At 37.7% G+C, this 139863-nt stretch overlaps 16 protein-coding genes and 2 long non-coding RNA genes across 26 annotated transcripts; 11 read left to right on the forward strand and 7 right to left on the reverse strand.

Annotated features, from left to right (window-relative positions):
• The first annotated feature begins 2974 nt into the window (after window positions 1-2974).
• LOC103447301 (uncharacterized) lies at window positions 2975-6265 on the forward strand. The gene is made up of 7 exons (XM_008386499.4): window positions 2975-3392; window positions 3497-3663; window positions 4069-4280; window positions 4577-4834; window positions 4940-5026; window positions 5307-5479; window positions 5806-6265. Exons 1-7 carry the CDS (start codon window positions 3052-3054, stop codon window positions 5924-5926), a joined length of 1359 nt encoding a protein of 452 aa, XP_008384721.2. The 5' UTR covers window positions 2975-3051; the 3' UTR covers window positions 5927-6265.
• Window positions 6266-6356: 91 nt separating this feature from the next.
• LOC103447302 (protein LURP-one-related 7) lies at window positions 6357-8900 on the reverse strand. Of its 2 annotated transcripts, XR_011573078.1 has the most exons (4): window positions 8471-8900; window positions 8149-8361; window positions 6762-7097; window positions 6357-6573 (listed from the first exon to the last, which is right to left on the reverse strand). XR_011573078.1 is itself a non-coding variant. In XM_008386500.4 (3 exons), the coding sequence occupies exons 1-3, from the start codon at window positions 8702-8704 to the stop codon at window positions 6975-6977; spliced, it is 570 nt and encodes a 189-aa protein (XP_008384722.2). In that variant the 5' UTR covers window positions 8705-8900; the 3' UTR covers window positions 6514-6974. The 2 variants fall into 2 exon arrangements, 1 of the variants encoding a protein (XP_008384722.2); XM_008386500.4 differs by having other exon boundaries at window positions 6514-7097.
• Window positions 8901-9618: 718 nt separating this feature from the next.
• Window positions 9619-21907, reverse strand: LOC103447303 (RNA-directed DNA methylation 4). 4 transcript variants are annotated; one of them, XM_070808084.1, is made up of 10 exons: window positions 21687-21907; window positions 21455-21535; window positions 20911-20996; window positions 20556-20630; window positions 20400-20441; window positions 10937-11073; window positions 10727-10845; window positions 10399-10486; window positions 10250-10320; window positions 9619-10170 (listed from the first exon to the last, which is right to left on the reverse strand). In XM_070808084.1, the coding sequence occupies exons 1-10, from the start codon at window positions 21793-21795 to the stop codon at window positions 9920-9922; spliced, it is 1059 nt and encodes a 352-aa protein (XP_070664185.1). In that variant the 5' UTR covers window positions 21796-21907; the 3' UTR covers window positions 9619-9919. The 4 variants fall into 4 exon arrangements, with proteins under 4 accessions (XP_070664185.1, XP_028943991.1, XP_028943992.1 ...); XM_029088158.2 differs by having other exon boundaries at window positions 20400-20444; window positions 21687-21904; XM_029088159.2 differs by having other exon boundaries at window positions 20911-20999; window positions 21687-21904.
• Window positions 21908-32899: 10992 nt separating this feature from the next.
• On the forward strand, window positions 32900-36067 carry LOC103447304 (protein NUCLEAR FUSION DEFECTIVE 4). The gene is made up of 2 exons (XM_008386502.4): window positions 32900-34310; window positions 35467-36067. Exons 1-2 carry the CDS (start codon window positions 33151-33153, stop codon window positions 35900-35902), a joined length of 1596 nt encoding a protein of 531 aa, XP_008384724.3. The 5' UTR covers window positions 32900-33150; the 3' UTR covers window positions 35903-36067.
• A 15032-nt stretch (window positions 36068-51099) lies between these two features.
• On the reverse strand, window positions 51100-53719 carry LOC139189708 (uncharacterized). The gene is made up of 2 exons (XR_011573560.1): window positions 52294-53719; window positions 51100-51752 (listed from the first exon to the last, which is right to left on the reverse strand). It is a non-coding gene; the product is annotated as an uncharacterized lncRNA (long non-coding RNA).
• Window positions 53720-61496: 7777 nt separating this feature from the next.
• On the forward strand, window positions 61497-63210 carry LOC103429869 (transcription factor SCREAM2-like). 2 transcript variants are annotated; one of them, XM_008367996.4, is made up of 4 exons: window positions 61497-61776; window positions 62089-62217; window positions 62343-62519; window positions 62829-63210. In XM_008367996.4, the coding sequence occupies exons 1-4, from the start codon at window positions 61696-61698 to the stop codon at window positions 62937-62939; spliced, it is 498 nt and encodes a 165-aa protein (XP_008366218.2). In that variant the 5' UTR covers window positions 61497-61695; the 3' UTR covers window positions 62940-63210. The 2 variants fall into 2 exon arrangements, with proteins under 2 accessions (XP_008366218.2, XP_070664409.1); XM_070808308.1 differs by having other exon boundaries at window positions 61618-61776; window positions 62089-62220.
• Window positions 63211-65939: 2729 nt separating this feature from the next.
• LOC103422773 (putative tRNA pseudouridine synthase) lies at window positions 65940-69338 on the reverse strand. Of its 4 annotated transcripts, none has more exons than XM_070808172.1 (8): window positions 69007-69337; window positions 68881-68916; window positions 68341-68453; window positions 68080-68228; window positions 67742-67886; window positions 67153-67620; window positions 66442-66978; window positions 65940-66230 (listed from the first exon to the last, which is right to left on the reverse strand). In XM_070808172.1, exons 1-7 carry the CDS (start codon window positions 69278-69280, stop codon window positions 66532-66534), a joined length of 1632 nt encoding a protein of 543 aa, XP_070664273.1. In that variant the 5' UTR covers window positions 69281-69337; the 3' UTR covers window positions 65940-66230; window positions 66442-66531. The 4 variants fall into 4 exon arrangements, with proteins under 4 accessions (XP_070664273.1, XP_028943993.1, XP_070664274.1 ...); XM_029088160.2 differs by having other exon boundaries at window positions 69046-69336; XM_070808173.1 differs by lacking the exon at window positions 67742-67886 and having other exon boundaries at window positions 67153-67576; window positions 69007-69338.
• Window positions 69339-70816: 1478 nt separating this feature from the next.
• LOC103429870 (protein TIC110, chloroplastic-like) lies at window positions 70817-75979 on the forward strand. The gene is made up of 14 exons (XM_008367997.4): window positions 70817-71556; window positions 71637-71820; window positions 71911-71976; window positions 72074-72172; window positions 72340-72406; window positions 72518-72582; window positions 72667-72761; window positions 72970-73097; window positions 73186-73286; window positions 73400-73616; window positions 73821-73975; window positions 74243-74368; window positions 74472-75443; window positions 75576-75979. Exons 1-14 carry the CDS (start codon window positions 71057-71059, stop codon window positions 75816-75818), a joined length of 3018 nt encoding a protein of 1005 aa, XP_008366219.2. The 5' UTR covers window positions 70817-71056; the 3' UTR covers window positions 75819-75979.
• Window positions 75980-77920: 1941 nt separating this feature from the next.
• LOC103447600 (cationic peroxidase 1-like) lies at window positions 77921-79541 on the forward strand. The gene is made up of 4 exons (XM_008386795.4): window positions 77921-78186; window positions 78406-78597; window positions 78671-78836; window positions 78960-79541. Exons 1-4 carry the CDS (start codon window positions 77974-77976, stop codon window positions 79346-79348), a joined length of 960 nt encoding a protein of 319 aa, XP_008385017.2. The 5' UTR covers window positions 77921-77973; the 3' UTR covers window positions 79349-79541.
• Window positions 79542-81134: 1593 nt separating this feature from the next.
• Window positions 81135-82771, forward strand: LOC103422656 (peroxidase RIP1-like). The gene is made up of 3 exons (XM_008360717.4): window positions 81135-81462; window positions 81791-81985; window positions 82174-82771. Exons 1-3 carry the CDS (start codon window positions 81250-81252, stop codon window positions 82726-82728), a joined length of 963 nt encoding a protein of 320 aa, XP_008358939.2. The 5' UTR covers window positions 81135-81249; the 3' UTR covers window positions 82729-82771.
• Window positions 82772-83530: 759 nt separating this feature from the next.
• LOC139189361 (uncharacterized) lies at window positions 83531-85402 on the forward strand. The gene is made up of 3 exons (XR_011573236.1): window positions 83531-83795; window positions 84473-84555; window positions 85215-85402. It is a non-coding gene; the product is annotated as an uncharacterized lncRNA (long non-coding RNA).
• Window positions 85403-88986: 3584 nt separating this feature from the next.
• Window positions 88987-90491, forward strand: LOC103447307 (peroxidase RIP1-like). Its single transcript, XM_070808085.1, has 3 exons — window positions 88987-89257; window positions 89383-89577; window positions 89793-90491. The coding sequence occupies exons 1-3, from the start codon at window positions 89045-89047 to the stop codon at window positions 90345-90347; spliced, it is 963 nt and encodes a 320-aa protein (XP_070664186.1). The 5' UTR covers window positions 88987-89044; the 3' UTR covers window positions 90348-90491.
• Window positions 90492-94620: 4129 nt separating this feature from the next.
• LOC103447311 (peroxidase RIP1-like) lies at window positions 94621-96449 on the forward strand. Its single transcript, XM_008386510.4, has 3 exons — window positions 94621-95102; window positions 95244-95438; window positions 95687-96449. The coding sequence occupies exons 1-3, from the start codon at window positions 94884-94886 to the stop codon at window positions 96239-96241; spliced, it is 969 nt and encodes a 322-aa protein (XP_008384732.2). The 5' UTR covers window positions 94621-94883; the 3' UTR covers window positions 96242-96449.
• Window positions 96450-99569: 3120 nt separating this feature from the next.
• On the reverse strand, window positions 99570-100509 carry LOC103447310 (biogenesis of lysosome-related organelles complex 1 subunit 1). The gene is made up of 3 exons (XM_008386509.4): window positions 100320-100509; window positions 99986-100191; window positions 99570-99875 (listed from the first exon to the last, which is right to left on the reverse strand). Exons 1-3 carry the CDS (start codon window positions 100477-100479, stop codon window positions 99786-99788), a joined length of 456 nt encoding a protein of 151 aa, XP_008384731.1. The 5' UTR covers window positions 100480-100509; the 3' UTR covers window positions 99570-99785.
• A 1144-nt stretch (window positions 100510-101653) lies between these two features.
• Window positions 101654-103017, reverse strand: LOC139189389 (uncharacterized). Its single transcript, XM_070808335.1, has 2 exons — window positions 102279-103017; window positions 101654-101688 (listed from the first exon to the last, which is right to left on the reverse strand). The coding sequence occupies exons 1-2, from the start codon at window positions 103015-103017 to the stop codon at window positions 101654-101656; spliced, it is 774 nt and encodes a 257-aa protein (XP_070664436.1).
• A 6275-nt stretch (window positions 103018-109292) lies between these two features.
• Window positions 109293-112108, forward strand: LOC103447309 (peroxidase 4-like). Its single transcript, XM_008386507.4, has 4 exons — window positions 109293-109641; window positions 110406-110597; window positions 110706-110874; window positions 111434-112108. Exons 1-4 carry the CDS (start codon window positions 109411-109413, stop codon window positions 111823-111825), a joined length of 984 nt encoding a protein of 327 aa, XP_008384729.1. The 5' UTR covers window positions 109293-109410; the 3' UTR covers window positions 111826-112108.
• Window positions 112109-113732: 1624 nt separating this feature from the next.
• On the forward strand, window positions 113733-114095 carry LOC139189390 (uncharacterized). The gene has a single exon (XM_070808336.1). The coding sequence runs from the start codon at window positions 113733-113735 to the stop codon at window positions 114093-114095; it is 363 nt and encodes a 120-aa protein (XP_070664437.1).
• An 8464-nt stretch (window positions 114096-122559) lies between these two features.
• LOC103429937 (LOB domain-containing protein 15-like) lies at window positions 122560-123681 on the reverse strand. The gene is made up of 3 exons (XM_029088163.2): window positions 123531-123681; window positions 123117-123435; window positions 122560-123031 (listed from the first exon to the last, which is right to left on the reverse strand). Exons 1-3 carry the CDS (start codon window positions 123542-123544, stop codon window positions 122588-122590), a joined length of 777 nt encoding a protein of 258 aa, XP_028943996.1. The 5' UTR covers window positions 123545-123681; the 3' UTR covers window positions 122560-122587.
• Window positions 123682-139863: the final 16182 nt, after the last annotated feature.

Below are 139863 nucleotides of genomic sequence, written 5' to 3' on the forward strand. Positions count from 1 at the left end.
ACAAATGTAGTTTTTCTAGCATTACCCTTTACAAAGACAAACTAGAACAATAATTGTTGGGTTTTTAGTCAAAATAGTTGGTTTGACAAAAATACTTTTAAGTTCGCCACGCGGTCGTTCACATAATAATTTAATGAGGATATTGATAGATTTTTACGTAATGACCAAAATGATTTACGGTGAACAAATGGACCAGCTCTAGCGATTTTCATTTTCAAGAACCAAAGTGAAGAATTATGCTAATCTCAAAAATCATTTTAGCTAAAAAGCCTTAATCGCTTCAATCCGTTTCCTTGAAGTGCAAAATGAGATACTGGAGTATCAATAACAATTCTTTTAGTTTAAATAATAAAATTCCCTTAATTCAAATAATAAAATTTCTAAGGTAAACACTAGATTACTCAACTTTTTGATATTATCAATAATTAGTTATCAACATTAAGTAATAATTTAATCATGAACAACTACATTATATGATTTACAAAATATAATTTAAATAGATGATCTCTCTTGTAGTACCTATAAAATAATAAAAAGTTGATTTAGTGGATTTACCTAATTAAGCCTGTGGTCATTAGTGGTTTATATACGTGATCAACTAAATATTAATTCGATCGCATGCAATCGAGAAGTGGTTTATATACGTGATCAACTAAATATTAATTCGATCGCATGCAATCGAATACCTCACTGAATCGCTGTCATTTTGTGCGATACCAAATTAAAGCGCCAAATCTAGCGGAGATTTATCAGTGATGGGAATACGGAATAGTACATAACGTGTCACTATATAAATTATGGAATATGTGTGTTAAAACGTTAATAACTTAAAAAAATGAAATTTTCCACCACTTATATAAAAACACTTAGTGTATCACCCATATTCGGATCATTTTCAGCCACCTGGCATTCCGTTTTTGAATCTCATTACACACTGGAAAACCACGTGTCTGAACTCATGGTCTTAGGGTACATATACAATATTGAAAATCTGTTGGCGAATTTAGAGTTTATAGTTTTCGATGAAATGAAACAAACACACAGAAAAATTTCTCTAACAAATGGATTGCATGCTTTGTTCTCTTGTTAGAATAGTTATTTATTCTGAAGAAAAAAAAATTTGAGGTTTCACCATAAAATCAATTGGCAATATGGGAGTAGTCCAATTATTTATAAGCACATAAAATGTTAATCATTTTCCTAACGTGAGATTGACGCTCTCAACATATATATTCTCCATTTTATATTTTTTTTGCTTGTTTTAGTTGTAATTATATGCATTAGAGAAATTGGAGTATGGGCCCTTCAACTTTAGTTGAGTTGGAGCTTTATTTTTTGAACTAAAAATTCGTGAATATTGATCTCTAAAAGTGTCACAATGTGAAACAATGGCTCTTTGGGAAACTCCATTAGAACATCCAAACTTTCTTTTCCCCATTAAACCTTTTAGTTTAGATGGAAGTTCTAACGGTATTACTCAGAGGGACCATTTATCCACACTATAACAAATTGAGGGACCAATTAAGCAAAAATTCAAAGACTATTTTCTTTTTTTTTTTTTTGCTTTTTTTTTGTGATTACAAATTCAAATATTATTATCCATGAATGCTAAAGAGGGCATGTTATGAATCCAAATTATGTTTTAGTTCACAAACCATTTGATTTAAAATATAAAATAATAGGAAACTTGGTTTAGAAAAAAAATATATATATATTTGATCATAGGTCAATAGTCACTTTATTCTCAAGAATAGGCCAGTAAAATATTTCTCTTCAATTAAGATAAAAGAATTACTTATCAAAATTTAACTCTTCATTTATCTATCCCTAAACTGAAAAAAGTCAATTAACTTAATTCTATAATCAAAAATAATTTTTACCTGAAATGTACCCCTATAAATAATTAGGATTAAAGATAATAAAAAACAATTGAGCACAAAATATTTTTTTATTAGGATTACAGTGATCAACTAGTACTACCATCTTGTGGTATTCTTCTTGTGAGATGTCTCATATTCAACTCACATAAATGTCGATAACGTAACATATTTGCATTGAGTTTGATACCTAAAGTAACTAACCTAAATATGTAATCTAGCCAAATCCTTCATTCCCTTATAGTAGGGTTACCCAGAATGTAACTTATCAAAGACTCAAAGTTATACGCATGTAGGGTGACCCAAAATGTGAACGATCGTATACGTGTTCCACAAATCTCCTTTTTTACACTATGAACCAAGATTAAAATATATTTAGCATTACCCTTATACTTCAATTATTTTTAACACTGATCATCTTGATTTCTGAGTTGGATTGCACAATCTCTAACTCTGATCCCATTAACTCTATTATTGTCCATACCACAAACACCACTATTATCATTAATCTTACTATACCTAATTATCAATCACTCGAAATCTCTTTACTTTTTTTATTGTCTATTTTCATCGTGCATGGAAATAATGCTATTGAAAAATGAAAAACTGGCGTACTTGTTGACACATTCTCTTACACATATTGAACACCATACAATAACAAAGTTATCTCTGTTAAAGGAGAAATTCTCGCTTGTCACCAATTCACTACGTAACAAGTGTTTGTTGAACCATTAGTTCACTTTTTGAACATGCGGGACGCGTTATTGTACAAGTGATGTCGTCAGGACTGTGCATTGTGTGCAAGAAAGTTTCTCCCGTACTAAAGTGTTAGCAATGGTGGATTGTCTTGTTAATTAGAGCCTTTCACTTCTATCCACTGCATTTGGTGTTCAAGATTATCTTTCACCACCATGGCTTAGGCATTTTACTTCTGCTTTGGTGGGTTTATACTCCCAAACCCACAGATTCGGGACAAATGAAACCCAGCAGAACCAAAACAATTGGGCCCAAAATCCGACGATCAGGCCCATTTTTGAAACCAAACAGATTTAGGCCCAATTATCAATAAAATTACAATTTTACCCACCACCTGGTTGAGCCAATTTCTCAGTATCTGCAAAGTTCCGCCGTCTCCTCCTCCCATAAACCTCGCAAAACCTTTGAGAACAGCGAAATGTTTCGGACCATTCTCCGACGGGCAGCCGGGTCGGGCGGCCCAAGACCCGACCCTTGGAGGCTGACGGCGACAATGAGCTACTCGACGTCCAAGGATACCATAGCCAAGAAGGCGAAGAAGACGGGCAAATCCAAAAACGACCCCTCAGCTACCGCCGGCGACGACGTATCGGAGACCGACGCGGCTCTCTCCGGTCGAAATTCCCGCGCACGCCAGCTCCAAGCGGACGAGAGGGACCCGTCGCTTGATGTGGGACCCAACGGCCGTCCTCTATTCACTTCCACTCCGACACTCTCTCAGCTCAGCCGCAAGGACACCTGCTCCTACTTCAAGCTCAAGTAAAACCCTAAACCCTGATCGAAATCCGTAACGAAATCGATGTAGCTCTGTATCTGTGTTTGTATGTATTTGTTGGGATGTGATTGTTTTCTTTGATTTGAAGGATGGAGGAATTGAACAATGTTTTGCCCGAGGGGTTGCCATTGGGGATGGTGAAGGAGTTCGAGGATGCAATGCAGAGCGCGGTGCTCGTCCGCCAGAGCTTTCTCGATCTTCGTGACAATTTTCGAAGGATTGTGGACCCGCCATTGGACTCGGCTAGCAGCAAAGGTGTGTGCTTTGTGTTCCATTGGTTTTCATTTGATTGATCCTTTGCTTGTTTAGAGCTGGTAAAGTTTGGGACGAATGTTGTCATTCGGCACAGTTGAAAATGATCATCGTTGGTTGTAGCACAGTATGATCTAACTCGACTTTAAAGTTCCGGTTTCGATAACCATAGATTTCCGAGGGGTCATTATGCTAGAAAATTGTTAATCAATGGAGTTGAAGACTAGGAAGCTAAAAAATTGTATAAATTCTTTTGATTTCTTAATCTGATGAGGCCTCGTTATGCTTTTTATAGATTCTTATATATCCCTTTGTAGATAATCGATGCTGTAATGCATGTTTAGTTTCGTGTACATGTCAAACGATGGGTCACATGTAAGATGGCCTTATCCATGTGTGCCTTTTCAGGTACAAAAGCTCAAAAGCAGATTGTCTTGGACGGTCCCGTAAGCTGTGGAAAGAGTATTACTCTTGCAATGTTAGTTCAATGGGCTCGTGAGGAAGGCTGGTTGGTTTTATACGTCCCGAGAGGCAGGGAATGGACTCATGGAGGCTTTTTCTATAAAAACCCACAAACAGGTCTTTGGGACACACCTGTTCAGGCTGAAAATATTCTGAGGGTAAGATTGTGGAGCTTTTTATTTTCTTTATTATAATATGCTATTAACTTAAACAGGATCAGTAATCTATGTAGGTTTACCTATGAAGGGATTAATCTTTGACAATTGAAAATAGTGCATAAACCTTATCTGTCTCAGTGATCATTCCTAAAAGAAATGATTATCATGGTTTATGTTTGAAATTTTGAATTAATGTGACGTAAATGATGGTTCTCTGTTCATTATGCAGTTCTTGAATTTCAGCTTTTGATCATCTCCATGGCTTTATGTTCATCTAATGTGTCATTTTATTCCAGGATTTCCTGAAGTTTAACGAATCCCATTTAAAACAATTGTCGTGCCAAATACTCGATCCTATTCCTTTGGGAGAGGGTGCTGGTGTTGGATGGATGAGAGATGGAACTGATTCCATGGCAATGCCCGAAGGTTCAACTCTATATGACCTAGTTAATTCAGGAATCAGGCACACTCATGCAGCTGTTGGAGTAGTGGTTCGTTTGAGGAAGGAATTATCTGTTGTGAAAAATATCCCCGTGCTTATTGCAATTGATCAGGTGCGACCAATCACTAGATAATTGATAATTTAATTTATTGGATGAATTTTGTTTCCGGAGCTGTGTTGTAAACTTTTGCTATATTTTTGTGCTCATTGTCTGCAGTATAATAACTGGTTTACGTTCAGTGAGTATGAAGAGCCAGTAACTGTTCGTTCTACTCGACCAATACATGCTAAAGAACTCGCTACGGTAGGTCCCCTATGTTTGGTTGAAATAATAATGTGCTGGTGTGTACTTGTAAATTGTAATCTTAATCTGTATGGACCATCAGAATATCCTTTCATCTATTTGTTTCTAGGTTTTGTATTACCGCTTCAAATAATCTTGTTGTCCTTCAGTGTGGTTCTTATTTGATTATTTCACTTATGCAATCAAGTTTGGGTGTACAAGGTGGTAGTAAGTTGTGGTTTGTCTGCAATATGTTGTATATCGGAAACTGATGTGCACATACGTGGTAAAATTCTTCCAGGTGAAGGCTTTTAGATCTATGCGAAATGATGACATGATGGTTGGCGCGTTTTCACATTCAACGGCAGTAGGAAAGCTTCGTCAAGACTTGCCAGATGTACCCGTAGATGCTCGTGTCAACCTATCCCGCTACACTTTAGATGAAGCAGCCGCTGTTTGCCATTACTACCTTAGGTATGCTAGTTAATGCTTGCCATGCGATACTCTTGCTGATCGCATATCTATTGCATGATTGTATGTTAGACTGCTTATATACTCCGGTTTAATTTGTTTTACCTCGGGTCATGCAAATGTCGGTCGAAATTAGTGAAATACAAATTTTTTTAATGGTGTAAGACACGGTTTGGTGCCCCATAATGGTAATGCATTAGAGTCTTTGGGTCAGTGTTTTTTAGATGCTTAAACTCGTCAGGGGCATCCTTCATGTCTAAAGCTTTTGTGATGTCTTTGGCCTGCAAACTTTTCACATTCTCAGCCTTCCCTGCTGTTTTCTATGGCAGACAGCGGCTTATTCGCCGTGAAGCATTCACAGAGGAAAACTGGAAGAAAGTATACTACTTGTCGAACGGAAATGGAGCAGAAATGAGATGGCTACTTCCTTTGATGCGGGCAGATAGTTAGTTCCTTTGAAGCAGGGAAATGGTTGTTCCTTTCGGAAAGGTGACAAGCGAATATGATTTTTGTATCACAGTAGTAACAGAAGACACAAACTGGCAGAGCTGCTTTTTTCGCCTCACGGCCCCTTTGACTTTGATCTTATTCAATCATAATGTGTTTTCGATCGAGGTTTGCACTCGTGATCATTGAACTTCTCGCGCGACCGGAGAAGTGTCTGAAGACGTTGTATCATATGTAGATCAGTTCACAATTTCATATGTATTTGAGAAACTAGTAACGTTTCTCGGTGTGTAGACATAAGACATTCCTACTCGTCTTAATAAATTGATCGGTTCACAATCAGAGGACGAGTGTGTTTGCTCCCACTGGACATAAAAGTACCTCTTTTGAGCAATATTGGCAATTTCAACTGGGAAAATTGCGAGTTTGGAAATAGTTAGGGCCAGCATCCAAAGTAACTCATTAATTACTTTGAACATACCAACCTTTAAACACTGCTCTTACATCTTAGGTGAAGCAAGATTCGGGTCACAATTCGTAATTTTATCTTTCTTTGAACAAACGATATTATCTACACTAACAAAGAGGAGTTGGGTTTAGCCTCACAATAGACTAGCAATAATGTGGTTCAAATTCGCTTGTGGTTGTAGCTGCTACGCTGCTCAACTTGAAACATGTAAGTTCATAACCCAGACAAGTAACTGGAAAATCCGAGCCAGTTTCAACCCTTCGCAAACGAAGACCACAATTTCTTTGAATGAAAAGCGAAAACCTAAACTACTTACTTGATCATTGATCTTTACCAAGTGATGCTGAAGTACACCATATTGCGCCTAACAGCTGACAAAGAAATATAATCCAACTCGTGAATGGGAAAAATGGTTGCAGAGCTCATAACCTACCGACCAACCAGTCTGTTTATAAGTATCGGGGGCTTTAACTACTTCATGTCTTCGCATCTCGTTGGTTCTGCCCCTGATAGGTTGTGTTGTAGCACTCTTGCGTTGATAATTTTGAAAATGTTAGATGCCAGTTCTTCTATAATCTGTGATCAATCGAGAAATATTACAATCAAGGCCGCTATCAAAGCATGATCCACGGGTCCAGGAAATATAGTTAGTCGAAATTTTCCTCTCTTTGGCATAAGCTGGTGCAATTTGTACATAAGACTCGTCTGCAACAAGACAGCGCGAAAGAATTCAGACTATATCTCATAACCAAGAAACAGCACCTTAAACAAACTTCTAAGATTCAATTATTGCACTACTAGGTCGCAAAATTGCAAAGTTCAAAAACGATAAAATCGTTGTAAATGCTATTTGCGAATCAGATAATTACACACGACCTTTATGAACAACTTACAACAACGCTCTTGTATGATGGTCAAGTAACAAAAGACGTTGCTAAAATCTTCATACACAGAACCACACATTTGTTGCTGAGATCTCAGAACTTGTTCATATAACCATGCTATGCAAAAGGATTTAAATTCAAAAGAAAGATGCAGATCCGAGGATAGACTGCATTGATAAATCAACTTCCCAAGTACTAAACCGTAGCAATGATCCCATTACTCAACTTCCCCATTTCTATATGACAACACTACCACACCGATATATAGACAACAACACTCTTTCTATACAGCCAATAGCTGTGCTACTAAAATTTAGAAACATACAAATGGAACCGGTTACAAATTCCAATAACACGCAGATAGAACTGGAGGTAAAGTACATGTGAAAGGCTTGTATATAACCATCCTGAGATTGAAATTTCATTCCACAATAAGCCAATAAACTGTATATAACCGCAGTTGAGTGCCCCCTCCAGGGTTCCATTTTCGCTTAAAAGTTTGTAACTAGTTCCATTTGTGTATATTTCTCAATAAACTTTAAGGCAACAGTCTTCAAAAACCTATTTTTGGTTAGGACTTAGAATCACAGAAGTAGAAGGTTTACCAAGTTTTGCAATCAAATTCCCTCCACCCAATAATCATATGCAAGCAACTCATACAACTGCTTAACTAAACTGAACTTTGTCAAATAAAACAATCCCTGGTTTGCTATGGCCCTTTTGAAAATGCTTCACAGGAAACCATTTCGCTCGAAAGCGCTTTTACAGGAAGCAATTTTGGTTACCCATAAGCACTTTTGGCCATTCTAAACACACAAATTTCAACACTAGCAATGAATTCAAAATCCACACAACATAAAAGCAAATCATACCTGAGCAACTATCTCATTGCCTCTGTAGATGGTGCAAGATTTCTGGAAAGGAAAGCCCTTCACTTTGAAATCACAGGCTGAATCTGCTGAGTTCTCACCAACAAGAAACACTTCCAACTCAGTTCTGGTAAGCTTATTTTTCGTTCTCTTCACTCTAAATTTCAAGTCTTTCTCCTCACTATCTCCCCCTTTGTATCCTTCCCAGCTTCCATGCTACAAATCCCAGAAAACGAATCAGAACCCAAAAGAAAAAATCAAAAAGAAGTTTTTCCAGAAAAATTATTTTCTAGGGAAACAAACAGGGGCCAGAGAGGTGACATACATCTTTACGGCGCAAAGAAAACAGAGGATTTCCTGCGGCGTCAAGCAGCACGCGCTTGTGAGAAGAAGTCTTGGGAGATTGATGGGTAACTTTGTAAACGGTGTCGCCGGAGGAATCGAGGAAACCCAATTCGCCACGTGGAAGGCCGGGATGTTTCTTGGAGACAAAGAGATCGACCGGGATTTGTGAGCTCGTGGGATGAACAGGGGCTGAAGCTGGAACGATGTCAGCCATTTTACAGAAGCAAGGGATTCATTTGAATTCAATTGAGTTTTGGGAATTCTGGAAACTGGGTTGGGTTGATTTATTTGGTGTGAAGAGAAACTGGTTCTTCAGCCGGCTTTTTCAACTTTTTTAAAGACCAAAAGCAGAAAGCTGGTGATGAACAGGATTTAGGAACGACTTCCGAAACGGAAAAATTCTTGAGTACGGCCCCTCGCGTAAGTATCCGTTGAAGATAAAGACTTTTCTGTTTGTTTTTTAATCCGGATTCTCGATTTCGAGGATCCGTCAATCATGTAATCGTATATCGTGCGGTTATAAATTATTTTAAATATTTTTATTTAATATTAAAAATAATCAGTACTTGACAAAAACTGATCACACGATATACAATGAACAAACACGATTCATAAATCCCCATGATCCTCGCCAAAGATCCGAAGACAACCCTGTTGGTTTGTTTTATGGGTGGATGAGTGACGGGTGCAATAGTTGTACTTGAGAATTTCTCCACGTAACAGGACTCCACTCTTATCACCCTAACATCCCGTGCTAGATAGTTTTTCTAGGAGGGTGGTTAGGTTTTTTTCACATCCCGTCGTAGGTAAGTTTCAATTAATCAAATGATATTTACAATGGTGGACTTGATGCATGTAAAAAATATACAACAACCAAGCCTCAAGTCATCATGTGTCAACAGCTGATAAATCCTAAAACGTCATAGTGTTAGATTTTGTCCTAAATATTCCGTTAGTTCTAAGTACTTCATATTCTTTCTTATAGTCGCTTTCAAAGTCTACCTGAGTCTTCCTCTACTTCTTTTGCCAAGAGCTTCCGTTTTGTAGTCGCATCTTACCCGATTCCTTCATTTTATCTTCAATCGCGACTAAGTAATCATGCAAATTTCTTGATAAAATTAAACTTCATTTCATCTTAACCAAAGCATTTTTAGATTTTCAACCCACGTGTTCACAGATGCATAACTCGAGTACATAGTAACACTGTAAAATCTCTCGTCCATAATTTGGTCCATAAATCTCACTTCCACTCACTGGACAAAACAATGAAACGATGGACTTGCAATAGCATAACAGAAGAAAGATTTCAATGGCCATACTAATAGATCCATCGCTACAAGGCTGTACAAAAAGGGCTTCATATTCACACATCTAACCACTAATCCATCATTAACTTCCGACATTGGTTTACTTGTCCAGGAGAAATTACCTATAAGACCGTATTCCGGTCTTCACCTTCATCACTTGGATCAACATGGTAATCAGAGTCATGGCCGTCGTTGTTTTCATCGTATATATAATCTTCAAAAAAGTCATTTTCATCTAAATCCTCAGGTTCTGATGATTTGTCGCTGGAACTTTCATTTTCTTCTGATTCATCATCGGAGTTTTCCTTCGCTGATTCCTCTTCTTCCTCTTCAGATATCTCATCCGGATAATCATTTAGCGGGTTGTTTTCAGCTGAAAATCACCAATCAGTTAGAGCAAGAATAAGGAGAACTTCTAGAAAATGGATAAATGAAAGATTGTTTAAGATTACCATTTGAATCATCAGATTCATATTCAGATTCATCAGGCCCATCATAGAAATCCTCGTCATCAACTTGGACCCTGTACCGAAGTTATTATGATCAGTTTAGCAAGAGATTAAGGCGGAAGCTTAACAAGTATGGTACACATGATACTTACAAGGGGAATGGGTTTGAAGTTTCTTCAATAGCCATATCACTTTCCTCCTTCACAGCATACAAGTCATACACATACTCATCTTCCGAATCTACAAACACATAAAAGAAATCATCAAACCGTAACAAGAAAATAATGAGTATTAATATGAAGGCCGAAATCAATATTCAACTCTACAAGAAGCAATTACAAGTGCAGACTGCGGACAGTGGACCAAGGACAAAATGCTATGAAGTATCCGATTCTCCTACCTTGGGTCCAATTAATGTCACTATTAAATGGGTGGCAGCACCTACTGACACGATGCAATCCATTTAAATGTAAAACCAACCTTGTTTGGAACTGTTAGCGTATAAATCTGATTCGATCTCAGAAGCAGCAATTGGGATGAACTCTCTCAGCAGAGGCAAGTAACTGTTCAAAAGCTTCTGGTCCTCCAAAGATATCTCACTGTATTACAAATTTACAATCATAGGGGGTGTCATTTTCAACTAGACTAAAGTACAAGGGCAAGAGAATTCCATGACTAAAGATAACTTACTCCTTAGGTTTTTCTGCAACATCAACACGTATAATATCATAGAAATGACACATTTCATGTAAATTCTCATGTGATGTTTCTTTGTTTCCTCTTCTGCTCCTCCATATTTGTTCAAAACGTGCATTTTTTGCTACAACCTATTAGAAAGGACTCAAAATGAGATAGTGGCCAGGAAAATATTGCAGAACAAATTTCCAAGTACACAACTTTTCATAAAAAAAACACCAGATTTATTAATGAAACACACAAAGAATACAAGAAGCATGGACAGACAAGTAGTTCATAAAACACCTAAAATATAGAAACACAAAAACTCAATGAATAAACCCAAACCAACAGACAGAACAGCATCCTAGAAAGCCGTCACCAATCAAGTAAAAACACACTAAAGGAATGTTCTTGAAATATTTTGACAGCGAAGTCTGGAGAGAAGCAAGAATCTGACTCTATCCCAGATTCCACCCACTTCCCCCTCCTTATTAGAATACTCAGTTTGATCATTTTTATATCATCATCATCAAGCATATAGCTACTTTAAACAACAAAAAACCCAAACAAAAAGAAATACAACAACAACAACAACAAAGCCTTTTCCCACTAAGTGGGGTCGGCTATATGAATCCTAGAACGCCATTGCGCTCGGTTTTGTGTCATGTCCTCCGTTAGATCCAAGTACTCTAAGTCTTTTCTTAGAGTCTCTTCCAAAGTTGTCATAGGTCTTCCTCTACCCCTTCGGCCCTGAACCTCTGTCCCGTAGTCACATCTTCGAACCGGAGCGTCAGTCGGCCTTCTTTGCACATGTTCAAAATCACCGGAGCCGATTTTCTCTCATCTTTCCTACAATTTCGGCTACTCCTACTTTACCTCGGATATCCTCATTCCCAATCTTATCCTTTCTCGTGTGCCCACACATCCCACGAAGCATCCTCATCTCCGCTACACCCATTTTGTGTACGTGTTGATGCTTCACCACCCAACATTCTGTGCCATACAACATCGCTAGCCTTATTGCCGTCCTATAAAATTTTCCCTTGAGCTTCAGTGGCCTACGACGGTCACACAACACGCCGGATGCACTCTTTCCATCCAGCTCGTATTCTATGGTTGAGATCTCCATCTAATTCTCCGTTCTCTTGCAAGATAGATCCTAGGTAGCGAAAACGATCGCTTTTTGTGATCTTCGCTAGATTGCTCCGGTCATTAGTGTGGATAAGTATATAAATGGATAGAGATAGGAAAGCAAACACAAGATGTACGTGGTTCACCCAGATTGGCTACGTCCACGGAATAGAAGAGTTCTCATTAATTGTGAAGGGTTTACACAAGTACATAGGTTCAAGCTCTCATTTAGTGAGTACAAGTGAATGATTTAGTACAAATGACATTAGGAAATATTGTGGGAGAATGATCTCGTAATCACGAAACTTCTAAGTATCGGAGTGTGGTGTCGTCTTGACTTGCCTTATCTGTCTCATAGGTAGATGTGGCATCTTCTCTGGAAGTACTCTTCCTCCATCCAGGGGTGGTATCTTTAACTGGTGGAGATGCACAAGGTAATGTATCAATTTCACTTGAAGCTTACTTGTAGTTTCAGGCTTGGTCAAGCGCGATACAAACCATGTAGTAGGAGTCCCCCAAGTCGCCGAGCTAGGGGGTCTGCTGAAAGAGGTGACAGACAAGGTAAGCAATCAGAGCTCCGACTGATTGTTCACCTTCTCCCCATCTTGCAGCAGCATGAAGGATAAAGAGAAGAAAAATGAGAAGAGATGATATGAGATACTTTTGCTTTTGAAGAAGTAACTTTCCACAGGCTTATTCTTGAACTGAGCTGGAGGGTTTTCTGGTTTCCTCCAGAGTATAAGGCCGACTGAAGAATTTGAGGGTCAAAACAAGTCCATCAAATCTAGAGTACGTTCCACCCTGCTGATATGGGATACTTTTGCTTTTGACAGAGTAATGAATGTATCGGCACGTGTGCTGTTACGCTTGTCTCCACATGCTTCCTTGTATCCTTCGCACTTGCCCTATCTGTTCCTCAAGCAGATGCGGAATCTTCCCTGGAAACATAAGATGTTGAAGATGAGTACTCGAGAGCAATGCCAGGTAAGTAATCAGGTAAGGGGTTCCAGGCAGTCAGTTCCTGGCTGGAAGCTTGATTCCAAGTGCTGACTGATTGCTCTCTTTCTCCTTGTCTTGCAGGTAAAAACAAGGCCAAAAGAAAAGACAGGAAAAAAGCATGATATGGGATACTCTTGCTTTTAACCCTGATGATATGAGATATTCTTGCTCTAGTATAGCTTGTTTGCAGAGGTATTATCGGGGGGAAAGAAAGCTGAATATTTCGAAAGGCTTCGTTGGGAGTGCCCTCTCAGATATGATGAAGGGTTGAGCATTTTTGCAGGTCTGCCTGTCCGTTGGGGATGGAGGTCGACATATATAGGAGTCTCCCTAACAACAAGTAGTAATGCTATTCCTTTACCCTGCTTGGTCATAGCACGGTAGTGGGAGCTGCCAGTTTCACATGTTTTAACTCTGTCAGAGCACTTTGAAAAAGTGGTCTGTGGTATCTGGCTCTCGAGATTCGGAGAACGATGCCTCTTCGATTTTTGAGAAAGCAATCATGCTGGGGGTATGACTCTCGAGATTCGGAGAGCAGTGTCTCTTCGATTTTTGAGGAAGTAATCATGTTGGGAGTCTGGCTCTCGAGATTCGGAGGGTGGTGCCTCTTCGATTTTGGAGCAAGCAATCTTGTTGGGAGTGTTGTCTCGAATGTGAGTAAAGGTTGGGCATGTTTGCTAGTCTACCTTGCCACGAAGCACAAAGGTTGACACACAGGGACTTTCCAATTATCCAGCAATGGTACTGTTCCTTTACCCTCTCTTCGATTTTGAGAAAGTAGTCATGTTGGGAGTCTGGCTCTCGAGATTCGGAGGACGGTGCCTCTTCGATTTTGGAGCAAGCAATCTTATTGGGAGTGTTTTCTCGAATGTGAGTAAAGGTTGGGCATGTTTGCTAGTCTACCTTGCCACGAAGCACAGAGGTTGACACACAGGGACTTTCCAATTATCCAGCAGTGGTACTGTTCCTTTACAGTTGTGGGTAATAATATGGTAGCTAGACCTTCAAAATTTATGTGTCTAAACTTTTGTTAGTGCTGTTTCTTTGCTATTCTTTTACCTTTCTTGGTCAGAGCGATGTAGTGGGAGCTGCAAGCTTCACGTGCTCAACTTTGGCAGAGAACTTTGGCAAAGTTATTTGTGGTACCCATGAGCTATTGTTGCGTGTGGGAAGTGGGTGATTGAACAGTAAGATTCATGTGCTTTCTACTTCACCAGAAGTCTTCGACAGAATGCCCATAATTTCTGCAAAGCTGAGTGTGCGTGTGACAGGTGTTGACAAGGCTAGAAAAGTAGGGCCTCTTCGATTTCTGAGATCGGCCCTCGTGGTCTCTGAGCAGCCCAGCTTTTGAGAAAGCGAGCGCCTCTTCGATTGATTCGGAGAACGATGCCTCATCGATTTTTGAGAAAGCAATCATGCTGGGGGTCTGGCTCTCGAGATTCGGAGAGCAGTGTCTCTTCGATTTTTGAGAAAGTAATCATGTTAGGAGTCTGGCTCTCGAGATTCGGAGGGCGGTGCCTCTTCGATTTTGGAGCAAGCAATCTTGTTGGGAGTGTTTTCTCGAATGTGAGTAAAGGTTGGGCATGTTTGCTAGTCTACCTTGCCACGAAGCACAGAGGTTGACACACAGGAACTTTCCAATTATCCAGCAATGGTACTGTTCCTTTACCCTCTCTTCGATTTTTAAGAAAGTAGTCATGTTGGGAGTCTGGCTCTCGAGATTCGGAGGACGGTGCCTCTTCGATTTTGGAGCAAGCAATCTTATTGGGAGTGTTTTCTCGAATGTGAGTAAAGGTTGGGCATGTTTGCTAGTCTACCTTGCCACGAAGCACAGAGGTTGACACACAGGGACTTTCCAATTATCCAGCAGTGGTACTGTTCCTTTACCCTTGTGGGTAATAATATGGTAGCTAGACCTTCAAAATTTATGGGTCTAAACTTTGTTAGTGCTGTTTCTTTGCTATTCTTTTACCCTTCTTGGTCAGAGCGATGTAGTGGGAGCTGCAAGCTTCACGTGCTCAACTTTGGCAGAGAACTTTGGCAAAGTTATCTGTGGTACCCATGAGCTATTGTTGCGTGTGGGAAGTGGGTGATTGAACAGTAAGATTCATGTGTTTTCTACTTCCCCAGAAGTCTTTGACAGAATGCCCATAATTTCCGCAAAACTGAGTGTGCGTGTGACAGGTGCTGACAAGGCTGGAAAAGGCTGGAAAAGTAGGTGCCTCTTCGATTTCTGATATCGGCCCTCGTGGTCTCTGGGGAGCCCAGCTTTTGAGAAAGCGAGCGCCTCTTCGATTTTTGAGATCGGCCTTCGTGGTCTTTGAGCAGCCCAACTTTTGAGAAAGCAAACGCCTCTTCGATTTCTGAGATCAACCCTCGTGATCTCTAAGCAGCCCAGCTTTTGAGAAAGCAAACGCCTCTTCGATTTCTGAGCAGGCGCCTCTTCGATTTCTGAAGCTTCGTCGAGTGCAGATTTTTATAGGGGCTGGCATTAAGTTCCAAAGCACACTTGAATCTCCACCAGTAGAAGCTTCATTCTTGCACTTCTAAGATCTTGATTTGTCCAACCTCTTCTCTCTTCAACACCTTTGAAAATGTCTGGCCCCTCCGACCGTCGTTTTGACTTGAACCTTGTTGAAGAGGCAGCCCCGCCTTCTCCAGACAACATATGGCGCCCATCCTTCGTCTCCCCTACTGGTCCTCTTACCGTTGGGGATTCCGTGATGAAGAATGATATGACCGCTGCGGTGGTGGCCAGGAACCTTCTCACTCCCAAAGATAACAGACTACTTTCCAAACGGTCTGATGAGTTAGCTGTTAAGGATTCGCTGGCTCTCAGTGTTCAGTGTGCAGGTTCTGTGTCTAATATGGCCCAACGCCTATTTGCTCGAACCCGCCAAGTTGAATCATTGGCGGCTGAAGTGATGAGTCTCAAACAGGAGATTAGAGGGCTCAAGCATGAGAATAAACAGTTGCACCGGCTCGCACATGACTATGCTACAAACATGAAGAGGAAGCTTGACCAGATGAAGGAAACTGATGGTCAGGTTTTACTTGATCATCAGAGATTTGTGGGTTTGTTCCAAAGGCATTTATTGCCTTCGTCTTCTGGGGCTGTACCGCGTAATGAAGCTCCAAATGATCAACCTCTGATGCCTCCTCCTTCTAGGGTTCTGTCCAGTACTGAGGCTCCAAATGATCCCCCTCCGATGCCTTCTCTTTCTGGGGCTCTACCGACTGCTGAGACTTCTCCTAAGCAACCTTTGTGAAGGCTCCCTCTTGTGTGCTTATTTTGACTCATGTATATGTACATATTTGTAGCTTATCGGGGATATCAATAAATAAGCTTTCCTTCATTTCAACGTATTGTGTTAAATACACCAAAGCCTTCTTCGCTAAGTTCTTTGAATTTTCTTTTGTTAAAGCTTGTATGTTGAAGGTTTCTGAGTGGAGCATGTAGGTTGGGGTAGTGTTCTCTTAATTTCCCGAATGAGGAAAACTTCTCGGTTGGAGACTTGGAAAATCCAAGTCACTGAGTGGGATCGGCTATATGAATCTTAGAACGCCATTGTGCTCGATCCTGTGTCATGTCCTTCGTTAGATCCAAGTACTCTAAGTCTTTTCTTAGAGTCTCTTCCAAAGTTTTCCTAGGTCTTCCTCTACCCCTTCGGCCCTGCACCTCTGTCCCATAGTCGCATCTTCTAATCGGAACGTCAGTAGGCCTTCTTTGCACATGTCCAAACCACCGTAACCGATTTTCTCTCATCTTTCCTTCAATTTCGGCTACTCCTACTTTACCCCGGATATCCTCATTCCTAATCTTTTCCTTTCTCGTGTGCCCACACATCCAACGAAGCATCCTCATCTCCGCTACACCCATTTTGTGTACGTGTTGATGTTTCACCGCCCAACATTCTGTGCCATACAGCATCGCCGGCCTTATTGCCGTCCTATAAAATTTTCCCTTGAGCTTCAGTGGCATACGGCGGTCACACAACACGCCGGATGCACTCTTCCACTTCATCCATCCAGCTTGTATTCTATGGTTGAGATCTCCATCTAATTCTCCGTTCTTTTGCAAGATAGATCCTAGGTAACGAAAACGGTCGCTCTTTGGTATTTCTTGATCTCCGATCCTCACCCCTAACTCGTTTTGGCCTCCATTTGCACTGAACTTGCACTCCATATATTCTGTCTTTGATCGGCTTAGGCGAAGACCTTTAGATTCCAACACTTCTCTCCAAAGGTTAAGCTTTGCATTTACCCCTTCCTGAGTTTCATCTATCAACACTATATCGTCTGCGAAAAGCATACACCAAGGAATATCATCTTGAATATGTCGTGTTAACTCATCCATTACCAACGCAAAAAGGTAAGGACTTAAGGATGAGCCTTGATGTAATCCTACAGTTATGGGAAAGCTTTCGGTTTGTCCTTCATGAGTTCTTACGGCAGTCTTTGCTCCTTCATACATATCCTTTATAGCTTGGATATATGCTACTCGTACTCCTTTCTTCTCTAAAATCCTCCAAAGAATGTCTCTTGGGACCCTATCATACGCTTTTTCCAAATCTATAAAGACCATGTGTAAATCCTTTTTCCCATCTCTATATCTTTCCATCAATCTTCGTAAGAGATAGATTGCCTCCATGGTTGAGCGCCCTGGCATGAACCCGAATTGGTTGTCCGAAACCCGTGTCTCTTGCCTTAATCTATGCTCAATGACTCTCTCCCAGAGCTTCATTGTATGACTCATTAGCTTAATACCCCTATAGTTCATGCAATTTTGTACGTCGCCCTTATTCTTGTAGATAGGCACCAAAGTGCTCATTCGCCACTCATTTGGCATCTTCTTCGTTTTCAAAATCCTATTGAAAAGGTCAGTGAGCCATGTTATACCTGTCTCTCCCAAAAGTTTCCACACTTCGATTGGTATATCGTCTGGGCCTATTGCTTTTTTATGCTTCATCTTCTTCAAAGCTACAACCACTTCTTCCTTCCGGATTCGACGATAAAAAGAGTAGTTTCTACACTCTTCTGAGTTACTCAACTCCCCTAAAGAAGCACTCATTTCATGTCCTTCATTGAAAAGATTATGAAAATAACCTCTCCATCTGTCTTTAACCGCGTTCTCTGTAGCAAGAACCTTTCCATCCTCATCCTTGATGCACCTCACTTGGTTTAGGTCCCTTGTCTTCTTTTCCCTTGCTCTAGATAGTTTATAGATATCCAACTCTCCTTCTTTGGTATCTAGTCGTTTATACATATCGTCGTAAGCCGCTAACTTAGCTTCTCTGACAGCTTTCTTCGCCTCTTGCTTCGCTTTTCTATACCTTTCACCATTTTCATCAGTCCTCTCCTTGTATAAGGCTTTACAACATTCCTTCTTAGCCTTCACCTTTGTTTGTACCTCCTCATTCCACCACCAAGATTCCTTTTGGTGTGGGGCAAAGCCCTTGGACTCTCCTAATACCTCTTTTGCTACTTTTCGGATACAACTAGCCATGGAATCCCACATTTGGCTAGCTTCCCCCTCTCTATCCCACACACATTGGGTGATTACCTTCTCTTTGAAAATGGCTTGTTTTTCTTCTTTTAGATTCCACCATCTAGTCCTTGGGCACTTCCAAGTCTTGTTCTTTTGTCTTACTCTTTTGATATGTACATCCATCACCAACAAGCGATGTTGATTAGCCACGCTCTCTCCTGGTATAACTTTGCAATCCTTACAAGTTATACGATCCCCTTTCCTCATTAGAAGAAAATCTATTTGTGTTTTTGACGACCCACTCTTGTAGGTGATCACATGTTCTTCTCTCTTCTTAAAGAAGGTGTTGGCTAAGAAGAGATCATATGCCATTGCAAAATCCAAGATAGCTTCCCCATCCTCGTTTCTCTCCCCAAAACCATGGCCACCATGAAAACCTCCATAGTTGCCTGTCTCCCTGCCCACGTGTCCATTTAAATCTCCTCCTATAAATAACTTCTCCGTCTGAGCAATTCCTTGCACCAAGTCTCCAAGATCTTCCCAAAATTTCTCCTTCGAACTCGTATCCAACCCTACTTGAGGTGCGTACGCACTAATCACATTGATAAGTTCTTGTCCTATTACAATCTTGATTGCCATGATTCTATCTCCTACCCTCTTGACATCTACAACATCTTGTACCAAGGTCTTGTCCACGATGATGCCAACACCGTTTCTCGTTCTATTTGTGCCCGAATACCAAAGTTTAAACCCTGAGTTTTCTAGATCCTTTGCCTTACTACCAACCCACTTAGTTTCTTGTAGGCACATAATATTTATCCTTCTCCTCACCATAACTTCCACTACTTCCATAGATTTTCCCGTTAAGGTTCCTATATTCCACGTTCCTAAACGCATTTTGCTCTCTTGAACTCTACCCTTCTGTCCTAGCTTCTTCACCCTCCCCCGTCTAATAGGATCAAAGTACTTCTTTTGTGTGTCCCGGGTAAAGTTGATAGGAGCATATGCTCCCAAACAACTTTGAGTGGAGTCGTTCGAAAAGAAGTTTCTATGGCCCCCTTGCTCATTTAACACTGCATCCGGGTGCCGATGGAGATACAGCGACCCTTGCTCACTTATCACTGTGCTCAGGCCACACAGCGCGCCACTTACGGGTGACGCCCTAGCTTTAGCGCGATTTTGTTCTGGATTCATTTTCATAAGGATTCGACGTGATCATGGAGTGCCGGCTGTCGACTACCTGACGCCCTCCCCCTCCTCCTTTATCCGGGCTTGGGACCGGCCATGTAAGACATAGGCGGAGTTCCAAACAAAAAGAAATGAAGGAAAAAATTTGTCCACTCTGAAAAACTTATTTTGGGATTACATGTGTACCAATCTGGTATAACGTGATTATCTATTAATTAAAACTTGGACCAAAATAAAATGGCATCAATAAGCCATATGTGGTTATTAGTTCTTATTTTCAATCTATCATAAATAATCTTTCACAAACACAATTTTTAATCTAAAAAAAAATAAAAAATCCAAGATTGTGGCCTATACAAATGATAAAAAATTTCACAGAAACTAGCAAAGTTTAAAGTTGCATGATCCTAATTTGAAGCACATTAGAACTCATTGTCTTACAATGGTTATTATCACAAGATAAAGATTGAAATGAGAACAATGGACAATAAACAAAACAAAAAAGTATGAATGGGGCAACTGAATAAATAAGCTCATTGTATGAAAATTTAGTGCGTCGTTATCTCTCTAAGACATGAAAGAACAAATCATATTAATGGAAGCACAAGGGATAACAAATCCTGTACTTGATGGACTAACAATACAATTAACTTATACTATATCACGTACCTCCTTCCTCTGTCTGGCTTTAGACAAAATCAGATCTTGTTTCTGCTATTACAATGGGAATGAAAGAATAAGTTCAAGTAACCTTAGGGACAGTACATTAGAAAGTAAAAATGTAATAAAGTGCGTAAGACCAAGAGGAGGAGACAGATAGCTTACATTCTCCTTTCTCAAAGCGTATTTACGTTCTCCAATCTTTGTTTTACGATCACGCATGTCACCAGTATTAGGGTCCTAAAAGAAACAGTGAGACATTTTCACCAACCTCTTAGTAGTAGATGACATGGGAATCACACACAGAATCTTGCAATGGGAATAATGAACTTGCTGAGTGAGATAGAGAGAGAAAGGAGATTGTGGAGAGGACGGGGGACAGGGGAAGGGGTGGAGGGGTCACAAAGCCTTAAAACAATAAGCTGAGCTACATGGCATTCCTGAACACATGCTTATGTAAATAGTTTACAAAACAAGAATAGTTATTGAACAAAATTAAGAGATGCGCAGCCCTGCTCACCAGAAATGATTTCACAACATCAACACTGGTGTCAAAGCTGCTTACTGTCTCTACATGCTGTACCAAAACCTTCTTGGTTTTCAGTTCTGCTGCATTAAAAATATAAGAAATTAGCACCACGTTTTGTAAGAGTTTTAAAAATTTCCATCTTCTAATGAAATCTGCAAAATCACAAAACCCTATTCTAATTCAACAGAGACAACCAAAAACTGAAAGAAAAAAAACGTAACCTTGTCAATTGCTAATCAACGGAACAATAAAAAATAAAAACTTTGATCATATTCAGCATACTCAGTAACTTTTTAATCAATAACTCCATTAACAACATATCCAACAACTCATAAAGGAATTTCTTTGTTGGGTATAACGAAAATCGCAACTATTTAGTATACAATTTTTTAACAAAACGATTACATCAAAGTGAACAAAAACAGTTGGATAACTTTGTGTTAGTCCAAATATTAGTAATTTCAGTAATTACAGTTCACACACGCGCACATATATAAAACAACAATGCTTGACAAATACGAGCACCATTCGTTACCCTTTCCAGCTGAATCCAACATCGAAAGCTTCTCAAAATCCACCAACGGACGCTTCACCGGCCTCTCATTGATTTCCAGCCCTACATTGCACAATGTTCCGAAATTCGTCACAAATTCCAATTTTTTCACAGTTTGCAAGTTCAAGCAAGTTTATTTTCCACTTTCCTACAGTTTCCCGGCAACCAAACAAGATAAAAAGAGAAAAATGGATACAAACTAAGCGACACTCACAGAAAGCGTCGAGTGAGGACTGCAATGCCTTGCGTTTAACCCTAACGATCACCGGCTTGTCTTCCGGCGGGTTAGGCGAAGCCGAAGAGCTCTCGGCGACCACCGCCATCTGGAGCGGCGATTAGAATTAGGGTTTCGGCGGGAGTTGGAGATGACGGAGTAGAGGGACGAGGCGCGTACTGGGAATTTTGTACAAGCTTTTGTATTGCGGGCATTTCTGCAATTAAGAATTTGGAAACGAAGGAAACGGTCGGGTCGGATCTTAAATGAGTCGGGTTGTTGTGTGCGTAGGCCTGGTAACAAGTTGGGCCGGACTAGTTCAAGTTTCTTTAGATTTTTTTTGGAGGAATTTCTCTAAAAAAACTTTTGATTACCATAGAGAAGACTAGCAAGAATATGGTGCACAATTATCAATTTATTTATTTATTACTAAATTATTTTCGTCCATAAAATTCGAACTCAAAACTTGGTTGAGAAAATGAGATTGTTTTTTTGTTTTTAATTCAATTGTTAGCCACATTTATCAAGTTAATAATTGGACTCTAGAAATACAAGATTTAAACGATGTGTATTTTTTTTTCTTTGGCTAAATAGCCAAAATGGTATTTGAGATTTGCATAACTCATCACTTTAGTCCCTAACATTTCAAATCGATAAAAGTGGTCCTTGAGATTATCCACTATCCATCATTTTGATCATTCCGTTAAAAACTCTGTTAAGTGTCCCGGAGCTCTTGGTCGAAACTTTGGGCAATTTTTCAAAGCTTCGTAACTTAATCGTTTCTTAACTAAATTTGACCCACAATATATCAAAATGAAGATAGGAAAGTGTAGAATAATATTATACCTATTTGGAAGCCCAATGGCTGCCGGAGATGGCCGGAAAATAGCCTCAAAGTTGACTGGTCCGAGGGAAAACTGAAAAACTCGCCGGAAATTGAGTAAACTTTAAACGTTCATAACTTCTTCAATACTCAACGAAATCAAGTGATTCAAAAACAAAAATCATAGTTCTTGACAAGATTAAGTGAATGGTTCTTTTTAGACGGCTAAATCACCGTGGTTGGGCCGAAAAACGGCTCGAAAGTGGCTAACTTGAGACCAAGACAACCGCTTTTGAGCCGTTTTCAGCTAAACCACGTCGATTTAGCCATCTAAAAAGGTACCATTCTTTTTTTCTCGTCGAGAAGTATGATTTTCGTTTTTGAATCACTTGATTTCGTTGAATATTAAAGAAGTTATGAACGTTTAAAGTTTATCCAGTTTTCGACGAGTTTTCCAGTTTTCCTTCGGACCAGTCAACTTTGAGACTATTTTTCGGCTATCTCTGGCACCCATTGGGCTTCCAAATAGGTATAATGTTAGTCTACATTTTCCTATCTTCATTTTGATATATTATGGGTCGAATTTGGTTAAGAAACAATTGAGTTACGAAGCTTTGAAAATTATCCAAACTTCCAGCCAAGAGCTTCGGGACACTTAACGGAGTTTTTAACAGAATGACCAAAATGATGGATGATGGACAATCTAAGGGACCACTTTTATCGATTTGAAATGTTAAGGACCAAAGTGATGAGTTATGCAAATCTTATGGACCATTTTGGCTATTCAGCCTTTTTCTTTTGCATAGAGTTCTATCAAAATAAAAGCTAATTCAATATAGTGGAGTAGGTCCCGGAGGCTACCAAGTCTTTGAATAGAGAACAAGAGAATTCCCATTACCACTAGCAGGCCAGCTGGCCCGTGAGCACAGTGGGAACGGGCTTTTTCAAGGAAATAAGATAACAGATCATCTGCTTTTTACGATTCCAATTCAAAGTTGGTAAGCTGCTATCAAACTGGATTCTCATCTGCTTTAAGGATCGTGGAAACTTCTCTTTCCCAAATCCCAATCCAAAAGCAGCTTTTAAGTTGTTGCCTTATTTCCACTGGCTTGAGATTCACAAATCAATGAAAAGAAAAAACTAGTTTTACGAGGAAATAGAATGAGACGAGAATCTCTAAAATCTTTAGAATATATTAAAAAAATAAAATATATTATTATAATAACTTGTCGTACTATCAGCCATAAAATTATATACTCTCTAATTTTCAACATGCTAGAGTAAGAAATATGTTAATTTCAACTACGTCAAAACACTTGAATACATTTTTTTTTTTACTTTTAACATCATAAAAATGTACCATAAAAGAAAAATCCTCAGGTAAAATCACCCTTCCATTTGATTATTGATAATTTTAAATTCCTTAAATTTAGGTTCTTCAAGTAGCACACTTGTTGTACTACATCATGCATTACTGAATCTACCACATCTCAATCTTTCAAGAAAATCATAAATACATAACTAGCATTTGGTACCATCCTGGCTGGTCCTTCTTAAGATACACACTATACCTATGTTTGGACCTTCAATCCATGCCATATACTATGGGGCACATCTGCTAAGAATTTTTGGGAAATAATTGCATGCTTTGTAAAAAAACAAAAGCTACAAGATCATAAATTATAGGCAAAGAAAAATGGGAGCAGATATGTGACGCCACCTTTTTTACACAATTTTTTACACATGATTTTGTAGCGCGTACTTGGTAATGTATTCAACTATCCGAACTATCTATCTTTTAAGTCTTCCATCAAAGATCATATCTACCAAAAATCACCTAATACATTCATTTGTAGTGAAGAAAATGGACGAATATGGTTCTATAAAGAAACTATAAACTCTTAATCCAATGATCATATGGTTTTAGATTTGGGTGATTTTTTATAGACATGATCTTTGAGAAAGACCTAAAAGATAGACAATCCCAATTGTTGAAATACATTTATGAAATGAGTCCGATAAAAACGTGTAAATTGTGCAAAAAAAGTTGTGCCACGAATTTGCTCCAAAAAAATAATACAGTCAACTTTAATTAATATATGTAGTCCCATATCTGCAATGCAGCCTATGTGGTTGCCCAATGGGCCAATCTTAAATGGACCTTCAAATTTCAAGAAACTAGAACTTCAATATATATTGTTGTTAAATTGTTCTTTATTTTCCTAGAAAATATACTAGAGAAACCATATTATTGTATGTTTACAACACCTCTAATAACAATTTTTGGTCTAGACTGAGGCCAAGGCTAAGAAGAATCAATATAGTCAACTCCTGTTTCATTAAACAAGTGTCATTAAACAAGTATCTCGTATATAAACAGATATCGTTAAATAAGAGCATCATATGCGTCTCACATATAAACATGTATCACTTAACAAGTCTTTTATGTATAAACAAATGTCTCACATGTAAGTTAAGTTAATGTCCCACTCGAGGCAAAGTTGATTTCGTCCAACTTAGGATACATTGATCCTTGCTCTCTTTTTTGTTTTTTGTTTTTTTGTTTTTTGTTTTTTTGTTTTTTTGTTTTTCTAGAAGTCATCCTAGATAGGGAGTGCTATAGCATTCTTGTTGGGATTGTTGAGAGCCTCAAATTCCTTGTTTTAGAGGTCCATCGATGGATGAGACCTGGGGATCGTTTTCAGGAGACTTTGTTCTGGTGGTTAAGATGCATGTTGTTGCTTTCAAATCCTCTCAGAAACGTTTCAACAAGTCCACCATGCATACAGGTTGAATTTTCAGAATATCTTCAAACCAAAAGGGCTTTCTCTTTCCAATTAGAATTTAAAACGTAAATAAATAAAATACCAAATTATATATTTTTTTTGTATGGATTTAAAGGAGTGTATATTTGATTAATGTGTACCAAATCGATCTAGTCTACATAATTAAACGATAAGGATTATTTTATAAGCAACATTCTACTCTAAATTAATTACATAGATTGTGGAGAGAATCGGGTGAGAGAGGGACGGATTTTCAAACTTGGTGGTCCTTCAGCTTCTTCTTGTACATAAATCATGGTCTGCAAACTAGTAGGAAATTTAACCTCTGTCAATTAGTGGTCCTTGAGCTTAGTGTACCTTTTGGCTATCAAACCGGATTCTCATATGCTTTAAGGATCGTGGAAACTTCTCTTTTCCAAATCCCAATCCAAAGCAGCTTTTTAAGTTGTTGCCTTATTTCCATTGACTTGAGATTCACAAATCAATGAAAAGAAAAGAAAAACTAGTTTTATAAGGAAATAGAATGAGACGATAATCTCTAAAATCTTAAGAATATATTAGAAAATAAAATATATTATTATAATAACTTGTCTTACTACCAGTCATAAAATTATATACTCTCTAAATTTCAACATGCTAGAGTAAGAAATATCCTCAGGTAATATCACCTTTCCATTTTATTATTGATAATTTTAAATTCCTTAAATCTAAGTTCTTCAAGTAGCACACTTGTTGTACTACATCATGCATTACTGAATCTACCACATCTCAATCTTTCAAGAAAATCATAAATACATAACTAGCATTTGGTACCATCCTGGCTGGTCGTCCTTCTTAAGATGCACACTACTACCTATGTTTGGACCTTCAATCTTTGCCATATAATATGGAGCACATCTGCTAAGAATTTTTGGGAAATAATTGCGTGCTTTGTAGAAAACAAAAGCTACAAGATCATAAATTATAGGCAAAGAAAAATGGGAGCAGATCTATGAAGCCACCTTTTTTACACAATTTTTTACACACGTTTTTGTAGCGCGTACTTGGTAATGTATTCAACTATCCGAACTATCTATCTTTTAAGTCTTCCATCAAAGATCATGTCTACCAAAAATCACCTAAATCTAAAACTATTAAGACATTCATTTGTAGTGAAGAAAATGGACGAAACAGTTCTATAAAGAAACTATAAACTCTTAATCCAATAGTCATATGGCTTTAGATTTGGGTGATTTTTTATAAACATGATCTTTGAGGAAGATCTAAAAGATAAAAAATCCCGATTGTTGAAATACATTACGGAGTAAGTCTGATAAAAACGTGTAAATTATGTAAAAAAAAGTGGTGCCACGAATTCGTTCGAAAAAAAATAATACAGTCAACTTTAATTAATATATGTAGTCCCATATCTGCAATGCAGCCTATGTTGTTGCCCAATGGGCCAATGTTAAATGGACCTTCAAATTTCAAGGGACTAGAACTTCAATATATATTGTTGTTAAATTGTTCTTTATTTTCCTAGAAAATATACTACCATATTATTGTATGTTTACAACATCTCTAATAACAATTTTTGGTCTGGACTGAGGCCAAGGCTAAGGAGAATCAATATAGTCAACTCCTGTTTCATTAAACAAGTGTCATTAAACATGTATCTCGTATATAAACAGATGTCGTTAAACAAGAACATCACATGCGTCTCATATATAAACATGTATCATTTAACAAGTGTTTTATGTATAAACAAATGTCTCACATGTAAGTTAAAGTTAATGTCCCACTCGAGGCGAAGTTGATTTCGTCCAACTTAGGATACATTGATCCTTGCTCTCTTTTTTGTTTTTAGGTTTTTTGTTTTTCTATAAGTCCTCCTAGATAGGGATTACCATAGCATTCTTGTTGGCACTGTTGAGAGCCTCAAATTCCTTGTTTTAAAGGTCCATCGATGGATGGGACATGGGGATCGTTTTCAGGAGACTCTGTTGTGGTGGTTAAGATGCATGTTGTTGCTTTCAAATCTTCTCTGAAACGTTTCAACAAGTCCACCATGCAAACAGGTTGAATTTTCAGAATTTCTTCAAACCAAAAGGGCTTTCTCTTCCCTATTAGACTTTAAAACGTAAATAAATAAAATACCAAATTATATATTTTTTTGTATGGATTTAAAGGAGTGTATATTTGATTAATGTGTACGAAATCGATCTAGTCTACATAATTAAACGATAAGGATTATTTTATAAGCAACATTCTACTCTAAATTAATTACATAGATTGTGGAGAGAATCGGGTGAGAAAGGGACGGATTTTTGAACTTGGTGGTCCTTCAGCTTCTTCTTCTACATAAATCATGGTCTACAAACGACTAGGAAATTTAACCTCTGTCAATTAGTGGTCCTTGAGCTTAGTGTACCTCTTGGCTATCCCATATTGGTGAGGAAAAGAAGAAAGAAAGAGTTTAAATATGCTTATTCCACTCTAACTAACACCGATGCTTTTTATGATAAAAATCGCACATTTGACAGATTGGGCATGTGATAATTACCAAATTGAGGATATTATCGGTATTATTAGATGGGACCCTTGATCTATCGACCTAAAAATTTCAAGAATACTTATGTTTGTAAGTTATAGCTTGACTGAGGTGGCTAGTCTTATATTAATGAATATGTTAATATGTATAACTTTTATGAACTGCAGTGATCGATGGATTGATCACTAACTAGAAGTAGTTGGGCAGTGGAACTACCACTATGGCCAAGATGTAAATGAGGTCCAACCTCCTACACCTAAATAATAAGGAAAAATCAAAGCACTTAATGAGCATGCAGAATGTTCTTATATGTACACGGTAAAACTTCAACTCTAGGCCGAACTCGTCTCATTTCTCTTATATAAAATGATAGGCCATACACGAATTTACACAAGTCTATAATATACTAATTTCACGCAATGTCAGAAACTTGACATTAGAATAGAAAAAATAGTTGGTGTTTAGTATTATTGTTTTCTATAGTAAGAGGCAAATGTACATTGGAACTACTGTAGTTCCAGGACGGTTTGGGAAATATATATGTGAAGATTTTCTGAAAACCCTTTGAATGTCTGGTACAAACCTTTTGTGCTTATCAACTGTTTGATCTAAGCATATCTCGATTGGTTTTGTCGACGACACTCGACAAATTATCTTGATATCATTTATCAGATTGCTTTAACATTATGTCGTATATGTTGATATGTGTGCAACATGGTTTGGCTAACGATAATAAGCCTACTAAGTGTTCGACGAAATAACTCTGTAAATAAAATATTTTATTTTTTGCACGCTTCGTGCTCTAATTTTATCTAAAAATTAAACTTTTAACCCTAGAACTCGCAAAGTTCGTGACTTGAATTCACCACTGTCTATAATATCCACGAGAAAGATTATTTATGTATTACCAAGATTATTTATGTATTACCAATTTATACACAATCAAGCGTTTAAAATTAGTGATATGATAGATTATGTGGTATCCACAGACATTAGTAAAGTCAAAATAATCAAGTTTTTTTTGGGGCATGTGGGGCTTCGTGATGATTGTGGTTTCCCGTGTTGATGTTCTTTTTCCTTTGCGGCAAGTTTGGTTTAGTGAAAGAGAGTTTGATTTATTAGCCAAGTTAATCATGATCATTTGTTTATCCTAATTGAGAAAACCCAATCAGGTCAATTGAAGAGGGACACCGACTTTTACTGGGTTCGGCTTAATGTCAATTTTTATGGCATTGCGTGTGGGCCTAATCAATTAAGCACCAGCATTACATGGTAGTGGCAGAGTCCCTAATCTCAAGCTTAACTATTAGTTTGGGAATTAAAGTTTTGCTTGAATTCGTCCAATATATGCAAAAAGCAAAAGAATACAGAGAAATTATTACTGTTCTTCTTAGGTGGTTATCATGATTGTACTAAAATTAAGCCACCCGTGTTATGTTAGAAATTATACATAACTGGTGCATGTTTCTCAACAACTGTTAATATTAGTGAGAAACACTTCAAGAATCAAATTATAAATTAAAACGAACTGGCCCTCACATATAAACTGTGAATGTCGAGGGGAGTAAAATTGTGTTCATTGGTATTTTTCTTCAAAATCGTGCTTTAAATGTTTCTGACTGTGAAATGTGAGTTTATTTGTGAAAAGCCGTAGACATTAACTAAAACAATGTATTTTACTACCAAGGTGTACTAGCCATAAGGTAGGCTGTCACGTCCCAAAGAAAGAGTTAATTTTGAGCACAATGTCTTGGCAGCCAGGGAAGTATAGCCATGTCAGTATCAAAAGACAACTAGCAAGGAGGTCCAAAGGTAATTACTTAGGGGAAGGTAATTTTGACTAATTAGCGTCCACTTAATCAAACCCTTAATGTGAGGAAAAACTTCTTAACACATGATTGGATAATTTTCAGAAACATGACATATATGACAACCCTCACTCAAAAATTTTAATTTTTGATTAATTTGTCTATCAAGACTATTACTTCCAAGTCACAAACTCTACAAATGGATTACTTAAAAAGATTTCTAACTAAAGGGGTCAGGCTGTTTTAAGGGAAGAGATCTCTGTTAATTTTTTTTATATTTTTAAATAGGAATTAGTTGTGAGACTCATTTCACATCGATCTTCAACAATTCGAACCGTTTTATTTTGTAAGTCTCGATTTATAGATCATTCTTACAAAAAATCGATTTAATTTGAAATTATTTGTCTATTTATTTATTACAATGAAATTTTAATGTTTCTTAGAACATATTGTTCGTCAATTTCTTTTTACTCAATTAAATGTCTCAAATAGTTTTGATTTGATTAATATTTTGTTATGATGATCTACAAGGTGCAACTTAAAAAAAAAAAATTTAAGTTCAATGTGGTGTGGGCTCATAACTAATCCCATTTAAAAAAAAAATGAAAATCCCTTCCATTATAACGCTTGTCTAAAAGGTCTGTAAATATATATAGCCGTCACTACATGCCATTCTTTTTACCATGTTCACATTCTCCTCCTATTCTACATACGGTAAATTAACTAGATTATGACATACACATGGGCAATTCCCATTCTTTAGATATATAAGGAATCTTTGAGCCAACTGGTCTACATGCTCTCATGGATGATGTCACACGATTAAATTTGTGACACACATTAACATGGGGCTTTCCCTATCTCTTGTCCTTAAGAAGATGCATGGCCCCTTGTCTTTTCATGGTAAGAGAGCACAAAATCTAGGATATAGAATTTGATGGCATGGTCATAATCCTACCATCTTGCCTATATCACATAATGTGTTTGTAGTTGCACCCACCAACTTGCACACGGCTCATTCCAAAGCTATACTGTACGAGATTTTTTTTTGGGTGAGATCGTGACGCAGCTATGTGTTGTAGTTATCTTCTCAAGGTTTTAACCCTACATACTTTTGTTATAATTGAAGATTCTATACATGTGATTGTATAACAATCTTACTAAAAAATCTTTAATAAACACCGTCTTAAAATATTAACAGCACTAGTGTTGGCATAAGTCAACAATTTATATTTAAAGTATAATTGTAACTTTTGTATTGTAGAGATTTCCTTCTTGATTAATCATACAATTACCTCATGAGGAGTTAGCCTCACCTACAAATGATATAAATACTACGATTGCTTTAGCTTGACTCACTTCAGCATAGCATATTTCTATGGGGCCTTACAAAAAAAGAATTAGGGATTCCATGTACGTAGACAATTCTACTGGTATATATCAAGCCTCATGGAGAGAATAATACACAACAATTCAAATCGTAAAATTCTCCTACTATTTTGTTTCCACAGTTCTATCTACTAGTTCAACTTCAACGGATTAACCAATTACAAAACTCTCTCTATATATATGCATCATGATTGGTGCTTTGACCTCGAGAGCGAGTCGCTTGCTCAAAATGAAGGTGTGCAAAGATGACTTTTGTCAACCGACAGAGTAATTGGATTATCATGTGCTTTGTTAGGACTTCTTTGTCCACTTAGCCTACTAGCAGCGTTTATTAAATTAATCTTTTGCACATTTTCTTCTATAAATGAAGCTTATGTTTGACAAAAAAATAAAATCTTCTTTATACTAATATCACGAGCTCTTTTACATCTAATTGCCTAATTATTAACACCATAATTCCTTGTTTATCTGTTTCTAGCTATCACACTCAAATAAAAACCATTGATTGTGTGAATGTGGTGGTCATTAGAGAACCACATTGCATAAGCACAACCACTATATACCTAGCTACTCTGCTCTGCATGAAGAAAACTTGAAAAGCAAATCAACCTCTGATTGTTTTTCTCTTTCCCTTTTCGTCGGTTGCAAATAGTCAAAATAAATGTGACTTTTACAAGTGATAGAAAAGAGCCATCAATCCAATATACTAGTCACTTTAACTAACTATTTTAACATTAATTTGAAAGAAAAAAAAGCCCTTTTCCAAATAAGGACGATTCTAAAGTCTATACCGAAATTCAGTTAAGGTGAGAGAATCAATCAATTATACCCCATTATAAAAGGTTATTTAGCTAATGTTCATGGCATGTTTACTTGCATAGTATGAATGCTATAAAGAATGAGAATATGAAGAATTAAGGATAAAAAATTGGTTAATGGGATAAACATGCCCCCCTCCCTCCTCCATATTCTTATTTAATTATTTTTATGAAGTTTGCCCTCAGTTTTGTTTGAAAGAAAGTTACCCTTTATTCTTGTTTATTTTTATGAAGTTATAGGGCCATATGGTTTTTAACCAAAATTATACCTTTTTAAATCAACGATGGCAGAGGACTCTAATTTAGAGCCTCATTTAACATTGAGAAGAAGCATTAGTTAAAGTATAAGATGACGAGATTAAGGACACTTTCGGCTTGGAAATGGTGCAGTCAGGTTAGGGATAACCTGGATGTTATAGCTTCAAAATACACTTTCGGCTTGGAAATAGTGCACTCAGGTTAGGGATAACCTGGATTTTATAGCCTTCATTTTGAAGCTTTGTTTGGATAAGAAGAAATGAGAAAGTCAAGGTCACATGATTGGGAGGAAAACTTACTTCATGATTAATACAAAATTTAGTTAAAGGGAGATATTAGAGGAACCAAATTTTGTAATTAAATGATATGGTTGTTGATGATTGGATTATTACTCAAATGTTGATTAATGTTCTTATTTCCTATTAGTGACACATTATTTGGTTTGCAAATTTGGTTTAAAATTTTGGTCTTCCTATTATTAACATTAGATAAAAAGTTAGAGAGAGGGGGAAACAAGCGTGTAGAAGTCTCTTATCCCTCTCTCCGTTCTTTTGTATTTTCTGTTTCTACATGACTTTGAATGAAAATAATTGGGAAAAGACTAGACCAAGAAGAGAGGAAAGATATATTTATAAAGTAAATACAAAACCTACCATTTTTTTTTCATTTTAGTTTTTCCATTTACTAATGGGTTGATGAAATAATGAAAAATAAAATAAAATAAACGTTCAATTTCCTTTCCTAACAAAAACAAATTTTAGAAGAAACCCTATATAAATGGTTACACACTCCTCCCTATCCCCAGTTATCTGTCAATTTTGTAACTCAGAAAACGAATGGACATATAAACTCCTATGGTCCTCCTCAATCTGCCAGCATTTGGCTGTTGCTTACCCTCTTTTCACACTACACCCCTCTCCTCCTCCTACCTCCTCTCCAAAGCCTAACATATAGGTACACCACGCTTTATAAATCAATATTCTGCACCTGTAAATCACCAGTAAACAGTAACAGAAATCCTAATTGCATCAAAACCCACCTCATATTTCGTCATGTCGTCTTCTTCTTCTTCTTCTTCTTCTTCTCTCCAATGGCTAAGCCTTGTGGGAATCATATGGCTCCAGTCCATCAATGGAACCAACAGCAACTTCCCAGCTTACTCCTCCCAGCTCAAAAACGTCCTCTCCATGACCCAACTACAGCTCAATAACCTCGCCTTCGCCTCAGATGCCGGAAAACTTCTCGGATGGTTTTCCGGCATTGCTGCCATCCACTTACCCCTCTGGATAGTCCTCATGATCGGTTCGTTTCTGGGGTTAATCGGGTATGGCGTCCAGTTCCTCTTCATCACAAACCTAATCCCATCACCATCCTATTGGCAGATTTTCTTGTTAACTGTTATGGCTGGGAATAGCATTTGCTGGATCAACACTGTGTGCTATGTAGTCAGCATTAGAAACTTCCCATGTCATCAACAAATTGCCGTGGGGATAACAACAAGTTACCAAGGATTGAGCGCCAAGATTTATACAGATATTGTTGGCGCTGCATTTTCATCTTCGCCTCACAGAAGAGCCAAGGCCTACTTACTTCTCAACTCTCTCTTGCCACTTGTTGTGTGTGTTATCGTCGCGCCATTGGTTAGAGACATTGATCTGATGGGAAGGCAAAGTAACATGGAAGCCGGGTTTGTTTTTATGTTCGTCATAACAATTGCTACAGGAATCTACGCGGTGATTAGCAGTTTAGGGTCGCTTTCTAGCGGGTTATCTCCTTTGCATAATGTAATAGGAACCGGATTGTTCCTATTAGTCCCATTAGTAATCCCGCTTGTGGATAAAATGAGAGAAGTATTTTCAAAAAAATGGAACATAAACAGAGAGAGAAGAGTGTATAATTTTACCATAGAGGAGAAGAACAACGAAACGGGGAGCTTAGAGAATGTGGGAGAAGAATTAGATGCTAGACAAGTTCTTGAAGTTGGTGTTAGGGAGGAGATTGGAGTGAAGTTGATGGTGACAAGGATTGATTTTTGGTTATATTTCTTTGTGTATTTGTTCGGTGCAACACTTGGGTTGGTGTTCTTGAACAACTTGGGACAGATTTCAGAGTCCCGGGGCTCGTCCAGAACTTCTTCATTGGTCTCTTTATCCTCTTCATTTGGGTTTTTTGGCCGTCTCATGCCTTCTCTTTTGGACTATTTCTTCTCAAGGTATTCCCTCCCTCTCTCATTTATTTTTACTTTAATAATTTTAATATTGTTTTTTTTAATTTATTTATCAAATGATAGAATTGTTAGATGCTAGATTAGAGAGCGGATGAGATTCGATGACACGACGTTGTGTAAGGGCAACACTCCTTATGTGGTAGAGGGTCATTTGCATAATTTCAATATTTGTTGAAGGACATCAATTATGCTCTATATATTAAGATCATCTCTAACCTTTGGAGATAAAGCTTAAAAATCTAAGCCAAAAATTTTTAAGCCATAACCCAGAAACTGTTTTTCTTCTCCAACCCTTATGGCTTAAAATTTTAGCCTGAAATTATTAAATAATGATTTTAGCCTAACGTTTTTTTTTTTGTAACTTTTTTTTAAAATAAAATTTATGTAGATTATCCTAATTTATTTTATGAACATTTTAATCTAAAAATATTTAAATTCTGATAAGTAATTAAAAATCATACAATTACGTATAGTTATACAACTTTAAGTTAAATTTGATTTAAATTATTTTAGACGTTACATTTAATTTTGGACTGTCAAATTTTTTTTTTACCATTAGATTTGATCTCATTTGATCATAGCCGTTAGAGTATAAGTAAAAAAACAGAAAAAAAAATGTTTGAAATATGACAGTTTGGTGGGTTCATAATAATTTAAATCAAACTTAAATTCTATGAGGAATCTAGCCCAAAGATATATTTTCACCTGAACTTATTTTAGCCCAATGGTTGGAGGTGGTGTGGGGGGAGGGTTTAAAGCTTATATTTTAAGCTTGATCTCATGGGTTGGAGATAGTCCAAATGTAATTCTTGTTCACTTGTTCATAACTCACATATTTGATATGTTATATTGTCCCACGTAACAGTGATTGAGATTCAGACTGTGTGACAAGCGAATAATTTGATAAATTGAAAAGACATTTGATATATGTGGATGATGTGTTTTTTTTATAAAGAAAACTAATAAAAAAAACTTGAAAATTTTAAGTTTTAACGATAAGGATAAAATAAAGGGTAAAGTGAATAGTACTAGCCACTAAGATTGACTTTTTTAGTATAAAAATGTAGTTTTTTGTTAAAATAAACAGTATCGGGAATTTTTCGTTAAAATTCCTATTTTTTTTATCCTTCCATTTTTGCAGGAGTAAGTATATGATTTCAAGGCCAGCATTAGTAGTTGCATTAATGGCACCAATAGCAGGAGCCTTCTTCTTGCTTCTCAACCCAGCCAACCTCTCACTTTTCATCAGCACAGCAATTATAGGAGTCTGTACTGGAGCTATTACTTCAATCGCAGTGTCCATAACCACAGAGCTGTTTGGGACCAAGAGTTTCTCAGTGAACCACAATGTGGTGGTGGCCAACATATCAATCGGGTCTTTTGTGTTTGGATACTTGTCTGCTGTTCTTTACCACAAAGAAGGAAATCATGATGGTGACGGGAAGTGCATGGGAATGGCTTGCTACAGAAGCACTTTTATTATATGGGGCTGCCTTTGTTTTCTGGGAACTGGCGTAGCTTTAATGCTCTATGCACGAACACGAAAGTTCTACTCCCAAAGATCATTAAATATGTGACTTTTAGGGTTTTAATGCTTTAGCATTTTCTTTTTCTTAAGAAAACTTATAGGTAAAAAGAAAAGAAAAGAAAAGTACAGATACTAATACAGTGCAGAAACTGGTTAGATGTTGATCTAACTTTGTAAGCTGTAGATTAATGACAAACCAGTATTGTTACACAAATATTATTATATTCTGCTTATATTTTGACAAGTATATATTTTTGTTGATGAACTCCTAAGAGTACTGCATGTACTTAAAGAATTCATACTGCATAGCAAAAAATAATTGACGATAGTTGTTGAAAATACGAATATCATTGTGGAAAAAGAAATTTAACTTTCGGTTTCTCTAACAGTTGAAATGATTTTGAACTTCTCATTCTTTTATTCTCAATTAATTTCATGATATCAATTAATTTTTATTCTCAATTAATTTCATGATATCAATTAATTTTACGATGGATACTCGTATTTTAATACATAATAGTTAGGTAAACAAAAAATTCCCTTATCTAGTTATTATGGTTTTGCAGCATTATTGGAATAATTTGCACGATTGCAGTTGTAAAATCGTGCACGGCATTAACTTCACCTTTGACCCTAACAATGTCATGATTAAAAGGCCCCATATCTGCTATCTCGAAGATTGGAGAAATTTTTATTTTTATTGTGTTTGGAACACGAGTGATTTATCACATGTTTATATAAATGGTGAAAAGTTTTATTTTTAAGTTGTTAATTTTTAATATAAGTATCTGTTGACCCTAGAAATTACAAAGCCTACGTGGCGCGCAGGCCGAGTATATTCTAAGCTAACTACGTCCTTCGGTGATTGCGGGGCGTGCCAACTCGTCGGCCGAGGCTCGGCCGAGGAGTAAATTTGATGATGCTGCGTTGGGTCGCGCTACTGACTTCTGCGTCTTGCGATTGCGGCCGAGAAAGGAACACGCCTCGGCCTCTTGGGTTCTCGAGCCTGAAGACAAGGTTGCTATTTCTTACAAAGTTCACGAACCGAATTCGGCTTGCAATGTGCCGAATGTAATAACTGTGACACCTCACCTCGCCGAGAAGGCTAATGAGATGACCTCGACCAACAAGGATTCGAAAACCCTTCTCGACCGAGACTTGGATAGGTAATCGACCGTTCTCGCCGCAGTGCTGTTGATGCCAACGGAAGATACTGCGAGACCGACCGACTCTACGGTGACAGAGCTATCTATGCCGACTTAAGATATCACCGGTTGCTTCCACAGTGCTGTTGATGCCAACGGAAGATGTGTCAGCGAAAAAGGAAAAGAAAAAGATCTCAAGTTGTGAGAGTTTGCGCAGGGCAATTTTGTGTTGATTTGCAGGGGGCTTTTTCTGATGCACAGCGTCCCCTATTTATAGTACTGAACTTTGAGTCCGAGTTTAAATCCTACTCGGACTAGGTTTCCCTCTCCGGATCATCTCGACCAGTCCTACATCTACTAGGACTATGAACCTAGCCCTTAGCTAAGCTGGATTAGTTTCCTGGATATCCGATCCCGTCGAGACTCCCCATTGCACTAGGATTCGTCCTAACCGCCCTAGGTTTGGACTCCCACGGGTTGACCGATCCATGGTCCTTTTGCCGCCCGGCCTCCTGGGCCGAGAGTGATCCTACCCTCGGCCCAAACTATTATTTTGGGCCCAAACATTGCCCCCTCGCTTCTGAGGTCCTCGGCCTGAAACCTTAGGCCGAGTTTCGGCCTTGAAGAAGCGAATCTACCACTCAGGATCCTAATACCCGAGTTCCAAGGCGCATTTATTGAGCACGATCGCACGATCTTGATCCTGCTAACCCACTCGCCACGTGGCGTCCTCTAACATGGCCAATCCCCCATAATGACGTCTAAGGCGTGCGGCAGCCTGAACCGTCTTGCCATCATGACCACTATCTCAATCCGCGAGCCACTACCTCAGTCCGTGAGCCCATTTGTCATCGTGTGGGCGTCAAACCGTCTTTCGTCATTAATTTCGCCGTCACACGCAATCATGCGCCCCCAAAACCCTAAAACCTTCGGTCTTTTCAACCGCATTTCCCAAATGTTCATCATGATCAACAATTCCTTCGGTCGATTTTGCCCTTTGTTTTGAATTTCGAACGATTGCTCTTCCCCCCATAACTCTATAAATACCGAAATTCCCTCATTTGTACTTTTACGCTCTCAAACTTCCTGAAATCCTCTGCCATCGATTTCTAGTGCATTTCTCCTATTCCAAGTCTTCGTCTTTAAATCCCCAACACAGACAACCCTTTTACTCCGTGCCTCTTTCTCACAATGGCGTCCTTCATCTCCAAGTTTTCCAGGGAATGTGACCAACACCAGAAGATTGTTGATCGGAGCTCGATCAAGACCATCCGGTTTGAAAACGACATGAGCACCCAGTACCAAATCCTGGGTCCTCTCTTCAAGGCTACAATACCGCCGACTATCATCGGCCTTCTACAGGAGCACTGCCTAACACCCTTGCTTCAAGGGTTTGAATGGTCGCGATGGGATGCGGCTAAACCCCAGGGCTCCTGGCCCTCGACGACCACATCCTGGGCAGCCTGGGTCGTTCGAATGGAACGACTCTTCGGCAAGCAATGGAAGGCCCTTGGCATCTACGAAGTCATCCTCCTTTCGTATATGGAAATCGTCCCCGACAAGGAGCTTCTCCAAGCCGCTCTGTGCTTCTGGTGCTCGGCCACCAACACGATGGTCATTCCTCTGGGTCCCATTGGTCCCACCGTCCTGGATATCACTGCCATTCTGGGGACTTCGGCGACCGGGATCCCTGTCGACGCGACCCTCTCTGGGCATCCGTCGAATATCGACCTGAAAACGCTCTTCGACCGTCGGGCCTTCGAGACCTTGAACCGTGACGGTCATATCCTGTCGAAGGAAGATATTCAGAAGCTCCACAAGAACTTCTGCAATTACAACACCCTCTATCTTCACTTCGCCGGCCGAGGAGAAGAAGACCTACGAGAGGGAGAGCATGAAGCCTTCCTCTTCTACTGGTACAACAAATACGTTTGTTGTACCAAGTCAAACAAGTGTTTGGTCGAGAACATGCCGGTAGCCGAAGCCCTGGCTAGTGGTCACGTCTTGGCACTGAGTTCCAATATTCTCACCCAACTTTTCCGATGCCTTGCCGAGGCGACCCTCCACAAGGTCGACCCACACCAGAATGGTCCTCTCTGGGTCTTCCAACTCTGGTTGCAGGTATACTTCGCCTCCCTTCGGCCGGCCATAGCTGAATTCTCACCAACATAGGCGCTTGGACCTCAACTGGCCTCTCGACCGACACCTCCCCATCAAGCCGAAGAGGTATTTCGGTACATCTTCGCTCTCGACGACTTCTCCAACGACGAGTTCCTAATATGTCGTCGTCGAGACTATCCTTCCTCCATCAGGATGCCTACCTCCCCATGGAGCGCGGAGGAGGACGCTGATCTTCGTCAGACCTGGGGGTCGTTTGTGCTTGCTCGCGACCTCCCTCTCGGCTGTGATGGGAAACAGTCAGGTTGGGAAGTATATCATCCGAACTTCCTTGCCCGACAGCTCGGCTACCTTCAGGGCTGCCCTATCCCCCTTCTCTCATCCCGAACGGTCCTAAGCCGTGGACGCGAACCTCGTTCCTCTGAGAAGGAGTGTAGAACCGCCGTGAGGGAATTCCAAGAGCACTGCAAAAAAGTCCGGCTTCGACCAGCCACCCCAGAAACTCATTGCACCGACACCTTCGGTGAGTGGTGGGAAAATTACACCTAAGAGTTCTTTAGTGCGCCGGTCGAAGATGTGGTGAGCAGACTCTTCGGCGACCGACCCAAGAAGGCCTCGGCCCCTCATACTCAAGGTACCTGTTCCATTTTCCTCATTTCCATCAACCTTGCATATTGATTTGCCTTACTGAATTGTCTTTATCTTTTTAGGTAGTCGGCCTTTGAGAAAGACGGAGGTAGTTGCCGCTGCTACGGCCGGGAAAAAATCGGCCGTGGCCCAAAAGGACAAACCCGCTGGTAGGGCCGTGCTGATCAAACGACCTCGCCAAGAAGCCGGGCCGGCTATCGAGCCTTCCCCGCCTGCCAAGCGGGTCAAACAACTGGCGAAGAAAGGTGCACGGGAGATCCACGTTATCTCCAGCCACACGACGACTCCCAGTGCTTCCCCTTCTCCCGCCGCTGGCCATTCTGGGGTCGAGAAACAGCCGGCTTCGGCCGTAGAGACGGCCCCAGCGCGGCCTGCCTCTGTGGCCGGCGAATCAGTTGTACCTCCCTCTGTCGAGAAGGCACCTGTCTCACAACAGGCGGTTCCTTCGACCGAGGGAACCTCTCCCAAGAATCCAAAGCCCTCGATCTTCGTGTTGGAAGAGAGTGAGGGGAGCGACGAGGTCCCGCTGGCGCGTCGTCCTCATACTCGTCGAATACCTCTTCCAGTATCCGAGATGGCGGTTCAAACCGGCCCCTCCCCAGCTAATCGTGGCAAGCGCACGGTCGAGGAACCGACCCCGGTGGCCGAACCTCTCGTTCCTTCTCAGGAGTTGTGCACCGGAGGCGATTTGAGCCCGGTATCTCCCGGCCTAGCTTGCCCCCCAGGAGTTGTGCACCAGAGGCGATTTGAGCCAACTCGTCTGCGTCGGTATTATGAACCCGAGAAACATGCTCGAATGTAATACCGTCAAAGGACTCGGCCAAATAGCTGGCGACCATGTGGTAAGGCGCCAGAGTACAACTCATGCAGCAAAAAGACCCATTAATTTGGTTAATCACTAGTTCAGAATCCCCGAGGACGAGGACACGAGTGGCATGTAGGTCAAGAAGGAGGCCAAGACCAATGACAAGAGCCTCGTATTCGGCCTGATTATTGGTGCAGTCGAAATCCAATTTGAGCGAAAAATACCAACGATCGTTGTGAGGAGATTGAATGACGATGCCTGCGCCTGCCGAGGACGAAGTACTGGAACCATCGAAATACATCGTCCAATAGTTGTCGCGGGTCACTACCATGCCGATTTCGACGTCAGCACTCCCAAAACCGTAAGGCGAAGGGTGCTGGGCAAGGAAATCGGCCAACGCCTGTCCCTTCACAGCTTTTTGCGGCACGTATTGCAAACTGAACTCGGACAACGCCATCGTCCATTTCCCAATTCGGCCCTTCACAATTGGCCGGGTAAGCATGTACCGAATAACGTCGGTCTGGGCAATGACTTGGGTGACCGACGGGAGCATGTAATGCCGAAGCTTGGATGCAGCGAAGAACACGGCGAGACAGAGCTTCTCAACGGCGGAATAATTGATCTCCGGATGACTCAGATTACGGCTGAGGTAGAAGATAGCCTGTTCCCGTCCGGCATCGTTGTCTTGCGCGAGGAGGCAACCGATGGACTCCTCGGCCGCCGAAATGTATAGCTTGAGAGGCTTACCGCGCTGAGGAGGGACCAGGACAGGTGGATTTGTGAAAGAAACCTTGATCTGTGTAAACGCCGCCTGATGCTCCTTATTCCACACGAACTTATCTGAGTCCTTGAGTTTCAAAAGTGTGGAAAACGCTTTCATCTTACCTGCCGAATTAGCAATAAATCGGCGTAAAAATTTGATCTGGCCGAGTAAGGATTGTAATTGTTTCTTCGTTGTTGGGGGTGGAGCAGTGATGATGGCGCGAGCCTTATTCTCATCGACTTTAATCCCACGATGATGTACGAGAAAACCAAGAAAATTCCCGGCCGATACACCGAAGGCACACTTGGCAGGATTCATCTTGAGGTTGTGCTGACGCATGCGGAGGAAAGCCTGTCGGAGATCGTCCAGATGTGTCTGTCGGCGTTTAGATTTGACGACAACATCATCGATATAAACTTCGACGATGGTGCCAATTAAATCATGGAAGATGGTGTTCATCGCCCGTTGGTACGTGGCGCCGGCATTCTTGAGGCCGAATGGCATGACAACCCATTCGTAAGTGCCGAGTGCCCCCGGGCAACGGAAAGCAGTTTTGTGCACATCGGCTTCGGCAATAAATATTTGGTTGTACCCGGCATGTCCATCCATAAAGGATAAGATCGCATGATTCGCCGCGGCATCGATTAACAGGTCTGAGATCGGCATGGGATACTCGTCTTTGGGCGTTGCCAGATTCAGATTTCGAAAATCGGTGCAGATGCGCAGTGCACCACTTTTCTTTAATACAGGAACAATATTCGCCAACCATTCGACATATCGAGCTGTCCGAATGAACCCGGCTTTCAAAAGCCGAACTAGTTCGTCCTTGACACTGAGTTGTAATTCGGTCGAGAATCGACGAGGTGGCTGACGGAAAGGCTTGAATCCTGGCTTAATACGTAATTCATGCTCGACTAAAGCACGATCTAAGCCGGGCATTTCATGATAACTCCAAGCAAAACAATCTTTGAATTCCGTAAGCAAGGCCCGCAACTCGTCCTTCATTTGTTGAGGAAGTAACGCACTAATAAACAAAAGCCGTGGGTCATCGGCCGTCCCAACATTAATCTCTTCCAAAGGGTCCTTAACAAGGGGCCGATGATCTTCGAGTTCGGCCGGGGCGGCTCGAATTTTATCAAAGGATAATGCAGGCCCATTATCTCACTCAGCAAGGAACTCGACAAGGTCGACGCCTGAATTTGGTTGTTTAGATATCGTATACCAATGGGCCAGCAGTCGTTCCATAGTAGATGAAACAGCGGCCCTGCGTGCTTCCCGATCGGTGTCAAACATCAGTTTCGGGGAGAAAGTTAGCTAATCCGAGTCTCGCCGAATCCTGCTGGACAGTCTCGGCGCCAACCTCGATAGCTTTCTAAACGGAAATCCGAGTCTGCCGTCCCTCTTCATTGAAGCCTTGCAACGTAATATAGCCGACGTGATCGTCATAATACCGTGCTTGAATCATGTTGGCTTCGAAGGGCTGGCTATCGGCCGGATGAACAGTGACCGATTTGCCGTCCCAAAAGACAAGCACTTGGTACAATGAGGAAGGAATACAACTGGTTTGATGAATCCAATCTCGGCCGAGCAGTGCATTATACTCGGTTTTGGAATCAACCACGAAAAATGCGGTCATATGGGTGCGACCGGTAATATTCACAGTTAACGGAATCACACATTTGGTGTGGGACTTGTCGCCGACAAAACTACTCATTGTGATCCCTGACGGAATAAGCTCGTCATTTGAACGGCGTAAAGCCTTCATGATGTTCAGGGGCATGATATTGACAGTAGCTCCACAATTGACAAAAATTTTAGAAACCGGATATCCCTCGATGTGTGCCGTTACATACAATGGCTTTAAATGGTGAAGCTTGGCCGATGATAAACGAGGGAACAATTCGGCCAAAGCAGCCTTTAGACTATCATCTTTTGTTGTTGGCTCGCCTTCAGCAATTGATACGAAATCAACATGGCCGGGTTCCTCAGCAACCACATCTCCATCGAGGAAATTTGGTTGGGCCGTGCTTGATTGAAAATCGGCAGGTAACACATGGACCATACTGATTTCCATATTATCCAGGACTGACGGGCCCAACTGGTCAAGACCTTCCTCGTTCGGTTGGTCAGCGACTACGGACTCAGTTATCGTCAGAGTCGGACAACGAGATTCATCCGTCCCTTCTTCAATAATGTCACTCGGCGGAGCCGCTTCGGCCACTTGTTGGTTCTGCGTGACCGCCTCAGGTAGGGTCGAGATTGACAATGAACTTAGGGTCAAAACCTGAACCTGCTCCTGGTAGTGTAGCCGAGCATCCCTAGTGTCAAGATAAGCATCCAGACGGGCAATACGTGCGATTTCATCGGTCGTAAGGCCGAAAAGAGAAACCGCCGAAAATACTTCAAAGTGATACCGTAAATACTGAAGGTCCTCCAACGAGAAAGGAAGGTCAGCGACATCGATATCGGTATACGGGTCGACTTCAAATCCAAAAACACGAGCTTCTCGTATGTGCTGAAACCTTGCTTTCAATCCTGGATCTGAGGTCTTCTGGATAATCCGCTCAGCATCCGGACAAGTCAGGATCAGATCAATGGTGTCCTGACACGCCTTCGGCAAACCATATAGATCGTTGGTCGAATGTTTCTTATGAAATTCTTGCATATACTCCAAAGACTCCCCAAGGAACGGGGGATGCAAATTCCGTCGAATTTTGACCAAAGGCTCTTGTATAACTAGCGGGGATAATTTGCTTTCGGCCTCTTGCCTGAAATGTTCAAAACGTGCCTTCATTTCCCCTGGTCGAATGAGAAGTTTGATCCGTTTATCAGCTTCTTCAAACATGGTCTCGACGTCTTGATCGACCAGCCGTTTCCCCTGAGCCAACTCTGTCATAATTGCTGGAGGTGGTCGCTCCTCATCAGTGGCAACGGTATCCTTCGGCCGCCACTTAGGGGCCGAAGTTTCTTGGGCTGCTTGTCGGCGAGCCATGCAATCTATCCGTTGATGCCGGCGTTTCTGAGATTTGGACAACGCGGTGTAGACACCCTTTGAAGAATGATATGTATACCAACGTTGATCTCTAGGCTCGGGAGGCTTAAAGGTCTTTTGACTCCGTGATGATCCTGAACTGCTAGAATTACGCTTATAGTAATCATCGTCATAAAACGAAGCATCAAAATCGAGGCGCCGCCTGACCGGGGGTGTCTCTTCCATCCGTACTTTAGGACCAAGCCTCTCAAAAACCCCGTGATGGTGGCCTTCACTGGCTACCTTTTGCCGAGTTGCGGCCACAGGCTCCGAAGAAGGCTTCTCCTCTGGTTCACTGTCGACCTTCGCTCTACATTTCCTGCACAAAACCGCCGTCCCACTATCTTCATCGGCGCTATAATCCATCATAGGTTTGACAATAGCGGGCCCCGTTAAAGCCGTAGGTGGTTTATTTGAACGAAAATCGGCCATGAACCATGGCCGAGAATTCTGATTCTGCGGGCGTTGCGTGGTAACAACCTCGGCCTTTCCTTTCCCTTTGTCCTTCGGTAGGTACGCATCGACCATATTTACTGTTGCCGTGGGGAACGGATCAGTATCCACACTCATCTTCTTTTCGGGGAATTTCAGTTTGCCATTATCAATCCAGTTTTGAACGTTGTCGCGAAATACGACACAATTGTTTGTCGTATGTTTGCTTGAATTGTGGTATTTGCAATACACCTTTCCTTTAAGCTCTGCGGCCTTAGGAATGTTGTGACCAGGCCGAAGCTTGATGATTCTTACGGATAACAGTTGGTCGAAGATTGCGTCAGCCTTGGTAATATCAAAAGTGTAGACCTTTGATGGTTTCAACGCTCCTTCAGCGGCCGAGCGACTTTTGACTTCTCTAGAATCAACCTGAGTTAATGCCTTGCAAACGTATGGCTTATCTATCACTATCTCGGCCGCATCCACACTAACGCATTCATCCTCGGTTGACGCATAGCTGACAGTAGGATTTTTGTACAACGTCCCCCGAGATGGCGTTTTCGAAACCTTCTCCTCACGGAGCAAGTAGTCGTACTGTTCAACATGCTGGGCTAATTCATACATGTCCCGAAAGTTTGCCCCCAGGAATTTCTTTTTGTATTCGACGTCGAGGCCGTTCAAAGCAAGCCTGACAAATTCAACTTCGGGTAAGGGCACTCGGCACCAATTCCGGGCCGATTTGAACCTAGTGAGATAGTCCATTGGTGATTCATCAGATGCCTGAGCCATCCTTGCTAATGAAGAAACTGACATCTCCATCCCTGGTCGATAAAACTGCTCATGGAATTTCTCGACCAACTCTTCCCAGTTCTGGACGGAATTAGGGGGTAGATTAATGTACCAAGCAAATGCCGAGCCGGTCAATGAGAAGTTGAATAGCCGTAACTTATGAAAGTCGCTATTGACATCTCCGCATTGCGCGGTGAAACGAGCCACGTGCTCCAACGAAGATAAAGACGATTCACCGGTAAAAAGACTAAAATCTGGGATCTTGAAACCCTTCGGGTACCCAAATGATTCCACGTAAGCTGGGTACGGATGAATAAACTTAGGAAACTTCAGCCCTTTCTTCATGGCCGAGTCAATCATCCGCTGAACTTCGGTCATATCAACAGGTGTTGCTTCGACCCTCTGGTCGGTCCCGTCTGACCTACTATTCGACCCTCCTCATTTCTCCAAGTTAATTGGTTTGAGCGGGGCAGGAATAGGCTCGGCCGGTACAATCGGTACCGGGTTGTTTCCTGGTAAACAAGGTTGGCGAAGATCGAAAGGCCTGCTGCCACCAACTTGACTAACCAGCATTTCGAGCAGCTTGGTTTGTCGATAATTGGCACTGAGTATCGCGTCATGCAGCTTGTCAATGCCTCGACTGAACGTCTGCTCGACTGACCGAGACTGCTCGTCCAGTCGCTTTCGGAGAAACGACCTCGTTGGTGGGTCTGATCCTTCACCACCATCCTCGTCACACTCCTCTATTATCCCTTCATTGAGAACGCATGTGTTTCTGTTAGGGATCTCTAAACCACGGAGTTGACCGCCGAGATTAACTTCTCTCTCTCGGTGAGTCGCGCTCGTGGACTCAGGTGTACCAACGCTAAGGGGATTCTGCGCCTGTGGCACACTCTGTCCTATGCTCTGACTCGGTAAATCGGCTGTCGACTTTCCCATAGCTGTTTTCTTTTTTACCGATCGTGTTTCAATTGGCATGAACTTCGTAGTTTAGCACTGGGTCCCACCGGGCGTGCCAAAATGTTGACCCTAGAAATTACAAAGCCTACGTGGCGTGCAGGCCGAGTATATTCTAAGCTAACTACGTCCTTCGGTGATTGCGGGGCGTGCCAACTCGTCGGCCGAGGCTCGGCCGAGGAGTAAATTTGATGATGCTGCGTTGGGTCGCGCTACTGACTTCTGCGTCTTGCGATTGCGGCCGAGAAAGGAACACGCCTCGGCCTCTTGGGTTTTCGATCCTGAAGACAAGGCTGCTATTTCTTACAAAGTTCACGAACCGAATTCGGCTTTCAATGTGCCGAATGTAATAACTGTGACACCTCACCTCGCCGAGAAGGCTAATGAGATGACCTCGACCAACAAGGATTCGAAAACCCTTCTCGACCGAGACTTGGATAGGTAATCGACCGTTCTCGCCGCAGTGCTGTTGATGCCAACGGAAGATACTGCGAGACCGACCGACTTTACGGTGACAGAGCTATCTATGCCGACTTAAGATATCACCGGTTGCTTCCACAGTGCTGTTGATGCCAACGGAAGATGTGTCAGCGAAAAAGGAAAAGCAAAAGATCTCAAGTTGTGAGAGTTTGCGCAGGGCAATTTTGTGTTGATTTGCAGGGGGCTTTTTCTGATGCACAGCGTCCCCTATTTATAGTACTGAACTTTGAGTCCGAGTTTAAATCCTACTCGGACTAGGTTTCCCTCTCCAGATCATCTCGACCAGTCCTACATCTACTAGGACTATGAACCTAGCCCTTAGCTAAGCTGGATTAGTTTCCTGGATATCCGATCCCGTCGAGACTCCCCATTGCACTAGGATTCGTCCTAACCGCCCTAGGTTTGGACTCCCACGGGTTGACCGATCCATGGTCCTTTTGCCGCCCGGCCTCCTGGGCCGAGAGTGATCCTACCCTCGGCCCAAACTATTATTTTGGGCCCAAACAGTATCTCACCATTGATGTAGTGTATTGTCTTACTCCATATTCTGAATACACTGAAAAATCTCTTTCAAAATTGTGCCTTCTTTATGTTTTCATTCCAATTTTTGTCACGTGTTCCTCAATTTAACTCCTTATTTAACCTTTTTAAAGGTTTTATAAATAAAATAAAAATAAAAACTACAAATTAAAGAAAACAAGCATCAAACAGCCTCCAAACTCCGAATTTTTTTTCCTTATGACCGGAATACGAAAGGTAAACCACGTATTTTTATTTAAATAGTGGAAAATTCTATTTTTTAAGTTATTAACTTTTTAACACAAATATCTCACCATTTGTATAATAACACGTAGTGTACCATCTTATATTCCAGTCACACCGGAAAATATCTCCCAAACTCCAACGTCAAACTATGCTGACAACCACCCACCCAACCGCACCATCTCGTCGGTGACGCTGCCCTTATGGCCGAAAAATCCATCTTACTTGTCTCTCTATTTCTCTCGTCGTCCTTTCTCCCTCTTCGTCTCTCTTTGAACACGCAAAATAGATTGTGATCGAACCAGCCTGTCATAGAATAAAGATTTTCTGTGAATTTTGGAATTTAGAGATGACGAAGAGATCTGATCGATAGAATCGAGATACGAATTGACGTGAAGAAACAATCGAACATCCAAGAGACAGATGCGGCTTTGCCGGCGATGGAAAAATAGAGAAAGAAGAAAAAAAATTTTACTGTTGGTGATGAAGGGAGTTGCAGCCGACATAGACGGTTGGGGTGAGTGGTTGTCGTAGCTGGTTTGGGGATTCAAACGACAAGACAATAGGGTTATGGACGTTGCCTACTATAAATATTAGATGACAAAGAACAAAAGGTGGAAAGAATTACCACAAAAAAAAAGAGTGAAATTTAAGAAAGAGAGACTTTAGATGCGGTCCCTAATTATAAATATTATTTGACTAAAACCTTGTTGATTTTCAATTTTTGATAAAAGTTTCTGAAATTAATGTGATAATTTATTTCTATATATGCTACTATTTTTTTAAATTAAAATTTGAAATTTATAGTTGTTTATATTAATGAGATTTTAAATAAAAAGTCATAATTTGGGGGATTTAAAAATATTAAAATATAAATATACTATTGTGTGTGTGTGTATAAAAACATGGGTACATTCTTCAAAATCACAACAAAAAAAAATATTAAGCTTAATAACATTAGTAAATTTCTTCAATTAAACTTGACATGGATACATTCTCAAATCAAAGAAAAAAGAATGTACCCATATAAGTTTAAAAATGGATTAGAAAAAAAATTGAATAGATTATAAAAAAAAAAAGGTATATTTTACATATAACAAATTGGTATATTTAAGAATGAGTACATTTTAAGATTAAAAATTTGAAAAAATTACATGAATGGGTGAATATAATTAGCATGGGTACATTTAGAAAAATAAAAAATGGGTACAAATAAAAAAAAATGGGTACAAATACAAATAAAACTTTAAAAAATATGGGCACAAAAAGAAATTAATGTGTACAAATTAAAACTGAAAAGAAAATTGGTACAAATTAAAAAAGGGTTGCAAATTAAAAAAGTGTACAAACTAAAATATATATATATATATATATATATATGATAAAAAATTTAGCCATAAATATAAATATACTATTTGTAATATTTTTTACACTAAATGAATATATTTAGAAATAAAAAATATTTATTATTGAAATAATTAATGATGTTATTAATACTCAAGGACCTTGATTAAAAATTGAAAATGAATAAGGTTTTAATCAATGGAGTAGCAAAACGAGGAATGTGAACCTAATTTCTCCTTTAAGAAAATACCACAAATATTGCATGTACACGATACATGCTTCAAGACTCAGAAAGAGAGATGCATGCGCGGACATACTTTTTTCCTTCTCTTTTGTATTCCGTGCGCGTTAAGACAGTAGTCAAAACGTAACAGAGAATAGAGCATTTGGTCTCTTGGCTCTTGAGTACTATCCGATAACAATTTACATGACACAAATTTGTGTTAATGAATTAAGGATAGAACACTACTTGGCTGTTGCAAATTTAGCAGCAATATTCATGCTTCTACCCAACCACATAGATGGACATGTGTGCAATTTGTGTTGACAATTTCAATTATTTAGACATATGTTCATTTGTAGTTAAGTAGAAACATGTGATGCTGATGAATTTGCAGCAACCAAGTACTGTACTTAAGGATATGTAGACCAAAAATTTGATCTTTTAACATGGGACGCTAGTCTGGTGCGATCGCTATGGTATGAATTAATACATGCATGAGAGGATCCAACAATTTCTGTACAATGGTCTAACGATATTGTTGCTTATATATTGACTACATCATCAGTCGGTAATTTCTTGTTTCCATGAATTTTTGAGGTTCGCAATTTCCCAACACCTTCCATTTTCTTACTCTCTTGTGGCTGATGCTTACGTTCGGCTGACCTAATGATAACGCCATCTGGCCTACAGTAATATCTCTGTCATTTTCAGACAATGTTGACGGCTCTCCTGAAAGTCTTACACAGACACGAGGAGCAACAAACGGCCAAGGTGTCTGTAGACAACCTAACTTAATTGTACTTCTATCCACACTAATACACTGCGTTTACACTTCACAGTGGCAACATGAGCTTACCTGAATCCGTTCCGTTGAAACAAAACATGTAAGGTAGAAATGAAACAATACATTGCAAGTCATATGTTTGAACTCACCCTTATTAGAGAGTGTCTAAACAACATCATTCAGATATTGAGAGTGTGTCAGCTTTCATATTTTTCATCGTCTTGGCTCTCCAAAAATTAAGTATAGGGTTCTTTTTCGTTAACTACAAAAAGAAATGACAAAATACATCGATCGTCGAATGTCAAAACCAAGTCAAAGTGACACTCTAAAAGCTTTTTTATTGTTAGCGGTATAAATAGTTGACTAAGATTCTCTTTATTGTTAGCGGTATAAATTGTTGACTAAGATTGCAAATAATAGATAGCTAGATTATAATTGCTGGATTAAAGAGTTAGATCCACACTACCCAAAAAACCTTAGATGGAGGATTTTGGGAGAAGGATTGAATTGAAAAAGGACAAAAAATAAGTGACGAAGAACTCAAATCCAAGAGGAAGACCTAGTCACCACAAAGAGGACTATTATTCACCACAATAAATTTTTAAAAAATGACAATGAGCGTTGTGGGGTGAAGAGGAGGGGAGGGGAGAAAGCATAAGTGCTACTCCTTCCTCCTTCCCTTACGATGACGTTTTCTTTAGATTTTCACAACATATGGTTCAAAATTAAATTAAAATGTAAGCACTACAATTGCTCTTTGGTTAACATATGGTTTTTCATTAGTTGTTGTCTCAACTGCATATAGCTATATAATAAAACGACACGCGGAATGTAAGTAGACGATCCGAATTACTCTAATTAAAGCATGTATTAAGCTTATGAGTTTTTCCCTCACTTTTATGGAAACTATCTCAAAGATATACAAATAGTAAGGTATGGTGCACCATCAATCAACGTCCCAAATATAACTACTATCAACTTCCTCTTGTATATTGTAGTGAGACTTTTCTCTATGAATTTTATTACAATCACCGGTCCTTATAACTGTGAGGTGACAGAAAGTTCATAAAGAGTTTCACTTTTGAGATAATCCTCTTAGAATTTCTCCAATCTAAAAAGGAAAATGATACAACCACTCGATGCCATCTTCCATCCAAATTTAAAGGTTCAACAATCTATAATCCTGATTTCTTTGAGTATTGTAATTTCATACCGCTTGTTTCTTCTCCAAAGGAACATTAACAAATTATGTCGAGCTATGAGATACTCTCTCTGTCTCTCAGATAGTAAACAACGAATAATGGACTCAAAATATTCTAGCTCAAGAGGCTAAAATGTTTTCATCAAGAAAGAGGCCGGGATCTCGTTTGGCAACGAATGAACTCAAATTCTTATTGCAAAGTGTCTATCTTTGTGCCGAAGGATTGTCGGCGTTGATTGCTCAGTATGAAAGCCAAGGTACCATCAAGGGCGTCAAAATCTGTGCTGCGGCTCCATCGGTAAACCATTTACTCTTTGCCGAGATAGTCTTCTATTGTGCCGTGCTATTGAGACAGAGTGCTACCATGTCATGAAAATTCTCGAGTTGTATGAGAATGCATCAGGGCAAAAGATCAATCTGGAGAAAAGCGAAATTTGCTTTAACAAAAAATGTCAAAAGACAAGTGCATACAAAACTTGCTACCATGACTGGGGTCAAGCGGGTGAAAAGCCATGAAAAATATTTAGGAATGCCAACACTAATTGGAAGAAACAAAAGCTAATGTTTTGGGTATTTGAAGGACCGACTATGGAAAAGACTACAAGGTTGGAAAGAAAAATTACTAACTGCAGCAGGAAAAGAGATATTGGCAAGACGATGGCCTAGGCAGTCCCAAACTATACAATGAGCCGTTTCCTTCTCCCTAAGCTTTTTTGTGAAGATTTAAATAGAATGATAGCGTCCTTTTGGTGGAATAGAGATGAAGGGGAAAGGAAAATGCATTGGTGCTCGTGGGAGAAATTGTGCATACCAAAGGCGGAACGAGGTTGGGTTTCGAAATCTATATGCATTCAATATTGGAATGCTAGCAAAGCAAGGGTGGAGATTGATTTGTGCTCGTTGGTTGCAACAATACTAAAGGCGAAATACTTCCCAAATGAGCAGTTTTTGGAAGCACCTTTGCATCCTAGCTCTTCGTATTGCTGGAAGAGTAAATGTGCCACAAGAAATGTACTTAAAATGGGATCACGTTGGCGGTGGGAGGTGGCACCACCATCCGTATTTAGGATGACCCTTGGGTGCCACTTCCTTTTTCATTTCGACCCTTCTCTCCCAAGCCACCAGGATGTACGTTGAGAATCGTAAACGAACTTATCAACCCCATTACACATCGTTGGAAGATTGATTTGCTACCATCTCCGTTTTCGAAGGAAGAGGAAACCTCAATTCGTTCCATCCCATTAAGTATCCGCTCTCCACTGGACAAATTAACGTGGCATTACGAGAAAAAATGGGAGGTTCACAATGCGCAGCGCATACCACCTTGGTCGGAAATGGTTACAACCATCTAACCATGGGGCCTCTTCATCAACACAGCAAATTGCAAACAAGCTATGGTCCAGGTTGTGGAATGCAAAGTCCCACCAAAGGTGAAGGTGTGTTTATGGAGGGTTACCAATGATTTCATACATGCCCGAGCACTTTTGGCAAAGCGACATATAACTACGGACTTGGCTTGTGTCTCTATGCAACACTCATGGAGATACCACCATCCACCTTATGAAGGAATGCCCCTTTGCAAAGTGTGCCTGGCTGGCTTCAATTCTTGGACCATTATTGAGGAATGTACACCACCAAAACTTTCTGTCATGGATAGATGATGTGGCAAGTTTAGTTTCAAAGAAAAATTTTGAGCTTTTCCTTATGATTTGCTGGTCGTTATGGGGCGCAAGAAATGGCAAGCTATGGAATGACAGGACGGATCCTCCTGATGTTTGTGTCAATCGGGCTACAATGTGGTGGTATGAGTTCGCTCGAATCTCAGTGCCAGGTCACGGTACTCGGGTACAAATTCTCTCCAAGTGGGAGGCTCCACCATCGAGGCGCCTCAAAATGAACATTGATGGGGCCTGGAACGGCGAACAAAATGTGGCCAGGTTTGGTGCCATTGTTCGTGATGAAACTGGTAATTTTGTGTCGGCAAAATGTGGCAGGGAAAAGGATGTTTTCTCTCCTCTCCAAGCAGAAGCAATGACCTTAAGGGCGGGTTTGTCTTGGGCAGTTGACATGGGTTTTCAATATATTTATTTCAAAAGCGATTCACTTCAAATTGTGGAGGCGTCGTGTGATTTCTCTCTAAATTTGTCATTCATTGGGCAAATTGTAGAAGATATCAATTGGGCAAATTGTAGAAGATATCAAGGTGCTCTTCCGTTCGATCACTGAAGGTAAAATTACCCACACTCATCGCCAAGAAAACTCGGTTGCTCACCACCTTGCATGTGTTGGTCTCTTGATGCAACAAGATTGTATATGGGATGTTACTCCCCCAAGTATTGTCACTGACTTACTTGTGGAGGATAATGTAATGCCATAATTGGCTTTGGATGTAACTCTTGTACCGCACCTCTTTTGCAGTAAATGAATCTACTACCGTATCTTTTCAAAAAAATAAAATGATGAGTATGCCGGGAACATGGTCTGATACATCAAGTGTCGTAATACAAGTGGTTGGATACATGAAAAATAAAATTTTCAACCACTTATGTTATGCCACTTTAGATACTAGGTTGTGTTCCGACACACAAACAAAATATCCCGTCTATGACTCTCATGGCTACAAATTAATTTGGTCAGGAGAAATTAGTCCAACATATTAAACTACCAATTTGTTTGCATAAATCAAACTACCAATTCGATGTCATAAAAATTATGATATCAATTTATCACTTATATTTTGACACGTGAATTAGTAATGTCATTGAACTCATTGTGTTAACATCCCATAAGAGTTGTAATTAATCACCATGCCAAATCTTTGTACTTGAGAGAATTTTTTTTTAATTTTCTGTTGTTCTGTGTGCTTGTGTAGCTCTGTTAAATCAAAGTTTAATAACGATCATATTAAAAATTTCCAATTAATGAAAATTGTTACTCTAAGATGTATACAGTATTTTTCCTATCAATAGTTACATATCTTTGCAAGTATGCTGCCAAACAAATTATTTGTCTTTGGTGTTTATTTTATGCCTAGGAATTAATCCTTTGGACGACTAAAAGATTTGTCTATGTGGCATGTTCCTTTAAACTTTATGTTTGTTGTCATTGATAATATAATTTGCATGTGAGTGTACTTCCTCTCTGTCAATGTATATAATCGACAAACGTGTACAGGACATGCTTACAAATCCCATATCTATTATTAGCCAAAAATATCACCTGCAAGTCTTGCATGTAAAAGTGAGAACGAAATTAAATAATGGCCAACTAGCTATAATAACATATTTTGACATTTAATTGTAGAAATGATCAGTCGTTATTTTATATGTTATTGTTGTGTTGCCATTAGTTATATCATTGTTGTACCGTCAATATATATAAATAATCAAAATGTTTTCATTACTGAAAATTGATCATTTTTGCATACCAAATGTCAAAATATGTTTATTGTAGCTAATTCCTGAAAAAATGATCATTATCGCAAATCAAATGTCAAAATATATTTATTGTAGCTAATTCTTCTAAAATAATTTATTAAAAAAAAATATTTAGTGGTAAGATTTGCAACTTGCAAGTGCGTTTTCGAGATATATGAAAGTATTAAGGGTGAAAATGTAATACAGTTAGTAATATAGTTAGGTAGTTAGTATTTGGTTAAAGTAGTTAGGATTTCTATATAAACAGTATGTGTAATCTTCATTTGAGTTAGTTAATACAAATCCTATTTCTCTCTCTAAACTCTCTCTCTCAAACTCTCTGTATTGATCTTTCTTTTCTTCATCTTTCTTCTTGATTTTCTTTCAATTCCCAAATATTACAATGTAGTTAACATGGTATCAGAGCCACCAGGCTCACGCCATGGATTCTGGTGGTTTCACTTTCCATTATTTTACATTTGGTTCTAGCTTAGTTTCTATCCAAATTTTCATTAGATGTTAGGAATTACGATAAGTTTCTGGGTGCTTCCACGATCGTTCTTTTACTTCTGGGTTGATGTGTTTCTGGGTTGATTTCTTTTCGATCAAATTCATGAGTCTATTCCCGATCGAAAGCGAGAGATCGAAAGTTGGAGAAAATTTCAAAGCAAAATGGCGGCAGAGCAAATGCAGAGAGTCCCATCTCCACCGCCGCAATCGATTGAGTTGCCGAAGAAGAACAGAATTCAGGTCTCCAACAACAAGAAACCGCTCTTCTTCTACGTTAATTTTGCTAAGAGGTACATAAAGCAGTACAAGGAGACTTAGTATTCTGGGTCCGATTGCGGAGGTTTCTTTGATATCTTGATCATGGCTGTTGGGCAACTCTTGGCGTTTTCACTACTTGCCTGGAAATGGTTGTTGTTTGTTTAAGATTGCAAATCTTGGGAGCTCTTCAGGTTATGATTATGTGCACTCCAACTGTTTGAAGGAATGGGTCAGTAAATTCTTTGATCTCTACTCTGTTCTCTGGTATGGAAGAAAGATCAGACATGGGTGCAGTCCAGGTGTTTGTTGAAATGCCCAACTCAAACGTTTCATGTGAAGTCTTTGTGGTAGTCTTAGCTGAACTTCTGTGGGATCAATTGAAAACCAAAAGGGCTCATTCTAGAAGCTCGTCAAAAGTGCAACAACCATTTAGTTCTTGGTTCATGGATGATCTTCTTGCATTTTTTTATGGATCAGAAGATACGACAAATGAATGTATAGTATGTGTTGTCATTTACAACATTGATGGACCTGGACTAAGGGAATCAGAAACCTAACAGTGTCTTGCATGAGTTGTTTCTTGTTCTCATATTTGCATTTTGGCCTCTATATGACAGCATGTTTAGTGCACTGTGAAGTGGGCTGTCCTCCGAATGTGAGCTCATACAACACCATGTTTAGTGCACTGTGGAACTGTGGAGACAGAGTTTGGGCTTTGCAAATGGTATCAGAAATGTTAAGCAAAGGAATAGATCCCGATGGATTACTTACAATTCGTTTATATCGTGGTTGTGCAGTATATTTTCTTATCTCAGCCTATAATTTCAGAGTCTAACCAACTCAGTTGTTAGCATGAATCTACAGTAAGTCCGGTTATACGATGAAGGAAGTTGTGAACGGTCAATCCCACGAAGGGTAATTCCGTGATGTGAATAGGTAAATCCCACGAAAGGTAGAAGAAGTTGTTAACGGTAAATCCCACAAAGGGTAATTCCGTGATGTGAGTAGGTAAATCCCACGAAGGGTAATCCTACATAGATGTTGATTTTCAATTGTGAAGGCCGATGCCATTGTTCAAAGAAGTTTTTTGGTAAAATCCACAAAGGGCGATCTCGTGGTGCTATAGTTAAGGCCGATGCCACACTATAGTTTGTTAATTTTCTGTTTTTTGTAAATATTAAAGGCCGAAGCCAAGTTGAATGAGATTGTTGACGGTGAATCCCACGAAGGGTAATCCCGTAAGAAATTGTTATAACCGGCATGAGGGTGTGCTACGACTCCTTTATAGAAGGTTGTTCTTTGTGAAGATACTGTTAGAGGCAGGGGAAGGATGTCATGTTTTCAGTCTACTGGTTGGAGTCAGAAGCTGGAAATAGCAAGATGAACAACTTCATTATTACACACTACTCCAAACTGCAAGTGACAGATTAATGGAAAATTATTTGCCCAGATCAAGTTGAATGAGTTGAAATTGGACACGGGTTGATAACATTTGAAGCAGAGAAGATACTCATTTTTGCCATTTTACACACCCATGATGGAACAGTTGTTTTCTTGTTCTTTTTACAAGAAGAAGTTGATGATGTCTGATTAAAGTACTTTGCAAATTGCTTTCAGCTTTTGGAAGATTGGTGCACCCAAATCTGGGGAATTGGGTTACTCTTACTTAGCGCCATTGATCGGTCTGCTCCAATCTCAAACTGAGTTTCCCTAGTTGAGATTAAGGGGGAGTATTAAGGGTGAAAATGTAATACAGTTAGTAATATAGTTAGGTAGTTAGTATTTGGTTAAAGTAGTTAGGATTTCTATATAAACAGTATGTGTAATCTTCATTTGAGTTAGTTAATACAAATCCTATTTCTCTCTCTAAACTCTCTCTCTCAAACTCTCTGTATTGATCTTTCTTTTCTTCATCTTTCTTCTTGATTTTCTTTCAATTCCCAAATATTACAATGTAGTTAACAGAAAGAATATAATTGAGAACGTACCTTGATATCTGAAGAGCAACTTGTCCAAATTATACGTACCAAATGGAATATCATAAACTATATTATATTGATGACACGAGAAGGATAGAATATTTGGAACTGAAATTCCACACTGTATATGCTAGCTACACACAATTAATCAAATTCCAGAACTAAATATCAAAACGCCCGCAGCCTAATAAACAACTTGATATGGCCTTATTTTTGTCTTATGCTTGACATATAGGAGACATGTACAGCTCATCAGGAGTGCATGCAACTGCACTGGAGACTGGCCTCGTATATTATATGGTATAGTTATATACCACTATATTGTGGTGTATTGCTAATAATACAATGTCATATGAACAAAATAAATATTGGTACTGGATCCTATAGTTGTCATGTACTTGGCATAGAAGTTCTTCTTCCATGTCACTTGGTATATGCATAAAATCATTTGAAGAGTTCTATACCCACATGGACATATATATGATCTGAAATAAAAATTTCTGAGAGTGAAATATTTGGTGCTTGGAATGCACAAGGAAATTACTACGTGCCAGTGCCCCTGTATAAGAATATTGTATATGTTACAAAACAAATTAATGGAGACACATGCACCATATGGTAACACTATTAATGAAACTTATATCTGCTTCTGAGGCAATATTAATAGGATAATACTTGCATTCCCATGTGAGAATGTAAGTGAATTAAATGAGAATAATAGTTTTAGGCACAATGTTTGGTTGTAATGATTAAGTTGGGACACTGATACAGAGATTGACGGTTGATAGAAGCCCAGTTTACGAGAGATTGTTCAGTGTGTAGGAAATACGGTCCGGTACAACAAGTGTTATAATACAAATGGTTAGATACTTGAAAAAAAAAATCTCCTATCATTTATATTATAACACTTAGGGGTGGTTTGGGAGTGAGGTGCTTAAAAAAAAAGCACCCATGAAAAAAAGTTGTGAGGATTTTAGGTGTTTGGTAAACTGAAAAAAAAGGCTTATTTTGGAAGCTGCTGTGAGAATAAGCTGAAATCAAAGGAAAAAGCTGAAGCTGCTATTTGCAACTTTGGAAAACTGGTTTTTTTTCAAAGCACACAGAGCTACAGTGCTCCTTTAATGAAAATACCCACTATCAGACTGCTTTTTTTTCCAAAAGCACTTTTACAAAAAAGTTTACCAAACACTCTGCTGATTCATTTCACAGCCGCTTATTCTCACAACAGTTTTTTTTCAAAGCACAGCAATACCAAATCAGCCCTTAGTGTACCGGGAGTATTCCTGGCACACTGAAAAATTTCTTCCTATTTACATATATGAACGATGAAAAGCACTGAAATAAAAGCAGTACGTTAAGGACGCATTCAAAAAGGACAAGAGGAAGGGGCAACTGTGGATGGGGTATATAATGTTTGGTTGTAATAATTAAGTTGGGAAACTCATGTGAACAGATGGTTGACTGCTTATGTATGCTGAATGCAGACAACCTTTCGGAGCAAGTAGCACTCCAACTAACACATGAGCTACCCACTAAATTCCCTGCAGGCTAACCAGAACCACCAGAGGGAAGAATAAAAGAGTGAGTTTGCTCACGTTTAAGTAAAATATTGTATGTATACTGTATTTCAAATAATAATAGCTAGTTGGTAATTTACATCAGATTTGGTCGCAACATTTGAGCTCGTGTTGTATGCATTATATGCATGCATGGGTGCTGCTTAAGAATTCCATCGCAGTTAGGGTAACGATGAAGACCAAGAAACCAAGAATACATAACATTAACCAAATAATACTATAAGAAGGCCACATCACTAAAAGACTACCTGCATCGTGCCAAATCTTATTTCTTGGCACTCCAAAGAAAGCTTCACGTACAGAGATGTATTTATAAAAATCCAGTCTTCAATTAACAGGAGAGCAATCTTAAACCCTAAAAACAAACATGAATTTTTATAAAAAATTCTAGAGAAATTAAAGAAATTGAAGGTGCCGAAAACAGGAGGAGAAACAATAAAAAGGCTACATAAAATACGACACACTTGGAAAAGGGTTTGCTGTTTGGTATGATAGGCATGCATTGCAATCAAATGGCGATTTTAAAAGGAATCAAATAAAGAAACAAATGCCAAATAGAGTTGTGCAGTTGTGGGGGGAGAGAGAGAGAGTATATATAACTGTATAATCCCTTCCCGTGAGGAAGGTTTGGAGGCATTCAGAACACAAAAACTGAACATGGTTTGACGCTTCCTTTGCAAGTTTCGATGGTGTCCCAATCACGAGTAGATTCTTTCTTCTCACGTTAACCCCACCCACCATCACCCGATATATAACAAGATAAATGGGATTAGTACACCATCACGTAACTTTTAGTATAAATAAAATAAGAGGGAATTGTTATTGGCATTTCAAAAATCTCATTCTACACTCCAAACTTTCTATATTTGAAAAGAAAAATACACTCGTGAGGAGTGTATAATGAGATTTTTGGAATTTCAATAATAGTTCCCAAATAAGAAAATATAGACAAAAATTTACACATATTTTTATTTTATTAACATAAAATGTCACATTAACAGTATATTCGTACTATATGAATCCTTTTTTCCACCACCCTCGCTTGCTGATTGAGTCACGACTAGACAGTACTGTTATCCCATGCAAAATGTCTGCTTCATAAATTCCATAAATTATTTTCCAAAATGTCCCCACGCCCTCCATTCCCAGCTGGCTTCTCAATGCTTCTCTATAATTATTATTTCTCATTCCACGCAACCACATTTCAAGTTTTCCACATCCATGATGTTTATGTGCGAATGAAAGAAAAATATGCTGGAGTCTATACATCTTTATATAAATCTTAATATATATTAGTTACATTATTACTACGTAAAGGGAATGAGATTGTTATTCAGGTTACCATGCGGTGAAATGTTCTCCAACATAAGTGTTTGATCCAATTTACTATTTATAAGAATCGAATCTAAGATTTTTCGCTTACAAGTAAGAAAGAATATCACTATATCGTGATATTTGTAACATTTGTAATGTGAACACTTCAATAATGAAACAATATAAAAATTCCCAGTTCAAAACGTAAAGACAATACACATTGACAAAAATTCATTTCTATCCGATTGGCAGGTTTGATTATTTAAGATATAAAATCAGTGGCAGAGTTAGGATTTTCAAATAATGGGGTTGTTGATACACAAAACCGGAAAGGTCTTGGAACATTTCGACAAAAAAAAAATTCAATGAACCATTTATGCCAACAGTTGTCAAAAGCTTACACCAACTACGTCGACAACTACTATGATCTTTAGAGACTAGTCGAGGGCAATTGTAGGAAACCGTCGAGCAAAGTTGAAGACTATTAAGGATTGTCAACTGAAGCATTTCATCAAGTACTTGATTCACACAATAGATAGAGCATAGCACAAAAATAGAGAGAAAAGGAAGAGAGATGATAAAAGAAAACAAAATTAGGAGGCGGAGGAAGTTATGATTTTGTTTGCTATAATTATTTATAAGGGTCAAATACAAATACACAGCCAAATATACATGGGGATTTTAAAGCTGTAGGAGTCATGGGCAACCAATGATCCCATATTTGCTCCGCTATTGTATAGAATGGTCATACAAAACTTTTGATTTTAGGTTTGAAGAATCAAATTATGTGGCCCAAAATGTGCTTATGTCCTAACATCTAAGCGATAAACTAATTCAATACTAGAAACTAAACTGTAAGTGATGATTCCATACTTAAAACAATAAATCATGTCAATATATGAGATCAAATTAAAGACACTTTAATTATAAGTGAGGTTTTCACAATGAATCACGCCTTTAAGAGAATTTGAAATAGTCATCATAAACTCCTTCAATATTATCTTTTCACTAATGAGAAGCGCAATAGGTCTTTTTTTTTTAAATGCCAACAACATCCTAAGATTATATATGATGTTGGAGCAATTACATAATACATCTTTCTCACATGTTCAACAATTAAATATTATGAAGATTTTATTTTATTTAGTAAAAGTGAGTTGAGGTTGATAGTAATAATCACTAGTTACTTCTTCTCTCTTTTTTCCCCCCACAACTTATACTTTATAAGTACATATATATTCATCAGCAAGAAGAGAGAGAGAGAGAGCGAGAGAGAGCGAGAGAGAGAGAGAGAGAGAGAGAGGCCATGATCTCCAAGGTGCAGATGAAGAGAGCGCCAGTATCCAAGAAACTGCTAACCCTTCGCTCCATCTCTAAGTCCCATGCGGTACTACTCATGTGTATTCATATATATACGTATGTATGTATGTATATATTCATTTAATTTCTCTACTTATATAATACCCGATTGACTTATCATCATAATGATCTTCTTCGTTTTTCTTGAAACCAAGAATCCCGAGCTTTTCTCTGATTTCAAACTAAGGCTAATTGAAAATTTCTACAATTCATTTCTCTTTTAAATTCTAATCTTAATACTTACAGCACACATACACAGATATGTATACACACACACATATATGTATATACAGTACTCACGATTCATGACTATCCATGTGTTTTGTGTGTATGTGAGCAGCACAGTAAAACCTCAATTATATTGGATGCATCAAAGTACATACAAAACTTAAAGCGAAAAGTGGAGGAAATGAATCAACAGATGATTGCCTCAGCGGAAACCTCAACTTCCCTAAACTCCTTCCCTGTGGTAGTATCTAAGTTCCCTATACCATCCTTATTTAGTTTATTGCCAAGGGATTAATTCATTAATTTTTATTTAAGAATTTTTCTAATTGGGGTTTAATTCTTTCTTTTCATCATATGTATCATCAGCAACTCAAAGTCGAAGCTGGGGAGAGAGGCTTTCAGATTAAGATGTTCACTGAAAAAAGATGCAGTGGGTTACTTGTTTTCATATTGGAAGCTTTTGGAGAGCTAGGCCTTAATGTGCATCAAGCTAGGGCTTCTTGTTCCAACAATTTTCTTCTAGAAGCTGTTGGAACAGTCAATGTAAGAATAATAAAAACTGATGAATCGGTCTCGTTTTATTCGTATTCATATATTTACACAAATATTCTGATCACATGCATCATATAATTAAGGCTCACACGTACTTAAACAAATGATGGAACATAAAATACAATTTTTTATAGGGAATTTATTACTCTACATGAGCATATATATATATATAAGATCTTTTCCCTTTTCTCCTCCTTGACTGACTCGAATACGTTGGAAAAATTGCCTCTCTTTTGAAGCGTATGATTTTCCTAATTTGAACATGTTTGAAGATTTATTCTCTTGAATTTGATGTTGTAGGATAATCCAAGTGCTGACCAGAAAGATGTTGAGGTAGTGAAAGAAGCGATGTTGCAAGCCATTCAAAACTGGAGTGAAGTTAACCAACAACAAGAACAATGCAAGGATTAACTCTTTCATCCTAATCAAGTTAATTACAAGAATAATGCAAGTTTTATGGCAAGCATATATAGGTTATGGATTTGCTCAAGCCATAAAACTAATGAGAATTTGTATTTACCTTTTTCTTTTTCTTACCAAATAAACTATGGAGAGATTTTCAATGCCCAGAACACGGGGCGCTATATGTTATTATATAAGTGGAGGGAAATTTTTTTTCTTCTAAGTCTCTCCACTTGTATAATGACCTATGGTGCTTTAATGATCATTTTTATTCGTGTAATTTCATTATAGATTTTCCCCTTTTCTGGTCGTATAGATACATATAAGGGTAAATTACATAGACATCCCTCAAATTTGAGGTCTATTACAACATCATACAACATCTTTAAAACATTTCACTTTCATACCTCATGTACTATTTTATTTCAAATAACACATCCGTTAGATTTTCCATCTAATGGTCTGTTAAATGCTGATGTGGCTATCACATTTGTGCTGATGTGGCTGCCACGTGGCAATAATAATAATTTTTTATACATTAATAATATTATAATATTAACCCTATTATTAAAAAAAATAAAATAAAAACCCACAAAAAACCGAACCTAGATCCCTTTCCCCACAACCTTACATCCCACCCCCACCCCCTCACCCATCTCTTCCTTCCCGTCCGTCCGTTCCCTCCACCCCTCCATCCATCCCCACCACACCCCCCATCCCACCCACCCCCACCTACCCCACAAGCCCCCCACCCCACCTCACCTTCCCCAAGCCCTTTCTCCTCTTCACCTACACATAAAGATGTCAGTATTGCACTTTTACCACCTATAGAGACAATTTTCAAACCCCTAATTTACCAAAAAAACCATAAATTCGATCAATTTCACATACAATTCATAAACCCAATTCAAACATATGCACATTTGATAGAGAGAGAAAGTAGAGAGAGAGAGAGAGGGAGGAGGGCTCCCATGATGAAACTGACCCAGTCGCCGAGCACCATCGTGCTCCTGGGTGGAGAAGGCAGGTGGGTCGTCGCGGGAAGGCAGGTGGGGGGGGAGAGGGTAGTAGGTCGTGTGTAGGGGTGGGGGGAAGAGATTTTGTAAATGTAAGTTGAGTTGCAGAGAGATGAGGGGGTGGGATGTGGGGAAAGGGAAGGGGATATGAGTTCGGGTTTTTGTGGGTTTTATTTATTTATAATAATAGGGTTAATATTATAATATTGTTAATGTATAAAAAATTATTATTTTTGCCACGTGGCAGCCACATCAGCACAAATGTGGTAGTCACGTCAGCATTTAACAGACCATTGGATGGAAAATCTAACAGAGGTGTTATTTTGAAATAAAATAGTACGTGAGGTATAAAAGTGAAATGTTTTAAAGATGTTATATGAGGTTGTAATAGACCTCAAACTTAAGGGGTTTCTATGTAATTTACTCTACATATAATTACATATACATTAATGAATTGGAAATCCATAATAAGTGGATGATCATAAGAACGTGTGTCCCTTTCGATAGTAACGGCTTCAAATGGTAACAAGTCCTTACTCACGATCTAGCTAATGGACATGAACCAGAAAGAATGAAAACCACGCTTTGCATTAATCCCACCAAGAATTTGCAAGAAACTCCAATAAAAAAAAAAAACACATGAGCAGTCATTAGAAATTCTCCCAGTTTGTGTCCAGTTGCCAACCACCTCACCTATAGGGTAAGTCTCTTTTTGAGTACCACGTCTCACAAAAGTATGAGAAATTTTTATATTTTGATCCCATCCAAACCAATGGCAGATAAGATTCTAACATTGGATGATCCTAATCAAGGGACATTAGACGCTAATCCGGCGGCGGGTCTAGACAATGGCCTAGAAGGACTAAGCATATTTAAGTAAACTAACTATATGTATCATACAAGTAAGTGCCTATTTAAGCTTCCAAAAAAACTATACTTGTATTGAAAATTTGGGGCTTATTATTTAATTAAGTTTATTATTCAACTATAAGATACAAAATATCAGAATTTTTGCTTTAGTATTTTAGTAAATTTGATGATATGAGATGAAAGTTCAATTGACTACGAGTCCATAGTATTTTATGGAATACCTTTCAGAGGTCTTATGAATTTATAGAAAATTAAAATTAAAATAACGGTGTTAACATACGGCATAAAAATATTGGTTGAGGAATACACCATCCCTTTGCTAATTAATTAAAATGTTAGGGTGGCATAACTTGATTGGAAAACAATTAAAAGAAAAAAGAAAATGAAAAATGGGAATTGGTCACATGAGCAATGGAGAGAGTGTTTCTTCTTTGTAACCAAGGTCCAAGAACAACAGAGCCATGACGGTCTTCTCTGTGTTTCACTTTGCTTGAAATTAGATATTTCTTCTTGGTTCAAAGCTTCTGTTGTAGAACATCTACACAGCTATTTTGGTATTCTCTCCTTCAACACATGCCCAGGCCGTTGGGTGGTCCTCATAAGTCCTCACAGGTGCTTCTTCGGATGTTCGGATGGTCCTGGGACCACCTGGGTCCAAGACTGGATCTGCCCATACATCCAACTGATCCATATAGTCCTACTCAATGTACACCCTACTCAATATAAGATTTATCCTAGTCAGAAAGACTCACTGAAGATTCACTCTAAAAAGGCATTCACCGAATGACACCTTGAGTTTTTAAATATGTGCAATTACCACCTAAACTAAAAGAAAATTACAAATAACCATTCAAACTTCAAAGTGTTGTGGTTTGACACCTATGTCCACTTCCATTCACCTTTCCGTCCTAAAATGACACTGAACAATAACACATACCCTTTTTAGAGAAAATGGCACTTAACAAAAACCACGCTTTTGAGGGAAAAAAACGCCTCATAATTTTGACAGCAATAATGTTAGTGAAGTCGAGGTAAAAGCATTGCAAACTTGAAAAAGAAAATATCGGTAAAGAACCATTGGACGATACAAAATCATACAACAACACAATCTTATCCCGCGGGGTCGGCTGTAAACTACGTTTGCATAACTCATATTTTGTTAAGCTCTGAAAGAATAACATCAAAGTTTTCTGCTCAACAAATTACAAATGAAATACCCTATGTAGTAAAAAAATGATCGAACCGGTTCAGTAAACAATGAGAGTGCTTAACAATTCAATAACATGTATCAGAGCACAGGAAATACAGGCTGTTTCCCTTATTTCTTGTCATGGAAATAACGTCGGGTTGCTGAGTCAGCACCGGCAGTGAATAAACCACGGCTGATTTTGATGAACTCCACAGTCCGTCGCACCTGCATACAACACCAGAGTCCTTGTAAATATTAGCTTTATGAAATTTGCCCTATTGTAGAAGGAAGAGAGCTCGCCATGTTATGCTTTCAAAGACATTCAAGACCGTGAAAGTATGTTATGATCGAAGTACGATGAGCATTCAATAAACCAGGTATGCATGCATTAGTATCATATTGATTTGTTAATATAAACTACAGAAAGCTGTCTCACCTCCCGCATTGGAGTTTGTATGATCTCGGTGTATTTCCAAAGGAACATAAAAGGGTGTTCCGGTTAGATCCCAATAAACCATGAGAAACCTTATCCAGTGCAATCATCGGCATCTACCTTGTCTCTTTGGTTTCGGACTGATGCAAAACCATCAAACTTTTCCTTCCACACTTTCCAAGCGTTCCTGACTTCATCCAATTCTGCATCTGGAATGCCGGTGTTTCTATCCAAATTCTCAACCCATTCATTCCAAGGATATCCTGAAGGATCTAAGAACTTTGTAACTTGAGGCAACATAACAGATATGAAGAACTCGTCAACCGCCTTATTTATTTCTTCTGATTCAACCATTGTCGTCATTTCAGGCCTTGTTACATTTTTTACTCTAATTGAAAACCTGTTCCCTCTTAAAAACAAAACTTCAGATGGGGCAAGTGGTAGGACAATCCGGGAAAACTTGGCCAGTGACAATGTCAAAATATCTCTAGGGAGTAACTCGCGCTTTATAGCCACAGCAGTTCCAACCATTTTGCGGATCTGGTGAGCATACAAAGATTATTGTTACTGAACTAACTCTCCAAGTAAGAAGCAGACAAAATGGCAACAAGAAAATATCTTAGTTATTGGGGTGAAATCTGAAATATTGATGCGACGAATTAGAGTACGGTGTGTGTGCCAAAGAACTTTCAGGGTCACGCCAAAATGACTTACTTGATGTAACATGAAAGACTCTCCCCATATGGAAACTTCAACATAATCATGTCCAAGCGATTTCTCCAGCTTCCCACAAGAGCACTGAAAAATCTTTCTGAAATGAGAAGCACCAATTCTATCTCTTTCATCAGGTTCAAATAACCATCTTGCACGGATGACCGAACCAGCACTTTGAACCTTTAGAACATCTCCCTGCTTCTTGCAAGCATCGAGTAAGCTGTCCTCACTATTGCTAGAAAACGAAGAATTTTGGTTCAGTTCCTCAGCATTTGATTCTGATGCATATGTTTCATCAAAATTTTCTTCCCCGCCACTTTCCTCAGACTCAGACTCAGACTCAGAGGCTGTTGCCTCTCTGGTTGATCTACCTGCTATCGACACTTTTCCATATTTGGGTGATTGTTTTGCAGGATACTTCGACCTGTATTTAGATCGTATAGTATAATTATGAAAAGGATGTTCTCCCTGCAGAGTGCATTCACAGACAAACTTTATTCAAGAATATTTCTCAAGTAAGCAACTAATTTAGGGGCTCAAAGGACCGTAGCCGGTATTACAGAAATGAATGAAAACAGAAACACCACACCTCAAAAGCTTTTATTATATTATTGAAGTCTGAGATGTGATAATCAATTTCATCTGCGTTGAGATGACTTTTGATTCCAATAACTTCAGCAGGAAGGAGGTATGAATACATGCGGAGATTACACTCCTTTCTAGGATCAAAGCTCCTAAAATGGACAAGCAATCAAATAAACCACCCGTAAAATAAACTTGTTAGTAAGAAAATGCATGCCGTCCCCAGGAACATACCAACAAAATCTAGAACTAATTAATATCTGCAAACTGGAACAATACATTAACAAGGAGATGGATGTCCTGATTCCACTCTGGAAATACTAAACTCTGTGACTCATTTCATACCTCTGCGCAGGCAAAATGCTGAAAACTTTGATATTACGAGGCAGATAAGAGTTAATGTGATTCACAAGATCCATGCCAAAAGGGTCTCCGACCCATGCATTCTCTGGGATTTCCATTTTCAATGATATCATCGTCGCTAAAGAGTGAACCTACAACATCAATTTCACCGCAACAAAGATGAAAACCAGACAACCAAATCGAGTAGCAAACAATAAGGTTACCCAAAACAAACGGAAATTGGTTATAAGTCAGATTCATTACTCCTTTATCAGTCCGGCTACTCCTGGCCCACGCAATCTTGTTAAGGTTCCCCAGATTGCTCTCACGGATACCGCCCGCGTTATATATGGCAGTTTCCAACTCTTTCTCAATAGCTACATTTCAAAATGTTAATTCTTTTTAGCTACATCCCATCCATGCATATGATAAGCTGATTCAAATACGTATTTCACATGTCCATGACTCAATGGTTAAGTGTTCATGGCATTGCCAGGGATTTCAACTATTCTACACAAAGCCAACAAGGCTCCGCCCTTTACAAGAGTCGGGTGAGCGTTTATTGTACGTAGTTTTACCCTTGCTTTGCAAAGAGACAGTTTCCACAACTCGAAAAGAGCAACCTTTCGGTTGCACCAAGGCTCACCTCATTTCAACTAGTCTACGTTAACTTATATAAAAATCGAAGACAATAAATAAACATTAAATAAATTATGTTGTTTTGATAGTTCAAATTCTCGCAAATTAAATTAGTTTAAGGTAGAATATCACTTGTATAAAAAGATAAAAGACGAAACAACTTACTGGATAATGAATTTTCGTCTCGTTGCATTTGCAAGCCTGAAAGAAAACACAATGAGAGAGCTATAAAGTATTAAACTTTGCATATAAAATGCAAAAACCAAATAAAAAGTACAGAAATTTACTGACCAAAAAAATCAATAAAAATGGTGGAAATTTGAAACGGACCTCGGTACTCTGTGCCGACGTACCCGACCCGGAGAACCACTTTCCTCTTTCGGACGGGCTGCCATTTGTGACCGGAGCGGGTTGATGTTTGTTCGGGTGTACAGAGGGAGGAGGAGGAGCAGCAGTAAACAAGGTTGAGTCTGAGGGGTAAAATTGGCTTTGAAAAATGGAAGGTGCGAAATGGGAACTTTGGGAGGCAGAGGGAGAAGGGGTGTCGCAGTGAGGAGACGGCCATTTTTGGAGATTCTGAAGGGGAGGGGGAGCTGCAGACTTGGAGGGTGCGTTTGGTACGTGGGACGGGACGGGACGGAACGGGACGAGGCGTTCCGTCCCGCGTTTGGTGCGCCAAAAATGGGTGGAACGGGCTGTTCCACGGGACAGATTTTGAGTGTTTTTGCGTTCCACCTCCCCCTTGGAACGGGTTTGTTCCACGTTTGTGGAACGCAATGTTTTACCATTTTAAGACAAATATACCCCATGTCTTTTTCAAAAATTACACCTTCGTTCCGTCCCGTCCCGTCCCGTTCCGTCCCGTCCCGTCCCGTTCCGTTCCGTTCCGTCTGCGTACCAAACGCACCCGGAGTGAACGAAAGAAGGTTAGAAAGTAAAGAAAATAAATATTTAGGCCCAATTAAAATTTGTTTTTCATAACTTTTAGGCCCAAATAGCAAAATTTAAGCCCAATTAAAATGTTCAATTAAAGTTTAGGATTAAGTATCTAAATTTTCCAACTTTTAGAGCAAGTCCATCCTTAGAAAAAAAAGTCCCAGCATTCAGCCCATTTAATCCACGTGGATAGTGATAAATCTCAATGAACAGTAATAGACTAAATACATCTCTACTTTTAAAAAAAATAGTCTAGTCAATTTTATTAAAATATTACTAATTTTATTATAAAATAATTAAATTTTTTTTTTAAATTTCTGACTTTATAAAAAAATATTATTAATTTCTGACATTTAATTTATTTATTTAAATTTGTTTTGGTTGAAAAATCTGGACAGTTGATCTGAATATCGAACGGTACTCATTGTGCCACATTAATAGCCATTAATTTTAAATTTATTTTATTTTTGTTGAATTTCCAACAGTAAAAAGAGTGTTATGAAGGTTGTTGAAATGGTATGGACTATTATGATGCGGACACCACCATCTTCATTGTCAAACAGAAGAATTGGAAGCTTTACAAGCCAAGAATCATCTAATGAGGAAATCACTTGAGCATAAACAAACTCCTTAAAAACCTATCGGAATCATTAACCATTTTCTTTGTTAAGAGATTGCCTTCTGATGTATTTCAATTTGGGTCAATTTTTTATTCAATTCAATACACGTTTGATCATTCAATCCCATATTATATAATTTATGTTTAAATTTAGATTTTGAGGCAACTAATATTAATATTATTCATGATATACCCAGTTGATGAATTTTGAACATAATCCATGTTTGAAAAATTAATTAGAATTTAGGGAATGTGACATTTTTAATAAACTGAGATACTTGTTTGATGTGTTTAAAAAAATTAAGATCAATTTAAAATGACGTTAAAAAATTAAAGAGTTTGATCCTAAATTTTATTTAAAAAAACTAACGAAAAGTTCAAAAAAAATTTAATTTTAATGAAAAAGAACAAATAATGATATAAATGAATAGTACAAGAGAAATATAAAAATATAATTTTTCGTTTAAAACGAAACGTACCAAAAGCGATTGATTAAAATTTTCATTTTATTTTCCGTACCTTTTAGCCCAAATAGGCTAACGTTGTAGTTCACGGTAGCCAACAGCCAACAAAGTGTTTCACTTTGTCGTCTTCATCGGGGTGGCGGCTCTTTATCTTCCCTACTTTTTTCGTCCTGTTCTTTTCTCCAATCCTCCTCAGTTTTCTTTTCCGTTAAACCCAATAAAAGCCTCCGATCCCAAACCCTACGAAATCCCTTTTACTCCCTCCACACTCCCCAACTCCCCAAACGACGTCGTCTCTCCTTATCCCGCCGCGGTGGGACCCATGAATCCCTCCACTCTCACTTCCCAGCGCTCCTCTCTCCGCTCGCCTTTCCTCAACCCCATCTCTCTCCCCGCCGCAACCTCCGTACAATCCCGACGACGCCCTTTCAGGGTCTCATTTTCCCGGAACTCTGCCGCCCCCTCGGAACAATCAACAGACGCCGCCTCATCGCCACCTGCCGATGTCTTCGGCGGTAAGAGAGAGCTCACCGGCGTACAGCCCGTTGTCGAGAAGCTGACGCCGCCGCTCCGGATAGTGACCTCGGCAATTGTTTTTGCCGGAGCTGTGGCTGCTGGATACGGGTTGGGTCTCCGGTTGGGGAAATCCCAAAACGCAGCGTATGGTGGTGCAGCGGTGCTCGGAGCCGCCGGTGGGGCAGCAGTCTACGCTTTGAACTCTTGCGCTCCCGAGGTCGCCGCCGTCAACTTGCACAATTACGTTGCTGGGTTGGACGACCCGAAAGCTGTTAAGAAGGAGGACATCGAAGGCATTGCGAGAAAGTGAGAATCAAGTAGCGAAATTTTCAGCTGGGTAGTGCAATTTACTGTGAGTCCCGGTTAAAAATTGTTGCTTTTTGCAGATATGGTGTGAGCAAGCAAGACGAGGCGTTTAATGCCGAGCTCTGTGGTTTGTACTGTCGTTTTGTCACTTCTGTTCTTCCTCCTGGAGCTCAAGAACTCAAAGGCGATGAAGTGGATACCATCGTCAGCTTCAAGAATTCTCTGGGAATCGATGACCCTGAAGCAGCTTCAATGCATATGGAGGTGGGTTTTTATTTACTTCTCTGTTTGTGACGGCAAATGAGTTTTCTTTTTCGGCCATCTTAAAATGCATTGGTGGTTTACGGGTTTCAGATTGGTAGGCGAATTTTCAGACAGAGGCTTGAGACTGACCGCGAGGGTGATCTAGAGCAGCGTCGGGTAGGCCTTTGGTGCTATAAACTTTGAGATTGTTGTTACCCTTTTTAAATAGTTGAGGTACAGGGCTTTGACCATTGTTAGTGAGTCTCCAGTGCAGGCATTTCAGAAGCTGATATATGTTTCGACTCTTGTGTTTGGGGACGCTTCATCTTTCCTCTTACCTTGGAAGCGTGTCTTCAAAGTTACCGATTCCCAGGTATCGTGATTTGTAAATGCTTTGACTGGTAATGGTTGTGCTTTATGTTTTATTCCCGGAGTGTTCTTGCCATTTTACTTGTTATTCTATGGTTGTTGGAACTTAATTGGTTCAGACTCGTATGACATCGTAATTCTGCATGACTCACAGTTCCCTTTTTCTGACAGGTTGAGCTGGCTATCCGTGACAATGCCCAGCGTTTATATGCTTCCAAGCTAAAATCTGTTGGCAGAGGTAACCGCGAAATATTCAGTAGATGAGTTCAACATTTTGTTTATGTAAGATTGTAATGCTCTTACACCTTTATGCGCTAAATCCTGACAAATATAACTATCTTATTCTCAGATATTGGCGCAGAGCAGCTTGTTAAGCTTAAGGAAGCACAACGCATTTATCGGCTCTCTGATGAGGTACCTTCTTTGCAATGTGTTTACTAGACCTGCACTATATTGTATGTAGTTGTTTCTTGATGTGGATAATTCTGTTTGATGCAGCACGCAGAAGACTTGTTCAAAGAACACGCAAGAAAACTAGTTGAGGCAAATATATCAGCAGCACTTCGTATACTCAAATCCAGAACCAGATCAGCGTATGTTCACTACTTCCATACAGAAGTGCATGCAGCTTATTGCTATGTTATTTGTGTACGAAAGAGTCCTAGATATTACGGTCCTGCAAAATATGAATGTAGAAAGAAGTTGTTTTGTTTTCAGTTTTTTAAGAGGTTTTAGTTTCGATGACATTAATGGGTTTTCAAACTGTAACACTAGTGGAATCTAATAAACTTAGTTTTTCAGCACTGGAATCACAGAAGTTGTGGAAGAGCTTGATAAAATGCTAGAACTCAATAATTTGCTCATCTCACTAAAGAACCATCCAGATGCAGCTCGCTTTGCACCTGGGCTTGGGGCAGTTTCTTTACATGGTAAGAATCTGTACTGGTCTCTTGGTTGTTCGTCTCTAATGGCTAATTTTGGACACCCCAGCTCTACTTACTTGTATATCTGACTTAGGTGGCGACTACGATGCTGATAGAAAGATGGACGACTTGAAGCTCCTCTTCAGAGCATATGTTACAGATACTTTATCCACAGGTCGCTTGGAAGAGAGTAAGGTAAACAAAGGCTGGCATGCATATTTTTTAGCTTGTAAACTGCTTTAACAACTGCTACCATTGCTGCTGCCGTTTATACTATTCGTATTCATGATTAATTTTTGGTTGTGTAGCATTCCGCGTTGAATCAGTTAAGGAATATATTTGGTTTAGGCAAACGAGAGGCAGAATCCATTGTGCTTGATGTTACTTCGAAGGTTTACCGTAAACGTCTTTCACAGTCTGTTACATCGGGTGATTTAGAAGCAGCGGACAGCAAAGCAGCCTTCCTTCAAAATATCTGTGAGGAGTTGCATTTTGATCCACAAAGAGCCAGCCAGATTCATGAAGGTAATGGAAGTTGTAATGCTCGTCATTTGTACAAATTATTCTAAAACACTCACCAAGTCATTCCATTTTTATTTTGTCAATCAAACAGTTAATGTGCATTTAAGAATATCTGTTCCCTTGGTTCATAATCAAACACTACCTTGGTGTTATAATGAATAGTCTATTTTGCCCCTCTCAGAATCTGACTTGTGTTTCTTGTTCTAGAAATATACCGACAAAAGCTTCAGCAGTGTGTTGCTGATGGAGAGCTGAATGATGATGATGTTGCTGCATTGTTAAGGCTACGGGTCATGCTTTGTATTCCTCAGCAGACTATTGAGGCTGCCCATTCAGATATCTGTGGCAGTTTGTTTGAAAAGGTAACTACAAATTTTCTTTTAAGGTTCTTTGTTTGGTATCTGCGATATTTGGTTAGCATGGACCAGTATGGTGGTTTTCCTCATGACCCATCATCTGCATGTGTACATGTACCATAAATTTTTTTTTTCTTAGTTTGAGTTGCTCCTTAATGTAGTTTCCTATTAGAGGCTCCGCTATTTGTTATGTTTTGAGATGCTTTAATATGTTTAAAAATCTACTATTTTGGAATAAGCTTTATACTGATTCTTGTGGTGGTTTCTGTCCAGGTTGTGAAGGATGCAATTGCATCTGGTGTTGATGGTTACGACGCTGATGTAAAACAAGCTGTGAGAAAGGCAGCTCACGGTCTGCGATTGTCTAGAGAGGCTGCCATGTCTATTGCTGGCAAGGCAGTGAGTATCCATTTGATCGCTTTATTTATTTACATTTTTATGTAAAAAGTTTGTGAATTCAAATTTAACATGCTCTCTTCTTTGTTTACTTCAATCTATGCAGGTAAGAAAGATTTTTATTAACTATGTAAAACGAGCGCGGTCAGTTGGTAGCCGTACTGAGTCTGCAAAAGAACTTAAAAAGATGATAGCCTTCAACACATTGGTTGTGACTGAATTGGTGGCAGACATAAAAGGGGAATCATCTGATTCCGCCACAGAAGAGCCAATAAAGGAGCCAGAGCCAGAGGTCCTGGAGGATGAGGAATGGGAATCTATTCAGACACTTAGAAAGATTAGACCTGACAAGGAGCTTGCTGCAAAGTTGGGGAAGCCCGGCCAGACTGAGATTACTCTTAAAGATGACCTGGAAGAAAGAGAGAGGACTGACCTATACAAAACATACTTATTGTTTTGTATAACTGGGGAAGTGAAGAGGATTCCGTTTGGTGCTCAGATCACTACAAAGAAGGATGATTCAGAATATGTGCTACTAAATCAGCTTGGGGCGATATTGGGCTTAAGCACTACGGAGATAGTGGAAGTACACAGGAGCCTGGCCGAGCAAGCTTTCAGGCAACAGGCAGAGGTAATTTTAGCCGATGGACAATTGACAAAAGCAAGGGTAGAGCAACTTAATGAATTGCAGAAGCAAGTTGGCTTGCCTCCTCAGTATGTGGAAAAGATAATAAAGAATATAACTACTACAAAAATGGCAGCTGCGATTGAAACGGCTATTGGTCAGGGGAGGCTTAATATTAAGCAGATAAGAGAACTTAAAGAATCAAGTGTTAATTTAGACAGCATGATATCTGAGAGCTTGCGAGAAAGTCTGTTTAAAAAGACCGTGGATGAGATATTCTCATCGGGCACCGGAGAGTTTGATGAGGAAGAAGTCTATGAGAAAATCCCAGCAGATCTCAATATTAATGCTGAGAAGGCCAAGAATGTTGTTCGAGAGCTTGCACAGACCAGATTATCAAACTCATTGATTCAAGCTGTGTCACTTCTGAGGCAGAGAAATCGTCAAGGAGTGGTATGGATTAGTTTTATCTTTATTATTTTAGTCCTGTAACTCCAACATGCTAATTTTGCTTAGTTAATTGATGGAGATAGGCCGGTAAATTTGATGGAATGGCAGAGTTTGATGATTTGTTGTGCTTTGCAGGTATCCTCTCTTAATGACTTGCTGGCTTGTGACAAAGCTGTGCCTGCCAAGCCACTTTCATGGGATGTTCCAGAGGAGCTGGCCGATCTCTTCGCTATATACATGAAAAGTGGCGCGGCACCTGAGAAATTATCGCGCCTGCAGTATCTCCTGGGCATTAGTGATAGCATGGCAGCTACTCTCCAGGAGATGGGAGATAGATTACAAACCATCGGTGCGGAGGAGGAAAAGTTTGTATTCTGATCGTCTCTGAGTCGTAGTAGAAGGCACAACAAAGAATATGTGATTAGGGATTGTGAAAATTCTGGATAGCCGGAAAATAAGATTTGATTGTATCGTTTAATTTTGTTATACAACAAAATTTTCGACTGAATAGAATGTTTTGAATAAAATACATTAGGGAAGATCACTTTTGGTTTAGAATTTTATAGTTGCTTTACATTGCATTGTCTTGTTTGTGTCATTAAGATGCACAAGTGTTGGATTTACAGAATTTTCGGTTTAATTTATGGTTTAGCTCTTCTATGCAGCGAGGTCAAATTTTGGAGAAATGTTTCGGTTTGGAGAAATTTTTTGGTGTGACCGTATCATACGACATGGTGTTGCAAACTTTTATATATTAATATTATTGCTGTTATGTTATTTCAGTGTTCACTTGTTATAATACGTAAAGTGATGGTAGTTTGGTTTGATGTTTGCACCCAAGAAATTTTGACCTTCGTACTTGTTTATGTTTGGAATTCTATTCACTATGTAAATACCTATTTGGTTTAGATCATTTGATTAGAGCAGTGTACACGTTCTTTTGCCCTTGAGTTAGAATCACCCTCTATGAATATTGTGTTAGCTAAGAATATCTCAGTTTTGTCAAAAAAAAAAGAAAAACTATGTTAATTAGCGTCTTCAATGCTTTCAAGACTCTAATTGGCAAGACGAATACTGACCAACCAGACATGAACATCGTGTGACTAGAAGATGACAATTATATTAAATTTATCTTAGGTCCACTAAGTCCATATTATCTCTTTCGTAATCTTTCCTGTCATGATTTTACTTTAGCTGATCTTATGGTTTTGTCAAATATAAACCAGCCATATTCAAAGGAAAACCGAAAACGTTGAATAAAATCCTTCAGATGCCACTAAATTCGTGTAAAAAAGTCTTCTATGAAGCGTACTTTGCAACCATCGAAGAAGAACAACTTGAGTGTAATCGGAGATATCTTATGTGATAAAATAATCCGGCATATCCGTGTTGAATGTAAGAATTTGTGCCTATACTACAAGGTATATCCGTGTTGAATGTAAGAATTTGTGCCTATACTACAAGGTGTTGGAAGATTCTAAAGTTTGGGGACATTGCACAAACATTTATTCAACCATGGTCACGCAAAGGTGGTAGAAAATATGGAAGTGGCATCAGCCTTTTTGTTCGATTGACTGATTAGATACCTCCATGAAAAAACACGTTCACACACTAACATATAACAGTCATGGTCAAATTAACCACTATTGTGTTTGGTTTCTCCCACTTCGATAACTTGAAAATTATCTAGAAAAAGTAACAAAGTAAAATTCAGAGGAACATCTTCTGCATTGAAGAAAGTATCTCAATTTACTTATAAGTTCATGTAAAGTTTCATCTCTTATAAATGTAGGATTCATTCTCAACACGTCCCATATGTGTGACATATTTTTAAGCTTAACACATGGACAACACAAATCGGATGGCGTGGAGCACGTATAGTTGTTAACCTTCACACGTGGGACAAACCTGGTTTTGATACTATGAAGAAAGTTAGGGTTCCACCTTAAATCCAATTGGCAATATAGAGTAGCATAACATATTTATAAGCCCATGCAAGATTTCTCTTCTCATCAATATATGATTCATTCTCAACATGCATTACAATGATTTGTAGGCCACCAGACACTTTTCCTATGAAGTGGAATTTGGGTTGAAGGGTTAAATACTAATTAAACAATAATTAAATTGATAAAAAATTTGTATTTGATGTTTGCTTAATGATTTTCGAACTCTCATTTTCTTCTTCTAAACTTGTCTCATTTTATTGTTCTCTTATTTTCTCTTAATTTATTCAATTCTAAGACAATAAAAAGATAAAGTAATACATTTGTAATATAACGATGTGCCAAAATCATTTCCCTTCATATTTGATTTTTATCATGTTTTGCTGGTTCAGATAACAATTAAAATCTGACGACTTTGGTTGGTTTGGCTAAACCTTTAGGACCTTTGACTTGGAACAAATAATAGTAAATCGGCAAACAGTTTATAGTCCACTAACGTAATCCTCTATTTATGCAACCTTAAGGTCCATTCTACTGGAGAAAGAAAAAAGGAAAAGAAGTACATTGTACCCTCTATCTTTTTGGCTATGGCTTTTATCTCACGCTATATCAGATTCTGCTTCTTTGTGCTTTTATTCCTGTTTAGGATATCGTCTGCCCAATTGTCCTCCAATTACTACTCGACAACGTGCCCTCGAACCCTTTCCATTGTTCGGAATGCAGTTGTTAATGCAGTGGTGAAGGAGCATCGCATGGGGGCATCCTTACTCCGTCTCCATTTCCACGATTGCTTTGTCAATGTATGTCCCTTCCTACCCTCCGTCCACTCTCAGATTTTGCGAGCGCATTTATGAAATAGTTCTTGCTGTAGAAAGAAAATAGTAACCTTGCATGCACGCATGTATTTCACAAGATTAACTTTCTTTTGTACTAATTCAGTTCAAATCTTATGTCACAAATAAAATCCTTCTCCTTGGTCATTATTAGTATTGACGATTTTTTCGTGTTATTTCAAATAGGGATGTGATGCGTCTGTTCTATTAGATGACACTGCAAATTTTACTGGGGAAAAGACGGCGCCACCAAATACAAACTCATTGAGGGGATTTGAATTGATCGATACCATAAAATCTCAGCTAGAAGGTGCCTGCCCCGGGGTTGTTTCCTGCGCAGATATACTTGCCATTGCAGCTCGCGATTCAGTTGTTTCAGTAAGTAACATAAAATGTATAAGTTAGAATAAAATTTACGGAAATTGATTTAAATGTATATATGGTCATGCAGTTGGGAGGGCCTTCATGGACGGTTCAGTTGGGCAGAAGGGACTCCACCACAGCAAGTTTAAGTGCTGCAACTAGTGAGCTCCCATCTCCAAGTCTAAATCTTAATGACCTCATCACTTCTTTCTCAACTAAAGGATTTACTACCAAAGAATTGGTAGCTCTCTCGGGTAAGTACATATGTAACGAAAAAAAAGCAACAACATATTTGGGAAATTCTCGAATTTCAATTACTTGACTTTCCAAGCAATTATATTAATCACCATTGAAAATCATCAAAAATTTGTGACTAGGATCTCACACAACGGGCCAAGCAAGGTGTCTAGTGTTTCGAGAACGGATACATAATGAGACTAACATCGATTCATCATTTGCTACATCTTTGAAATCAAACTGTACTGCGAGCTCGGGGACTGATGACAACCTTTCTTCACTAGACGTCACAAGCCCTTTCATCTTCGATAATGCTTATTATAAGAACCTGGTGAATAGCAAGGGTCTAATGCATTCTGATCAGCAGCTTTTCAGTGGTGGCTCAACAGATTCTCTGGTTAAAACTTATAGCACCACTGCCGAAACTTTTTATACAGATTTTGCAAATGCCATGCTGAAAATGGGGAGCCTTAGCCCGCTTACGGGAAAGAGTGGTCAAGTTCGTACCAACTGTCGCAAAATAAACTGATCCGGGCCATTTAAAATGATCTAGTTCAGTAAAACCAAGTGACTTCAGATGCTGTAATTTTTATTTCTAAGTTTTCATAGTTCTTGTTTGATTAGATTTGGTGCGAAATACTTATATGCCATGTCTCGAAGCAGAAATGTAGAATTACTACCACTATCCAATAAATAATCAATACTAATATAGGTGATCAGAACTGCAAATTCAATTATGTCAGAAGACTAGTATTAATTAAAACAAAATGGCTAAGTTATTAGGTGTGAGCTAACAATTATCCTTATTCTATTTACAGCTTCATTCATTTCTAAATGGCTAAGTTAACATGTTACTCCTTCAAAAGTTCTCATCTCACTTCTCTTAAATAACTAAAAACATACAGATGAAGCTTTACAGTAGTGGCAAAAAGCTCATGCCTATGCATTTTAGTGTGGATTAATCTCCACCAATTCTCAAGCCACCTAACAACTAACTATTAACTTAATGTTATTGCTCCAATAAAAAAATTAATTAACTTACAAGTGCCTCAGTTATGACTGAGGGTTGAACGAGTAATCGGGTTGGGATCAGGTTAGACCTATAAACCTATGATTCGGATCCTTCCGTTGTAACCTAAAAAATACATACTAAACTAAATATATTGGAAAGAGTACTAAAAAAATAAGATTCAAGTAAATAAAAGAAAACCCAGTAGCCCAGCACTTTCCCTCCTCTTCCATTGCACCTACCGCCGCCCACCGGCCATCAAACTTCTCTACAAGTCATGCACGCATGCACTTTTCGTTTTTAATCTTTGATTTAATGTATCTATAGACTTTGAGCTTGTGATGTATATATGTTAGTTTATGAGTGAATTGAGCTGTAATCCTGTAACAGAATCACAGCACCTGGTCCGAGTCTTCCAACTTATAATGGAGTAAGATTATATAAGATATTCGTCAACATCATCCACAAACTTTGAGACTTTTCGTGATTAAACCAACTTTATCTTTTTTCTTATAAAACTATACATATAATAGAATGCGGCTGATCATAAGCTAAACCATAGGGAAGTGTAGGCAAAGAAAGGTAATCCAACAACTCTAGTAGTTATTATGCTCCAAGCTAGCCTCCTAAATTAGGTTAATTAACCTCTAAAAGCTCATAAAAAATGATGTCTTAAAGGATTATATTTCACAATCAGATTCTAGACCTTTATGTTTTGAATTTATGAATAGGCATAAGAACATTATAAGTGGTTTATTGTTTTAGTTGTGCGGCTTTGTTCCGCTCTAGTTTTTTCTTTTTGGGGTTATTATGTTTATAGTGTTTTGTAGCTGTCTTTGATGTACAATAGAATTTAGATAATGGATGTCATTTGTATAAATGATTGAAATTAAAAGTTGGCTAACTAAATTGACTTTTTGAAGCAAATACAGCAAAAACTTAGCTTAAAAAAGAGGATCTCCTTGGGAGTCCTCTTAACTAGTATAGTTTTGTTTGCATCAAAGTTTAGTATGTCAAAGTTTTTATTCTCAAGAACTTAGGAAGTTGCCTAAGAGATTAATTCAAAGAATCAAATGGCATTAGATAATAAGAAACCTATGCAAAGTATAGGGAAATATTATTATATTGAAAATTTTTCAAACTCCCTATTTATTATTACATGGCCAACTTCTTTTTTATTTATTTTAATCATTCATCAAATGATTCAAATCGCCAACTTGAGTTGGCAAACGGCCGGCAAACCTTCTATTGTATACATTAAGATACAGAAATGTAGAGACTGACACCACACCTCCTACGCCGCCCCCAAAACCCAAAAATAAAACATAGAAGAAAATTCCTCTATAAAAGCACTCAAACTCCTTGATCTTCATCATCACTACTTAGCCATTGGACAAGAAACTAACTATACCTATATTGTCATGGCTGCCCTTCAATCTTTACTAGTATGTATTGTAGTGGCAGTTTCCATTACCGTAATACCAACGTCTGCACAACTAAGTGCTGATTTCTACAACAAAGTGTGCCCTCAGGCACTACCAGCCATTAGAGCAGTTGTCAAGCAGGCCATCTTTCGTGAGCCGCGAATCGGAGCCTCTCTACTCCGCCTTCACTTCCATGACTGCTTTGTTAATGTAATTAGACTAAACTAAATTGGGTGCATGTGCATGCATTGGGCTTGCCAGAATTGTCTTTAGTTATGAAATTGTTCATTATTTAGTCGCTGAAATATTATTGTGTTCATGGTTGTTGAATTTTTTTTAGATCAACGGGTCCGAGAGGCCCCACTCTAATGACACAGATATTGTCCAACTTTACCATCTGCCAAATCCGTTAGATGTGGGGTTTTATCACAAGGGTTTTGGTTGGTATTAGTTAGAGTGGGGTAATCCTACTTAAAGTTATTGCTTTTCTTTACCCCCCACCGATGTGGGACCGCTAACAATGGTTGACTATGTACAGGGCTGTGATGGATCAATTCTACTTGATGACACTTCGAGCGTCACTGGTGAGAAGACAGCTCTCCCAAATGTGAATTCAGTGAGGGGATTCGACGTAATTGATGATATAAAAAAGGCCGTGGACAAAGCTTGCAACCGCAGCGTGGTCTCATGTGCTGATATATTAGCAGTTGCAGCTCGTGATTCTGTGTTCCTTGTGAGTATAACGCTGGGTTCATTAATATTGTCTCAGTATGCGCATGTCAGAATGTTAAAAAAAATGCTGAGGCTATAGAGTGGCCGCAATGCCAAATATATTAAACACTGACATATGGTGAATAAATTTGACGATTCTAACAGTAATCTTTTTTAATGAAATTTGTGTTTGTGTTTGTTACTTTTTAGCTGGATGGACCTCTTTACCAAGTCCCGTTAGGAAGAAGAGATGCAAGAACTGCAAGCTTGAGTGATGCAAATAGAAATCTTCCACCCCCATTTTTCAACTTCCCGCAGCTTGTCTCTAACTTCCAAGCTCATGGTCTGGACCTAACAGACTTAGTTGTCCTCTCAGCCGCCCACACCATTGGACTAGCTCGGTGCACCACCTTCCGGGCCAGAATTTACAATGACACCAACATAGACCCCAGCTTCGCAGCCTCAGCGCAACAAAATTGCCCATCAAGTGGAGGAAATGACAATACATTGCCACTAGATGCAACTACAAGGAGATTTGATACCGTCTACTTTAATTCCTTGTTGAAACAAAAGGGTCTCCTACATTCTGATCAAGAGCTATTTAAGAATAATGGCACGGATAGTGATAAGCTGGTGTTTAAATACAGCAGGAACCCATTTGCTTTTGCTAGAGACTTTTCAGCCTCTATGATCAAGATGGGTAACCTCAAGCCTCTTACTGGGAATGATGGAGAAGTAAGATTGAACTGTCGGAAAATCAATTAGTGTGTGTTGTTGTCACGATGAAAAAGATATATGTTTTTCATGATTTTGCAAAGTAGCATAATCTATGATCATGCTATATAATGTACCCAAAAACGACTATTTATTGAATAATATGGAGATTGGCTTTGAGATTAGAATACAACGTGTACATGGTATGTAAAAAGCCAAGCTCTTTTCCATATTGAACAGAACACGGAAATATGAGGAATTTAAAGTTATAGATCCAACCATGGTTGAACCGTCAGCTCCCTAATCTAACAAATCTCTATTGTTTGGCAAAAAAAAATATATTTAATTAATTAATTAGTAGCTAAATGGCCAAGTTATTAGGTGTGAGCTAACAATTAGCCTTATTATTCTATTTACAGCTTCATGCATTTCTAATGGCTAAGTTAACGTGTCATTTTTCAAAAGTTCTCTTCTCACTTCTCTTAAATAACTAAAAATATGTAGATGAAGCTTCACCGTAATGGCGAAAAGCTCATGCGTATACATTTCGGTGTGGATTTAATCCCCACTGATTCTCATGCCTCCTAACAACTAACCTATTAACCCACTAATGTTATCACATTACTAAAAAAAAAAAATTAACCTACAGGTGCGCCAGTTATGATGTGAAACCCCACCCCCAATTTTTAAATTGTAATTTCACTTTATCCCAAAAAGTGTTTAAAATGTGCATTTGGGTCCTTATTCTTATCTAATCCGGACCCTCCATCTTGTTCTCCCTTCTCCCTCACGCTGCCACATGGCAAGCACTGAACTCTCTCTCTCTCTCTTCCTCCTCCTCTCCCCGAGTCAACCTCTTCACTCTCTCTCTCTCTCTCTCAGCTCTCTAACTCTCCCACTTTCTCCCCGATCGAACCCACACCACCTACGCAAACTTGAGACACCCACACCCCGACGACGGCGCGCCACCACCACCGGCTTCGTGGGCTCTCTCTCTCTCACCCTCACTCGTCTCTATGGAGCTCAGCGAAGCCCAGCAACCCAGGAAACCCCGACGGACTCCCGTGCGTTTCAAACGAAATTCCGGCCACCCCCGACCTTTTCTCGGCAAACCAAGGGTAGCAACCTCTTCTCATTGTCTCACTTTTCAAGTTGACACTTAGATCGGAGTCTAGGGTTACGTTTTGGTGTCGACCGAAGCACGGGAGGCTCCGGCCTCCATCCCCGGCGAGGAATGGGTCACTGACCCAAGTCCAGTGAACCTAGGCCCTTTTTGGGTCGCATTAAGAAATCGGGCCCTAAGCCCGTTTAAACCTGTATGGCCCAAACCCTTTTATGTTTATTTATATTGTTTTATTTTATAACCCAAAAACAATCGGGCCAGGCCTCAATGCCTAGCCCAATTGGAAACCCCAAACCCTTTCGGTCTTAAGCGTTAAAGCCGTGTAGGCCTAGGCCTTCGGGCCTTTGCAGCCAGCCCACTTAAAAGCCTAGACCCAAAACCCTATTGGATCCAGGCCTTTGGGCCATGGATCCGGTCCACTAACCTTAGGACCCAAGCCCAAGAACCCGGCCCAGCCTACTGAACCGGTCCGGCTTTTGACCCGGTGTGACCGTTGACCTAGTCAACGATGACCGTTGACTTTGACCGATCAACGTTAACAGTTGATTTTCGGGTTTCATCCGGAACCCTCTTACGCTAATTTCGATGTCCCAGGCCTGTTTTCGATGTCCTTTTTTTCCAAATTAAATCGTTTGAGTAGAGTTTAACTAATTGAACCCTTTTTATGCTTAGGTGCATATATTGCGGCGCTTAGCCTTTGCTAGTCTGCACATCTTTTTTATGGCAAAGTAGTGTGAGTGGACTCCTTCTAAAATGTATGTTTTAATAGTATAAATGCATACATGAAAACGTGATTTAATGATTATGTTTTATGATACTGAGCTTATTTTGGAATACATATTTTCTATCTCATCCATGTTCTTGTAGAATATTTAATGGATGACGATATACTATTTAGAACATGTTTTTACACACTTCTTTATAGTATAGATGATGAATGACTTTATATTATGAAGATGCTTTTGAGATATATGTACCTATGTTTGGAAATATTATTTTCAATGGTTTTGTGCGTATCTAGTGGTCCCTATTATTGACTTTTGGGTTGGGTGTTGTAGGAGTTTTCGAGCGATTGATACTTATATTGACATTCGGGTTGGGTGCTGTAGGAGCCTTGGGCGATTGATACTTTCGGGTTGGGTGTTGTAGGAGCCTGCAGATGATTGATATTTGTTAAGGAAGTGTTCTGAAGGAAGAGTTCTATATGCTTTCGGACGATACTGATAGCACTAGTTAGCATACTATATACGAGATATGTTTTATGAAGTTTTACAGCATACTAGGATTTTCGGAAAAACCTATCACATATTGTGCTATTAGTTTTCATAAAACTTTAAGAGTTAGTATGTTGATAAATGTTTTAGTATTATATATATCAACTTGGTAAACTCATGTTTGTTTTGCGTCTCTTCAGAACTTAGAATCGAAGTGTACAATCTCGGCATCAAGGCACTTCCGCATCGGCATCTTCGAGTCCTCTCGATGTGGAACCCATTCCTTTATTCATTAAATTTTATGTTATTTCCTTGCTAGTGTCAGTAAATTAGTTGTATGCTTTGAACATGTTCTTCATTTGCATATTAATTATATTTAAATTTATAAGTCTTATTTATTTCTTGTTCTCATGCATCCTAAATGGCTTGTGTCACCTTCGGGTGTCGGCCAGCACGTACCTACCCTGATGTTCGGAACGTGTCATATGACTAAGGGTTGAATGGGAAATCGGGTTGGGACCAGGTTAGACCGATGATTCGGATCTTTCCGTTGTAACAAAAAAAAAAAATTCATATAGAAACAAAATATCTTAGAAAGAGTACTAAAAAAATAAGATACAAGTTTGTACCATACTTATGGTCTCTGTATTTAGACATCGTATAAATACTCAGGGGACTAAAATGTAATTATGTAATAAATGAAGGGGTAAATATGTAATAAGTGAGGAACCCTTATTCTATAAAAGGACTCATCATTCTCCTCATTAGGGGAGATCAAGTTTTAGGCCATAGGAAAAGAGCACACAAATAATAGGCTAGAGAGCACACTGCCTCTAGCCTTCTTGTATATTCACCATTTAGAGTGAAACAATATCAACATTAGTGTGGACGTAACCCAAACATTGGGATGAACCACGATACATCTTGTGTTCTTTACTTTCTTGCAGATTCATGGTTGGATTTACGTTGTTCCAAGACCCTTCCGGTTTTGTGCATTAACACAAGTAAATAACAGAAAACCAGTAGTTCAGCAGTTCCCCCTCCTCTTCCATTACATCTACCGCCGCCCACCGGCCATCAAACTTCTCTACTAGTCATGCACGCATGCACTTAGCGTTTTTAGTCTTTGATTCAATGTATCTATAGATTTCGAGCTTGTGAAGTATGTTAGTTTATGAGTGAATTGAGCTGTAAGCCTGTAACACTACAATATCATCCACAAAACTTTGAAATTTTTTCGTGATTAATCCAATTTAATCGAATTCTTATGAAATTATACATATAATAGTATGCGGCTGATAAGCTAAACCATATCGAAGTGTCGACAGAAAAAGGTAATCCAACAACTCTAGTAGTTATTAGGCTCCTAGCCTCCTAAATTAGGTTAATTAGCCTCTAAAAACTCATGAAAATAATGTCTTAAGGATTGTATTTCACAACCAGAGTCCAGATCTTTATGTTTCGAGTTTATTAATAGGGATAAAAAACATATAACTGGTTTATTGTTTTAGTTGTGTGGCTTTGCTCGGCTCTAGTTTTTTCTTTTTTGGGTTATTACTTTCATTCTTAATGTTTTGTAGATGTCCTTGATGTACAATAGAATTTAGCTAATAAATATCGTTTCTATAAATGATTGAAATTAAAAGTTGGCTAACTAAAATGATTTAGGACTAATTTGGGATTGCTATGATTTTTTTATTTATTTAAAAAAACTACTTTTGTAGTGCTTTAAAATTAGTCATTGCAAAATAAAGTAGCCGACTATTTGATAAATTGTATTTTTAAAAGTGTTTTGAGTAAGAAAATCAGTGTAAAAACGTTTGGTAAATTTTAATGTAAAAGTGATATAATTGTATATAATGACAAAAATGGACATGATAGTGTGAGCGACAACAACTAACAACGGTAACAAGGGCAATGGTTGTGATGGTGGTGGTGGTGCCAATAAAAGATTGTGGTGGTTGGGCTGTAGAGGTAACAATGGTGGTAGGGGCGGCAATAACGGCGATGGTGGTGATTGCAATGATGGTAGTGGTCGTTTTGGTTGTGGTTTGGTGACAGTGGTGGTGATTGTGTTTATGGAGGTGGTAGTGGCGGCAACAATGGTAATGGCAATTGTGGTTATGGGTTATGGTGGTAGTGGTGGTAGTGGCGGTGGATATGGTTGTGGTGGTGGTGGTTGTGGTGGTAGCGCGATTGTGGTGTGGTGGTATTGGCAACAATGATGATGGTAATGACAATGGTGTAAGAAGTTAGGGTTTGTAGTGGTAGGTGGTGGTGTTCACTTTGTTCTCCAAGGATAAAATGTGTCTAAAAGGATAAATAATGTCATTTTTAAGAATTAGTGAGCGTATTACATGAATTAAAAATATTCATTAAAGACTCAACTCGGCTTTTTATTAAAACATCTTTTAAAAACAACTTATATGCATGCTGCTTTTAAAAGTTGTCTGGAGGCCATTGCTTTTAAAGTACATAATATTTTATTTTTACCAAAAACTTTTTTACTGCTTAACTTTACACTGAAACAATTTTTGGTGAAAAAAATAACACCAAATTGGGCCTTAATTTGCAACAATTATAGCAAATACTCAGCTTAAAAAAGGAACCCCTTTTGGAAATCCTCTTAACTAATATAGTTTTGTTGCATCAAAGTTTAGTATGTGAACGTTTTTATTCTTAAGAACTTAGTAGTTGCCTAAGAGCTTAATTCAAAGAATCAAATGGCATTAGATAATAAGAAATCTAAAACAACTTATGTCCTAAGGTTCTAAAAGATGTTAGGCGTTAGTCAGGTGGCGAGCTGGGGCCTAGCGTCTAGGCGGATTAGGCAGATTTAAGTAAATCTATTATATTTCGTGTAAATAAGTGTGTTTATACATAAAATATATGTAATTACATTATAAACTACAAAATAGAATGACATATATATTAGGAAGTATTAGAACATAATGAAAACATAGGGAACATGAATATAATGTGTATTCATTTAAGTATTTAACAAATCTCTTACAATTTATTGAAAAAAATAAAACGCAAAATGAAAGTTATCTATTTTTTGTCTAAGTGAGTTGCAACATTAGTTGGTGCCTAGGCGGGTCTGGGCAGGCTAAGCGGGTGGCTAGGCGGTCTAGTTGCCCTTTCTTAATTTTCAAACGCCTAGACATTAATCGAGACGGTGGCCAACTGTCCCGCCTAAGCAACGCTAGGCAAGGATTTCTAGAACAGTTATAGGGAAAATATTATTCTATTGAAATTTCTTGAGAATGATAGCCATCATATCCCGAGTTATATACAAAGGGTTTGACCTTATGAAAAACAAGAATTATACGACTTTCGGTGCTCAAACATCTCACTGGAAATCTTCAAACTTCCTATTTATTATTACATGGTCAACTTCTCTTTTATTTTTTTATCATTCATCAAATGATTCAAATCGCCAACTTGAGTTGGCAAACGGCAAACCTTCTATCGTATACATTAAGATACAGAAATGCAGAGACTGGCTGCCCCTCGTCTTGGGTTGATTTAGTCGATGACATACGTACACAACAACAATATTATCGCTTCTGTATTATGCTATCTATGTCTTGTTTTAGAGTAATTCCTCACCCTAAATTACACGTATTGCGGAATTGGTCCAGAACTATAATAAAAAGGCTATATATTCCGTGCTTTTAATAAAGGAGACTAAAATTTTAAATCAATTTTGCAAACAAAATGATGTGTCACTAATATAATATAAGCACGTTAATCAATGCTAAAGTAATAATCTAATCATCAACAATTACATCATTTGATTTACAAATTTGGTTTAAAATTTTTGGCCTCTCTAACATTACCCATAAGTTAATTATGCATGCATATTATATACATCAGATAATTATATTGTTGGAACAAGTGGCAGATGCAAACTAGCCTTATCCGCCCCCCAAAACCCAAAAATTCCTCTATAAAAGCACTCAAACTCCTTGATCTTCATCATCACTGCTTAGCAATTGGACAAGAAACTAACTATACCTATATTGTCATGGCTCCCCTTCAATCTTTCCTAGTATGTATTGCAGTGGTAGTTTCCATTACTGTAATACCAACGTCTGCACAACTAAGTGCTGGTTTCTACAACAGAGTGTGCCCTCAGGCACTACCAGCCATTAGAAGAGTTGTCAAGCAGGCCATCTTTCGCGAGCCACGAATCGGAGCCTCTCTACTCCGCCTTCACTTCCATGACTGCTTTGTTAATGTAATTAGACTAAACCATATTCGGTGCATTTGCATGCATTGCGGCTGCCAGAATTGTCTTTAGTTATGAAATTGTTCATTTATTTAGTGGCTGAAATATTAATATTCATGGTTGACTATGTACAGGGCTGTGATGGATCAATTCTACTTGATGACACTTCGAGCTTCACTGGTGAGAAGACAGCTTTCCCAAATGTGAATTCAGTAAGGGGATTCGATGTGATCGACGATATAAAAAACGCCGTGGACAAAGCTTGCAAACGCAGTGTGGTCTCATGTGCTGATATATTAGCAGTTGCAGCTCGTGATTCTGTATTCCTTGTGAGTACATTCATAACGCTGGGTTCATTAATATTGTCTCAGTATGCGCATGTCAGTATATATCTTGTTAAAAATAAATGCTGACATTATTGAGGTTATTAAGTGGCCGCAATGCAAAATATATTACACTGTCATATCGTTTGATGCATAAATTTGACGATTCTAACAGTAATTCTTTTTTAACGAAATTTGTGTTCGTGTCTGTTGTTTTTTAGCTGGGTGGACCTCTTTACCAAGTCCCGTTAGGAAGAAGAGATGCAAGAACTGCAAGCTTGAATGATGCAAATAGAAATCTTCCACCCCCAATTTTCAACTTCCCGCAGCTTCTCTCTAACTTCCAAGCTCATGGTCTAGACCTAACAGACTTAGTTGTCCTCTCAGCCGCCCACACCATTGGACTAGCTCGGTGCACCACCTTCCGGGCCAGAATTTACAATGACACCAACATAGACCCCAGCTTCGCAGCCTCAGCGCAACAAAATTGCCCATCAAGTGGAGGAAATGACAATACATTGCCTCTAGATGCAACTACAAGGAGATTTGATACCGTCTACTTTAATTCCTTGTTGAAACAAAAGGGTCTCCTCCATTCTGATCAAGAGCTATATAAGAATAATGGCACCGATAGTGATAAGCTGGTGTTTAAATACAGCAGGAACCCATTTGCTTTTGCTAGAGACTTTTCAGCCTCTATGATCAAGATGGGTAACATCAAGCCTCTTACTGGGAATGATGGAGAATTAAGATTGAACTGTCGGAAAATCAATTAGTGTGTGTTGTTGTCATGATTAGAAAGGTATATGTTTTTCATGATTTTGCAAAGTAGCATAATCTAAGATCATGCAATATATTGTACCAAAAAAAAAAGGGACTATTTATTGAATAATATGGAGATTGGCTTTGAGATTAGAATACTACATGTACATGGTATATACCTTTTTAGTCCAAGCTCGTTTCCATGTTGATACAGAACACGGAAAATATCAGGAATTGAAAGTTATAGATCCAACCATGGTTGAATTTAAATCCAAGTTGATTATGATAAAGTAAAATTTTCATTTAATTAATTAATTAGTAGCTAGCCGTTTGATTTGTGACTTCAGATACTATACATGAACATATATAAATGAGAAATGAGCACTAATTAAGGTCCACACACACACACACACACACACATCTTGCAAAGACATTATCAACATAAGTAGAGATCATACTTCAAAAGACCGCATTGCACCTTTATGTAATGATATAGAACCCAATAATATAGTATGTCTCACCCCTTAGATGCATTACAGTGTGATATCCTAAATGTGCTCTCCCTAACATAAGTAGAGTCCGTTAAACAAAACGAAACTACTTATCTTGTCAAACTACTCTAAAAGGCCTCCCAAAGCTAATGACTTTTATAATAACTTTTATGTAAAAGATGAGTGAGGAATCAAACCTAAAACCAAAAGTTTAGGTATCGAAATAAATACTCTTAACTACTTAGCTCTAAGTTCTTTATATAACACAAAAGAAGCTGGGGATGTATTCAATTAAGAATTTGATGAATTCTAATAGAATTATAGACTCCCATGGAGTCTATGAATTTTAATAGAAATAACTCCACATGAAATTTAATGAATTCACATAGACTTCACGTGGATTTAAAAGGAATTTTATACGAATTTTTTATGGAGTTTAATGGAGCTTTTATAGCATTTACATAAGATGTCAAAGGTCACAATGAGGATGCCAAAAGAAAAGTAGAAAAGAAAGGAAGATTTCTACGGTGATGAAGAGGAGTGGTATTGGCAAGTACAACATATGTTGGGTGATTATGAGATACCAAGATCAGGCAAGAAATTGAACAAATAAAAAAAGGTTCAAGCAAGGGAATTGATGCTTAGAATTCAATTGAGTTGAATCAAGATTTAAGGTTCTCTAAAACAAATAATAAACAAAAGTAGCCATGAGGAGAAGACAAGAACATTGTTGATTACAAGTTGTCTTCCTTGAAGAGAAACAAGATAAAGATTTGGCCATACAGAAAAGGTAAAAAAATCGAAAAAAGAAGTTTGTAGATTTCGTGGTGTGTTACCTTTACATGTTTACCTAGAAGAATAGTTCGTTCATATCTAGGTTTGCTAATATTTTGTAGAGGGAGGAATCACGATGAAATCTTAGGGGTAGAGGTATGATTTGTGAGGGCTTTTGGTATTTATATTTTCCACTCTAGAATCCACCAAAATTCTTCAACTCCTAAATTCCTACAAATTCATTGAATTTTGAATACAATTAGATTTTGAAACATTTAAAAAAACTAGAGATTGAATACCATCAGATTTTGATAGACTCTTCAAAAATTAAGATTGAATATTAATAGAGTTTGATAGATTCATTTAAAATTTTAATTGAATATATACATCTAGATTTCTGAATTCTTTCAAAATTCATCAAAATCGTAATTGGATACACCCTAGTTGTGAGAACTAACAATAGTGTTACAATTGATCATTTATTTGAACCTAAGCCAACTTCAAGCTTCATTCATTATATTAACTGGCGTGTGAATTTACACCTTGTTTGGTGAACAAGTTTTAAAAATCTTTCCATCCCGCTCCTTTAGACCATCTCCAATGGTTGGGCTAAAAGCCAAATATTTTAGCCCGAAAAATTTAGCTTTTAGCCCAAAAACAACTTTTCTACTTCAACCGTTCTAGCCTAAAATTTTGACCCGGGATTATTAAAAAATGAACTTAGGCTATTTTTTTGTTAAATTAATTTAAAAAAAAAATAAATATGTAGACTATCGTAAATTAATTTTATGAACATTTTAATCTAAAAAATTTTTAATTCCGATAAATATTGAAAATTTTAAATTATGATTTCTGGGCTAAATTTCGGGGGGAATCTGGCATTGGTTTAGCATTTAGCATTTAGCCCAAATTTTCCCCTTGGGTTGGAGTGGGTTTGGGGGGAAATTTTAGGAGGTAATTTGGCTTTTAACCCACCATTGGAGTTGGTCTTAGGCCTTTACTCGTTAGAGTGTTTGGTTCATAATTAATAATAAAATTGATTTCCTTTTATAGAAAATTTAGAATATATACTAACTTGAGCATTTTTCTGTACAAATATAGTTGACCTTTTCTTTTCGCTTGGCAGTGCAACCTATATTACTTTACAAACATTCACAACTGTTATTTTATATTTTTTTATTTAATCCAGGCTTTGTTTCTACACACTTTCTTTGACTTGGCCTTAGTTTTATGGTATATTTATTGATTTAATCCATGCCTTATTTATGTATCTAATTGAGTTGGCCTTAGTTTTATGGAAGGGATACTTGTTTAAAATGATGAAACGCGGGAAGTATATCAATTTTTAAGGCAAGACTAATGATCAAGATTCTCATTGTTGTGAAGATTGAAGACAGAGAGATCATGGAGAAGCACAAAAGGCCATGCACGTCTCTACTAATGTTGACATATGGAAATTAAGCAACAGGCCACGCGCAAAACGCTTTTGAGATTGGGATGTCCCCTGGTTTTTGTTTTTGTTTTTTTAATTTAATTATCACCAACCTTGCTGTTTGAATATGTTTGAGCTTGACTAGTTTTGTTTGATAAAATAGACGTTACTTGCACCGACTTTGATTTCAGAAAGGACATTGATCCACACACGATCTGAAAGAGGTGATGGTTCTGATAACAAACAAATCCAACTTGTAGTACTGAACAAGAAAACAAATAAATGGTTAGGTGAAAAATTAACTATATATAAATATTCTTAATGAAATCCAGATCACTTTCACCATTTCACCGTTTAGACAAAGTCCAACCGGATGTTATATATAATTAGAATCCAAATACCATCTAATTTCTAAATCCCTTGCAGAATTAACGGATTAGGGAAACTTGTTTTGTTATACTAACCTAATTAATTAACAAGAATTTGACATTCAATTCAGAAGCAGCCAAAAGCCAATACCCTTCAGGGTACAATTTTCCATGCTGCGCTTCTTGTATACAAGTTTGGCATGCTTATCTTTCTTTTCATGCATGCATGTGACCTAAAACAACAATACGTTTTAATAGTTGATTTTAAGTAGGATAATCCATTGTCAACTTTGAATGAAACGGAGTAGGTGATTGTTACCAAAATAAAAAAACAGAGTAGGTGAGAATAATACTTGTACATACTCATGCCGTGCTCTAGTAACAATCATGTCCACTTAACTATTTTCATTTAAACATGATGCATTTTGAAGATCATTATACGACATTGAACTGTTTTTATTGATAAATAGAAAATTTGAACTGTTTTTATTGATAAATAGAAAACGTGAAATACTAGCCAGAATTTTTTTATTTTTGGCAAAAATACTAGTTAGATTCTTAACCAATAACCTACAATATTTTCAAATTTGAACCAAAAGCACGTAAAGGGTGTATAAATAACTCATAAGGAAACCCTATTTCTTATACAAGTACTCTTGTCAATCAAATTTCCACATTGTGAATGTGAAATGCATTATTAAAGACTTTAAAGAAAAGCTTAAGAGATTAATTTACATTTGGGAGGCCTGAGCCTTTACAATTTATAGATAAAATTAACTCATAACTCCATCGACACTTGGTGAAACAAACTTTCTGTGAAATCATTCTTGATGAATAAGCTTCAGCGGTGCTTTTACAATCAAGTTCCATGATCTTCATTCAGCTCTCAATGCATGCAATTTCCTACTACATCAATTAACTTACAAGGAAATTAAAAATATGAAACTTACAGAGTAGAAAAACTACCGTGCAAACCTCAATGGCAGACTGCTCATGCCACCTTCTAAAAATTAATCGTGTCGGTATCGCCCTCAATCTTCGTCTAGCCTCCACTGTGCCTTGATTTTTTTGCTGGATTATTTGTTATTATGGCATCCTCTTTTACAGTAGTTAGTTATCAAACCACTGTAATTAATCTTAATTAACTAATTAATTCCATAAATAAAAGAGGCCTGTTCGATATCTTTGCTTCTTCTACACCTCTTGCCACAGAGACTAAAAGACAGAATAAGATTTAAGGCTCCATGTTAATTTTTAAATGGAACAGGTACATGCATACACAGCAATGAACACACTAGACCTCACCAGAAATTATTCATTATATTTCATGGAATTGGTCTATACACAGGATGAAAATAACAAGTGGGGCGGACATGGAAATAATTAATCTCTATTTAAGCACTCAAACTCCTTGATCATTATCATCATCATCATCATCATCATTATCACTATTCATTAGTTTTACAAGCAAATTAAACTGTGGCCATGGCTATTCTCCGATCATTTCTAGCGATCATCTGTATTGTATTGGTTGCTGCCACTAGTATGAAACCAACATCTGCAAATCTAACTACTCATTTCTACACGAAAGGGTGCCCTCAGGCACTACCAGCCATCAGAAAAGCTGTCGAGCGGGCCATCAAACGCGAGCCACGGATGGGGGCCTCTCTAGTTCGCCTGCACTTCCATGACTGCTTTGTTAATGTAATTATGCTTTTGACTGATCGTTCGCAGGCATTTCACTTGCAATTATTATATTTGTTTATTATATCAGGGGCAGTGAACATGTGAATGTACATTTAACCTATTTTCTGATATATGTCCATGGTTTATTGATTAATGCAGGGGTGTGATGAGTCAATTCTGCTTGATGACACTTCCAACTTCACCGGTGAGAAGACAGCCGTGCCAAATGCGAATTCGATCAGGGGATTAAACGTGGTCGATGATATCAAAAAAGCTGTTGACAAAGCTTGCAAGAAAAGTGTGGTCTCATGCGCAGATATATTAGCAGTTGCAGCTCGTGATTCCGTTTCCATTGTGAGTGCATATATCATTAATAATGCAAGATTAATCAAATTTGTATTACAAAATAACGCCTCAGTGTTATACGTTTCAATACCAAGTTTAACAAAAACTGAGGTTGAGAATGTACACAAATTCGAATATCATTTTACAAAAAAAAAGAAAAAAAAAAAAAAAAAAGTGGTGATGGTTCTAACACTTATTTCTTTCGATAGATCAAAATGTCCTTAATGAAATTTGTGTTTAAATTGTTTGTTTTTCAGTTGGGAGGCCCAACTTACAAAGTACAATTGGGAAGAAGGGATGCAAGAACTGCAAGCGTAAATGATGCAAACAGAAATCTTCCTCCTCCATTCTTCAACTTCCCACAGCTTCTCTCAAACTTCGAAGCTCATGGTCTAAACCTAAAAGACTTAGTTGTGCTCTCAGCAGCCCACACCCTTGGACTTGCTCGGTGCACCACCTTCCGTGCCAGGATTTATAACGATACCAATATAGACCCACAATTTGCAGCCTTGGCTAAAAAAAATTGCCCAACAAGTGGAGGAGATGACAACACAAGGCCACTAGATGCAACTTCAAAGAGATTCGATACTGTCTACTTTGAGGCTCTGTTGAAATCAAAGGGTCTCCTCCACTCTGATCAGGAGCTCTTTAAGGGTAATGGTAGCGATAGTGATAAGTTGGTGCAGCATTACAGCAAGAACTCAGCTGCTTTTGGAAAAGACTTCGCAAATTCTATGATCAAGATGGGCAACATCAAGCCTCTCACTGGAAACGAGGGAGAAGTCAGACTGGACTGCAGGAAAATCAACTAGGATCGAATTTGAGATACTATATTGTTCAAAGATTTTCGTGTGTCGTTAATTATTTATGTATATCAATTTTGTGTAGCTTGATACCCATTGTTAGTCCATTTCCTAATAGCTCAAGCTTTTAGGGTGTTATCTAACATGTATCAAAGGCTTGGTTTGTGGGAGGTACTGTGTGCAAAGCCTCCAATATATATTTATCATTCTTCACTTATTTGTTTGTTTGCACAGTGCATGAATGTTAAGGTTGCACCTATACGTTACTCTGTTGATTAAAACTACGGGTCGTGGATTATAAAGCCTTGTATTACGATACTGAAATTCAACGTGAAATACGATACTTTACAAAATTACATCTCTCATCAACGCCTTTTTATTTTCCTAATCCGTGTGAAGAATGAAACTATACTAGGAATAACCAATGAATTGTTACAGGCATTGCAAAGCAAGGATCATGATATTGTAAATGCCATGAAGTTGGTTGGAAGTTGTAAGCAAAGATGGGAGATAATGATGAAAAGTGATTAGGATTCTTTACTTGGTGAAGTCTCTAATTTTGTCTTAAAAATGATGTTGATGTGCCTAATCTGGATGATATGTTTCTTTCTCGAAGGCAAGGGCAACAACAAGCTCAAGCAGTCACAAATATGCATCATTATTGTGTTGGTATATTTTGTGTTGTTTTGGATTGGCAACTTCAAGAACTAAGCAATCGTTTCAATAAGACTAACACTGAGTTTCTTCTTTGTTTGGCATGTTTATGTCCAGTTGATTCCTTCTCTGCTTTTGATAACCAAATGTTATTGCGTCTTGCACATTTTATCCTAAGGACTTCTCTATAAATGAGCAGGTGATACATAAGATTCTACTTGAGACTTACATTGTGGATATGTGGTCTAGCATTGAGTTTTCAAGTTTAAAAGGGATTGGAGATCTTGAAAAGAAAAAAAAATGGTTCAATGCAAAAAGACAAGGTGTATCCACTAGTTTACTTGCTTCTGACAGTGGCGCTAACTCTTCTAGTTGCTACTGCCACTGTTGAAAGAGTATTTTCGGCCATGAAATTTTTGAAGAATCGATTGAGAAATTGGAAAGGAAATCAATGGATGAATGGTAACATGGTTATTTTTATTGAGAGAAATATTTGATGGTATTGATAATGATGTAGTCATGCAATGCTTTCAAAAGATGAAAACATGTTGAAAGATATTGTAATATGTTGTATAGAAAACTTTATGGATTAACATATAAGTGTTTTGTTCAATAAATTCTTGAGCTTTTTAATTACGACTTTTTATTTGAAGATGCCTCCATTCATTCAAATCTCTGATCTCGTCCCTAGTTGCACCTATATGTTTCTCTTGTTAATTAAGACTACGGGCCGTGGATTATAAAGTCTTGTATTACGATATTGAAATATAAATGAGAAATACGATACTTTACAAAATACATCTCTCTTTGTTTGCATTTTTGTTTTATTTTCTGCTCGAAGAATGAAACTACACGCGAGCAACGATGTTAACTTGATATACACTGAAGTTTAGTGATTGTCTACTATGATCATGGCAAGTGTAATCTATAATGTTATTACGTACCCGAAAAACGAACTATTATGTTTAAATAGTAAAGATTTTCTTTGACATTATATTGCAAGACTTGGCATGCCCTCTTGTCGGCCAAGCTCTTTCTCCCCATATTGTACAGCATATGCAAACGCATGGAAGGAGCTAGTGTAAAATTATATATTCAACCAATTAATTATTTATCAATATATTGGTTGAATTGAATCCATGAAAGTGATTAACAAATAGGAAATTAAAGTTTGAGTGTTCATATCTTGCTGTGTAAGGATCAACTTATCTGTCTCTATCGGGACAATTCCTGCTGCTACAATGCTAAGTCTGCTGCTAAGATTACCAAACCCTATCATCTATTTAATTATAAAACAACCAATTTTATAACATTGAGATATGGTAAAGTCCTGCTTTTTCTGATATTTAATCAGTAACCCCTAAGCTAATTTTATTTGATAAATAAATGGTTAATTGTGCTATTGAACAACAGCTGCTTACAACGACTTTGATGTCTGTTTTCTGGGAAGATGACAATTGAATAGGACATGCAGAAACCAAAATTTCGTTCCTCCAACACACAATCTGCAGTAAAATGAGGGTTCTCTCTATAAACATCCAAGTTGCAGAACTAAATTAAAAACAAGTGAATGCAATTAGGTGACCAACTATACTCTTATGATAAAGTTTTTTAATGAAATCAAGGTTAATATCAGTCTAGATCGACCAAGTCGTACTGATTAGTCAATCATTAAATAGAGGATTAGCACTAGATTACTATCCTAATCCCATCTGATTAAATCTTTTTTCTCAGAATTAGCCGATGCGGGCAACTTTTGTTATTGGTTAATCCTGTTGTGAGTATCAATCCCACATTGGAGAAGGTCCCATTGTCTACATGTTAGGCTTCATAATTCGTCACACGTGATGGACCGTGTTTAGAGTATCAATCCCACATTAGGTAAATGAGTGACCTTGCGTGGCCTAAGTAATTGATCTATTTCCCATATTATGGCATTAACGGCCACATGTGCTCCACGTCACCCAGTTTACGTTGTTCACGAGCTAGACTTCAAAATTCGTCACACGTGATAGACCGGGTTGAGAGTATCAAATTCCACATCATGTAAAGAAGTGACCTTACATGTGCCTATAAATAATTGATCTACTTCCCAATCCCCATATTGCTAATTAATTTTATGGTGAAACCTCAACTTTCTTCAAATCTATTCTTATTAGCTTAAAAACAAATTCACAGTTGACATTTTCCTTAGTTTCTGATTACAAGTTGACATTCATATTTCAATTCAGGAGGAGCCAAAAGCTAATCCATCCAGAGTCCAATGCCTATATCCTGATAGAGTTTCTGATACAATTTATAGGATTTGACATTTGACATTTTCCCTCTCTCTCTTCATGTGACCTCTTCAAAACCAACATTCGTATTTGATTCTAGTTCAATTTTGGAAAGACCATTCCAATGTCAACTACTAGGAGCACACTTTGTCACGTTGTACACATAATTTTTTTTCTATCATCCATAAAATTTGAACTCAAAACTTCTTCCACCAAACTCGAGACTTGATGCCGTGTTGTACATATGCATATACTTGGGTTGCAAGCAGGCCTTGCATATCCTAATATTTTCTTCTCAAAAAAACCAAGAATGGAATCAAATGCACAAAATGACTGCATGCCTTCCTCAAACCAAATTTGCACATTGTGAATGTGGATTATCATATCTTCATATGGGACGACCCAAAAAGAAAAAAAAGATTTATCATTCCACAATTCAGATGCTATACAAATTACAGAGAAGAAAATAATCAGAAAAGACGACCCCAAACCAACAAGATATCTGTTTTGCGAGAATTGGAGTAATGTCTACACAACCTTATTTTTACTTTACAAAGAGACTGTTTCCACGACTCAAACTTACATGAAAATTGGTGAAACAAATAATGTGCTTATGAGCTTGATCATGCTTGGTGAATATTGTGGATAGCTGCAGTGATGCTCTTACAATCAAATTCCATAGTCTTCATCCAGTTCTCAAAATCTCCAATTTCCTACCACACCAAAAACCAAAAATTAAAATTTAAAATAACCCATGCTTATAAATTCAACAGTAATTAATTAATTTGCAGGAAAATTGAAGAACAAAAATTAAAAATTGAACCTTGATGGCAGTGTTCATAGAATGAGTGACAGAGAGCCAGTGATCGGTTTGTTTGCTGAATCGTGCAATGGTGGCAGCCAAAGCTCTAATTTCATGCTCGATTCGCTTCTCGTTCACGAACGCCTCTTGCACGCCGCCGTTCACCGCATCCACCATCAGCTCCGCCACACGCGCCGCCTTCTTGATCGCGTCCTTCTTCGCCTTCTCTGCCAAAAAAATCACGATTAACCACTCAATTAATCCGTAACGAATCCAATTTCAATAATCCAGCTTCTTTTCTTCAAACCCTTAGATCGAATTCGAATTTAGATTTGGGGGAACTGAGTCAACTCACCGGTGACTTCGCGAAGTCTGAGGGAGGCGTGGTGGTGATCCTGGACGAGCTGTAGCAGAGCTTCTTCTACACCTCCCGGCTCTGGCTCCGACGAGAACGAGAAGGTGGACGACGATGCGACGGCGCCATGGGCCAGTGGAAGAGACGATTGTGAGTACATGCTGTAGTCGTTTCAAAGTGTACAAATCAAACGGTAAGTCGTATTAGTTAGAATTAAACCAAAATATTTGTCTAGGCCCAAAATTTCTCACGGGCTTAACAAATTCACCTCCGTATGAAAGCCCATTTGATTTGGTTGGGCTCAGCCCAATAGGTACAACTATCGTTTCAAGTTGAAAATTTTTCCGTTTACAATCTTACCTTCACTGCTAGTACTAAAGTTTAGTCATACTCATCTTCATTTGTAAGTGAAAAGTCTGAAGTTTAATTTTCATGGATGACGAGTTCGAGATATAAATATGGTTGACTATGACCTAAATCACTCCCTCCCCAATATTGTTGTATAAAAAAAACAAATGAATTATCATACAATCAATCAAATTGAAGCATACCGTTTTCAAACATGAAGTGTGTAAAATATAGTTAAAATTAATAAATAAAACTCATTCTATAATTTAAATTAATAGTAACACTAGGTGACAATATGATAATAATGAACAAATTTCTTGTTACAAGTCAGAGTTGAATGAAGAACTTAGATATCTTTGACGTGTGTTTATTAGTGTTGGGAAAATAATTGAAGCAAACGTTTGATTTAAGAAATTGAATTTGAAGGGCTTGTCTACTTGGGTTAGGAAAGATGGTTGCATATAAAAGTCAAGCTCACTATGCTTTGTTTTTTAGTAGGTCGGTAAGATAGAGGTTAGCCCCACCCGAACAGTCTCAGTTCAATCATATTTTGAATTCACTCTAGTTGATGTATATATGCATAATCCTATTCTATCAACTAGGATATTCTCAAGGTTTTCTTTTACTTTGCTTTTTATGGGTTGGTAACCACAGATGGTGGACCACAGTTATCCACCGCTTCTAGATTCGGAGGAGATTAATTGAGAATTGCACCTTATTTGTGGTTACGATCAAACAGATTCACAACTTACAATATATATCAAGAACCTCCAGTTATATTTTTTTTTTTTTTTTGGTAATGCCTGCACTTTTTCATTGAGCCATTTGTCATGGTTTATTAAATACAGGTCGACTCCACAGTCTCCACTAAGATGAGAAAACTCAGCACACATTTTATCAGTTTTATGCGCACAATGCATGGCGTAATAACCAAAATGTATTTTGTACCGTGAGACAATATGACAGCTCGAAGAAACGAGTCATATTCATCCATGGCTCCCAGACTGATCATGGCTTAGAGCTGAATACCAGAATTGACAACATTCAAGTATAACAAGTAAACAACCAAACATCTTTTGCAGAAGTTTCAACGTAGAACCACTCCATGTTTTGCAACACATTTTTCAAAAGAAATAGAGGCATCCTTTTTCTTTTATTCTAGTACACTATTATATAATTTGATTTCGTATAATAAAAAGTTTGAGCAATCATATATATGTCATTATTTGTAAGTGGTCCTCTACCACAGTGATGAAAATGAGTATTGCCCTTACATCATGACATGTGTTCAAATCACATTGGCTCTATAATCTAACATATAATTTAACAAATTAATCGTTTGACAAAAAAAAAAAAAAATATATATATATATATATATATATCTTTATTTAAGATTAGCGTACGAAATATTATTTTGACGTTTAGATCGAATGAGTATGCTTAATGTGTGCTTGTAGTTTTAGTTTTCTTTATACTAGTAGTCAGTGGTGAAGTCAGGATTTCTTGGGGGGAGGGCGAACTTAAAAGAGTGCAAGGTTAAAGAAAAATGGCAACAATTAAATTTGTTTATATAGTAATGTCTTTCATAATTAATCAATACAAACAAATTACAATTGTTGCCGCGAGATTTCATGTCATGAAAACGTAGCATAATAGGCTCATTATCAATAAAAGCAAATACATCTCTCTCAACGTAAACAACCATGCTATCACTTAACCATTGATCTCCCATTTTGTTACGCAATGGTGTTTTCACAATCTTCATAGTAGAAAAGGCTCTCTCCACCAAAGCGGTTGCAACCGGTAACACAAAAGCCAATGTAAGAAGTTTAAACACTAACATATAGCTTTCACACCTCCCGATCTTCACTAACTCTTTTGCAAGATCACTAATTCCTCTCAATAATGAAAACTCACTATGTATCTTCATATCATGAATGTAATTGTCAAGTTGAATTGGAAGATTCATGAGGTCTATACGATCAAAATCTTGAGGATAAAGATAGGCTAAACGAACAATTTTTGCTTTGTCAAAAGATGCAAAATTATTCACCGGACTCAAACATGCCATACAAAGAAGCAGCTCGGTGTTTACCTCATTGAAGCGATCATTCAATTCCTTTAGCTGCATATTAAGGACTTGAAAATAGAGGTCCACACGATAGTAATGAAAGTTCGTGATTTTTGGAGCTTTATGCCTTGATTTTCCAGGTACAAAATGCAAATCCTCCATGTTAGGAACGACGATATCATGCTCCTCACAAAACTTTTCTACATCATGAAGCAAGTCCCCAAAGTCATCATCTCTCAAGGATTGTAGTCTTTGCTTGCATACTTCCACTAATGCCATCACATTCACAATATCTTGATCTTTCTTTTGCAATGCTTGTGATAACTCATTTGTAATTCCCAATTATTCTTAGACTCTTAATCCTAGAGTAAACTATACTAATATGCATAATAACTAATCCAACCAACAATTCAATTAATCAATACCAATTAGCATACAAATTATTCAATAAATAAAAATTCAATTCAACTAATCATATGAATAATTGTATACATTATGTAATAATTCAATTAATTAATCAATAATCAATAATTTTAATTTTAATTTTCACCCTAAAAATTAATTTCATAATATCATATCAATAATCAACAACCAATAACCAACTTAGTGCATTACTGTTAACTACATTGCAATGTTTGAGAATTGAAAGGAAAATTAAGGAAGATGAAGAAGAATGAACATAGAGATCTTAGAGAGAGAGAGAGAGAGAGAGAGAGAGAGAGAGAGAGAGAGAGAGAGAGATAGGGTTTGGATTAACTAACTAAATGAAGATTACACACACAGTTTTTATAAGAGAAATCCTAACTACTTTAACCAAATACTAACAACCTTCTAACTATATTACTAATTGTACTGTATTACGTTTGTACCCTTAATACTCTCCCTCAATCTCAACTGGGGTAACCCAGTTTGAGATTGGAGAAACATTTATGCAATTACTGAACACAATGTTGAACCATCTGCAATCTTGCAATCCCACAGCAAAATCTCATGTGCAACTCTATTGACACAACAAATTCTTTATCAGAAACCTTGGTCCCGCCAGCCACAGTCACTTCCAAACATGTGACTCCATGGCCTTAGGCAATATTAACAATCAGCTGCAAACATATGTGCCATGGCCCATGGCATGGAAATTGCATGAGAAGCTTTTGACATCACATTGCTTTCGCCTCCAACTTGTCCACCATTGTTTGGCATCTCTTTGCTGTTAACTCCAACTTCTCCAGCACTGATTGGCATCACTAAACTGCGCAATTTCTTATTGGTTCTTTCCAAAGAAGTTCAGCCCCACAAACTGATGTTTACACATCTGTAGCTACTGTAAACCAAATAGAAGTTTGCACCTTTTGCAGATACAATTTTTCCATCCAAAAATTCAATATTCATTTGCCTCTTGCATGAGCTTCAATTGAAGAACAACCTCTTATAAAATTGTAACGCACCCTCAAGCCGGTTATAACAATTTCTTGCAGGATTACCCTTTGTGCGATTTACCATCATCAACTTCATTTAACATTGGCATTGGCCTTTAAAACAGAAAAAATAACAAACTATAGTGTGGCATTAGCCTTAACTATAGCACCACGAGATCGCCCTTACCAAAATACAACTACTCTTAACAGTGGCATCGACCTTCACAATTTCAACAACAGAAAATTAACATCTATGTAGGATTACCCTTCGTGGGATTTACCTACTCACATCATGGAATTATCCTTCGTGGGATTTACCGTTAACAACTTCTTCTACCGTTCGTGGGATTTTCCTATTTACATCATGGAATTACCCTTCGTGGGATTTACCGTTTACAACTTCTTCAAACTTCATCATATAACCGAACTTACTGTAGATTCATGCTAACAATTGAGTTGGTTAGACTCGACAGTATAGGCTGTAATAAAGAAAGTACTGCATCATTCCTTCAATTAGCATTATAGAAACCTAAATTGCTCCAGTTAATGGCATGCATATGGAGGCAAGATCAGGGGACCCCTCTGTCGTTGATAGGGCATCAATATTAGCTTCAATGTCAAATGTTCCAAATGACTTGTCACTAGTTCCAAAACCTGGTAAAGCTGGTGACGAGCTGCAACAAGATGCAGAGATGACTTCTCTTCCTTCTGCCTGTCGAGGTTCAGACGACCATACTTCAGACATTGTGATAAAGGAGAGTACGAGTTGCAGAAAGATTAAACCCAATAAACTTGCAGACTATCAATGAAGCAGAGAAAGAACTGGACACCACCATACAAATTGCACAATCTAGCAATGATCAATATTCTTGAATCCAAGAATCCCAAATATCACAAACATTGATCTTGACATGAAGAATCTAGAAAACAAATATCACAAACAACTGGAAGAACCCAAAAAAAGATTCACAAGAAAGACGAACAAGCGGAGTGTAAATTCAATATACCACTCTTTGGCTATCGGCCTTACTAGTTGACAAAATAGCGAGCATTTTCTTACTAAAACATTTAACCAAACAGATTAAGTGCACTGTGAAAACCAGAAATCAAGAACCTGATAAGAACTTCAATCTTGAGCCAAATACCACAGAGAAAGCAAACTAGAAACCTTGGCGAATCAATCTACCGACTAGCAGTAACCATGGCTTTCCTTTCTCGCTCACACACACTGAGAAATCCAAGACTGAGCAAAACCCAAGTGAGAAATGAAGAGATCACAAACATCCATGAAATACACATGATGCACCTTCTGATCATGTTACAGGCAATACTACAACTGATGATGCACACTTAACATCTGACAACCCTCAGATTTTGCCATTGGTTACAGTGATCAGGCAGATCCTCCTGTTTGCCATTTTTTTTTTTAATTTCCGACTTGGATTGCCGCCTGGCCTGCCTCCATAGCTCAGGTTGTTCCGAAGTTCTGAAGGTGAAGGAAGAGGACAGGGCCGACATCTTCCATGTGAAGGTCGAGTAATGGTGTCGTACTGGTCTTGTCGGCTTCATCTTGAAACCTATAGAAGAAACCCCAAAACTAAACACAAAACCCTTGGCAGAAAAATCCAGATAACAAAAATAAGAACTATGAATATGGAAGCATAAACGATCAAATACGCGGAAACGATAGAAAGTAATGAGAGAAGAGGAATCAACCACCAAGATCCATGGCGTGAGCCTCTGTGGCTCTGATACCATGTTAACTACATTGCAATGTTTGAGAATTGAAGGGAAAATTAAGAAGTAAGATGAAGAAGAATGAACACAAAGATCTTAGAGAGAGAGAGAGAGAGAGAGAGAGAGATAGAGTTTAGAGAGAGAAATAGGATTTGGATTAACTAAATGAAGATTACACACACAGTTTTTATAAGAAAAATCCTAACTACTTTAACCAAATACTAACAACCTTCTAACTATATTACTAATTGTACTGTATTACGTTTGTACCCTTAATAATTACCATATTCATATGATTCTATTTCTATACTAAATTACCAATTAAATAAAATTCGTATTAAATAATTATTTAGGGTTAGGTAGGGATTATAAATTTACCTTTGAATTGAAGTTTGAAGGCTCTGGCCTAGTGGAAGCCAATGGCTCAGTGGCTGGAGCCTGGAGTGAGACTATGAAAAGAAATGGCTGGAGTGAGACTGTGAGAGGAAACGACTCTGTTGCTCCGTTCCTTTCCGTTGCCTATTGTGCAGCAGAATCCACTATGTTGTAGTGCAGCAGAACCAGTTCACCGTAGAACAGACAGGGAGCGGAGGGGCTAGGTTTTTTAGGAGGGGAGGGGCTGAACCTGTGTTGGGGCTGTGTTTTCCGGCAAGAGAAGTGGCGGCCGCCACTCCTCGCCCTCACGTGGCTTCGCCACTGCTAGTAGTTAATTAACTTTGACCACGAGCTTAACACATGAAAGTTACTAAGTAAAAATTATAAAAAGAAAGAATGTATGCCTAGACATCGAAATTGAATTTTCTTATTTACAATATGCTTAACAAATGAAAAACATTTTCCAAATAAATTTATATATACACTAGAATTTTGAAATCAACTTTTTGTTGTTGTTGGAAGGAACGTGAACCCTACTAAATTCTATTTATCTTAATAAGATAGCCAACATTTTATTTAGCTTCTTTATTTTGAAAAGTATTAGGGAAACCAAATTTTTGGACCATTTTTTGTAGATCAAATGGTATGACCATTGATGGTTGAACTTATTTTTAATGATTTAAAGCAGGAGTCTAGTATCTAGTCACCACATCATGTGGTTTACAAAATATGATTTAAAAATTTGGTATCAAAATGTGTGAATTTTTTTTTTTGAACAAATGATATTATTTACTCTAAGGGATTAGCCTCATAATGAGTTAGCATTAATATAGTTCAAATTTACCTTGGCAAGAATCGAACCTAAGACCTCTTACTTACAAGTGAAGATAAATACCACTAAACCGTAATACTAAGTGGCAAATTTTTTTAACAAAGTGCATACTTCTTGTCTGTATATCGACAAATGGAGAATTATTGGTGCATGAAACATGATCTAAATCAGTCCCCAGATTTTAGCCTCAAAAATTAAGTTCTCTTGAATTTTGAGAAGCTAGCTAGACTAGCAATGGTGGCCATTTTTCTTGACTGAAGAGACAAATATAATACGTTTAGAGTAGTTTGAAGTCTCTTTTACTACTTTTTCTCTATACTACTATATAAGGATCCTCGCTGGATCTTTTTCGGGATCCTGCAATTGTGTTCATTCATCGTATATCGTGCGGTTAGTTTTCGTTAGATACTATTTATATTTGAATTTTAAATTTTAAATGATTTATAACCGTACGATATACGATGAACGGACACAATTATAGGATTCCTAGAATCCCTAGGAAAAGGATCCAGTGATGATCCATTTCCTTACTATACACACACACACACATAATTGCTCTCACAATTTTTCGTATCTTCTCCATGAAATTAAGAAAATCCATCAACCGGTATTTTCTTATATAATCTTTTATTTTATTTATTTTTAAGGTCTGCAATGGTGCCTAACTTTGAAATTTTGGTGTTTTGAAATAAAAGTCGAAAGTCAAGAAAAGCTATCGACAATACCAATTATAAACCCATACCTAATCGAACCTAATACTAACGGTTTTACAAATTATAGTATAAAGCACATGCGTAGTTTTGTCATGCAAGTTCGTTGTCCAGAATACTTACCAGATAAGACAAATAAAGGCTGGGATATGGCCCGATATTTCTCTTAAATAATTCAAGAGTCGTATTTGCTACAATGCCAGTATTTGCTTGATTAGCTACACATAGAACTGACATTGTCAATTGTGACACTCAAAACTCAAATGTCACTTCCAGACCCTCCCTATGAATATGATAGCTCTCTACCAACGGGAGAGGACTTATTTCCCATGGATTTGCCACTATAGCAGTATTGAAAACAACAACGAGTTAGTTACATCAAAAGAGATTTGTCCATAACATCATATTTCCGCACACCATTGTAGGTAGTACCGATGAACTATTGTTTCCTACACGCATTGGCAATTAGCATTTCATTTATGTATATCTAACAGGCTATTAGGAGTGGTGCATCATAACTTTAATTTCCTGGTGTCATAGTGCAAAAAAAATTCAATTTTTTTTATTAATACATTTAGTCGAGCACATAGTGAGTATGTTATCATCTACCTATATTTGTTGAAAGCTTCCATGTGTGCTACTTGGATATTTCGACAACTTGTAAGGTTTGATATCGAGGCATGTCGAGCATCACTTGTCAATATTCACCGAATTATGCCAAAGTGGCATTTCATCGAGTTGTTTATAAGCATTCTCATCGTGTCTTCATTTTATTATGTCATACTTAAAATTTAGTATATGATTCATTTACTTTTTTATTCCTTAAGTTGCTAGTTAACACATGAATAGAATGATACTCATTCATTGCAATATTATTCATTGTAAGTGAGCATGCCCAATTCAGTGTTTCCTTTGTGTCTCCTCTCTAATTTTTGGACACTTTGTCCCTGAAATTAACCTCCAAATCAATGGTGTTATCATTTCAAAGACCAACATAACAAATAAAATGAAATTAAAGAAAAGTAAAAGGATCTTTTTCTTCTTGGGTTTAACCAACAACCGCAAAACATCCTTGTATTTCTTTTCAAGACTTGATAATTTACATCAGATTTTTTCTGGAGCTACGAAATAATTATTCTTGCATGGCATTGTATTTTATTTATTTTTTGGTCGAAATCTTGCATGGTATCTTCACCAAATCCCAAAAGTTATTAACGACAAAAAATGGTGGATCCCCAAAAGTTATGACCAATTTGATCCATTCCCACATTGACTGTCTCCGCTGGTTCATTTCACGTAAACGTGCCTTTGAAGGTTTACCACCTTTCTCCATCCAAATCATTCAATCCATCGCATTCTTTGCTGCTGTGGTTGTACTACTAGTTGATCCCTTCAACTAAAAAGCAAACTCTTCCTAATTAAATACTAGAAGTAGAAATTGTCATGCCATGCACTGCTTAGTCTTAGTCTTTCGGATTAGGTTAACCTGTCATCCAGAAAATCTCCCCACTTTATCTTCCTCTATATATAACCCTATTGTATTCTCCATGCAACACCATATTCTCAAACGTTGTTAATTCAATTACATTTTGAATTTGAAACAATGGCTTTCAGTAATACTTTTTCTTTGTGTTCCATATTGATAATTGTCACAGTAGGTGTTCTTGTGGGTTTCACTGGGAGCTCTTCTGCTCAACTCTCTACGAATTTCTATTCTAAGAGTTGTCCTAAAGTTTTTGATACAGTCAAATCTGTTGTCAAGTCTGCTGTATCTAAAGAAAAGCGCATGGGCGCTTCTCTTCTTCGCCTTCACTTTCATGACTGCTTCGTCAACGTAATTTCTTTTTAATATGTGCTTCTCTCTATTATAATTTTTCTTTATTAAACACATTATCTGTTTATGTGATCATACTATTAATTAAAAAGTTGGATAATGTTGATCACATATCATCTAGTATGGATGCCGTGGTGGTTAAGATAAAGAGAACATGAAGGGAAAGATTGATTTCATTGAGATTTGGAATGAGTGAATAGTGTTTACAAGGCAATACATGAATTGATTTCCCTGTTTACAACTCTGTAGAGGGAATACATGAATCTCTTCCATTATCAACCATAATAGAATTGATAACACCTCTTATAGTTTCTAACATCACTACTAATGATGACCTCTAATTTGATGACACTGACCATATGTTTTATACTTCTCATTAGTGTTTGAGTACATTTTTGCTCTCCTTTAAGTGATCGTAATGCACCCCATTGTATTTATTAACGTTGGATGAATTTAAATTTTGAGATTTGTGTCTATCCACTACATAGATTTTAAAATTTAAATTCATCTAACGGTGATAAATAGGGTGGTGAAAAAAGATTTTCCTTAGTGTTCAGGTAATTTTCTAGTTGTACATTAACTATGTTGCAGTCCAGATGTTGTTATAATTTTTTTTTTCCAGTTACTTTCTATCCATGTTTCTTATGGTAAAACCTCAATTTCTTCACTTTCAAACCAAATAATAAAAGTCAATATATATTAGTGGATATTGTTATTAATTACTAATACTAATCATATGTTGTTGAATTCATGCATCATACCAGGGTTGTGATGGATCTCTATTACTGGACGACACTTCTTCCTTCACCGGTGAGAAGACTGCAGGCCCGAATAACAACTCGGTAAGAGGGTTTGAGGTTGTGGACAAGATCAAGTCCCAAGTGGAAAAGGCATGCCCCGGCGTCGTTTCCTGTGCTGATATCTTAGCTATTGCTTCTCGAGACTCCGTTCAAATTGTGAGTAACAAAACTACATGATTTAAGTAACTATGTGCTAGGTTTAGGGAGATTTTAATCGTCTAAGTTAAGTATAAATTTAACGGTTTTTATTTTATTTTACTGCAGCTTGGAGGACCAAGTTGGGAGGTTAAACTTGGAAGAAGGGATTCAAAGACAGCTAGCCTATCGGCTGCCAATAGTGGAGTCATCCCTCCTCCTACTGCCACCCTCAACGAGCTCGTCACCAGGTTCCGAGCTGTAGGTCTCTCTCAAAGGGACTTGGTAGCCTTATCTGGTAAATTTCAGCTTCCTTTTAACTATGTACATCTTTTGCTGGCTCTTTTGTCATTTCATTGGTCAACCGGGAGGGCAAATTTGAAATTAAAATCCCTTCCAACATTATTGAAAAGAAGAATACCACTAAAATAAGAGCTGTTGGTAGCTGTCTCTTCAATGTACGAAATAAAAGAGGACAAAAAAAATATCATATCAAAGCCCTTTGGTTTTGGTCGGTTAATTACCATTGCGGATTTGAACCCCCGGTTAGTTTAACAAGGATTCGGTTTTGAAATGAGAAAAGAACCTTAAAAAATGGAAGGATCTTCGTTTTGATTCATCTATAAGCTAGATAAAAACAAAATGGATGATGACTTAATGAAATGTTATCTTGCCAGATGAATAACAGGTACTCATATTATTAGACAGTCAATTTGAGATATCGATGGAATGAGCTCTATTTGAATGTGTGGTGCTAGATGGAAAATTTGACAGCATATGTAACACCAACAATATCGATTAGATGTGCTCCTTTTGATTTCTCAATTAAATGTATTTGCTTTTACATGATATGGCAGGAGCTCACACAATTGGACAAGCAAGGTGTACAACTTTCAGAGCTCGCGTATACAACGAGACCAACATTGATGCTTCATTTGCCAGGACCAGACAAAACACATGTCCAAGAACAGTTGGCTCCGGAGACAACAACCTTGCACCTTTAGACGTTACGACCCCAAATACCTTCGACACTGCCTACTTCAAGAACCTTGTCAACCGAAAGGGTCTCCTCCACAGTGATCAAATTTTGTTTAACGGCGGAGCCACCGATTCATTGGTTAAATCCTACAGCGGCAATGCTGAAACCTTCAATGCTGACTTTGCCAAGGCAATGATCAAGATGGGAGATAACAAGCCACTTACTGGATCTAAGGGCGAGATTAGATTGAACTGCAGGAAGCCTAATTAATTTAGAAAAGGACCTTTCTCTCTGATAAGAATAAACCAAAAATCCCAGAAGCTGGGAGAAATATAATTTTGGGTTATATATAGTTTGTTTTGCTAATGAAGGTTTTGTTTGTTAAGTGAGGGTTTATTAGGTATTTTGTTATTATTTCAACAAGTAAAGTATGTTTTAGTTTCAAAGAATTGAAATTATAGGCGTTGAAATACCAATTATTAATTGTTGATGGATTGTTTACTTTCAATTGAACAAAGTGAATGGTGATGATCAATCAATTTCCAATTTCCAATTTCCTGGTGTTTTTTTATGATGAAATCGTCAATCTAATATCTTAAAGTCACAAGCATTTGTTGCTACAAACATTACAATATAGTGGTATCTCTACACTCTCAACAGTAAATTTCGGATTCACCTTTTGTAAATACCGAATTTACTAGCTCATTGACTTTGCTCAAATCCAAATAAAATTACACCAATTTGGCCCAACTTTACAGGGCCTCATTTCATTATTGCTTGGCATGCCAAAGCCCACTAGATATGTGGTGACCTGGTTTGGCAACTGCAACTCTGTATGTTGTACCAAACGTTATAATTTTTTAAGTATACGAGATACCGCCACTTCGTATTATCCCTTCACTTATATTATAACATATATGTTTGATTTTTATTAATAAAAGGGAACACATAATTTTATTTTTCAAAAAACATAAGTAGAATAAACATTGTAGAATTTGAGTTTATTTTAGAAGCTGCTCTTTAAGGCTTCAAGCTCCAACAAAAGTTTCCTTAATGTCATTTTATTTACATACTCGATCACTGGAGATGTTTCTTCCCATGTTCCTCGTAATGGGAAACAATGTAGCTCATTGCCTTATGTTTGTATCATACTTAGGACATCCGTATTTAGATCTCGTATAAATACTCAGGGGACTCAAATGTAATTATGTAATAAAGGAAGGGGCAAATATGTAATAAGTGAGGAGCCCTTATTCTATAAAAGGACTCCTCACCCTCACAATAGGGGGAGGCCATTTCTTAAGCCTTCTCATCCCTCTCACATCCCCTCTCATATTCAGAGGTTTTCTCCCTCACCTTTCACATAAATACAACATCAGTGTGGACGTAGCCCAAACCTTGGGGTAAACCACGATACATCTTGTGTTATTTACATTTCTTGCAGATTCATAGTCGGATTTACGTTGTTCCAAGACCTCCGGTTTTGTGCATCAACATTTGGCGCCGTCTGTGGGAATCGATACAAAAAGTTGTGTCGATTCTTTTTCATTTTTTCACCTCCATCGTGAATATGCAGAAACCCCCACCAAAACACAGCATAGCTCAGCAGGCTGCTACAAAATGAGATTGCCCAAAATGATCTCCTCCGTCACCTCCTCCTCGTCCTGCCAGACGACGACGTGTCGCACTCCTCTCCAACCAATCGTTAATACCATCACCATCACCCAGAGGAATTTCATCTCCCTTACCAAATCATCATCATTTCCCCTCAAACATTCAATCTCCATGAACAAGCAATATCTTTCTACCATTTCTAACTCCATATTAGACAACGGAACATCCCTTGATCCTCCAAATCCAGACAAAGATCGCTCAGAATTCTGACGTGAGCAACCTTTTTGCCTCGTCGCCTTCGTCTTCTCTGGAAACTACATCTGGGTTCAGATTCTCTTCCAGCACCCCAAAATTGATCAGGCCGAGCTCGTCTAGCACCGTTATCTCACTGACCACACCTCGAGATGCGGCCACCATGTCCTCTGTTTCGAGGAGCCTCCTTGTCGACAATCAACGACTGGCAGCAGCCCACGTCAATTTCAAGCAGAAGAAAGCAGAAGCTTCTGCTTCTTAGAGTAACAAAACGACGCTGCTTGCCTCCGTGTTTCCCATCACCGAACAAAATGTCCCAAGATATCTACTCTGAGCGCCCCTTGTTCGGTGATGTCATCACTAGCACATTCTTTCTCAGATTCGAGGATGTGAGTAACATTCGACAAGTTCCCGATCACCAGGAGACTTTTGTGGACCCTACCGGGGATGAAAGCTTGACCTTTGAGCTTTTGGAATTGAAGCATGCAGTCGGCGACAATGGAAGTGCCAACTGGTTTCTTCAGGACATTGCCACTGAGCAAGATGCTGACGGAAGCATGGTGATCGAGCAGTCTGGCGTAATTAAGGCCCCCAGATTGTGTTATAGAAACACACATGCTGTTGTTACGACTATTGTTGGCCAAATGGAGGCTCTAGCGCGAGCGCCGAACTGATGTCGGCTCAGAAGCCGCCGCTGACTGCCGATAACTGAAAGCGGGAAGGGAGGAGATTCTCAGACTAAGAAAGCAGCAGCAGCAATGTGTGTTGGAATAGGAAGCTTATGCGATCCTTTTGGAGCATAGGGGCTTGCGCATTTTCTAAAACACATGCTCTTCATGGGGAGTACAGAGTTTCCAGATGATAATGCGTATGAAAATTACTTGTCCAAGCATGGAGGTTCATCAAATGCATACACAGAAGCAGAGCATACCTGGTACCATTTTGAAGTGAAGCCAGAGTTTCTTATGGGTGCCTTGAGAAGATTTTCCCAGTTCTTTGTTTCACCTCTAGTGAAAATTAAAGCGATGGAGCGAGAGGTACATGCTATAGATTCAGTTATGCACAATACTAACAACACCCTAGTATTGGGCAATACCAGCAAAGCCCCAGCGTGGGACAATGTCAGACAAATTCAGATGCTTTTTCAAAATACCATAGTGGATTCTCCCATGGGAAGTGATTGGAAAAGCATTAAAGAGAAGAAGATATATATATATTATCTCCACTGCAATTATCTGCTGCAACTATGCAAAGCTTGCATGTGCCCATATTCGAACAACATGCCATTATATGCCGTACAGGCAGGCAGGTGGGACCAACTTGTATTCAAACAGCAGAAAAAAGAAAAAGGAGGAGGCATATATACCAAAGCTGCTTATGTCGGTGCAGATCTTGTCGGCAAGGTTGAAAGAAATATTCCTGAGGATGACCCAAGAAACCCAGCTGTGATAGCTGATAATTGCCTGCGCACTTCCTCAACCAATACGGAAACGTTGTCTGCCATTTTCCAAAAGGGAAAAGAGAAAGCAAAAACAAGGAATAAACACCCCACCAAAATGATGTGATTTACTTTTCTTGTTTTTGTATGATGAGATTTATTTTTTTTATTCGGAGACATCTATATAAACCCCATCAGAAGGTAATAATAAAAATAAAAATAAAAATAAAACAAAACAGCAAGCTCAAAATAAAGGGGCTGAAATGTTGTGTGGAGAGCGAAGGCCCATAAGCCCAAAATAGCACCAACCAGGCTACCAAAAGTACGCCCAGTACTACAAAAATTATTCAGCACCCCGTCGCTATTATCACCAACCAGGTGATCAAAAGTAAGCCCAGTACTTCAAATTATACATGAGCATTACTCATGTCAATCATACATAAACATTCATGAGCATTACTCATGTCAATCATAAACATTCATGAGCATCACTTATATCAATCATACATAAACATTCATGAGCATCACTCATGTCAACATCCATGAGCATCACTCATGTCAATCAACATAAACATTCATGAGCATTACTCATGTCAATCAGCTTCAAAAGCTTCATTTACAAAAGCTCTAGCTTTAAAAGCTTCATTTACAGAGCTCTAGCTTCAAAAACTTCATTTACAAAAGCTCTAGCTTCAAAAGTTTCATTTACAGAGCTCTAGCTTCAAAAGCTTCATTTACAAAAGCTCTAGCTTCAAAAGCTTTATTTATAGAGCTCTAGCTTCAAAAGTTACAAAAGCTCTAGCTTCAAAAGCTTCATTTACAGAGCTCTAGCTTCAAAAGCTTCAGTTACAAAAGCTCTAGCTTCAAAAGCTTCATTTACAGAGCTACAGCTTCAAAAGCTTCATTTACAAAAGCTCTAACTTTAAAAGCCTCATTTACAGAGCTACAGCTTCAAAAGTTTCATGTACAAAAGCTCTAGCTTCAAAAGCTTCATTTACAGAGCTCTAGCTTTAAAAGTTTCACTTGTAAAGCTTCACCTACAAAGCCTCAGTGCAGGGTATACAAATACCGAATCCGAACAACCGCCACTTCGGCCTATACATGGATTCAATTTGAAGTCTTCAGCCAACAGACTCTATTGACCGAAGACTTGGAGGACTACATTATGTACCTTATATATTGGGCCTCAACTGGGCCTCATGGAAAATACTTGGGGGACTCTAGCCCATCACTTATGTATTGAGGAGCGAGCACTTATTCTATAAAATAGACTCCCTCACTTTCATTAGAGAGCATCCATTAGTCATGTACTGAGGAGCGAGCCCTTATTCTATAAAAGGGACTCCCACACCATCATTAGAGAGCATCAACTCTAGCCCATCATTCATGTATTGAGGATCGAGCTCTTATTCTATAAAAAGGACTCCCTCACCTTCACTGCCACAAGCCGAGCCAACCAAGGCAACATAAGCCACGAGCCGAGCAGCCTCGCAGCATGTGCTCTTTCTAGTTGAGCATCATTACAGATCGGGCACCGCCGCATACCGAGCATTAGTTCAAGACGACATCTAGTTACTTCGGCCCACACATGGACTGAATTTCAAGTCTTCAGCCAAAAGACTAGTTACTTCGGCCCACATATAGACTGAATTTCAAGTCTCCAGCCAAAAGACTTTCTTGACTGAAGACTTGGGGGACTACTGTTTGTACCATACATAAGGCCTCCGTATTTAGATCTCGTATAAATACTCGGAGGACTCAAATGTAATTATGTAATAAAGGAGGAGGCAAATATGTAATAAGTGAGGATCCCTTATTCTATAAAAGGACTCCTCACCCTCACAATAGGGGGAGGCCATTTCTTAAGCCTTCTTATCCCTCTCACATCCCCTCTCATATTCAGAGGTTATCTCCCTTACCTCTCAGATAAATACAACATCAGTGTGGACGTAGCCCAAACCTTAGGGTGAACCACGATACATCTTGTGTTATTTACATTTCTTGCAGATTCACGGTCGGATTTATGTTGTTCCAAGACCTCTGATTTTGTGCATCAACACCTTACTAAACTGGCCATTTACTCTTGTGGAGTTTGTACTTGGTTTAAAGAACCTTCTGATGTTAACAGTAGCGGATTTAGAAATTCTTTCATGGGTGGTGAAATATTAAACATTATAAGTTATTTTAGACAACAAAGCTTTATTGGAACTTTGAAATTTGGGGTTTAGGTTGAACGATACAAGTATGCATGATGTAGTATTTTTCACTAAGTTGTCATGTTGGTGGGTGAGTCTTAGCAATGCTGGCACTAGAAAAATTGGGAGAGGAAGTTGTGATGGAGAAATTTAAGTGACGAAGTGGTTGAATTTGTGTACACAACATTGTTCAGGTTTTCTTGTCAAATTACGACACTAATTACACATAACAATCTCAACGTTTCTTGACAAAATACAATTTAGATATAACCATTCTTTTATAAATCCTCTTCCAAATATCATCAACAAAGGACAGATTATATTATATTCAATAGAATAGAGAAGATAAATTTCACATAAAACAAAAAGGAAGGAGAGAAAATTGCATTTTTAATCGAAGTTTATGTCGAGTCTTTGACTAGGCCTTGGTTGAAGATGGCTTCCTCTTCAGAAATTACAAAAGCTACTTGTGAATAAACCTGAAAATATGGCCTCATCTTCCATCCCTACACTACATACTTGTTTTATGTGGGCATTCACACCTATTTCACAACAGCATTGAAGGTTCATGTGTTTAAAAGAAAAAGAAGGAAAAAAAAAAAAAGTGACCAAAACGAGCTATTTTGGTCTAGGTTTTAAAAACCAGAACACGAGGCTTTCTTCTTCCTTGGCTGAAGCATGCAATGCTGCCATGGGCAGCCCCCTTGCCGCCATGCCTTCCCCAGCTGTTAGGTGGGCAAAATTCGGGCAGTAGGGAGAAATTTTGAGGTATGGGTGGGCAGCTTCCTACCCTTGCCATACCATGGATCCGCCACTGGATGAGATGTCATTAGGCCATCTCTAACCGAAGGGTCCAAAGGGCCAGAGGGCCAAAAATAGCCCTAAAACCGTCTCCAACCGAGGGCTAGGCCAGAGGGCTCTGGAATCTGGGAGGGCCCCACGGGATCAGAGAGGGCTGGAGGGCTGGCTGCTTTCGGCCAGCCAGCTAGCCCCGGGCTGGCTATTTTTTTTTTATAGTTTTGTTATTCCTGTCGGTTATAACCGACAATAATACATACTATTATTTAATATACTAAATAATGGTGTATTCCTGTCGGTTATAATCGACAAGATTGTTTTAAAAAAAAATCAAATGAAACGGCTACTAGCCGTTGCATTTGATTTAATTTTTTTTTTACATTATTATTATTTTTTTTTATTTACAAAATTTTTCATATAACTTCTATTTTTTCCTATAACTTCTATTTCACAAAATTTGGTTTTTTTTTAAATTCCATTTTTTTCCTATAACTTCTATTTCACAAAATTTGTTTCATATTTTTTTTTCCCTATAACTTCTATTTCACAAAATTTATTTCATATATTTTTTTTTAAATTCCATTTTTTTCCTATAACTTCTATTTCACAAAATTTACTTCATATTGTTTTTTAAATTCCATTTTTTTCCTATAACTTCTATTTCACAAAATTTGTTTCATATTTTTTTTTAAATTCCATTTTTTTTTCCTATAACTTCTATTTGACAAAATTTGTTTCATATTTTTTTTAAATTCTATTTTTTTCCTATAACTTCCTAAGCCATTATACAACATTAAATTAAATTAAGTAACATGAAACAACATTAAACAATATGAAACAACATTAAATAAAATTAACCAACATAAAAATTAAACAACATGAAACTTAAACAACATTTTAGTTGTAGTTTTTAAATAATAAATTATGTTTGGCCCTATGGCCCTTTGGCCCTCGGTTGGAGACCGTTTTTTGTGATAGGGCTAAAACGAGCCCTCTGGCCCTCTGGCCCTCGATTGGAGATGGAGGCAAATATGGTCATGTACTGTTCATTAAAATATTAATATCTTGGAGAATCTTGGAGGGCTAGAGGGCTAAAACGAGCCATCTGGCCAGCCCTCGGTTAGAGATGGCCTTAGTGATTTGTTGTTAAGAAGTGATTCCTTTGTTGTAATTTGTTGCCGTTTTTTGCTTTGAAATGAAATAATGCCACCTTTGATTGAAAAGAAAGTAGGGACATCTGTGAAATGTGATTAGTATTTTTGTTTAATGTCAAAATGGTCCTGTGTTTTATCGTGTTGGCCCATTTAAAATATTTAAGAAAAATAAAAAAACTGTACAAAATATTAGGGTGAGACTGAGACCCATTCTTTCCTCCCCAGCCGTCTCCCCCACCTCCTCCCCCACCTCCTCCCCCACCAAACCCTAATTCTTTTTACATAAAGATGAATAAATGGGAATAATTGAGGACAAACGATGAGACTCGCGCATCGCTAGTATGGTCTACAGAAGGGGTGGCGGTCGGGTGTGTATGGCAGTTGGCGTGTCGTTGAGAGTCAAGGAGGGAGGGGGATGACATTGTCGGTTTAATCAATTTTGTTCAAGTTCATTTCTTTTTCCTTTAATCTTATTTTTCATTTCTAAATTATATTTCTTTATTTTTAACTTATTTCTTTAATAATTAAAAAAAACATTTATGATTATAAAAAAAACATGCATAATTTTTTAAACTATGAATGGTTGTAATGTCCTGAATTAGCTAATGGAGGTAAAGACGAGAATCAAATTGACCACAACGAAAATACGGGACTAAATTGATCAAATGACTAGAACATAGAGACTATTTTAACATTTAATCCTAGTTTGTTTTTTATGTACTTGTTGATTCTATTGGTCGATTAGCCCATGTGAAAGCTTTATTAGCATAAACTGCATGTTTCAAACTGCCCACATGTCTTGAGGAAGAAATTGTGAATGCACGTGGGCTTAGTAACTTCTGCAACATGGTTTCTTATCAAATTTTGTGTGATTAAAATATTTAGTAGCTCCTGATCTCATTTTTAACTTATTTGTATCGGATCAGGATCCTCTCCTGAGCTAAGGATGAGGATCCTTCTGACCAAGGCGTGTGGGCCGTTGGATGAAAATCTAACGGCTATAATTATTATAACTTTAAAGGAACCTTCCTGTTTGTAGCCGTTGGATTTTCATCCAACGGCTCACACTCCTTGGTCAGAATAATCCTCATCCTTAGCTCAGGAGAGGATCCTGATCCATTTGTATCTAGGAACCTCACAAAAGATCGATGTTCACATCCAACTAATTAGAAGTAGTCAAAGCTATATAAATGCCGCATTTTAATCAGCACAATTATTTATTCTGTCGCTGTTGAAGGAAATGTGAATGTGATTATTTTATTAATTGGTACTGTAGTTGCTTAAATTAATTAGCTTGAACATATATAGTTGCCCTCTTGTTGGGGAAAAAGAAGTAACAATTTGATGATCATGTCCATAATTTCATATATTGATCGATGCGAGTAGGATTGTAAATGAGTTGAGTCAGTTTAAATTTGGTTTGTTTAATTTTATTTTGAGCTTCACCTAAACTTGGCTTGCTTTTTAATTATATGAGCAGAGCTCAAACGAGCTTGAAAAATTCAAGCTCGATGCACAAACTCAAGTTGTTTTGAGTATATGCTATAATGTTTGGTCCGCTTTTAAAACAAAAATTTGTAAGTAGATTTCGTGCTAGAGTATATTCAACATAAACAATATAATAACACAAATCTTCAAACATAATACTTTAAATAATCACATAAACGTTCTTTTCCTTTTTATGATTGAAAGGCTAGGGGAGTTTATGCATACGCATGAATTAGGTTATGTAGAAACAAAAGAAAATAGGCTACATTATATCATTCTCCATCTGATAAAAATTCAAATGCGAAGATAGTCAATCTAAACTTTGAAAAAAAACGTAAACATGATTCTTTAAAAGAAAAATCACAAGCACGATCTTTTTGTTCTAAGCAAACTTCTTCGATAGAATCTAGTTCGATTTGCCTTAGAAAAAAGATGATGAACTGCTCACAAATTTTACAAGCCAAATATACCAATGTTCAAACCCTTTTTTTTTTTTAACAAATAATATTATCTACACTAAGGAAGGGGGTGGGCTTAGCCTCATAATGAGCTAGCAATAACGTGATTTAAATTCGTATTTTGAGAGAATCAAACCTAAGACCTTTCACTTACAAGTGAGGAGGAGTACCACTAGACCGTAGTACTACGTGGCACCAATGTTCAAACTTGATTTAATTGTTTCTTACTGGAGCTGCATTTAGACTTGATTTATTCATAAACCAAGTTTCGACGAGTCAAACACATGCCGAATTATTACAAACTCAAGGTATTTTGAGCCGATTAACTGCCCTAGCAATGCAACCTATGAATGAGAATCTAAATTCGATCAAAACTCTCTAGATTTCTGCCAATATTGTTGAATCTCTAATATTGTGTCTTTTCCCATATTTAATTTTTAATTTGTTTGCATATTATAATACATGTTTTGATGCCTCTCCCACATGATCAGTTTAAGTTCCACACGCCAAGGAAACTTCAATTCTTAATATATGTACAACGTGTAGGCATTATCATAATTTTATTGGTATGCATCACCCAAATCTTATTTAAGGGAAAGGGACATCATATCTCTCTTTTATTTCTTATTGTTTGAGGCTGACCAGAACACTCCGAGGCATGTCAATACCTCCATAATGTTACAAAAGTGGTCTGCAGCATGCCACAGATGTAAACCTTGAATGAGTATAAATTTGTGTCGTAGAAAGCAATGGGAAGCTTTAGACGAATATCAAGGAAGAAAATATAAAGAGTACATATCATGTAAATTTGGGTTTTGTCGGTCAAGTATCAAACTTAATTTACATGGGGATTCAAAAGCCCTAAATACCTTTTGCCTCCCTCGAATAACATGTTAGGTTTCAGGTTCATCTTTCACTGGCACAGACTAACATGCCTATGCTATTTACTATGTAGACCTTGCTAGCTAATTAAGGTTAAAGTCAAAGCCCGCGTATTCCCCACACGTGCAATAGACAACTTCTTCCAGATTGTCTGCGCCTGCCAACCCTACTGGGAAATACATAACTACCAAACCCCCATTACAATTCTAATACTTCTGGTTGTCTAGTTTCAGATATTGCTACTGCATTTTAGATTTCACAATCTGTTGTACCGGTTCTTCCAAAAGAGAAAGCATATTGGTCCGGTCATGCACGGAGCTTTTACAGAAACCCTAATTGACATTGGCCAAGTTCAGATAGAACAGAATACGTGTATGTATATATACACACACACACACACATATATATATGAGTATATTGAATGAGGCTAAATATTTAGAGGCAAAAAACCCTAGTGAAAAACAAACCTTGTTAATTAAGGCATATTGAAAGAGGTAAATTAGAAAACTTGGGAGTACTACTCACAACAGGTTGGGGATTGGAGTAATCTGTTACCCCTTTTTGTAATTAGACAGCAAGTTTGTTTTTTTTAATTAACTTTTTTTGTAATTTTCATGTGTGACTTCTCAATCGTAAAGAAAGGGATAAAGCAAAATTTATACTGATCTATCAAACATGATAATTCCTACGAAGCAATAGAAATCAAACAGAGAAAAAGGGACTAATTGATTAGCAGTAACACTTTATATCGCTTTAATCGAAATACGGAATATTTTCGCTTGACATGGAGCTATAGCCCATCGTGTTTGTAGATGGATTGTATACAGAAGAAGCTGAAGATGAAGATGACGAAGAAAAGACAACTGAAGACTGAGCTGATGCTGGTGGTAGTGGCGGCGGCGGTGGTGGTGAAATCGCTTGTGGTTGCGCAGCAAGGGACACCATCCCAGAACTAGAAACCAAAGCAGAATGGTGAATAATACCCCTAGGAGAAACGACACTGCGACTAGCGGCCTCTTTGTATTTATATCTCAATATTTCGGTCCTTACTGCATTGAGTTCAGCTTGTAGAGATTGAATTTGTTGGTGCAAGGCTAAAATTACACCCATGCACCCATACACAGGGTCTCTCAGCCTCAGATTTGCCTCATAAACTAGACTATTGGCTGCATCAGCTCTTTGATTCTCAGCCACCTCCTATAAATACATAAAAAAAATAAAACAAAAATGAAGTAATGCATAGTAACATTAGAATGCTTGTTCCTAAGAAATTTAATAGTACCATTAGCATCTTGGAAACATTGCTTGCACCAAAGACTTTGTGGACGGCTGAAAACTTTTGGGGTTCATGCGGAGAGAAGTAGGGAGAGAAAGGGCACTCTTCAGCACATCTTCTTCTCAAGAGCTTACATGCAGCACAAGGTGTGATTGTGTTCAAAGTTGTTGTACTCATCATCATCATCCCTTGATGAGGAACACCAAATGATGATGACGATGATGACGAAATTCGAGTAGTGCTCATGATCCCCATTTGATCATCAACAGATGCATCACTTTCTCTCCTGATCTTCTTTCCTGTCTCATCCAATGTTGTGATCTCCCTATAAAACAACAAGAAAATTAGTTAGGTGAAATCCATTTAAGGATTTGAAAAGTAAAAAGGAACAACAAAAATAAAAAGAATATTTTTAAGTACCTGTTTGTGGACATATATTCAGCTACTGTCTGGATGAAGTTGGGAACAAAGAAAGGAGAAGGAGAAGGAGAAAGAAAATAAAGTTTGAGAATGGGGGAAGATAGTGCTTATAAGCCAAGGCAAGTTGGGAAGTACAGTATGTCAATGTTTAATCGTAAGAAATCAACAAAAGGCCGCTATGAGAAAAATGGCCGAAGAAATCTGATATTATATTCTCCGGGTCGGTGATATGATAGCATCCAAAGGGTTTGGTAATGATTTTATTTTATTTTTCCTCTATTGTCGTAAGAGTAAGGGCCTGTATGAGATTGTTGTGCTTTTTTAAAAACTACTTCTGCCATGCTTTAAGAATTATCAGTTGTAAAATAAAACTGATAAGCGTTTGGTTAACTAAAGTTTAAAAGTGATGTGAGTATGAAAAGCAGCACAAAAACGTTTGGTAAAATTTAATGTAAAAGTGATATAATTGTATACAATGATAGATGGACATAGTAGTAACAGTGGGGGTGTTGACATCTATGGTGGTGGTGGTTACGGTGGAGGTGGTCGTGGTGCTAATAGTGTGATGTGTTGGTTGGGGTGGAAAGGTAACAATGATGGTATGGCGGTAACAGTGGTGGTGGTGGTGGTTATGGTGGTATCGGCGGTGGAGCAATGATGCTGGTAATGATAGTTATGGTTGTGATGGCAATGGTAGCGGTTGCGGTAATGGTGGTGGTAGTGGCGATGGTGGCATCGATAGTGATAGTAGGGGCGGTGGCAATGGTGGCAGTGGCGGTAGTGATGGTGGTGACAATGATGGTAGCGAAAAATTTTGTATTTGGGTTGCATAAGTGTTCAGCGAGAAAAATATTTCTCGCAGACGGCCCAAGTTTGTGAAACTTAATATCTTTCTAAGTGTTATAAGAAGTAAGAACAATATAGTGTTATAAGGATGATCGAATGCATTCATCGTACTCTTATATGGTTGAGGAGTGTGTTTGTAAAAATCAAGGTTCTAAAAAACGCTAGGCGCTAGTCGGGCGGCCGGCTGGTGCCTAGCGCCTAGGCAGCTAGGCGGGGTCTAGGCGAGCACCTAGGTGGCCTAGGCGGATTTAGGTAAATTTCTTGTATATCTTGTAAATAAGTGCATATTAACATTTACAAAAAATATTCTTGTATATCTTGGAATAAATATATTATATACCATATAAATTAGTTAAATTTATTTTATGGTAGATGATTAAATATTGAGGAAGACATTATTTAAAAAATATATACATATCTAACATAAGAGTATAATATAAGCTGATCTTATTTTGATCATAAAAAGAAAAATAATAAAATAATATAATGCAAGAGTGTAATATAGACTTTAAAGAGATAAAGATGTCAAATATGTGGGTGTAGAATGCAAAGTGGGATATTGGACACATAGAGATGGGGAGCTACACCAATACTTAATAGCAAAAGTACACCCAGGGACTCACATCCCATGTTTTTTTATGAGAACAATAAATAGCTAGGTATTGACGGCTCATTTTTTTTTCTTGAAAACATCATCTTGATGCTAGCTATCCAAATGTGATTGGACAAAATTAAAAAATTAATTAAATAGAAAACTTTGATAGTGGTCACGTGAATGAAAGGAAGAGAGAAACTTAATTTCTCATCTTCTTCCATTTTCGTCTTCGCAAGAACACAGAACCAGCAACCCAGAAAGTTTAGAACGCACTGCATTCATCCTTTCTCAAGCTTGAAAATAGAAAAAAATTGAGATTCCAGACCGCCTAGGCCAACCAGTCAGTCGCCTAGGCCGCCCAAGGGGCACCCAGGCTGCCTTGACGCCCGCCTAATCCCTTTGCCGATTTTCCTTCCGATCAAGAGTTAATCTCGGCGGCTGACCACCGCCCAGCGCCTAGGCCGATTTTTAGAACACTGGTAAAAACTCATCAAAATCGGAGTTAAAATAACCGTTAAATCATGAGTTTTCATTTATAATCGTCGAAAGGTTTCGTCCCGTTACCTAATATCTGAATGTCAGTTTTTTGCGATTTTTTGCATATGCGATCTTGGAGCATATGCAAACAAGTTTGACAATTGGATCGTTGAAACTAGTTTTGTAGAATGTGTATTCCGTCAAAACGATAGATTCAACAAACACTTGGAGTTTATTTTATACTTCCATTAAATAGAACATAATATTTTGTGGTATCCATCAATGCAAATATTTTAAATTAAAGATCAAATTTGTTCATAGTATTCTTATATGGTTGAGGAGTGTATTTGTAAAAAATCATCAAAATCGGAGTTAAAATAACCGTTAAATCGTGAGTTTTCTTTTATAACCGTCGAATAGTTTCGTCCCGTTACGTAATATCTAAATGTCATTTTTTTGTGATTTTTTACGTATGCAATATTGTAGCATATACAAACAAGTTTGACGGTTGGATCGTTGAAATTAGTTTTGTAGAATGTGTATTCCGTCAAAACGATAGATTCAACAAACACTTGGAGTTTATTTTATACTTCCATTAAGTAAGACATAATATTTTGTGGTATCCATTAGTGCAAATATTTTAAATTGAAGATCAAATTTGTTCATCGTATTCTTTTATGGTCGAGGAATGTATTTGTAAAAAATCATCAAAATCATAGTTAAAATTACCGTTAAATCATGAGGTTTCGTTTATAACTGTCAAAAGGTTTCATCCTGTTACCTAATATATGAAAATCAGTTTTTTGCAATTTTTTACATATGCAATCTTGGAGCATATACAAATATGTTTGATAGTTTGATCGTTGAAACTAGTTTTGTAGAATGTGTATTCCTTCAAAACGATAGATTCAGCAAACATTTGGAGTCACACCTACAGTGAGGACAATGGATTCTTGTTGTAGCATTCCCGCTATAATTTCCCAAAAGTTTCAAATAGGGCGCCTTTTATTCACACCTACAAGGAGAAATGTTGTATTTGGGTCGCATAAGTGTTCAGCGAGAAAAATATTTCTCGCAAAAGGCCCAAGTTTGTAAAACTCAATACTTTTCTCTTTGTTATACGGAGTCGTTTATGGAGTGGGTAGAAAAAGGAGGCGGCCTGAAGAAGGTGGAGAAGAGAATAGGGGAAAAGAAAAAGAGGTAGAAGGAAGGATAACGAGGAGAGAAAAGTATACTCGGTTTTTTAGAGAGGTCGAAGGAAGTATAGAAGACTGCATTTGAAGAGGCAAAGTGAATCATAACAAAAGTACGGTTCCACTCAGTAGGTTATCATTCCCTTACTCTTTCTCCCTCCAATTTCATATCTTTCTTTGATGCTAATCATGAAATCAGAATTACCCGCATCACAATTTCACATTTTTACTTGGTTATGGATGTGGGTTTTCATTGTTCTACTGTAGTCTATGATCTATCCACAGTGAAGTTAATTAGTATCCCCTGTAATTTGAATTAGGTAAAACTTGATTGTTACTTGTTAATGGTTTGTGGGTTCTCAATGTCTTATTGTGAAGTTAGATTTCATATGGGAATATGATTCTCTGATTGCTCTGTAATCTGAATTGGGTAAATCATAATTTTGTTTTAGTAATTGTTATTGATTTCTAAAGAGGTCGCACTTGGTGCGATGACAAGTGTCTTCGCCCATGAGCGGTAGGTCTCGGGTTCGAGACTTGGGAGCAGCCTCTCCATAAATGGGGGTAAGGCTAGTCGACATTCACCTCGTCTAGACCCTGCGTAAAGCGAGAGCCTTGTGCACTGGGTACGACCTTTTTTGTGAGTATAATTGAAATCAAATTATAGACATGATTTTGGGATTGTATGGAAGAATTATGAAGTTATAATTACAAGAGTTTGGGTTCTAAGTTGCAGGGAACTTATGTTTTATGCGAAGAAAAACTATGTTTCAAGTAGCCTACTTTGGCTCTTGATTTCTATGTCCTTATGCATTCATTTTGATCCATTATCATATGTTTTGAAACTAGACATGTCCATGATCAAAGACTATCTGATTTCACATAATTCCATTGAGTTTTGATATGTCAAAACCATGTACAAACTTGAGTCACGAAGCTGCCAGACAGCAGCAAATATTGGGTTTCCGATTTCGGGACTCTATTTTGTATCTTGCATAACCTTCAACTTATAACCCTGTTTCCTACAAATCGTAGATGCTTTTAATGTACTCAAAACAAGCTTAGAATCTCATGTTTGTTTGCATCATTTGGTATAGTTATGGGTGTTCAAAATCGGGCTTAATATTGGTTGGCTAAAACTGTTTTTTTGGGGCTTTTGTGGAGATAAGGTTGCTGCTTTTGCAATATTCATTCTTCTCACAATTTTTTTTCTAATTTACTTATCTATATTAAGTTTGTGTTTAAACCACTTAACCTACACAAAAATTGCCCATTTCTTTAAAGTCATGAATTGATGCATCTTTCCATCACAAAATGCTTATGTAGGCAGATTAAATGAAAGTTACCATACGTGTTGTGCCTTTTAAGTCCAAAAGTGAGACATATACTTTAACCATTTCTATTTGAATTGTGTTATTAACTTATATCTTTTCAGTTGGCAGCAGAGAGAACTATCATTTCTATTTGGAAGGCATTGAGAAACTGTATACCATCTGCTTTATCTCCTCTTAGGTAAGTTGCTTGACTTCTAATTTTATTGTTTTAACCTCTCATGTTGTTGAAGTTGTAAAATATATATGGATCATTGGTAATTCGGATCATAAACATGATGTCTTTGGAATTAGAATCATAAACATGATATCTTTGGAATTAGAATCATAAACATGATATCTTTGGAATTAGAATCATAAACATGATATAGGACCTATTTGATAAGTGATAAAGACGTAGGTCATACTTTTTTGTTTTATTAGTATTGGAGGGTCATGAGGTCGGGGCAAAAAATAATGATGTTTTGATTGTTAACAGTTCTTAGCAATGGATCGAAGTTGGATATTCCTTAAACATAGATTTTGTGATGCACTCATTACTGGTGTAAACTCATTCATATTGGCTGCAAAGAAACATTTAAATGAGGAATACAAGACACGTTGTCCATGTAGAGACTGCCTAAATGGGAATCTTCATTCTTTGCATGTTATCCATTCCCATTTATATAATAGCGGGTCGCACCACACTATAAAGTTTGGACTTTACATGGGGAATTTCAAGAAAGTGGGTCAAGTACCCAAATAGAAGATGATAATGACAGTGAGGATAATGAGATGTTTGAGATGTTACATGATATGTGGGAACTAATGTTGATGCCACAAGTGGCAATGACAACTCTCACGCTAGTAAATATGAGTATTTGTTTGGCAAAGCTCAAAGGGAGCTTTATCCTGGTTGTGAGAACTTTTCTGTTTTAAGCTTTATTGTAGAGTTGATGCATATTAAGTGTCTCTCTTTTATGAGTAACAAGCATTTTGACATGCTACTCAATTTGTTAAAAAGATCTCATCCAAAAGAAGCATTTATTCCATCAACAAATAATGATGCAAAAAAGATGCTACGAGAGTTGGGGTTAGGGTACGAATCAATTCATGCTTGCAAGAATGACTGTGCATTATTTTGGAAGACTAATGAGAAACTTGATAAATGTCCTGAGTGTGGTGAGCCGGGGTACAAGCCTTGTTTTGGAAAGCGCAAGAATATTCCACTAAAAGTATTACGTTATCTACCCATTAAGCCGAGATTGCAAAGGTTGTATATGTCTAGGCATACTGCAAAAGACATGAATTGGCACAAAGAGAGAAGGGTTAATGAAGATGGGGTTCTTAGGCATCCAATTGATTCAGATGAGTGGAAAGAGTTTGATAAACAATATCCTTTGTTTGCCCAAGACTTGAGAAATGTTAGGTTAGGCCTTGTTACGGATGGTTTTAATCCATTTACAAATATGAGTAAACCTTATAGTATGTGGTCAGTTATTCTTGTCTGTTATGTGTGTTACAATTTTCCACCTTGGAAATGCATGAAGGCAGTGTTCTCTTAACTTTACTTATTCCTGGACCAAATGGACCTGTGAAGGAGATTGATGTGTATCTTCGTCCACTGGTGAATGAGTTAAAAGAATTGTGGGTGGATGGTATTCAAACTTTTGATGCATCTACAGGGGAAATTTTTCGTTTGCATGCATGTGTTTTATAGACCATTAATGACTTTCCTACCTACGGTAATTTGTCTAGTTGGAGCACAAAAGGCTACTTGGCATGCCTGATTTGCAATAAAGATATAACATCACAGAGGATAACAATAAAATAACTTACATGGGCCATAGAAGATTTCGACCTTGTGGTCATGCTTGGAGAGAAATGAGTATTGAATATAATGGTCATACTGAACATAAGTTTCCTCCTAAAGTTCTCTTTGATGCTGAAATATTGCAACAATTAGATAAAGTCAGAAGCTTCAGTCCTGGAAAATATGAGAATAATATAGAAAGGGATCAACCACGAGCGGCTGAAGAGTTGAATTGGACAAAGAAGAATATTTTCTTCGAGTTAGAGTATTGGTCGAAGCTAAGGTTGAGACATAATATTGATGTTATGCATGTTGAAAAAAATATATGTGATAGTGTAATAGGGACATTGTTGAATATTTAGGGCAAAACAAAAGACACAGATAATGTTCGTCGAGACTTGGAAGCTATGAACATCAGGTCAAATCGTCATTTGAGACTTGAAAGCGGAAAAATGAGAAAACCACATGCTAGATATGTACTAAAAATGCCCCAACATAGGGAATTTTGTAAGTTTCTAAAATCATTCAAATTTCCTGATGGGTACACTGCCAATATCTCTAGAAATGTGAGCATCAATGATGGAAAGATATACGGTTTAAAAAGTCATGATTGCTATGTTTTACTTCAGCGCCTTCTCCCAGTTGGTATTCATCCATTTTTGGATACAGAAGTGTGCAATGCTCTGATTGAATTATCTCTTTTCTTCCAGAATATTTGTGCTAGAACGCTAAGAGTGTCAGACTTAGAGCGTATGGAGAATGAGATTGTTATAACTTTATGCAAACTTGAGATGATTTTTCCTCATGCCTTCTTTGATATAATGGTTCACCTGGTTATCCATTTACCTCGTGAAGCCAAACTTGGTGGTCCTGTTAATAATCGATGGATGTATCCGATTGAAAGGCTCTTAGGTAAACTGAAACAATATGTTAAAAACAAAGCTCGTCCCGAAGGTTCACTAATAAAAGGATATATTGTACATGAATCAATGACATTTTGCTCATTGTACTTACGTGGGGTTGAAATACGCTTCAATCCAAATGTGCGAAATGATGATGGAAGAAATGATCGAAATGTGGGTGGTTTGTCAGTATTCTCCCAAAAAGCACATCCATTTGGAGGTAGAAAGTTTATATTGTTGCCTAAAAAGGAATTTGATAAAGCTCATTGGTTTGTGCTCCACAAGTGTGATAAGGTTCAACCATATCTTATGTAAGTAATCTTCTAGGTCATCTATATATTCTCATTTTTATGTATTATAGCATTAATTAAGTATTTGTTTTTCTTACTTGTTTAGTAAACATATGGAAGAATTAAAGCTAAAAAGCAATGAAAATTTCTGTCAAAGGCAGGAACAAGAGTTTCCTAAATGGTTTGAAAATCGGGTAAGTTTTGTAACATGTTTATGTTTGAAACTATATGTGTCATTATTTTCCTATAAATAATTAGTGTTTTATAATATTACTAGATATATGGCTTGAGAGAAATGGGATCATTGGAAGCCATTGATGATCTACATTATTTGTCATGCAAGCCTGATATCCGTGTGCATACATACACTGGGTGTATTGTTAATGGAGTTCGCTTTCAGACAAAAGGTCGTGACAATAATCGTACCACACAAAATAGTGGAATTTTTGTGTTTGGGGAACATAGTGATTGTAGTCATGATTACTATGGTGTTTTAGAAAGTGTGTAGGAACTGACTTACATTAATTGCAATAAGGTATTTTTGTTCAAATGTTTGTGGTTTAACACTGACTCGACTCCCAAAGACCCTAAGAAGAGAAAGATACGTCAAGATTATCATCTTTCAAGCATTAATGTAAATTCATTGTGGTATAAGGACAAGCACAACAAGTGTTTTAAGTCGACGATTATAAGTTAGGTTCTAGCTAGAAAGTCATGCAAAGAGTGCAATGCAGACATATATGGGATGTTCCAGAAAATGATACAACTGAAGATGTAAATCAAGATATCGAACCAACTACTGGTAATAATGTTTACCAAGAGGATGAGTTCAATGAAGTTCGATGGGCTGTTCAAGAAGATCAAGAAAATCTCTTATCAAGTGATGATGAAATGGACGAAGATTCTGAAGATGAGTCTCATGTCTATGCTGTAGAAAGTGATCCAACTTATAGGGTGAATTCAAGACACGACGATGAGGATTTTGAAGAAGATAATGCATTGGATGTTGGTGAAGATGAAGAAATTCTTGAAAGTGACGATAGTGATAGCAGTGACTACTAAGATTTTTCTAATGTAGTTTCTGATTGTTTCTGTAAAAGGTTCTTGTATCATATGTAAAATAAATTTTGCATTAATGATGTTTTAGGTGAACCCAAAAAAAAAGGTCAAAGATATGTGGGAAGAATTCCGATAAACTGCAAGAGCAACTTGGTGGTTTAAAAATACCAATTACTTTGACAAAACTAAAGGGGAAGCCCAAAGGTCCGAATTCCTCATTTCTTGTGAATGATATTGGTTTTGTGGTTCGGACCTATGCACCACTAAATGTGAAGCAATGGAGGAATGTAGAAAAGAAGGATGTGGATAAGATGATTGAAAGAATAACTGTGAGTAATATTTTCATTTCACATTTTTGTTACATTCAGTATGTAAAGTCTTTCTTAAATTAGATTTATTATAAATTGAATTCCATGCAGAGCAAGTACGATATTGATATGTCACTAACTCATGTTAGTACATATATTAAGAATGCATTACAAAGGCGGTTTGTTGATTTTCGACACAAGCTAAAGCAGCATTTTGATTCATTCCTAACTTTAGAAGAAGCAAACCAAAACAAACATGAGGATGTAACTAGTCAAGAGGAATGGAATTTTCTTTGTGATCGTTATGCAAGTGATCAATTCAAGGTACACGTGTATATTAATGAAATGAATTGCGGTTGTCATGTATGCTGTTTATCTTCTTCATGTCACCAAATTTATTTTGCTATGCAGGAACGCTCAAATAAAAATGCAATTAATAGGTCTCATTTGACTTACAATCATAAAGGAAGGTCAAAATCTTTTAGGGCCTATGAAGAAGAGATTGTAAGATGTGTTTTTCATAATTTTAATCTAGATTCTAGGTGGATAATGAGTTATTAACTTTAATTTGTGATTCATGCATTAGAAGCCAAAACCGGAGAACAGCTAAGTGCAATTGATTACTGTGAGGCTGTGCATAAAAACACCAAAAATGGTTAGGATGAAAGAGCTAAACTGAAGTGGTAAGTTAGTTATGTACATGTTGGTTGTGTATATTTTAGTCCTGCTATGTCAATGTATATATTTGTATTCAATGTTTATGTGTATGTCATAATCTAACATGTAAACTTTTGAAAGCGTGTATTGTTTCTTGCTTATTTCTCCTACATAAAAGAGTCTCGCCACTTATAAGACATGTAAGTATAAAGGTGTTGTCCATGACTTGTGGTGTTCATTGTCCCCTGTCACTTTTCTGTCATTCCTTGGACTCAAGTTTGGCAAACTAAGGTTTTTGCTTGGGGAAAAAATATAATTGTTTGACAATTACCTCTTATTTAGCTCAATAGCTGACATGTAATTCGTGGCTTGATAAGTTGCAAGGCTTTTTTTGTGCTTGTATGAGTTTGATAATGTCATTATGTTGATAAAGGTGTATTATTGATCATAAGCAATTATAATTATAGACAAGTCATTTGCGACTAAATCGAGATAGAAGAATATGTGAAGCTTTTATGTTTATGATATACATACGAAGGAACCAAATGTGATAGATTTTATGTTTGTGTACATGAAGGAGCTAAGCATGATAGTTTATTTTTCATTTGTAGGAAGAGATGCTAAGTGTGAAAAACGAAACAACTCTTCCAGATGGTACGGTGACGTTGACAGATGATGAAATTATTCTAGGGGTTCTTGGTCACAAGTCTGGGTACTTCAAAGGTCCTTCAAAGTCTGTCTCTCATGAAGACACTATGTTGGACAAACATTTAGAAGAAAAACTTGAGACTCAATAGCAAGAGCTTGTGACAACAAAACAAGAGCTTGTTGAAATAAAACAAGAGCTTGGTGAAGCAAAACAAGAGATCCAAGAATTGAAGGAGAACCAAAAGAAATTTGAGGAACTCCTACACAAAATAATGGAAGGGCAGCAACCACCTCCATAAGTAGTCCTTTTGTTTTGCTCGAATATGTGAACTTTTTTTTTAAAACAATGTGAACTTTCATAGTTGTTAACATTAAGCGTAACTAATTTTGCAGACTATGAATTATCATTGTAAGCTATTTTGGTTTTGGACTAATATGAATGAGCTTTTAGTACCTTTGATCATTAATTCTTGGCACTAAATTAATTCAGGTTACAGGGAGAAACCAACTTCTCGTAGTAGGTTACTCATGAGAATAATTATCATTAACTTACAACGAGGAATTTTACCTTCATTTAAGTTCTTGCTATAGACTTGTTACAACGAGGAAACGAGTGTCTCATAGATACTTATCAACGAGGAAATTCATTCTCGCAACATATGATCTGCAGCGAGAAATAATATGTTCATCGTTGAATACTCACCTACAAATTCCTCGCCAAAAGATATTTACAGCGAGGAATTTGATCATTTTTGCGAGGAATTTTATCCTCGCATAAGTTATGGAATGTCAATATTCAAGTTGTCAAAAGGTTTTGGCGACCACATTCCAACCTCTTTAGCGAGGAATTTGTCATCACTCCAACTCAACTATGAGAAAACGTTCCACTCTCGCTGTATCATTTCTATGAGGAAATAATTCCTCACTGTACACATTTCCTGACGGGCCTACTATGAGGAATGAGAGAGGAATTTTTTTCCTCGTTGAAAACCTTCTGCGATAAAACAACAACTTTCAATGAGGACAAAAGTCCTTGCCAAACAGCTATTTTGTTGTAGTGTTTGTAGTGGTAGGTGATAGCGTTTACTTTATTCTCTAAGGAATAGAATTGGGTTGGAAGGCTACACAATGTCATTTAAAAAAAAAATAATGAAGGTATTATAGCAGTTGAAAACAATTATTAAATACTCAACTCTATTTTTTATTAAAGCAGCTTTTAAAAACAACATGCATGCTGCTTCTAAAACCTGTTGTTTGGAGCCCATTGCTTTTAAAATAAGTAGAATATTTTACTTTTACCAAATACTTTTTTACTGTTTAACTTTAAAGTTAAGCAGTTTTTAGTGGAAAAAAAAAATTCAAAGGGGGCCTTAAGTTTCTCATTTGCACTAGGCTGCCACTAGCATTTGTAAATGATGTTCTATAATTATTCATATTCTATTTCTAATAATTAAAAACCCATATTATCTTAAATTATCTAATAACCCATCACATAACTTGAATTTTTTGGATGCTAATTAAATTGTAATATCAATATAAGGGCTCATCTAGAATTAAAATTACTGCAAACGCTTTTAGAGAAAATGATTTTGGGTTTCAAAAGCACTTTGAGTACATCCGGCAAGCAGCACCGGTTATGTATTTCTTGCAGAAATCACTTCAAATGTTTTTTCAAGATTCACTTATATTTTTACTAAGGATTGGTTTTAAAAATATTTTTACCAAAAATACTTTTTGCCATTTTAAAAATACTTCCAAACTAGTCATACTTCTTGTGTTACTGTTACAAACGAAATTTTTTTAATTGGTATATAGTTATATAGCTAGCTAGGTGCCTCAACTTAGAACTTGTTTCTCCAAATCATCTTTAATGTGTTAGAAGAGTTTAAGGACCTTGAATAATTAAGGAGGCCCCATAGACCAAAGGCAAGTTATCAGTAGATCCCCTTGGACTCTATTGTAATTGTTAGACCTAAGTTAATTAATTAATTAATTAACAAGGCAAACGAGCAGTATCACAGTTAGTGCTTGGTTCATGCAGGTAAAGAAAACCGGGAATACCCCAATGGTACATAATTTCATAAGGATAATACTAAGAAGATTAATTTTTTTTAAAACAGGGAAAACCCCAATGTTACATAATTTTATAAGGGTAATATTAAGTAGAATAAATTTTTAATTAAATTTTGTAAATAAATGATGTAGTTGTCGATGATTGAATTATTACTTAAATGTTGATTAACATGCTTATTTTCTATCAGTGACACATTATAATTTACAAATTTAATTTAAACGAAGGCATACTAACGCTCTGGTTAGAAGATGCAATTACGAGCAGAGGTTCACAGCTGAAGAGGTAGAGGTAGAGGAATACCTATAAGGACTTTAGAAGAGACTCTAAAAAAAGACTTAGAGTACTTGGATCTAATGGAAGACGTGATACAAAACCGAGCGCAATTGTGTTCTAAGATTTATATAACTAATCTCACTTAGTAAGAAAATGTTTTGCTGTTGTTGTTGTATAGTATTACTCATTTCATAATATTAGTTTAAGTGCGTATACTAAATCTAACAAGAAAATGGACAATTATGTACTTTTGTATTCTGACATGATTAAGGAAAAGAAAGAAGATAACTTTTTCTTGTTTGACCCGTAGTTCAAGGCTTGTTCTCACTCTGCCATTCAAAATCCTGAAAATTATTAAGAATAATACGTGTATCTCCACAAGAGAGGAATACGCATATCTCAACCTTACTAATTCATGTTTTTTATTAATGAATATTTTTTTTTTGGAAATATATTAATGAATAATTCCTTACATGTAAAACACCATATATTTTTCTTATTGTTATTCGTTAAAGAGTATACGGATCAACTGAGGCTCACAACTCCCTTTTTTTTTTGTAAAGAAATCGATAGAATTTCATTGAAGGAAGAAGTCCCACAGACCACCAGTCGACAATGCCTGAGAAGAGCAAGTCCTGATTCTCCTAAAACTAATAACAAAGAATTTACCTCCATGCCTACAATAAGAGTTTGAATCAAGACTCTCCTAATTCTCCTCCTATTGCAATTGTATTCCACTATCGTATTGATCTTAATAAAGGTGCATAGTTTATTGAACAATGTTTGGTTACTCAATGATGAATAGAAGTTTCTATTCAAAACTCTTCGTGTTTCAATCACAGTGCTTTGTGTTTATGATCAGAATCATTCATATTATAAATCACTCGATAAAGATTATTTCTGAAAAAATGAATTAAAACTAAGATCGGTTAGTCAATCTATTGTAGCAAATACATCGACAGTGCATATACAAATTTTGTTCGTCTTTTTTATACAATTTGATGACTAAACGACCTTAGTTTAATTGATTTTTTTGCAGTGACGATCTTTATAAAGTGAATTATAATATAAACGATTTTGATCATAAACGCAATGTTCTATGAATCGGCAACAAACTATTTGAATAGAAACTCCAACGCATCTTTTAAGTAGCCAATAATTATTCTAATTTATTTCCATCTTAACAATACTACTAGCCATACACTTACGAAACACAGCCCTTAATGCTCTATTTGGTTGCTGGAATTTCCAAAAGAAAAATTGTAATTTTCTTGTTCGCCGGAAGCACATGATAGGGGCCGATATTAGTGGCGGGGCCCTAAATGGGGCTCACAAAACAAGAACAGTGTTCTGCAGAAAGAAGATCGGAGTTGACAAATTCATGTGACAAACGTGAGTAAGATTATAGCGTATCATTTGCTCTTCGTTTAGCAACGGAAAAAAATGATTAATTATGTTGAAGAATTAATAGACACACATTCTTCGCATTGACAAATTAACTTCAACCAACTCGTAAAAACTAATTTCATTATGCAGTTTCAATGTTTAGAGCACTGTGTTATTCTCTTCCCTAAACTTGAGAGAAGAATACTACACACTTAACTTCCTATGTTTTTCAGTGATTCACTTGAGATTGATAGAGAAAGAGGAACTATGAACTGGATAGGGAAGTTCCTCCCCAGTCATGGCTATGTTCATTCAGGTAAGCAAGCATTACAAGGACTAATTAAGATGTAATTAACAGCTCAATATATAACATGCATTAATTTCACTATATCCAAGTTTCAGTCTGACAATTAATTAAGCTAATTGGTGATCTTACAATTGTTTCAATGCATGTTTACTATAAGCAAAACTAAAAACTTAATGAAATTCCCTAAGAAACAACTTAATGAAGGGTGCACAGCAACCTCTAGCTGACCCATGATAGTCCTCATACTGATCATGACGAAGAATCCTTGAATCAACGAAAACCTTCGGGCTTGACATTGATCTACCTCGTGCCAAAAATTTCGTCGGTGTTACTGGGGAAGATGGCACTGAATAGTATGTTGTTGAATAAGCTGATGACGACGAAGAAGAAGCAGAAGAAGAAAAGGAAGGAGATGCTGATGAAATGGCTGGTAAGGATGATGGGTTTGATACTTTTCTTGAAGTTGTACTAGTACTACGCATTTTGGGAAGAATATTGGGTACACGAGGAGAGCTTTTAGAGTTCTTTTTCCTCGAGGGTCTTTTTGGGGAATCGGAAAAATACGAGGGTGGAGGTGTAAGAGGAGCTAAACGACTAGGGTTTTGGAGGAACTTGGATTTAGGAGTACCTGGTTGAGATTCCCAAGTGAATGGAACTGAAACAAAGGCAGAGGCTTCTCCATGGTAGTGATCTTCAAGTGCTGATGATGAGTTAGCCATAAATTCTTGTTTGGGTGCTTAGAGAAGTTGTGGTGCTTGGGTTTGAAGCAATCTTTTGCTTCAGTTTGAATTAAAAGTGTCTTACTAATAACTAGATATATTTGTATACATGGGGCAAAGTGTGGAATGAATTATAATTAATCTATTGCGTCTCTTGCTAGTTTCAAGGATCGGTTGATTTTTGGCTTACAAATGTCTACATGTGATTCTCTAACATGCTGGTGTATGACTTTATATAAAAATAGGGGTTTGAAAAATTTGTTAGTGGAACATAAAAATATAATTTTATGAAATTGAGAGTGATATACTTGATCATGACTGGCCAACTAATATATTTCATATATAAAAGGTTTTTAAATCAAAATGATCTTTGAGATTGGCATAACTCCTCAATTTGAAATCAATAGAAATGATTTCTGAATTTGTCCCCATCAATCATTTTTTGTCATTTCGTGAAAAATTTATATTAAATACGGATAAAATAACAAAAATAACCTTAATGTTTATCAAATCATTTGGGCTCATTGTTTTCACTTGTGCGTCCTGGGTTCGAAGCGCCGCCCTCCCCTAATAGTTTCGAACTCACTCCTTTCCCTTAATAATAATAAACTTAAAAATAAAATAAAAATCGAAACGACATGCACGTTTATTAAAAGCCAGTAAACCCTGCTTAAATTTAGGTTTGCTAAATGAACTGCTTATTAATTATTTTAGCCATTTTTTCATATATATTTATCAAATTAATCAAATGTTAATTTTTAATGGTTTATACTATTATTTCTTGGATTATCAATGATCCACTATAACCTTCTTTTTTTAATGATCCACTATAACTGATGACTGATTAAGTGTCTAAAAGTCAGCCGAAATATAAATATCGTATTCAGCAGCTTGCTTACTCCTTTTCGCTTTCTTCTCATCAAAAGATGACCATCACATCATTTTGCTGCATTCTTAATGCCTATGTTTTGGCTTGCCCATTGCTCTTTTGGCTGTTTTGTTTCTCGTTTCTTGCCTTTGTGCCTCTTTTATGAAATCATGTTTTGATACAAACAACATGCGACATGCGATATCAAAAACAGGACCTCATATACAAAAAAGGCTCGCAATTACTTAAGTTACGAGCCTCTCATATGTTTGCAATTAATTTGAGCTTGATAATCATGTGCACACTAACTGAATAGCTCATTTCCTTTAATTCTGAATATAATTGTATAATTGATTAAAAACCCATTTAGGCGAACCTTTTGAGACAATTTCCCTACTATTATTGCCCTAAGAGCTGCGACTTAGGCGATCTGTTAATCAATCTTAGTCAACAAAATATTATAATCTTATTTAAAATTGCCAACAGAATTAAAGAATATAAGGCATATTCATGATATTAATTATTTAGTCAACCTATACATTTAAATAATTTGAAGTCATTGTTTTCGAAATGTTTTAATTAAAATTATTTGAGAATATTTTAGATTT

This window comes from Malus domestica, chromosome 11, assembly GCF_042453785.1.
Source record: "Malus domestica chromosome 11, GDT2T_hap1".
Classification (NCBI taxonomy): Eukaryota; Viridiplantae; Streptophyta; class Magnoliopsida; order Rosales; family Rosaceae; genus Malus; species Malus domestica.

What these genes read in the sequence shown, in the direction of transcription:
- LOC103447301 (XM_008386499.4), top strand. Translation starts at nt 3,052, where the DNA reads ATGTTTCGGACCATTCTCCGACGGGCAGCCGGGTCGGGCGGCCCAAGA. An exon ending in TGCTCCTACTTCAAGCTCAA is followed by an intron (nt 3,393 to 3,496) that starts GTAAAACCCTAA and finishes TTTGATTTGAAG; the next exon opens with GATGGAGGAATTGAACAATG. An exon ending in ATGCTAAAGAACTCGCTACG is followed by an intron (nt 5,027 to 5,306) that starts GTAGGTCCCCTA and finishes AAATTCTTCCAG; the next exon opens with GTGAAGGCTTTTAGATCTAT.
- LOC103447302 (XM_008386500.4), bottom strand. Translation starts at nt 8,704, where the DNA reads ATGGCTGACATCGTTCCAGCTTCAGCCCCTGTTCATCCCACGAGCTCA. An exon ending in TTTCTTTGCGCCGTAAAGAT is followed by an intron (nt 8,362 to 8,470) that starts GTATGTCACCTC and finishes TGGGATTTGTAG; the next exon opens with CATGGAAGCTGGGAAGGATA. An exon ending in GCAATGAGATAGTTGCTCAG is followed by an intron (nt 7,098 to 8,148) that starts GTATGATTTGCT and finishes GTCTTGTTGCAG; the next exon opens with ACGAGTCTTATGTACAAATT.
- LOC103447303 (XM_029088157.2), bottom strand. Translation starts at nt 21,795, where the DNA reads ATGGCGGTGGTCGCCGAGAGCTCTTCGGCTTCGCCTAACCCGCCGGAA. An exon ending in ACGCTTTGAGAAAGGAGAAT is followed by an intron (nt 20,445 to 20,555) that starts GTAAGCTATCTG and finishes CCATTGTAATAG; the next exon opens with CAGAAACAAGATCTGATTTT. An exon ending in ACTTCAAACCCATTCCCCTT is followed by an intron (nt 10,321 to 10,398) that starts GTAAGTATCATG and finishes ACTTCGGTACAG; the next exon opens with GGTCCAAGTTGATGACGAGG.
- LOC103447304 (XM_008386502.4), top strand. Translation starts at nt 33,151, where the DNA reads ATGTCGTCTTCTTCTTCTTCTTCTTCTTCTTCTCTCCAATGGCTAAGC. An exon ending in TTGGACTATTTCTTCTCAAG is followed by an intron (nt 34,311 to 35,466) that starts GTATTCCCTCCC and finishes CCATTTTTGCAG; the next exon opens with GAGTAAGTATATGATTTCAA.
- LOC103429869 (XM_070808308.1), top strand. Translation starts at nt 61,696, where the DNA reads ATGATCTCCAAGGTGCAGATGAAGAGAGCGCCAGTATCCAAGAAACTG. An exon ending in CCATCTCTAAGTCCCATGCG is followed by an intron (nt 61,777 to 62,088) that starts GTACTACTCATG and finishes GTATGTGAGCAG; the next exon opens with CACAGTAAAACCTCAATTAT. An exon ending in AAGCTGTTGGAACAGTCAAT is followed by an intron (nt 62,520 to 62,828) that starts GTAAGAATAATA and finishes TTGATGTTGTAG; the next exon opens with GATAATCCAAGTGCTGACCA.
- LOC103422773 (XM_070808172.1), bottom strand. Translation starts at nt 69,280, where the DNA reads ATGGCCGTCTCCTCACTGCGACACCCCTTCTCCCTCTGCCTCCCAAAG. An exon ending in CATTTTTATTGATTTTTTTG is followed by an intron (nt 68,917 to 69,006) that starts GTCAGTAAATTT and finishes GTTTTCTTTCAG; the next exon opens with GCTTGCAAATGCAACGAGAC. An exon ending in AGCATTTTGCCTGCGCAGAG is followed by an intron (nt 67,887 to 68,079) that starts GTATGAAATGAG and finishes TGTCCATTTTAG; the next exon opens with GAGCTTTGATCCTAGAAAGG.
- LOC103429870 (XM_008367997.4), top strand. Translation starts at nt 71,057, where the DNA reads ATGAATCCCTCCACTCTCACTTCCCAGCGCTCCTCTCTCCGCTCGCCT. An exon ending in GTGGCAGTTTGTTTGAAAAG is followed by an intron (nt 73,976 to 74,242) that starts GTAACTACAAAT and finishes GTTTCTGTCCAG; the next exon opens with GTTGTGAAGGATGCAATTGC. An exon ending in TGTCTATTGCTGGCAAGGCA is followed by an intron (nt 74,369 to 74,471) that starts GTGAGTATCCAT and finishes CAATCTATGCAG; the next exon opens with GTAAGAAAGATTTTTATTAA.
- LOC103447600 (XM_008386795.4), top strand. Translation starts at nt 77,974, where the DNA reads ATGGCTTTTATCTCACGCTATATCAGATTCTGCTTCTTTGTGCTTTTA. An exon ending in TCCACGATTGCTTTGTCAAT is followed by an intron (nt 78,187 to 78,405) that starts GTATGTCCCTTC and finishes TATTTCAAATAG; the next exon opens with GGATGTGATGCGTCTGTTCT. An exon ending in CTCGCGATTCAGTTGTTTCA is followed by an intron (nt 78,598 to 78,670) that starts GTAAGTAACATA and finishes ATGGTCATGCAG; the next exon opens with TTGGGAGGGCCTTCATGGAC.
- LOC103422656 (XM_008360717.4), top strand. Translation starts at nt 81,250, where the DNA reads ATGGCTGCCCTTCAATCTTTACTAGTATGTATTGTAGTGGCAGTTTCC. An exon ending in TCCATGACTGCTTTGTTAAT is followed by an intron (nt 81,463 to 81,790) that starts GTAATTAGACTA and finishes GACTATGTACAG; the next exon opens with GGCTGTGATGGATCAATTCT. An exon ending in CTCGTGATTCTGTGTTCCTT is followed by an intron (nt 81,986 to 82,173) that starts GTGAGTATAACG and finishes GTTACTTTTTAG; the next exon opens with CTGGATGGACCTCTTTACCA.
- LOC103447307 (XM_070808085.1), top strand. Translation starts at nt 89,045, where the DNA reads ATGGCTCCCCTTCAATCTTTCCTAGTATGTATTGCAGTGGTAGTTTCC. An exon ending in TCCATGACTGCTTTGTTAAT is followed by an intron (nt 89,258 to 89,382) that starts GTAATTAGACTA and finishes GACTATGTACAG; the next exon opens with GGCTGTGATGGATCAATTCT. An exon ending in CTCGTGATTCTGTATTCCTT is followed by an intron (nt 89,578 to 89,792) that starts GTGAGTACATTC and finishes GTTGTTTTTTAG; the next exon opens with CTGGGTGGACCTCTTTACCA.
- LOC103447311 (XM_008386510.4), top strand. Translation starts at nt 94,884, where the DNA reads ATGGCTATTCTCCGATCATTTCTAGCGATCATCTGTATTGTATTGGTT. An exon ending in TCCATGACTGCTTTGTTAAT is followed by an intron (nt 95,103 to 95,243) that starts GTAATTATGCTT and finishes TGATTAATGCAG; the next exon opens with GGGTGTGATGAGTCAATTCT. An exon ending in CTCGTGATTCCGTTTCCATT is followed by an intron (nt 95,439 to 95,686) that starts GTGAGTGCATAT and finishes TTTGTTTTTCAG; the next exon opens with TTGGGAGGCCCAACTTACAA.
- LOC103447310 (XM_008386509.4), bottom strand. Translation starts at nt 100,479, where the DNA reads ATGTACTCACAATCGTCTCTTCCACTGGCCCATGGCGCCGTCGCATCG. An exon ending in CAGACTTCGCGAAGTCACCG is followed by an intron (nt 100,192 to 100,319) that starts GTGAGTTGACTC and finishes TTTTTTTGGCAG; the next exon opens with AGAAGGCGAAGAAGGACGCG. An exon ending in CTATGAACACTGCCATCAAG is followed by an intron (nt 99,876 to 99,985) that starts GTTCAATTTTTA and finishes TTGGTGTGGTAG; the next exon opens with GAAATTGGAGATTTTGAGAA.
- LOC139189389 (XM_070808335.1), bottom strand. Translation starts at nt 103,017, where the DNA reads ATGGCATTAGTGGAAGTATGCAAGCAAAGACTACAATCCTTGAGAGAT. An exon ending in GAAATCTCGCGGCAACAATT is followed by an intron (nt 101,689 to 102,278) that starts GTAATTTGTTTG and finishes TCTGGTATTCAG; the next exon opens with CTCTAAGCCATGATCAGTCT.
- LOC103447309 (XM_008386507.4), top strand. Translation starts at nt 109,411, where the DNA reads ATGGCTTTCAGTAATACTTTTTCTTTGTGTTCCATATTGATAATTGTC. An exon ending in TTCATGACTGCTTCGTCAAC is followed by an intron (nt 109,642 to 110,405) that starts GTAATTTCTTTT and finishes GCATCATACCAG; the next exon opens with GGTTGTGATGGATCTCTATT. An exon ending in GGACTTGGTAGCCTTATCTG is followed by an intron (nt 110,875 to 111,433) that starts GTAAATTTCAGC and finishes ATGATATGGCAG; the next exon opens with GAGCTCACACAATTGGACAA.
- LOC139189390 (XM_070808336.1), top strand. Translation starts at nt 113,733, where the DNA reads ATGTCCCAAGATATCTACTCTGAGCGCCCCTTGTTCGGTGATGTCATC.
- LOC103429937 (XM_029088163.2), bottom strand. An exon ending in ATGTTTCCAAGATGCTAATG is followed by an intron (nt 123,032 to 123,116) that starts GTACTATTAAAT and finishes ATGTATTTATAG; the next exon opens with GAGGTGGCTGAGAATCAAAG.